A 143477-nucleotide genomic window follows, 5' to 3' on the forward strand; every position below is an offset into this window, starting at 1 on the left:
GCCATTCCACTTCGAAAAAGGTGTTCCCACAAGTAGAACTGAAGGGGCTCTGACGGCCAGTTTCAAAGTCCGCTAAGCGTTAAGTTACAGTTCTTGAATCGAGGGAAACCATTTCACCATGGGCCCCTTCCGAGCTTCCCAGGTTTTTTCTATTTGACTCCTTTCCACCCATAAGTGCGGACCACTTTTCCCTCCTCACCTTTGCTTCCTGACTTCTTCCAAGACTCAGAACAATCAAGATCCACTTCCTAGAAGCCTTTCCAGTCCCACTTCTCCCCCAACACTCAGTACCTTCCCTCTGCAATTCCATCCTAATTATCTTGCATATGCATAGGCTGTTTATCTCATTATCCCAAGGAAGTCTCCTCCTTTGGATGGTGAATTCCTTGAGGGCAGAGGCTTTTGACCTTCTTTGTATCCCCTAAGCGAAGAACTGTGCCCGGTGACCATGAGACGCATAATAAAGACTCACTGATTTAAGTTGTCACCATTAACCCTAATTCTTATGGTTGGAATGTTAAAAGTAAAACAGGTAAAGGAGAAAAGAAAAATATTATATAACTAGAAGTTATTAGAACCTTTCTTTTCAGAAAAATTTTCATCCCACTACATCATTTCGCCCTACCTGCTGCAGACATGCCCCAGAGGGAGCTGGGTGGCCCGGTAGCTAGAGGGCTAGACCTGGAGTCAGGACAAGGAATTAAAATCCGATTTGGAACACTTACTATCTGTGTGACCCTGAGCAAAGTACTCGATCTCAGTTTCCTCACCTGTAAAATGGAAAAAGAAAAAGAAAAATGGGACCTATTTCCCAAGGTCATTATCAAGATCAAAGGAGAGAATATTTCTAAAGCATTCACCACATATCCCTTTAAGTGCTTAATAAGTGACAAATAATCATGGTACCACACTAAGCAGCGTCTGGCACATAGTAAGGACCATACATGTTAGCTATTATTATTACTATTATTGTCCCTTCAATTATATTCAGGAACATTCAAACTCTGTTAAAGTAGGCGTTTCCAATCCTCCTTAATCCCAATGCCTTCTAAGATTTTAGAAATGCATACATATTCACATGTGTGTATACACATACATACAGTGTTTGTATGTTATTTCCTCCACTGTAAGCCCCTCAAGAACAAAGACTTTTTTTCTTCTTCTTCTTTTTATGGTGGAGGGCCTTTCTTTATATTTCCTGTGCTTAGCAGAGTGTCTGGCATATAGTGGGTGCTTGTTCAATTGACTTGAATGAGGATTATAGACAATATCCAGGAATTCAGGGCATGTGATAGACTGGACATTTAAAAGGGAGAAGTTCTTATGTTATTTGTTATCATTCAACTAAGATTAATTTTCAGGATCTGGAGAATCATTCGTGGTCTAGGCTGAAAGATATCTGTCCCACTTAAGGAACATCAAACAGGCCAGTTTATTCAATACTGCTATTACAAAAACAAGGTGCTAATCAGTTCATGAGACAACATGGGAGTGATTCTGTTCTCCCCCATCCAAGCTCCCCTCTTTTTTCCATTTAACCCTTACTCTGCCCGTCTTTTCAGAGAAGACATTGTTCAAAATGTGAAGTCAATACTCAAATACGGACAACATAAATGTGATCAGGTACCCTGCCGATTACCATTTTGGCTCAGTTTTTAGAAACCTGTATTTCTTCATGAGGGAAATTTCCAAAATTCCCTCACTGCTGGGCTCAGGAATCCTGGACAGAAAAATTAAAGTGGGGGTGGAGGTGGGGCAGGAAAAAGAGGGTAGCAGACAGGAAAGGACCCCATGAAGATTTCATAAAGCTCCTCTATTGGGATTTCAGAAATTGCTTCCTTACTCGCCTTTGGACTTGTGAAGGGGATGTTGTCAGCAATCATTTTAGGTCTAGATGGCACTAAAGAGACAGGTGGAGCCCTAGCAATCCCACATCAGTGCCCAAAGGAACAATGTTGAATTGAGGAAAAGAAGTGGACAGATTCAGTTTTCATAACAAAGAAGCCCCCACCTCCCCCCCCCCAGCTCCCCATCCATAAGATTTAATCAGAAAAATGCTTCGGAAAGAGCCGCATTCCTTATTCATTGTAGACACATAAAAATCCTGAAACCCCCTGCCCCCAACCCAAGAAGGGGCCACTAGTGCTTTCCAGTTTCCAAAACCTTCCCTTCCCTCACCTTTACCCTTTTCCTTTCTTCTTCAGGGAGGGCCCACTGCTGTGGTGACTTAATGAATGTGGAGACAGTGTAAAGGAGTGGAGATGGGAGGAGAGGAGGAAAAGGAGAGAAGAGAATGAGAGAGAGAAGGTGGGAAGCTTCCCAGGTGCTAGCGTTATAAGTGTGAGTATACCTGTGAGATTACTTTTTCTTGCCACAAGATAGAGTTTGATTAGCACAGGAACAGCGCTATCTCAGTTGGAGAGCATCTCAGAGGTCGTCTAGTTCAACCCACATCTGAGCAAATAACATACCAGACCTGGGGTCATTCTTTGCCTCCAAACTTGGAGGATTCTCTCTCCTCCTCCCTCCCCTTCTCCAGCCACTTATTTCACTTTGAGTAACTCTCATTGTTAGTTTCCCCCCAGATTCAACCCGAATATGCCTTCTGACCACTTCTGTCCCTTCTTTGCTCCCAGTTCTAGTTTTCTATTTTGATCTTATTTAGACACTATTTCTTTGAAAACAGGAGTTAAGAAGGAATTAATATGTTGGAGGGTTTTTGTTTTTGTTTTTTGAACATCCAGGTCACAAAGTTGATTTATTTTTAGCTTTAATGAAATTTCTTAAGTCTTTTTTTTTTTTTCATTTTGTTTTGTCAGATCTCCTAAATCTTCCACTAGCTCAAATAAAATTTTAAACTTAGGTTTACAATTGGATATTTCATCCTACTACTATACTTTTGGGGGTTAAACTCAGCCTTTTATTTGAGCATATTCAAACCTGTTTGGATCTTGATTCTGATTTATCCCTGCTTGCTTCATGTTATCCACAAATTTGGTAAGGATGCCATCTCTATATTTGAGCCCTCATAGAATATAAACTTCTTAAGAGCAAAGATCGGTTTGAGTTCATTTTCTTATTGCCGGGAATCCAGTAGGATGAATTAATGCTAGTTGAATGAATGAATATGAATGAATAAGTGAATGAATGCAAGTCATTGACAAAAATGCAGAATAAGAACTCCACCAGGGTACCCCCTCCAGGATGACAATAACTTCCACAATCTGAGGAGGCCCTTTTGTTTGGCACACATTTGTCTACAAGTACGCCTAGACTTTCTTGGAAGCTCGGGTAAATGCCTCCATAAAAATCCAGATCTGCTTTGTCTGTGGCTTTTTTCCAATCCGGTTAATCTAGTCCAATGCAGGGATGAGGTAGTGGCCCTTGTCACTTGCACAAACATTGAAGTGCTTTTTTTTATATTCCAAGAATTATTGGAAGCACAAAGAGGAATGAGGACTCCTGTGCTGAGACTCCAGGAGAGGAAATGGATGTTTCCCCCGTCTTCCCCCCCCCCCCATCAGTATAATACAAAAGGAAATGCTGGGGGTTATCTGAGAGCTGAACTGGACCTGCAGCTTCACATGCACCTGGGTTCACTTTAACATAATTTATTCCATCCCAAATGATTAAAATATTAGTAAGCTGCTTGTTCCATTAGGCATCATCACTTTTTTAATTGAATGTTTTTATTGATACTTGTTTTTTATATCACTGTCACTTTCCAATAAATCCTAGTTCCTATATAGAATTCTGTCTTGTGAAAAAGATCAATTGTGAACAAAGTATGCTTAACTAGAGAACTATCAATGGAGAAGAAGAGAAATGCAAAAGGGACAAAAGGCATCAATAAAATGTTTTCAAAAAACAGTTAAGGGAGATAAATCCACAAATTGGTTGTATCTGGTAAGCTATGCAGAATTCTACTGATAGACAGTCCATAGCTTCTCTTTCAAGAGAAAGAAAATTATGTCTCAACATCAGCCTCCCAGAATCAAGACCAGTCATTCATTATATTAATATGAATTCTGATATTGTGGGAGTTTTCCTTTACATATACATTTTGTTCTCAATTCTAATTTTTTTCACTTTACTTCAGTTCACATCTTTCCCTGTTTCTTTGAGTTCCTCATATTCATTGTTTCTTTTGTGCCATAATATGATTTCTTTCCTTTTTTATTAGGAACCTGATAAATATAAAACATGATTCTTTCCTTAAATAAGGAATAGTTTGTCGATGATACCATACACCTGCATTGTTTATGGCTTGTTTTATTTAATGTACATGTAATGTTTAATATGTTAAGTCCAATTCTCTCCTGCTTTCCCTGTGCCCTTTTGAACTACTTTCTATCTTTTTTAATTAAGTAGATTTCTATTGGTACCTTTTGTTTTTACATCACCTAGATTTCTCCCCATCCTTCCTCCCTTCTCTTCTAGAAAGCCATACATATAACAAAGAATGCTTCTAAAAAGAGGAAAAAAAAAACACAATATGCCTAATATGACATACTATACCATAATATGACAATATGACATATGATCCACACTTGTGGATCTTTTATGTATTTTTTAAATGTTTTACTCAAGCTCCATTTTTCTTCTTTTTTTTCTTGATACAATTATTCCCATTCCTTCCACAACTCCCTGCCTAATAAATAAAACCCCCAAGCCTATAAGAAGAAATCAGAATCAAGCAAAACAAATTCACATACTGACACTGTCTGTAGAAATATATGTCTCATTCTGTACCCCTAATCTGCCACATCTCTCCCATGATTTGAGAACTATATTTTTCATCAGCTTTTTGAAGTCATGATTGGTCATTGCATTGATGAGAGCTGTCTTTTCACGATCATCACATAAATTGTTCTCCAAATTCAATTCATTGGAGTCTTCCCAGCTCGGCTCAAATCTGTCCATTTCTTGGTGTGATAATATTCCATTAAATCCACTAGTCATAATTTGGACAGCCATTCCCTATTTGATGGCTACCTATTTTGTTCCTGACTTTTTTGCTTTAGAAAGTGCTGATGTGAATATTTTGGCATATTGTGGGATATATGCTCAGCAGTGGTAATGCTAGATCTAGAGATATGAACAATCTAGCAGCTTTTTGAATTTCCAAATTGTTTTTCCAAATGGTTAAATCAGTTCACCACCAATGAATCCACTAATGGTGGATTACAAGAACAATCACTTTTTGATAGGTTACTTAACTCTTTTCAGGACTAGTGTTGGGGATGGGAGAATAAAATAGGAGTGTACAGAACATTTATATCATATGTTGAAACAAAATCAATAAAAAAATTTAATAGTTCATTTCAAATTCTTGCCAGGCATCAATAAACCTCCACCTCACGGGTTTATGGTTTCCAGAATCCATTTAACAATTAGGATATTTGCCCAAAGTAGCAATGAATGTCTAAATCAAGATTCACACTCAGGCCTTTCTGATTCAACTTTACAAGTCTGATGAAATTGATATTATTCTCAATTCAAGCATTGTTCTGCTTCAGAAAGAAATGTCTAAACTGAGAATCCCTTCCTGCTCCCAGACATTTCGCTTTAACACAAGACATTTTGAAATGATATTTATAGGATTCCTGAAGTAGGATAATTTTCAATATGATCAAACATAGGTACACAACTCAGGGTATGATTAAAGTTAACATTTTGCTTCATCAATTCAGAACAAGGGTCACTTAATCTTGGAGAATCATAAATTTTGTGGTTTCAAGAAAAGGATTCTTCAAGATTATAATTATTATTCTGAACTAGTGAAGCAAAATGTTAATTTTTTAGACTGCCTTCATGTCTAAATGCTCCTTAAAACTCTTGTTGATTGACATCTGATGAATTCACACTGTCCTCCGCCTTTGCTTAAAGGCTTTTGATGAGGAAGGTATAGTATCTGAAAATAATATTTTCCCTAACCTTGACCTGAAATGTGTTTCTCTGCAATTTCGATCCCTTCAAGTGATCTAGGACAAATAGAACAAGGTGAATCTCCATGACAGAAGTTTGGGGAATCTTCACAAAACAATTGTGGGACCCCTAATCTCTAGTCACCTGGAACACTTAACCTCTTCCTTTTTTCCCCCTCAATCTAACTCTTAGAATGACAAACATTAGGCCAGTGTTTGGAGGAATATACAAGTGAGTATGGAGTGAGGGCCGGGAAAAGAGAGCTATCATGTTTCAGATTAAGAATATCTCTGATCTTTAAATAAAATACTTTCAGGTGGTTTGGCTTTATTCGCATATTATTACCCTCACTTAGATAGGTTATCTAAACTAATTCAACTTGACCACTCTTAATTGCTAGACTCCACCTTAACCTTGAACAAAGTGGGGGAAAAACAGTCCCCCAGGAGATGATTTCACTTGCATTTGCCCCTTTTGTAACTTGTTGGCCTATAGAAAAAACACGTATTTTTTTGAATTGACACCTTTACCTAATCTAGTTAGAATTTCCTATTTTGGAGACTGGAGTGATCAAGGAACAAAATGTGCCTTAGGGTGAGAATGATGACTTTTTTTTTTTTTTTTTAAATATCCAAGTCCAAATGGTTTATAGCTCAACATATGTATAAAGCATTTGCTTTTGAGCAATGGAGAGCCAGTTTTCCCTTCCAACCTCTAGTTTCCATCACCAAGATCAATTCAGGAACGTTATGGAAATAGCAATCTAAGGAAATGTGCCTGTAGCGCCATTGGAAAATAGAATGAGATCATCTGGACTTTAGAGGAGAGAGGATAAAAAACATAGCTCCCTCCTTCCCTGTAAACACCTCACAAGGAGACCAAAAAAAAGGAAATGGCCAAAAGCAAGCAGGGGATTAATACTCATCGACACCCCTCCCCCAATCCCATTTTCTAAATTGGGCAGACTATGAGGCTAAAGGTTATTTGAAATCAATGTCCATTTACTACTTTCCCACCTGTTCCACCTCAGAACAAAGTTAGCTCCCCGAGGCAGAAACTGCTGCTTCTCCGGCAACCAGGATGTGCTTAAGTGTGCACACTTGCTGCATTAAAGCTGTAGAAGAAGCCACCAGGGACAGAACAAAGCCTGAGCAGCCCCAGAAGTTCTCGAAGTCTGTGTGAATGGAAGCAGTGTGTGTCACAACAGTGTGGAGGTTCATCTGAAAGAATAAAAGGTCCGGAATCCCATTATAGAAAAAAAGTGGAAGGGGGAGGGGCAGATGGAGCGCAGGGGATACAGACCGAACCAAGACCCCAGGTACTGGGGTGGGCAAACGCTTCTGAGCAAGGCGGAAAGCCGTTGGGGAGAATCAGGTATAGACCGCACACGCCAGAGAAGCTCCCCGCTCACTTTCCCGTCAGCGGCCAGATTTTTGCCTTTCCACTTCCTGAGCCAGCGACCTCTCCCCTTAGGCCGCCTCGCTCGGGGCTCGCCCCATAGCCGAGGTCCGTGGCGAAGCAAGGCCCCTGCCCACGTGCAAGTGCTCAATCGCTTACTGCATTGCTGCTGAGGCCTGTTACCTGCAGTCCCCAGCGCCGCTGGCCCATTGCAACGGCGTCCCGGTCCGGCCTCCGCTCCTTCCTCCCCCAGGCCGTTCTACCGCCCTGCCCCTCCCCCCTGCCCCCCTCAATTAAAGTCCAGCCGCTTCCTATTGCCCGAGATTCAAACACCTGGGGAGCCCGGGCAACATTCCCTCTCCCGCCCCCACCGAGGCCGCCTTAATCCCCGCACTATTTCTCGCTGTCTCCCCGCCTCGGGACCTTTGGCCAGGCCGTTCCGGGTGGCCTAGGAGCCCCAGGGGTCCCTGCCTCGGAGGAAAAGCTGCAGGAGCTTGGGACCGAGCCTCTCCAGCCCCCACCCCCCCCAAACGAGGACGGGTGTTTATGCAAACTTTACAGACCCGCACTAATAGCATGTGAGTCTGCTTCGGGATAGCGCGGAGTGGGGGAAGTGGGAAGGGCTGGACCTCCAAAGCGTTCCACACTGAACGACTGTGCCCATTTTACAACTGAGGACACTGAGGCACGCCAGCTCAGGGTCACGTGGCCAAGAGGCGCTTAATTTTCTGGATTCCGGGGCCCACGTCCCAGGATGGGCACAATTTCTTGGCTCTCTGAACCCTCCATGGGGGATCTGCGTCTATGGAAAAGACCAAGAGCTGGAGGACCAGGACCGCACAGCGGCTGGGGAAAGGGCGGGAAGGTCAATGCTGCGGCTGCCCCTCCCCCTTCCCACGCCAGGAATCTGAGGGAAGCCTTAGAGCGAGGCCAGGGACCCTCGGCCTCCAGCAGAGAGGGGGAGGGGAAAGCTGTCAGAGGGCCCTTCACGAAAAGCGCGGGCAGACAGACTTGATTCCAGGGCGCATGCGCAGCTCATAGGGATCACTGCGGCAGAGCCTAAGCGCTCCTGCGGTTTCCCCCCGCCCGAGTCACGTGAGGCGGGTGCCCGCTCCGGCCGGGAGGGGCGCGAAGTCGGAGGGAAGGAAATAGGGGAGCAGGGCCGGAAGAAGGGGCGGGCGGAGCGGTAGACGGACGGACGTGGGGGCGGAGCGTAGCTCGGCACCGCCCCTCCGCTCCCGCCCTCCCGGCGCGGCTCCTCTGCGCGCTGCTCCTCTCGCCGCCCGCCCGGACCCCGGACCCTCCTCGGCGGCGCCGGCCTGCGGCCCGGGTGAGTGGGGGCCGGCGGGGCGGCGTGTTGCGATCGAAGCGCCTCCGCCGGCGCGGGCCGAGGCCGGGGCGGGGGCGGCGGACAGGGACTCGGAGCCGAGTTGGGCCCGGGCCTGGGGGCGGCTCTGCCCGGTGCGGCCCTGCCCGGGGGCGTGGCGCTGCCGTGCGCCTGCGCGGGCCTGGGTCCCGAACTGCGCGTGCGCTCTTGCCCAGCCCGCGCTGCTCCCGGGGAGCGGGCGTCGGAGGGGGCGGGGCGCCGCCCCACGTGCTCCTCGGGCCCCCCTGGGCTGGGACCCCAGCGCTCCCGCCCTCCGCGTCCCTGGGTGCCCCCTCCCCCCAGCCTTGTAGCCCCCAGTCTAGGCCGAAAGCGTCAGTGAAGCGCCCACTGTGTCAGGCCCCATCCGTTAGACTGGAAGCTCTCTAAGGGCAGGGGCCGCGCTTCCAGAATGGACCCTTGGCAGGCGTTGATTCGAAGCTGGACGTTCCTTCTCTTGGGGGGTCTTTGAAAGAGGGAGCCCCTTTCCGTCACCGAGCGCCTTCCAGTTTGCCAAGTGCAGCCCCACCGCCCCCGAGCTCGGCGCCATCCTGTGTCACGATGGGGAAGCCGAGGCACAGGGAGGCGGAGAGGGGCCCGGTGCTCAGGACGCTCGCTGCGGCGTGTTTTACAGAGCCCCAGGCTTCACGTAGAACGGCGCTGCTCAGGCCCGGGCCGCGGTCTTAGAAGCGCCTGGGCTCGGAGGTGATTGGAATAGAAGGGCCATGGGGGTCATTTAAGTCTCCTCCTGAGCCGTGGGCAGCAGTGGCTGCGGACAGTGAGGGGCGCTTCAAGGCAAGACTCTCCCGCTGTAGGCCTCTCTCCTGCCCACAGCCGAAGAAACTGAGGCACGGAGCTTGAGCACTTGCCTAGGATCCAGGGTCCAACAGCGAGTGAGGGATTTGGCTCAGGCAGGACTTGAACTTTTTTTTCTTTTTACTTTAATATTCTTTTTACAAAAGTTAAGTTCTAACCTCTCTCTCTTCCTCCAGCTCCTTTCCCAGTCATTGAAAAGGCAAGCGATATGATACCAGTTACACATAAAGTCATGCAAAACATTCCTTATGAACTGTGTGGCAAAACAAGCAATAAAAGGCAAGAAACACAAAGCGGGAAGTCGCCTCAGCGCCCTCGAATCGGCGGCTTCTCTGGGAGCCCTTTCTCCTGCGTCATTGCGAGGCTCAAGTAGCTCAGTCTTTTCCCTGTTAAGTAACACTGGTCCCTACACGTTAGTGTGCAGGCTCAGTATGTGGGAAAATTTATGCCTCCGAAAGGCTTAGGGGCCCAACGATCGTTCCAGACAAATCCGGTGGGTTTTATTTTACCTCGGGATGGGGATTTTTCTTGCTGTGTTTGGCAGTTTTGTTTTCTCTAATATCAGCGTGGAGAATTCATAGTCCCCTCACCCTGCTCTGTGCTTGAGTGGAGCCAGTTAGGTTTGAGCCTGTTCTCAGGAGCCCCCACAGCTGCCCGTGGCCCGCTCTTCCCTGCAGCGCAGAGTAGCCCAGGTTCCCACAGAGAGCTCCTGCCGTTCTCACAGGCCCTGCACAAGCAGCTCTGGGCGCCTGCCCTCTCCTTCATTACTCTGGGGAGCAGCAGGAACGACGAGAAGGGAGTTTGAAAACCCACATCTTTAAGTGAATAGATTTAGACATGGTGAGTGGCAAAAACCTGGAAACGATGCTTTGCCAATCAGAGAACATTTATTAAGTGCCAGCTGTGTGCCATGCAGAGTACTGGGCCTCTGGGTTCAGTTGTGGTTTCACACACTTCTAGTTGCGTTGCCCCAGGCTTGTCACTTTACTCTGTTTGCCTCGGTTTCCTTATCTGTAAAATGACCTGGAGAAGAAATGGCACTCCAGTGTCTTTGCTAAGAAAACCCTAAATGGGGTCATGAAGAGTTGGGCCCACCTGAAAGTGACTAAACGTGCCAGGCCCTGCGCTAAGCACTGGAGAGGAACGAAGGCGAAGTTCCTGCCAAGTCCAAAGAGAATCGGTTTCCATCTTCTGCAGTGAGATGGACGTTTCACACAGACTTTGAAAGACATTCATGTAGAGAGGCTTTTATTCAGAACTCTAAATCAGTCTTTAAAAAAGTGTTTAGTAGGATGCCTTTTTCTCTCTCACGAAAACATTTGTGGATAGCAGGTGACTGTCCAGGTCAGTCTTGAAGGGGATGCCTTCAGGGCCATTTTGGGACAAGACGTTGACCAAGGGGGATTGGCACTCGGACTCTTGGTTATGGCAGGGATGGCAGTGACTTCCGGGAGGAGGTGCAGGAAGATTGGCCCCTGTCCCTCCCTGGAATCACAAGTATTTCAGTATTTCTAGATCCTTTTCCTGCGTGGGGAGGGTTCATTGGTGCAGCTGTAATCCTTCAGTGGCAGATGTTTCCTCAAGGCTTCTCAAGTGGTTCAGATGGCAGTGGAAGTAATAGAGATGATAGGATTCAGGAAGAGGGAGTAGAAGCAGAAGCACATTAGCCCTGAGGCTGCTTACCTGGGGATCGGTGGGGAGATCCTGAAATCCCCTCACCCGCACTCAGAGGGCTTGGCCCCTTCATACAACAGACCTGTGGTTCCAGGGCTCTCCTCCTCAGGTTAGAACTATGAAAGTCAAATGTTCTTCCCACGTCGAGGGTGACAAACTCCAGAAGATGAAATATCGCATTGTATTTGAAGAAATTTCCACTTAGAAATGTGGGTCATATTTGATTCACATTGCCTGATAATTCATGTCCTCACTGGAGAGATGGATAGGTGAGAAAAGTAATTCTGACACTAGCATGGCGTTGTATCCAATACCAAAGACCATATAAATGTACTTACATGGGTCTTGTCCAGGCAGTGTTCCCCCCAAGGTGCCTGCTCAGTCCGTCCCTGCCCAGTCTCCCCAAGAATTTACCACTAGAGATCCATCAGAGAGGGTGAGGGGCCCCCTTCCAATTTAGAGGTTGAGGACGCCAGTGCAACCTGCCAGTTGTCCAACAAAACCTTACAGGAATATCAGTTGTGGAGGTCTATGAGGTGGTCTTTAAATCAGCAAATGGTAGAATCATTTTTTAAAAATAATGAACAAGCTGATTTTATTATTTGTTTTTTGTTGAGGCAGTTGGGGGTAAGTGACTGAGATCAGGCTTGAACTCAGGTTCTCCTGACTTCAGGGTTGGTGCTCTATCCACTGCACCACCTCGCTGCCCCCAGAGTCATTTCTTCTTGTGCCCTAAATCTGCCCTGGGCATTAGCCTTACCAAGCTTAAGAAGTGTTACAGTGTAGACCATTTAAAAGGACAAGAAAGGAGGAAAAAGGCAGTGTCCTGTCCAGGCCAGAGACTCTGTGCTCATTGATATAGGAAGGTTCTGCACTAGTTATGAGTCCCCATCCTACTGCCTAGACTTTTAATTTTCCTCTGTGACCTTTTTCCCTTTACATATTCAGTAGTATTGGAGTTAATCTGTGTCATATTTTTCTCTTCCCTCGCTTGCTTGAAAATTGGGGAAAAATACTATTTTTTAAATTACCTGTACATCATGGTAGGTTATTTAACTAATGATAGGAAATCAGTGAGGGCCAAATAGAATTGTTTTAGATAAATTCAGTGGGTTGTATTTCACCTCAGGGTGGGGATTTTTCTTAGAGTATTTGGGAATTTTGTTTTCTTAAAACTATTTGTTGAATTAAAAGATAGGATTTGGATTTTGATCTCTCTATAGCACTGTGCTTTAGTGAAATTTATTTAAATAATATTTGCTTTTCATTTAGCATATGATTGACTATCTTACAAGCAAGGTACTGTGATGTACCCCTCCCTGAAATATCTGTATCAGGGGGATGACAGGCTTAGCCTCAAAGAAAAAGCTTAAGTGGAACTTTGCACCTCAGAACAGAGATGTTGGCAGGATGGGATGTGAGTACTGAACTCTCTGTTCTGAAGTTGTTTCACCCTCCCACTTGTAAAACCATTGCTCTGTTTGGGGGGAGCAGTATTGTCTCTAGACAATTGGGGGAAGGGGTTGTAACTCTGCCTTGTAGCCCTGAAACAGAGCTGCTAACTTTGGGGTGAAGGCAAATGGGTAGAGATAACTAGAAAATCAGGAAAAAAAGAAATAAAAAGAAAATCAGAAAAAAACTACATTTTGCTAAGAGATACTATAGACAATGAAATAATATAAACTTTTTTATAGCAAGTTTCTGAGAAAGGCCTTATTTCTCAAATATATAGGGAACTGACTCAAACTTACAAGAATAAAAGCCATTCTCCAATTGTTAAATGGTCAGAGGATATGAATAGATAGTTTTCAGAAGAAATCAAAGTTATCTATAGTCATATGAAAAAATGCTCTAAATCTCTACTGATTAGAGAAATGCAAATATCTCTTAGATTGGCTAACCTGACAGAAAGTGAAAATGAGAAATACTGGAGGAGATTTGGAAATATGCACTGTTAGAATTGTGAACTGACCCAACAATTCTGGAGAACAATTTTCGAACTATACTCAAAGAACTGTAGCTGTACGGATTCTTTGACCCATCAGTAATGGTATCAGCTCTATATCCCAAAGAGGTCAAAGAAAAAGGAAAAATCAAAGAAAAAATTCGTACAAAAATATTTATTGTATTCTTTTTGGGATAGCAAAGAATTGGACATTGAGGAGATGCTCATTATCCGGGGAATGGCTGAACAAGTTGTGTGCCATGTGATTGTGCTGTAAGAAGTAATGTAGGGAATCGTTTACATAAAACATGGGAAGACCTATATGAATTGATGCAAAGTGAAGGGAGCAGAACCAGGAGATAATTGTCCATAGGGTGATCATTGGTGAAAGACTCGATTATTCTGATCAATGATTCCAAAGGACTCATTTTGAAAAATGCTGTCTATCTTCAGAGAGAGAATTGATGAACTCATAAATTCTCACTTTATTTTTCTTGCCTCCTTTTGGTAATAAGGCTAAGATGAAAATATGTTTTCCATGATTTTCACATATTTAATTGATAATCATGTTGTTTGCTTTCTTAGTAGAAGAGGAAGGAAAGCATTTGGAATTCAAAATGAAGTGAAAAGTAAATAAATAATAAAATTTAAAATTCAGTAATCTGTTTTTAGTTTGGGTAATGCCCTTATGTTGATTACAGTGGCAGCAGATCCCTGTCCATTAATGTACCAGCATTTTATAGTTCCCATTGTGGTTTCCTTGGTAACCCTAGGAGGGAGATAGAGGAATTGTCCAATCTTACAAATAAGGAAACTGAGGCTCGATGTGTTTTCCCCTAGCTCCAGATCCAGCGCTCTTTTTTTCTTCACTCTACTACATCTGCCAGTGACCCCTTGCTGTCTCTCCTCTGACACTGTGAACATTGCTCTGAAGAGTTATCAGGTTGTGTTCTCACGAGGGCTTGCAGAGAAGCGCACATGTTTAATTAAACAGACACTTATTCAGTATCAGCAGCATCATGAGATGAGTTCTGGATCTGGGATGGGAGCACCAGGTTCAGGTCCTGACTTTGGCCTTTACTGCTACCCTGTGACCTGAGACATGCTGCTTAACTTCTGTGGGCCTCCGTTTTCTCATTTGTCAGATGATGGGCTTGGTTTGGATGACCTGAAGCCTTCTTGTTCTAGACCTGTTAGGATGTCATATAGAGGGCATCGTATTGGATGCTGGCACACCTACTTGGAAAGGCTTTCCTTTCCTTCCCTTCATTTCCAACTGTTGGCCAGTTGTCTTGAGAAAATTGACTTTTTTTCATTCTTCCTTGTCTCCTCTTTGCATTTGTGATCCACAGAAACCCTAATCGTGATTGGAGTCACGCTTGTAAACCACTTACATCAAAGAAATGTTCAAAATATGCTACTTTTATTCAGTTCATTATTTTTTCTTTCTTTTACTTGATTGAGACAGTTTTATATTTTTTCATAACAAAAAGCCATTTTCATTTCTGTTATGGTTTTTGTGACCAAACAACTATGTAGTTGTTCAAATGGAAAAATGTGTTAAGTTGTTTTACTAGATGGAGATGTGGGAGAACAAGATGGGAACTGTGCACAGGAACTTTGAAGCCTGCTTAGTTGGACAGAGTTTCAAGGAACAGGAGACATTTATTAGGTCCAAGCTGTCACTGACACAGTGTCATTGGTGTACGACTGCAACCTGTTCCATGTTTTATGAGCCACAGCGTATGTGGGGGAGGCTCCAGAAATATCTTGTAGGAGCACAGCTGCGATGATGATCTGGGGTTTTCTGTCTGTTTTGAGTAGACATGACTGATGGGCCTGGAGGAAGGAGCTCTTGGCTGTGTGGCCTCCTTGAGAACCTGCTGGGCTCCTGTGCCAGGAGACAGCGCTGCGGACACATCCTGCAGCGTTGCCCTGGCTCCGGGCTCTCCCCTTCCTTGCAGAGGCTTCTCTGGTCTTGGCAAGTTCTTGAATTGGGCACTGAGTAGTGATGGTCTACTTGGCCAGTGCTTCTCTATGTCACTAACTAATGAGGGGGAAAGTGGTCTCAGAAAAAGGCCTTGGTGAGGAAATCACCTGACTTGTTTTACTTCTCCACGAATGTGCTCCGGTGCCAACCGAAGAGGAGCTCCTCACAGTAGGGACTCTTGTGAATGGTGTCATAGAGTCCAAAGGGACTCGGGAGGCTCTCTGTCAAACCCCTTCGTGGTACAGAGGAGGAAGTGAGGAGCTCAGGGAGGGAAGGGCGTTGGCTGCTGAAGGTCTAAGTGTCAGAACTGAATGGTGACCCCAGGCTCTTCACCTGGGCCCCACCAACCAATAGGGGCTCCTGCATTGATGGCTTTGTTCTAGGATGTTTTCTCTCAGTGATGATCAGATGGTCACACAACCCACTCAGAGTACTTGGAACACACTGCTTCTGGAATCGTTAGGTTCCTCCAACTTTTAGTTGGTGAATCCCTTTACTTGTTAGTGTGTTCTCTCTCCTCAGGTGATCCTGTACTAACCAATTGATATATATGGTGGAGGGTTTATTCATTTGGTTTTGGGTTGGGGTATCAACAATGGGCAGCAGATACCACAGTGTCTCACACATAGTTGTTGAATTGAAGGTTGACCATGATTTCAAATTGAAACTCAAGGAAAGAAGGAAGATAATATTAAGTCTTGTCTATGTGCCAGGCCATTATCTCGTTTGATCCTAGAATCTCAGGCAAGATTTGCCCTCGAATCTTCCTCACTCCACTTCCACACCTCTCCTTGGTGCCACAGGCTGCCTCTAGCTCCAGCCTTGGGGTCTTGAGTATCACTATAAAGAATGATCAGGGGGTGAGGTATGGTGGAATTTGGACTTTTTTTTTTTTTTTTCTCCATATCCTGTGGGTGGTCCTTTTCCCTTGTCGTTTTAGCCTGTCACACATTTGTTCCCTTCAGAAAAGCCAAGTCAAAAATTAATTGATTCAGCAGAGCGCTTGGAGAAGGATCAGGATGAGAGATTCTCTGCTTTTCAAAGTTTGCCCTCAATTTCAGCCAGTCAGAGCCAGAAGCTTTCCCTACTATACCTGTGGCACACTCTTTACCACTTCATCCTGGGACCCAGTCTCCACCTGTCCCCACCTTATCTCTGCCTGTCCTTCGAGGCTCTGCTCCCCCTAATTCATATGGAATCTGCTTCTTTTTTGCCTTTTCTGGTTGTCTCCCCCCACCGAGACTCTCCTCACCTTCAGCTTCTCTTTCTTTTTCTGCTCTTCCATTGGCATCTGGCGCCTTCATCCTCTTGGTTCATGTTGTACTTGAGGATTTCCACACCTCCCCTTTGCAGATTGGAAGTTCCTTGAAGGCCAATACCTATTCTTCACATGGTCTCCTGCAGCATCCTGTCAGGGTTATCTTTTGCATTGCTTGCTAAAGTGAATTTACATGATTGCATATAATATTTCTTAAAATTTGGTATTTCTATATATTTTGCTTCAGGGATTCTTAGAAATTTGAGGTCTATAAACTTTGTTGTTGTGTTTTGTTGTGCAATCCTTTTAAACATATTTCCTTAAATTTGTCATGTTTTGCAAGAAAAATCAGACCAAAAGAGGAAAAAATCATGAGAAAATAGAAGCAAACAAACAAAAAAGGTAAAAATACTATGCTTTGATCCATATTCAGTGTCCATAGTTCTCTCTTTGAAAGTGGATGGCATTTTCTATCTCAAGTCTATTAGAATTGTCTTAGCATATTGCCAAGAAGGCAAGTCTATCATGGTTGATTATTACATAATCTTGTTGCTGTGCACAATGATTTCCTGGTTCACTTCACTCAGCATCAGTTCATGTAAGTCTCTCTGGGCCTTTCTGAAATCAGCCTGCTCATGATTTCTTATGGAACAATAATGTTCCATAACATTCATATACCATAACTTAGCCATTCCCCAATGGATGAGAATCCACTCATTTTCCACTTCCTTGACACCACAAAAAGAGCTGCTACAAATGTTTTTGCACATATGGGTCTTTTTCCCTCCAAGGTCTAGGAACTTTGAAAACAAATTTTAATAACCACATTTCGACGTAGATGGTTTTTCTTGTAAATCCTTAGTGTTATATTTTATGTGTTTAAAATCTGATTCTGAGAAAACTTCATCTGATTGCCCAAGGGACCAGGTCCCTCACTTGGATTTCAAGTTGAATAAATGAATGGGCCCCCTTTCCATATAGATGAAAAGTGATTCTGGGGGAAATTTTGCTAAAAAGGTGAAATAGTAAAGATCAGTTCAAAACTTCCCAGTTTTCCCAGTTATTTTCAAGCAACAGCTTCTGTGCTTCAGAACTATCATGGAAAACCTTGAGATAAAAGAAAAAACTTCAGAGCAAAGGGGGAGGCAGCCACTGAGAAAATTGGGGGGGAGGGCAGATGTATTTTGATCATACCCAGTCCTCCCTCCAACCTTCTCCTTGTCTCCCAAATTAAATTAATACCTATTATTTATTTTCTAAAAGTTTTAGATTTCTGCCACTCTGAAGTTTTGATCTGAGGGAAAAATGTTTTAGCTTTAGAAGTATAAGTCTTAAGAACCTAGAGATCTCTTAAGAGCCACCAAGGGCCCAGCTGCCGGCAGAGCTGGGATCCTTGACCCTTGGCTTCAGAGTTTCTGTGAGATTCACTCTAGCTGGAGTCTTGGATTTAGAGCTGAAAGTTACTGCAGAGGGCATTCATTCAGTTCTCAGGAACTTAAATGTCTGCTTTCTACTCCTGTAGTTTTCTTGGAAGGGGAAAAGATAATAGATGGGGAAGCTGAGAGCCAAGGAGCACAAGTGGGCTTCACAAGCCCCTAAACCCTAGCACTTGTTCTGTTGGGCCACCCTGTTACTCACACTGATTTCTTAAAGTGGTTTACAATCAGTCACAGAATTTGAGAATTGTAAGGGGCCTTAATAGCCATATTATCAAACTTATGCTCTTTAACCATTAGATATTAATTTGGGGGATTCTGAACTTGTTTTTCTTTTTTCTTTTTGAAATAATCTGATAATTTTATTTCAACATCATTGGTTTTCCCCAGACTCCCAGAAAGGTCCATGATACAACAAGGTTAAGACCATGTTCTAAGGGAATGGTCATTTGGCATCCTCTAGGGAGGGGGAACCCACTCCTTAGGCAGTTAAAAAGTTGAGCTAGGATTGTTAGGTGTTCCAGAAATCAGTATGCACTGTTATTGGATCTCAGGCCAACTCACAAGAGTCTCTTGAAGACTGAAAAGTCGGTACTCTGATATTTAGGCAGGTCTGTGATCTTCTCATCCCATACTGGCTTATCTTCTGAGGGCATCCTTGTCGGATGTTGTTCGATCTTGTCTGACTTTTTGTGATCCCTTTTGGGTCTTGGCCAAGAGTGATTTGCCATTTCCTTCTTCAGCCCATATCACAGATAAGGAACTGAGATAAACCGGATTGGGTGACTTGCCCACGGTCATATAGCTAGTGAGTCTCTAAGGCCAGGTTTTAGGAATCTTTCTGCACCGTCCATCTCCCCACCTGGCAGTGGGTCCCTGTAACGAGTTCATACGGAATCTACCCAGTGGGCTGGAGTCTGAGTGTTATCTATCATTTTTTCTCTGATCAGCTCATCTGAACTTTTGGTCTTACATGTATTTCAACATTTGTTGTACTTTGGTAAACTCACTTCAAACCATTTTATCATAACAAATGCTATGATAATAATATGATATAGTATCAGAGCCTAACTACTGTAGAGAACAATCATTTTGTGGGAAGATGCATTTGGCATTGTATCTAGATGCATGGAAAGTATTGTTTCTCCTTCCCCAACTTGAAGAGAGGAAGGAAAAAATTTTCTGAGCTGTTTGATGTGATTTTGGTGGCCTAGGGTGAGTGAGGTTGAAAAGCTTTGAGGACAAGAGTTTCCTGCTTAAGATAGACTTCTTGGTAACTGGTAACCTTATCTCCCTTATTCAGAAGATCCTGAGAATTGGCCCTCGGTTTCATTCTTTATTGACACCATTTTTGCTTCCAATAAGGCTTCCTTCCATTCCTTTGCTCTACTGCAGGCAGCGCAAAACCAGTTTGGTACATGGTGCTCTTGATTTTTTCTAAGGAATTTATTTCAGTCTAATTCTTGACCCAGACTCATTCTATATTATCTCCCTTTATGAATTGAATGAATATGGGAAGAAGAGAAAAGATATGAGTTCTGCCTGGATGTGTTCCCCGTGAGTATTGCCTTTCCTGCAAGGCATTCTTGATGAGGTGGCCAGCAGGCAGTTGATGTTGTCACATCAATGGGCAGAAGACACAGGGATTCCCAAAGTCCTAGTACAGTCTTAAGGTCTAATAAACTTTTATAGCTTAAAGCTGCTTTAACACTTGGAGGTCATCCTCAGTAGATCTAGGAAACAATCATAGAGATAATTGAGCCCACATAAAGAAGCCCAAGAAGAAAAGCTTGGAAGTCTTCAGTGGATAGGGATAGGTTGTGGATAATGATTAAGCAAAAGAAACTACAAAGGGTCACTCAGGGTGGTGGAGAACAGAAAGCTGTGTCACCTGGCTAGCTGGAGCTGAGGGGCTGGCCACAGAAGGATGACGGACATCTCTCAGTCCCCGGCTCCATGGAGGAGAGTGGGGCACTCAGCATTTCATCTCTTTCCTCTCTGCCTTTGCTTTGCCCTCTGGCATCCTTTGTAGCCTTCAAGGTTTTAAGTTCAGGTGCCACCTATTCTGGGAAATCTTTCCTGGACCATCTGATTAGGAATGTTCTCTTTCAAATTCCCTTCCAGCTCTAATGTAATCAACTTTTAATTTATTTTTCTGTATATGTGTTATAATTATTCCTCCAGTAGAATGGAAGCTTCTTGAGGATGGGAACTTTCTCTTTATGTAACCATGCCAAGCGTATGGTACTTAATAGAAGCTTGTTGAATTGTGAATAGACTGTAGTCAGGAAGATTAATTGAGATATTCTTAAGATAGACTAGGTAAGGACATATGACCTTCTGGAATAGGAGGGATTCAGAAGGACTGTGGAAAGGAGGGGAGGGAGATGAGACATTATGAAAAATACCAGGTACATAAAAAAGGATGAAGTTTAGAGCCAGGATAGCTCAATAAAAATGTACAAATTCGAGGAGACCTGGTTTGGGGAAGGAAGATGATGGGTTGTGTTTTGAGATACCTTGAAGACATTCAGGTAGAAATGCCCAGCAGGGAAATAGAAGTAAGATACTGGATACCACCTTTAGGTGGGAGACAGAGCAGAAGATTTGGGACTCAGCCACTTAGAAATGATCATTGAAACAATGGGAATAGATGAGCTTGCCAGAGAAAAGAATAGCGAGAAAGAGGGCCAAGGAGGAAGGAGACAAAGACAGGAAAGAGGAAAGAAGTACTGGTCTCTGATGGAGTCTCAGGTCAGTTAACCTCATCTGTAAAATGGGATAATAATAGCTCCTCCCTCCCAGGATTGTTGTGAGGCTCTTATGAGGCAATATTTCTGAAGCAATTAACCCAGGGCCTGGCACAGAGCAAATGCCATAAAAATGTTGGCCGTCATTATGGTCGTTCACACTACCTAGCTGTGGGAGCCTGGGTAGAAGGCTTAGCTTCTTTGAGCCTCAGGTTTCCTCATCTAGAAAATGGGATTATAATGACAACTACCTTAAAGAATTGTTGGGAGGCTCCAATGATAGTTATCTTAAAGTGTTCTGTGATTAATATGATTATCATCCAGGCCTCTTCACAGTTCCACCAGCTTGTGTTTTCCAGCTTTCTTACTTTGTTGCCCTCAGTGTACTTTATACCCTGACCAAATAAATGGGTTTACTTTAAGTTCCCCAAACTTAACATGGCACCCTCCTGCCCATGCCTTTGTTCATACAGGTTTTCTCTTTGATTTTGGCATGTTGAATTTCTTACCCAACCTTAATCATTGAATGGGTGTTGCCTCAGACAAACAGACCTGGGACAGACCTTAGCTTGAAAAGGCCAAGGTCTCCCACTGCATCCAGGGCCATCTCTAGTCATCCTGATCTATGGGTTGCCACTGGACTTAGATGGCTCTGAAAGGGGGAGACTGGTGACTTTGCATCGCCTTGTTAATGTAGTTCAGTTGTTGCACACTTGGCTTTTGAATGAATGGAAGATTCTGGTTGGGTTTGTCATGAATTTCTAGTTTTGATTTGGAAATAAAAAGTCGTCACCTTCAATGACCTGAAGTTTGTTCTGCTTTTTACACTTGTTTTGGATAGTTCCATCACTAACTTTGTTGGAAACTTGACAGTCGCTATCAAATTCATGTGATAGTATAGTTGGTACTTCCTGTACCATTTGACCCTTGCATGGATACTCTTGCATTGCTGACATTCTGTGAGCAAAATATTAGCAGGATCAGCTAATCTTCATTTATAGTGTCCATGTTAAAAGTATTTGTCCTTTGGATTTTTGAAACTAAATATCATGTAATTTAATTAGGCATGAAGAGACTCTATATGTACTTGCATACGTGTCCTATTTAGGTCTTTTCTCTCCCCTATCTGCTCTCTCAACAAGTTCCATATTTGAGTAGGAATAAAAAAAAAATTCTCCAATTTTCCTCCATACTTTTGCTCATAGTTTCTATTACAGGGAAGAAAAATTAAAGGGGTATAAATGGTATTTAGTTGTTTTATCTGTAAGTAAATGAAAATCTCTTTTAATATTCACAGTTCCTCAATTGATCATCTGTTCTGAAAGGATCCGTACCTGCTGATAGTTCACATATATTCCCCAAACTTTGGCCCAGGTGAGAAACTTCTTGAACATCCAGTTTTCCTTGACAGAGCTGTAGATTACCTCATGAATACCCCATCTTCCCCATTTTCAGGGTGAGGGGAGGAGTAGGAAAACATATAAGCCAGTATAGTTTGTGTTATTCATAACATAGAAACTTGATAGTTTTCTCCAATTTGGTTATATTGCTGAGGTTCAGGCATTTGGCACAGATTGAATTTAAAAATCATAACCTTTCAATGGATCCATGATTTAATTATTTATAGGAATATGCCTTTCCAAATAGTATATACAGGAGCCATCCATAATTGTGCATCTTGTAAAATCTTTCACTTCAGATGGAAAACTTGACAATAAAAACTATTGGGATTAGTTTTATTCAGATGTAATCTGAACAATGTGATATCATTTTTAAAAGGCCGCTAAAGAACATATAGGCAATGCCATTCTTATGATTAATTACATCTCGTGGATCATGAGAGGGAGACCCTTGCTTGCCAAGAGTCTGCTGTTGTTGTGAAAGATGTCCTTAGCTGGCAATCTAGTAGGTTAGTGAGTACGTGTTGGGTGGGCACATTCAGCGAGACCCAAAACTGAATCCAGGGAAGAGAGCAGGGAATTGTGCCCAGCTTTTAAATGAACTGCTTTCTGACATACGAATACATGTTCTTCCTACTGTGTTACGTGGTTGCAAATCATGCAGCACATTAAGAATCTTCATTATAGTTGAACAGAGAAACAACAGAAATGTATGGTGAGTATAAGTTGGCTTTACTATATCACCACTGATGACTTTCAAACAAGAAGTGGTGTAAAAGATACTTTCCAAAAAATTTGTAATTGGGAAAGGAGGTGGCCCAGTCATTATCCACCTGGGAGCAAAGGATAGCAAATGGGCAGCCCGAGGGCATTTCTAAGTCTTTAGTGGTGGTGGTTCAGTCATTCAGCCCTGTTTGGCTCTTGGTGACCTATGGATCACAGCACTCCAGGTCCTTCTAGCCGCCAGTGTAATGTTCTTCTTTAAAATACAGTGTTCTCTGGGAACAGGTTTCTTGGGGGGCTTCTGGGAACAGTCTTAGTTTCAGTTCAGTTCAGTAACCCAAATTCAGCCAGGAGTTAAAGTCCCAATACTTTATTTTCTCCTTCAAAGTCTTGAATCTTTTCCTGGGCCCCGGTTAGCTTTCTTAGAGGCCTGTCTCCTTGATTCTGAGAGCTTCCTCTGAATGCCTCCAGATCCAAGGGTTTGTCCTTCAGCCTCCAGCTAGCACAAAGGTGAAGGTTGGAATGGATCTTGACTCCTCCTCCCAGAAAGTGGGCTTATGAGCTTCTGACTTGTGAATCTCCCAGAAGTCCAAGAGTAGGCTTGTCCTTTAGTGGGCTTGTGAACTCCTCCTTATATATGCTCTCTAAAGGTGTGAATATGTGAACTAATGTGTGAACTAAGTACATAAGCATTAGCACCTTGTTTCAAGTTCTGGCCCATAACACTCCAGTATCTTTCAGAAGTCTGTCCAAGCTCCTGGCTGTTACTGCCATGATGTTATCTATCCAGTTCATCCTCTGTCATCTCCTTTAGCCTTAATCTTTCCCAACATCGGGATCTTTTTCAGTGAGTACCATCCCATCTTCTCATTATATGATCAAAGTGTTTAAGCTTCAGCTTCCGTATTTGACCCAGAGAACTTAAAAGATTTCATAATCTTTTGCATTGTGTATATTATCAGTAGAAGGCTTATAGGAGGAAATGAACAGACATTCAGGCTGATACTCTCCCATTGTGGTCCTATTACAGACATCCTCACGAGGAAAGCATAGATGCATTGAAGAGTTTGTAAATTTAAAGTTTAATCTTCAAATTGTGGCTTTTCCATAAAGCAGAGCAGCCAGTCAATTAAACTTGAATTGGCCATTTTAAAACACAGGCTTCATAGGGCTCAAGCACCATTTTGGTGTACATTGTGTCCTAAAAATTTTGGTGCCAATTTAATCTTAAAATTTTGTGCAAATTTAAGATCTTAGAATTTCACCAAGCCTTTTTGGCTCTCTTGTATTTCAAGTTGCATTGTCTTTTAGGTCTTTAAACATTGACCTATTTAGGAAGAGCTGTCATCTACATAGCTTTGTTTAAGGTTTCCAGAGTGTTTACATTGATGATCCCCTTCGGGCCTCACAGCAACCTTTAAACTTCTTGACAAAATAGATTCATGAAGAGGGAATTTTCATCTACCTAATCAGTTTCCATTTCCTCTAATAAAATATTGACCTTACATGTTTACATACACATTTAACGTGGAAAAGAAGTTTATATATTCAGCACAAAAGAAGAGTGTGTAAATTCATGAACTCTGGAGTTATGCTGTTAGAAAGCCTTCCCTAAATTATAGAGTTGGTAAGGCAACAAAGTCACCGGCAGAGAAACAGACAAATGGGACCAGATGCCACATCTCACACCTCCAAGTCCTTTGTGGTTTTGGTTCTTAGCTTTGCAAAAATTTGTAATATTCTTGCAATAATTTCATCCTAAGGAATGATATGTGAAAGTATTGACTAAGAAATTTTAAGATGGTAGAAATTGGAAGACGCTTCATTGTAGTGAAGTAGAAAGGCCTTAATTCAGATTATTAATAGTCCCCCGATTGATTTATGGATGTTTTTTTCCAGTTGGGGCCATTTATTCTGTCATGTGACTTGTTTTCATCAAAGACTTCCCTTAGGACTCAGACTTCTAGGATACCTTTGCAGCAGCCAGTAAGTTAGGCCTTGAGCAGTGGGCTGATTGGGGACCCATTGCATCCCATTTCTTGGCACTTCTCATAGAACTGCTTTTATGACTCTTGTGGTCATTCAAGTTGCCTGGGCCTAGGAGAAGGGGAGCTCCCATGCTTCTCCTCTTGACTCTGAATTCTAGGATCTTTCACCCCAAAGAGTAGCATCTTGTATATATACTTTGGTGGTGGTTGTGAAATCTAGATAAATGGTGTGGCATTGGAGAGAGTGCTGGGCCTAGGAAGAGCTGACTTCTGCTATGACCTGTGACACTTAGCAGCCAAATCTCTAGTTTCCTCACTGTAAGTGGCGATAATAATAATTCTTGCCCCCTAGAGTTATGGTGAGGACCCAATGGGATAATAACTATATGAATTGATTGTCACAGTGCCTGGCACAGGGTAGGTGCTGTAGACATTTTAGCTATCATTACTATCGTTGCCATTATTATCATGATGGCTTTAGAGTGGGCAGGGATGTTAAGGATCACCAGGTCTACCTTTTTATTGTCCAGATGAGTAAACTGAGGCCCAGAGAAGGGAAGGCCTCTGCTTAATAAGCAGGCAACTTTTTAGGAGAGAAGCTCTTGGGGCTGCCCCCCGTTCATCTGCTTGACACAAGCTATTGAGCCAGATTGGTGGGATGTGATCCAGAGGAGGCTTATTAAGCCCCTTGTGCTCCAGATGAGGCAACGGAGATAGAAAGGCAAGCTGCTTTATTAGCAAGGAGCTAACAGTCTCCTCTTCTTTTTCACCTTCTTCTGCTTCCTCAGAGGTTCAGCTCAGGTGAATGAATTCCCTCATTCCTGATGGGACTTTATTTTGCATGTAGTTCTCTATGTACATGTTGTTTCATCCCAGTAGAAGATAAACACCTTGAGGGGAGGGGCAGTTCTGGTTTGAGTTTTGTATTTGTATTTTGTATGAGCTTGGCACCTCATGGTCATTTAATGAATATGTGTATTAATTTGAATTCTACTGGGAAGATACAAAGTAGGCAGACAAATTGGCCGAGTATTTGATCAGAACCTGCTATTTCAGAAACTATATGAGGTTCTGCAGGTGTTGACATCAACAGCGAAGGAAGTCTGTCCCTTCCTGGAGATAAGTGAACTTTCCCCTGTGGGACCATCAGCAAAGCTTCCCCCAGGAGGTAGTCCACTCACTGAGCCTTGGAGGAAGCCAGGAACTCCACCAAGTGGGAGGCCCTTCTAGGCACTGAATGGAGCAGCGCAAAGACATGGGTGTGAGGAAGAATGGGGTGCAGAGAAACACAAGGAGCACGGTTTGGGTGGAGAGTTTGTGAATATGTTGTGCATATTTTGGGCCAGGTAATAAAAAAGCACTTAGAAGTGAGTTTGGGGTGAACATATGATAAATGTAAATGGTGAACATATGAAATAAGGAAATGCAGCATAAGATGCACTTGAATTTATTAGATGACTGTATTGTCACCTAAGAAAGTAGGTTTTCCTTAAAGCAGCCTCATTCCAAATGCCTAGAAAGCCTCACTTGCTTGAATGGACTTTTTACCCATATTCTGTATTCATAAAGAATCTCTAAAATAAGAATTAACAAGCATTTACATTTTGTTACTGTCTTCCTGGCATATTTGCTTTTGGAATGGAAAATAAGACATCTAAGTTGTCCTTCTGTCTCTTATTTCTAAACTAAGGTCGTGTTTATACTCAGACTTTAATAGCGTTTTAGAATATCTAGTTTCTTTTTATGGTAGTGCCTAAAATTGTACTTCACATAAATACAACTTACATCCAAATGTCTTTTGAGGCATTGCTTTCTACAAATGTATTGAAATAGATTCCTTACTCAATTGAGTTTTTTTTCTTTTCAGTTACTCGAGTGGATCCCAGGATGCTGCTACAAAATCTACCTCCTCTCTTCATTTCTCTCAGTCCTGTGCAGTATTATTGCAGATCTGAGCACCATATCTACAGACGACTGTCCTGAAATCCTCAGAAGAAGAGTTTGGTGCATCCTTAACGTGGAATAATTTAGTAGTTGTTCTAAAATATGCAACAAAATAGTAGTGAATCTGGGTGTCTCAGGTTCTGAATGCTACAGTTAACCTCACATAGAATTATTTCTCTTTTGAGTAATTCACCTGATCTTCCATCAGAAAGACTGCATCTACCTTAATCTGGTCTTAGAGACATTAATGGAATACAGTCATGTCCACTCAGGACGAGAGGCAGATCAATACGGAATATGCCGTCTCCTTGTTGGAACAGTTAAAACTGTTCTACGAGCAGCAACTGCTCACTGACATAGTGTTGATTGTTGAGGATACTGAATTCTCTTGTCATAAGATGGTTCTTGCAACATGTAGCTCTTATTTCAGGTAGGTATTTCATCTCTTCAACTCTGTATAAATTGGATTTCTTTGATTTAATATTAGTCCCTCAGAATCCATTTTGAACCCTTTTTTGATGATTATGTGCAGACCTCTAAATCAGCAGCCTAAAAACTCTAGTTGCTCCTTCCCCCCAGGTGCACTAGCAGAAACTTACTCCTCCAGGGAGTTGCCTGGGACATGAAGGACAGGGTGTCTCAAAAGTGCTCCTTGAACCCAGGCTTTGCTGATCCTGAGGCCATCTCACTGTCCACTTTGCTACTTTGTTTCTCCAGAGATGCTCTTATGCTGGTCGGATCATTTCTTTCTTAAAAGAAGTTTGGAAAAGATTAAAGGAAAGGAAAATGGTGGATGATAAGCTAGGGACAGTGGGTTTGGATATTCTAAGTATACATTATTCTGACCAGCTGCATTTATAAGTCTTGCACCTCCCTGTTGTGTGGGTATGACTGAGTTTTCAAGAACTTTGCTGAGAAGCTGGGTTTATCCACACTCAGCCTGGCTGGGAAGCTTTTGAGAAAAGCACTGGGTATCGTGGAGAAGATCTGGATTTGTTGAGGCTTTATCAGAAGGCTGGGAACCAAGTAATGCAGACTTTGGGGCCAGAACAGTTTGCAAAAAACTGCCACTGAGGCATGGGGAGCCAGGTAGTCTAGGATGATAGGAGCAAACTCACCCTGGCACAATGCTGAATCCTTGAAATATTTCCTGTTTTGACAGATGTTTTCAACTAATAGAGAATAAGAGAAATCATCCCTTTATTTTCTTTTAATTTTTTAAAGCCATCTATTTGAAAAGATTTCTTTCATAAATTTAAAATTTGGAAAAAGCTTATCTTTTAAGTAGTTATTTCTAGAATCATTATTGATGTTTAGAGGCACAATGTTTTTTACTTGGGAGGAGAAAAGTTGAGTTTTTTCCAACTTTCCTACTGTGTTTGATCATATTCTACTTTAGGAGAACTTTTAGCTTTACCAGATTCTTTGCTGAAGGCAAAATTTTAATGCTATTGTTGCTCTTCATATCATTGTCTTCAGAGATAAATTTTAAATTGGCTAGCTTACTTGAAAACTGATAAAGCCACACCCATTTATAAAACCCTTTGAGGCTGGAATGATTGGTTGCTGGACCTGGAATTGAGATTGGACTCCAAGTTCCAGCTTTTCCTGAGTACAAACTAAGAACAGCTTTGGTTGATGGGGGCTGGGCTGCCCAAGGCCTTCAGGGCTTTGGTACCCACTCCTGATGGGCTCAGGTCTGAGATGGTGCTGATTGTTTCCATAGCAACAGGGCACCATTAACTGTTTCCATAGCAACAGGGCACTGTTAGTTCAACTTCTCCAGGTCTTTCTCACATAAAGGATTATCGAGGCAGATTTTTTTACTTACTGGGCTGGTGCAGTTAATTTTTTCAACCCTAAATTAGGGCCATTTGAATATTGGTTCTGTCATCGGTTTTATTACTTATTCCTCCAAGCTTTGTGTCATCTGCAAATTTGATAACCGTGTCTTCCATGTCTTTATTCAGATTATTGATAAAATATTAAGTAGAACAGATATTTGAGAGTCTATTATTGCCTTTATCTTATTTGAAATTTATCTCAATACTTTGGGTTTGGTTATATAGTCAGATAGAACTCTGCTTAACTTTACTATTGGCTAGTCCACATTTTCTCATTTAGGCTCCAAGGATATTATGAAAGATTTCTAATTTCTTTGCTCAAATTGAGATGCTTTCAGAATTGGTGTTTCCCAATCTGTGAGCCTCATAAACCTGTGGTAATGATAATATCTCACATTTATAAGTATTCACTCTATGAAAGACTGTCTTAAGTGCTCTACAAATTATTTCATTTGCTCTTTAATAACCCTGAGAAGTTATTATTATTATTATCCCTATTATAAACTGAAGTATGCTTCCCATAACAATGCCATCCTCCTCTCCTCTTCTCCAAGATGTGAGGGATCATGTGGTCTCATGGGAAGAAGAGTGCTGGTCCAGGGCTCAAGAATTCTTGTTGGGATTTTCAACTCTTGCCCTAGTTTTTTGACTCTTCTGAAGGCACTTAATTGTTTACTCTAAAAGAGTAGAGATCTTTCCTTCCTCCCTCCTTCCTTCCCTCCCTCTCTCCCTTCCTCCCTTTTTTCCTTTTTTTCTTCTTTCTTCCCTCCTTCCTTCCTTCCTTTCTTTCTTCCTTCTTCTCTCCCTCTCTCTCTTCCTTCCTCCCTTCCTTCCTTCCTTCCTTACTCCTTCCCTCCCTCCCTTCCTTCCTCTCTTTCTCCTCCTCCTCTTCCTCCCTCCTTTTCTGCCTTCCTTTTTCTCTCTTTCCTCTTTCCTTCTTTCTTTCCTTCCCTCTCAGACTTAGGCTTGGGTGTTTAGTCTTAGTTTTTTATTCCTTCAAGTATGAAGAGTCCAGGATCTTATCTGCATAAAGATCCTTTCATTAACCCATGTTCCATATTACCCTTCCATGAGTTAGTAGAGAATCCTAGAGGTTAAGTGGCTTGGAAGGAGATGTGGCTGTTTTTCTGATTCTGAGAAGCCCCATTCTCTCATTTCATCCCTTCAGCTTCCATGGACATAGCCCCAAGAGCCCTAGGGACATCAGTATGCCCTGCCATCTCAGCCCCTGTAGCCATCATCAAGGGAAGCCTTAATAGAGAGTTGGGTCCTGAAAGGTCTGTGGGTACCATAGCTCTCTCCTAAGCAATTACCCATTTGGAAAAGAAATTTTCTTGGTGCTGTCATATGGCTCAGCCTTAGAGACAGATAAGGTTCTGTCAGTGGGAATGACAAAGAAGAAGATGCCACATTTGCTCCAATTCCCTAAAGAACTTTGTCATCTGGCCTGCAGCTGAAACCTTCTCTTTGTATGTGTGTGTTCTTTCTTCCCATTAGAACACAAGCTCTGTAATAACCTTTTTTCTCATAATATCCCTAATCCTTTGCACATAGCAAGCATCCATCCATCCGTCAAGGTTCGAGCTCAAGGCTTCTCTTTGCAGGGAGCCTTTTCTGGTCACTCCAGTCAAGAATCACATCCTTCGTACCTCCTGGTACCAATCACACATATAGTTACTTATGTAGTCATACAGTGGATAAAAACAAAATGGGAGAAAGAGCATCTTCCATCACAAGCATATTATGTGTGCATCTTAGTAAGCACGACCTTGCTAAGGCAAAGGGAGGCACTAGATAGCATAGATAGGTACCTCATCTTGAGGTTGTTCTTTATCAATTCAACTTGGTGCTTTCCCAAGGTCTCTTCTTTGAGTCATATTTGATTGTGTAATTCCACTGAGGGCTGGGAGGATTTGTGTTCTTGTTTCTTGTCTGCTATGTGCTTGATCTCGGAAATCTTGGGAAGAAGTTCCGTGGCCCCTACAGAAAGCCTGAAAGGAATCTGTTTCCCCTTGGCTGTTTGCACTATGTGGCCTTGGGTTGTTCAATGAATGTGTGAACCTCATCTCTGTAAGCGGATGTTAAGCATGTTGGGGGGAGAGCGACTGCATGGCATTTAACCACATCTTCCAGTGTTGGCTTTGCACGTGATAGGTGCTGGACACGTAAGAATAGAGGAAAGGGCTGGGCTGGACGTCTTGGCAGAAAGCTGAACTTTGGATGTCCTTAGAATTTCTAGTGATTTGAATTGAAAGTTGTTTGCCTTTGATCCAATTTAATTCTAATAGATGGTATTTATAAGTTTGTCTAGTGAATTTTTCTTGCCTAGTGAATTTTAAGCTCTGGATAACAGTTGTCTTTATTAAGTTTTACTCTTTTGTACTCTTATATTTATACTAAATGAAAACTTGTGGGTTTCCCCCTAGGGCCATGTTCATGAGCGGACTCAGCGAAAGTAAACAGACACACGTGAACCTGAGGAATGTTGACTCGGCTACTTTACAGCTCATCATAGCTTATGCGTACACGGGGAATTTGGCAATAAATGATAGCACTGTGGAGCAGCTCTATGAAACGGCTTGCTTCCTACAGGTGGGTGTTCACCGCATCCAGGAACTTTCTTCTCTGAAGGTCAACTTGAGTTGGGATAACTTGGTATTGAGTTGAGGAAGCATTCTTGGCTTTTTAGTGATTGCCTATACTACTCTGTCTTAATGTATTATAATGTTTGTTTTGCAACATAAAGAGGTGATTCTCATTCCTTCTCTTCTCCTTCTGGATAAACTAAGGAATGAGCTAGTAATTTCTTTTCCATCATTTTCAACTGTAAGATCTTTTTTAAGCTATTAAAAATGGTACATTAGTCTTACTATGGGACTTACTACAGTTCCTATAAGAAACTAACCTGGGCATATATTTTTTTAAATGTATTGGAAATTATAAGTCACATGACATTTCCATTTATCTAAGATGTGTGATTTCCCGTGAAGCTTTTTTGTTGTTTACTGACTTCCTGTACTTCCTGTGCTTCTGTTTAGAGCTTTGGAAACTTACTGTTCTCATTTCTTTCAGTGTAACTTTATTGACTATCTTTTGTTTTTACACCACCCACATTTCCAATGTGTCCCTTGCTCTGATCCTAAGAGCAATCCCTTACAACAAAGGAGAGAAAAACAGCTAGCAGAACTAAACTGCCCTTCAGGGCGGTTTGGACTTTGTGGTCAGTAGCTGCAAAGATGGGCAGAAAAACGGGGGGCCTTTCTTTTTCCTTTGACAAGGTGTTGGAGTAGCGGATGAACTATACGTTTTTGCCAATTGCACTGGAGAGTACATGGCCAAGATATCCTTGAGCCAGAGTAAAACTTGTCTATTGACTTTATCTGTGAAAATATTTATATTTATTATTTATTTATTATTTATATCATGTGTTTTCTCTCATTTTACCCACTGAAAATTTTAGAAGATCAAGGAAAAGATTTTCTCTGAAATCCATTATCCTTAGCAGGGCAGACAGGAGGTTAGATTTTAAGAATGGGTGATTTGACACTGCTCAGGGTTAAATAGGGAAGAGGCAGTGTTCACTTCTGACGGATGTGGGGATGGGGAAGGAGGGGGTGGGTGGTGGATGACCCCCATAGGCTATGAGGTGTGCCAGAGTACTTCTGGCTACTGGAAGATGAGTTGATGTTGGGCCCCAGCAATTGGTCTCAGCTTTCTTTGGAATCTAAGGTTTTTGAACCCAAACCTGAAGCTTTGCATCTCTCTCTGCCAAAAAAAAAAAAGAGAGAGAGAAAGTACGAGCTGTAAATTTTGCCTTTCAGTTACTGGTAAGTTGTTTCTAGGCCTAGAGATCCCCTTCCACCCCCCTTAAAACACTTTTCAAAAATTGTTAAAGAAGGGTGAAGAACATTGTAGGACATCTAGACTCAATGAATTTTACTACTCAAAAAATTGTGTATTGGTTCTTTACTAACTTATTTGGGCACAGTTCGGAGGTGAGTCTCTTGGGAAGGTGCTCTGGGGAGGAGGCCTGAGATCCACCTTCCCCACTTGGGGAGATCACCCTAGAACTTTGTGGCCTTGATTCTCCCTGAAAGGAGCCACGCTGTACTAATATGCATAGAGTCTGTTCCGTTCTCATTGGCCTTCTTTAAATTGTAGGTAGAAGATGTGTTACAGCGGTGTCGAGAATACTTAATTAAAAAAATAAACGCTGAGAACTGTGTCCGCTTCCTGAGTTTTGCGGATCTCTTCAGCTGTGAGGAGTTGAAGCAGAGCGCCAAGCGGATGGTGGAGCACAAGTTCACGGCCGTGTATCGCCAGGATGCCTTCATGCAGCTGTCTCACGACCTGCTCATAGACATCCTAAGCAGTGACAACTTGAACGTGGAAAAGGAGGAGACGGTCCGAGAAGCCGCCATGCTGTGGCTCGAGTACAACCCGGAGTCCCGCTCGCAGTATCTGTCCTCGGTGCTCAGCCAGATCCGAATTGACGCCCTTTCCGAAGTGACGCAGAGGGCCTGGTTTCAGGGGCTGCCGCCCAACGACAAGTCTGTTGTGGTCCAGGGCCTCTACAAATCCATGCCCAAGTTCTTCAAGCCAAGGCTCGGGATGACCAAAGAGGAAATGATGATTTTCATTGAGGCCTCCTCGGAAAATCCCGGGAGTCTGTACTCTTCTGTCTGTTACAGCCCCCAGGCAGAAAAAGTCTATAAGATCTGCAGCCCGCCCGCTGACCTGCACAAGGTTGGGACCCTCGTCACGCCCGACAACGACATCTACATCGCCGGGGGACAGGTTCCTCTAAAAAATACAAAAACCAATTACAGCAAAACGAGCAAGCTTCAGGCTGCCTTCCGAACTGTGAACTGCTTTTACTGGTTTGATGCCCAGCAGAACACTTGGTTCCCAAAGACCCCGATGCTCTTTGTCCGCATCAAGCCCTCTCTGGTTTGCTGTGAAGGCTACATCTATGCCATCGGGGGAGACAGCGTGGGTGGGGAGCTCAACCGAAGGACCGTGGAGCGGTACGACACCGAGAAGGACGAGTGGACCCTGGTGAGCCCCCTGCCCTGCGCCTGGCAGTGGAGTGCCGCCGTCGTGGTCCATGACTGCATTTACGTGATGACGCTGAACCTCATGTATTGCTACTTTCCCAGGTCAGACTCGTGGGTGGAAATGGCCATGAGGCAGACGAGCAGATCCTTTGCGTCGGCCGCGGCTTTTGGCGATCAGATCTTCTACATCGGAGGCCTCCATATTGCCAGCAGCTCCGGCCTGAGGCTACCGACCAGCACTGTCGACGGCTCTTCTGTCACCGTGGAAGTGTATGACGTGAACAAGAACGAGTGGAGGATGGCGGCCAACATCCCTGCCAAGCGGTACTCGGACCCTTGTGTGAGAGCTGTAGTGATCTCGAATTCTTTGTGCGTTTTTATGCGAGAAACCCACTTAAACGAGAGAGCAAAATACGCCACCTACCAATACGATGTGGAGCTCGACCGCTGGTCTCTGCGGCAGCACATATCCGAGCGTGTGTTATGGGACTTGGGCAGAGATTTCCGATGCACTGTGGGAAAGCTGTATCCATCTTGCCTCGAAGAATCTCCGTGGAAACCGCCCGCGTGTCTTTTTTCGCCCGATGGAGCCGATGAGTTTGAGCTAGACCGGGACGTGGTTGCCTTGCCCCCTGTATAGCGGGGTGGTGGGGCTCAGGACACGTGTGCCCCCCTCCCCCCAATCCGCGCTCTGTAGTTACTTTAGAGAGAAAAAAGCTTTAGGAAAGAAGGGCTAGCCATGGAGACATTAATCCTTTCTTTCATAAATTGTATTTTTATGCCCTATTCAATATTTGCAGCAGTATAATGCCTATGTCAGTGAGTCTTACAGAGAGATAGACTACCATAATCGGAAGTAGCTTATCCAATAATTGAGAAACTTTTCTGTATATCACAAGAGCCTAAGCATCTGGAGTATCTCACTGTTAGCCCGATGAGCTCATCTGGGACAAGTTTGCTTCATTAAGGTAGTTGGATGTTCCTCATGTGTCGCGTCCCGAGTCCTTCTGAGAGACACTTCCCACATGTGTCGATGATTCCTGGGCTTCTCTGTTCTGAGAGAACGTCACCTTGTGCCCCTGACTGCAGGACCAGTCGGCTGGACCACAAGGCCTGGGTCTTGCGCTCCCTCCGGCCTGACTCTTTGGAGGGCAGGGCTTCTGAGCAGCTGCTAGTTGGCCAACCAGGGGTGAACTTGGGTCTCTGGGCTCGCAGTCAAAATGGCGGCCCCTCCAGTGTGGGTTGTAATCAGTTAGTGCCTCCACCTCCCAGTTACAGGAACGTCGGCTCGTGCTTCTGTGACTTCCTGCTGCTGCTGCTGCTGCTGCTGCTGCTGCTGCTGCTGAGTTATTTTTCCAATGTCAAACCGAAGTTTTAGTGTGGGTTAAACCAGATCTTTTATTTTGGGTTAATTGAATAACGAGCATTACTGTAGAGTGATTGTGTATGGATATCCCTTAGCTATCAGGTTGTGTTTTTTTTTTTCCTTTGGGGGTGGGAGGGTGGGGTCAGGGCCAATTGGGGGGAGGGGGGCCAAAGCATTCAGGAATCCTCTGCACGAGGTGGCCAGCAGGGCAGAGATCAAGGGCTGCTCTGGAACTAATCCCAGGAACCACTAGAAGAAATGGGGCTCCCCCCACTCTCCCAGGAGCACAGGTGCTTCATGACAAACGTTACCAGCATGTTGAGCTGCATCATGTTTGGCACTGTATTTTGACTGGCGTTAATTTATTAAAGAAATTGTACCTTGAAAATGTTGGCTCCTCCTTTGTGTGTGAACGTGTGTGTGTGTGTGTGTGTGTGTGTGTGTGCGTGCGCGCCTGTGTGTGCAGGACGGCTTCACTAGGTCAGTTCCATTGAGTTGTAGAACTGGGATCCATCTTTGAGAACTAGAACAACTTACTCCTCTGCAGAAGATGGAACTGAGCAGAGCAGAACCCAGCTACAACACTGGAAGGCTGATTGGTCACCCACGGGAACTTGGCTTTGGGCGCTGACTGCCTGCAGTGTCCACCACAGTGAGGGTGGTGACGTTTGTGAAAGGTCCCCTCTGCGTTAGGTCCGCTAGAGTGGCAGATGGCTTTCATGCTGTTCCTTTCAGATGACATTTTTCTTGAGTGCACAAAGTTAATGGGCCACATCTATTACTTTTCAGAGATAGTTCTGTGGTTATGGGAGACCTGTGTCCCTCCTTTTTTCCTCCTCTTTCCCTTCCTAGCAATTCCTGGAGTTCATCAGGCTTTAGGGTGGTTGGTTGGGTGTTGGTCAGAATGTGGTTGTCTACATTGAGCAAGGCAAGCTATTGTAGAGGAAAGAACCGAGGATTTAGAGCCAGTGGGCCTTCAGTTTGAAGCCCACGTTGATGTCCTAGCTGGGTGACCTCTCTCTGGCGCTTCGTTCGACTTTGGGCTGCATGATGCTAAATGGCTTTCCAGTTTCAAAACTCGGTGACATCTTACCTACGTTAAAGAGTGTGTAATTACATCTTGCATAGTTTCACATCTTACACTGAAAAAGATGGAGTTTATACTGCTGCTCTCTAGAAGTGGTCATTACTCAACTCGGCCTCTTTGGGACGGCAGTCATAGTACACACAGTCAGGCTTTTTCTGAGACCCTCAGGAGCCTCTCTCTGGGACAGTATAAGGAAGCTCTTTGAATGTCCGAGGGGCGCTCTTGTGGCTCCACTCCCATCCTCGAGTTGAGTGAACTGTACTTTTGTCTCTCATTAAGGAGGTCACAGGAACTCAGTTCTGCTAAGTCAGGCACAAATGATCACACTAGGAGGAAGCCAGGTGAAGCTTGGCCAACGAGCACCTTGGGCATATGAAAAGACTGACAATGGCTTGTGAAGGTGAGTGGATTCTACCGAACAGTTAATCAGAACCTTACAGATCTAGTCAGAAGGGTTTTAAACTGAGCCGGAGGAGAGGGAGCAAACCTGTATGGCCGGACCCACGTCCGTGCCCCTGGTGCACTGCCAGGGGAAAATGATCTTGGAGGAGAACAGGTGGATAAGATGGGGACGGAGGGAAGTTTGAGCCACGGATGCTGAGACACGAGGGGAGAGGGGAGAAGTGCTGGCTCAAGGCTGAGCCACAGAGGGCCTGCATCCCTGGGCAGGTGGAGCGAAGACGTGACCCTTGCTGGCGAGGGCCTTTAAATGACCCCTTTTCTAGTTGATTTTAAAGGCAATAAGGAGAGTTTTGAGTAGGGAGTGACAGTGTTTCGAAAGCTACCTCCTTCCCCCTCCCTCCCGTCCGTGAGTTTCAGAAGGAACAAAGTCCTAGAAAAGAACCAGCAATAAAGCTCACTCTACGAAGGTCCAATCCAGGACTGAACTGAGTGAACTCGTAGAGAGAAGGGGCCAGCCTGACATTATCCCAGTGTCACCAAGACCCAGCGGCATAAGAACCATGGCTGCAATACGGCTCTGCAGGAATATGCTTTACTAAAAAGAAGATTAGACGGGAAAAGAGCGTTTTCATGTGAAGAAATCCAGGAGTCTGGGTATAGGGGAGCTCAGAAGGGACCATTTTCTTTTCTTTCTTTTCTTTTTTCTTTTTAATTTTAATTTTATTTTAATTTTTTTTATTTTAATAGTTTTTATTTACCAGATAAATGCATGGGTAATTTTACAACATTGACAATTGCCAAACCTTTCGTTCTAATTATTCCCCTCCCTCCCCCCTCCCTCCAGATGGCAGGTTGACCAACACATGTTAAATATGTTAAAGTATAAATTAAATACAATATATGTAGACATGTCCATACAGTTATTTTGCTGTACAAAAAGAGTCAGACTTTGAAACAGTGTAGAATTAGCCTGGGAAGGAAATGCAATATTCAGGCGGACAAAAACAGAGGGAGTGGGAATTCTATGTACTGGTTCATAGTCATCTCCCAGAGTTCTTTCGCTGGGTGGAGCTGGCTCAGTTCATTCCTGCTCTATTGGAACTGATTTGGTTCATCTCATTGTTGGAGAGGGCCACGTCCGTCAGAATTGATCATCATATAGTATTGTTGTTGAAGTGTACAGTGATCTTCTGGTCCTGCTCGGTTCACTCAGCATCAGTTCCTGTCAGTCTCTCCAAGCTTCTCTCTATTCCTCCTGTTGGTCATTTCTTACAGAACAGTAATATTCTATAATATTCATATACCACAATTTACCCAACCATTCTCCAGTTGATGGGCATTGATTTATTTTCCAGTTTCTGGCCACTACAAAGAGGGCTGCCACAAGCATTCTTGCACAAACAGGTCCAGAAGGGACCATTTTTGTGGAGATTGGTCCCCCATTGGACTGCCAGTTCCTAGAGAGCAGGAATCGTTCCCCCCCTTTTTTTGTGTCCCCGGCACTTTGCACAAAGCAAATGATGGATATTTGGCTGGACTGACGTTTTAATGGGGGGAGACAGCATGCCAACTATCTGCTGAATGTGTGTGTGCCCATTACATATGGGAGATGGTCCGGGGAGAAGGCCCGGGAAGGAAGAGGGACACCTGGGGAGGCTGGGTCTTGGAGAGGACGGAGGGAGAGGGAGTCTTCTGGGTGTGGGCTCAGGTAAGAGCTGGGAGGCCAGTGCCACTGCAGCATAGAGTGTGTGAAGAAAAGGAAAATACGAGCCTGAAAAAGGGGAAGGGCCTCCAAAAGCCAAACGGAGAATCGCCTGTTTGGTTGTGGAAATACAAGAGGAGCCCCGGAATGAAGGGCTGGGGTGCAGCCCCTTGACATAGACCTGCTTTTGTGATGTCTCTTTGGTAGCAGAAGGAAAGGGAGGTGGGAGTGGCAGGAGGCCAGGAGCAGCAGTCCCAGCAGGAGGTGAGTGAGGGGGGAATGGAGAGGGAATGGGAGGAGAAAGACGACTGGTTAGGGGGTCCTGAGGAGGGGAGCAGTAGGCCAGTACCGTAGGCCAGGTGGGTACTGGGGAAAGGATGAGTTCAACTGTGGTCACAATGGGTGGGAGACATCTCCTGGATATCCGGTTCAAGATACAAGGCAGTTGCGAGGTCAGACGGGGGACGGCAGTTAGAGCCGCGTAAATCTGAGAATAGACAATCATGGAAGCGGAGGAGGGGGCCCCGAACTCAGGGAGGGTAGAGCAAAAAGAATTTGGAGCCTTGGAGAGCACTGCTGTGGTCTGCAGGAAGATCCAGACCATTGAGGGGACCACGAGAGACCAGCGTCCCCCAAGCTCAAAGAGCGGGAGGAGAGGGGGATCCCAGCCTCAAGGGCCGCAGAGAAGTCAGGGAGGATGGGATGGAGAAAGGGCCTTTCGTGGTGGGAGGGGAGAAGATGCTCTGTACCAAGCCTCTGAGATATTATTCCCAGTCTTTGAGAAAGGGGGGAGCCTTGAAGGTTGTACCCACTCTCAGGGGGCAGGGGAAGAAGAGGCGGCTGAGAATGGGATGCAGGGAGGAAGGGAGCAAGAGTTGGAAGAACCTAATTAAGGGGACAGAGATGGTCAGGAGCCCCTCCCTTTTTTTTTTTTTTTTTTGCTGATTCACAATTTTTTTATTAAGCATTTTTTTTATTAATTTTTATAATTATAACATTTTCTTTGGCAGTACATATGCATAGGTAATTTTTTTTTTTTTTTACAACATTATCCCTTGTACTCCCTTCTGTTCCGAGTTTTTCCCCTCCTTCCCTCCACCCCCTCCCCTGGATGGCAGGCATTCCCATACATATTAAATATCTTATGGTATACCCCATGTACAATATATATGTGCAGAACCAAATTTTTTTGTTGTTGTTGCAAAGGAAGGACTGTATTCACAAGGTAAAAATAATCTGGGAAGAAAAACAAAACAAAAACAAACAAACAAAAAATGCTCACAGTTTACATTCACTTCCCAATGTTCCTTCTCTGGGTGTAGTTGTTTCTGTCCATCTTTGATCAGCTGGAAGTGAGTTGGATCTTCTTTATGTTGAAGATTTCCGCTTCCATCAGAATACATCCTCATACAGCATTGTTGTTGAAGTGTACAGTGATCTTCTGGTTCTGCTCATTTCACTCAGCATCAGTTGATTTAAGTCTCTCCAACCCTCTCTGTATTCCTCCTGCTGGTCATTTCTTACAGAGCAATAATATTCCATAACCTTCATATACCATAATTTACCCAACCATTCTCCAACTGATGGACATCCATTCATCCTCCAGTTTCTAGCTACAACAAAAAGAGCTGCCACAAACATTTTGGCACATACAGGTCCCTTTCCCTTCTTCAGTATTTCCTTAGGATATAATCCCAATAACAGCAATGCTGGGTCAAAGGGTATGCACAGTTTGATGACTTTTTGGGCATAATTCCAGATTGCTCTTCAGAATGGTTGGATTCTTTCGCAACTCCACCAGCAATGTATCAGTGTCCCAGTTTTCCCACATCCCCTCCAACATTCATCATTATTTGTTCCTGTCATCTTAGCCAATCTGACAGGTGTGTAGTGGTATCTCAGAGTTGTCTTAATTTGCATTTCTCTGATCAGTAGTGATTTGGAACACTCTTTCATGTGAGTGGATATAGTTTCAATTTCATCATCTGAGAATTGTCTGTTCATATCCTTTGACCATTTATCAATTGGAGAATGGCTTGATTTCTTATAGAATCAATTCTCTATATATTTTGGAAATGAGACCTTTGTCAGAACCTTTGCTTTTAAAAATATTTTCCCAATTTGTTACTTCCCTTCTAATCTTGTTTGCATTAGTATTGTTTGTACAGAAACTTTTTAGTTTGATGTAATCAAAATCTTCTATTTTGTGATCACTAATGGTCTCTAGTTCTCCTCTGGTCATAAATTCCTTCCTCCTCCACAGGTCTGAGAGGTAGACTATCCTCTGTTCCTCTAATCTATTTATGATTTCATTCTTTATGCCTAAATCTTGGACCCATTTTGATCTTATCTTAGTATGTGGTGTTAAATGTGGGTCCATGCCTAGTTTCTGCCATGCTAATTTCCAGTTTTCCCAGCAGTTTTTGTCAAATAATGAATTCTTATCCCAAAATTTGGGATCTTTGGGTTTGTCAAACACTAGATTGCTATTTTTATTCACTATCTCGCCCTGTGAACCTAACCTATGCCACTGATCCACTAGTCTATTTCTTAGCCAATACCAAATGGTTTTGGTGACTGTTGCTTTATAATATAGTTCTAGATCAGGTACCGATAGACCACCTTCACTTAATTTTTTTTCATTACTTCCCTTGAACCTCCCCCATTTTCAAAAGCTAACATCAGGTAAGAGTGAAGAAAGGCCTTTGGCTTTGGTCACTAAAGTCCTTGTGAGCTTGGAAGGAGGGGTCTGTGCAATGGGGGGGAAGGAAACCTTACTGCAGGAGGATGGTCAAGACCCCGCGGGTGCCCGTTTGGCAGAACTGCCAGGGCGTGTCTTCCACAGAACTGAGGTTCTGCCCGGTTGCGTTCTCCACAGCTTTCCCAAAAAGGTGGGTGCTTCTGCCGGGGGGGTTCCCCAAGCTGGGAATGTCCTTCCTGAGCAACCACTGGGTCCCTTGGGGTACGAGGGCTTCCACTGGTTGGGCTCAGCCGTCCCTTTACTCACCTCGGCGGCCAAAGGGCGTCCCTTGGTTGTAGCATCTCTCTGGGTGTTGTTTCTGTCCCAGCTTGGCAGGTTCCCCCAAGGGGCTCAGAACGATGCTCAGGTTCACCTCGGGGCCCACCGCCCTCGCAGGACCGCCTAAAATGCTGCCTTTCCCCCAGTCTCCCCGTTTCCAACACCTCCCACAAGGGCCCTTCTCTCATGGCGGTAAAGTGCAGAGCGGGCCTTTTGTTTCTCCGCCTGCCTGGGACCCGGTTCTGTTCTCTGCACGGCCTCTTTTCCCCTAACAAACACCTGGAGAGAGCAAAGACACAGCCCCACAGGGTCTCCTCCTCCCATCCTCCTTGCCCTGAGCTCTGCTCCCCGGGGGTCTCTGTGCAAACCAGCGGTGTGACGGGCTGCCCGGGACGGTCACTCCCCTTGGGTCTGCCTCTGTTTCCTTGTCTGTAAGATGGGTTCCAATGCCACATGTCTCACAGGCCCCGACAGTGGTTCCCGGACTCATTATCTGCCTGCGGCTGTTCTCATTTTGACGGGAGCAGCTCAATCCAGTCCCACAGGTATCTCCCCTGAGCCCACTGGGCCCCCTCCCCACTTCTCCCAGCCCTTTCAGGGTTTGGCCTGCCAGCCAAGGGCGAGCAGGACCTCTGGGGGGTGGGGGAGAGGGTCCCCTTTCCCCGGGTAATTAGTTGTGAGTTCCTCGGAGGACCATTCCCGGGTCCACGGTGTCCCTCCATTTTTTCTGTCCCTCCTCCCCCTGAATAAATCCTCCCTTGGCCCAAGAGAGCGGGCATTGGGACTCCTTCAGGTGGGCGAAGGCCGCCTGGGGTGGCTGCGGGTACTTGGGCCCCCTTGCGAGCATTTCTGAGGCTGACCAAGCCCCCGACACCTTTTATTTCATTTTGCCCCAGGACAACCTGGGAGGTGGTCGCAATTACTAAGGCCGGCGGGGGAGGGGGCATCCCTGACTCGGGTGGGCCGTGCCCCGCGGCGAGACCCTAGGTCAGGCCCTCCGCCAAACCCTCTCCTCTGGGCCGGCCGGCCTTTGGGGGCCAAGAGCAGGGGGCACGGGGGCACTGGGGGGCTGCGATGCGGGACCTCCCTCCTCCTCTGTAACTCCTGCGGGACCTGGAGGAAGGAGGACCCCGGGTTCAGTGGGACCTGAGGCCCCAGCTCAGTGCCCCGGCCTCAGTTTCCCCCCGGGGTCATGGCAGCCCCCGCCTCCCCAGGGCCTGGGGGAGCCGGACAAAGGCTAGCCCGCATTAAGTGTTGGAGGATGGTGGTGGGGCCCTCATGGCCCCCGGGTTGCCACGGCAATGGGGAGATCCGTGCCTACAAAGTAAATGGGGGGGAGGGCGGGGCTGAGCTGCGGGAGGAGGGGCTCATCCCTTCTTCCCAATGCGGGGCTCCCAGAGCTCCATGGTTTCTACTTTCCCTCCGGCCATGGGAATTGTTCATCAAAACTGGGGGCTGGGGCGGGGGAGTGGGAGAACAGGCAAAAGAGGCTTTTTAGGGGGAGTCTTACGGATTTAGCGGCCTCCCGCCCCCTCCTCCTTTTGTCCCGGACCCCCGGGGCAGCCCCCAGGGCCCCGCATTCCTTGGGGAAAGTTTTCAGATGCATAAAATCACCACATTCACTAAGAAACCGCTTATACTGGGAGGGAGCAGTGGGGGCTGTAAGGGGACATGTGGGGGGTGCGAGCACCCCAAATCCCGGGCGCAGGGCCTGGAGCAGCGGGGGAGGGGGCCGGCAGAGAACTTTTTTCACGGATGAAGCCCCTTTTCTTCTCAGCAAAGCGCTCGGGAGCTCCGCAGAAACTCCACAAAGAGGAAGAGGAGGTCTCCGCCTCCAACTGGGGGAGGAGGGGCGAGAACTGGGGGTTTCAGTGCAAAAACTGGGGGCTGGGGGGGCGGCCGGCGGCCCCCACGCCCGGGGCCTTTGTGCTGGGGCTGGGCCTCCAGAAGGGAATCCCCTCCCCCGCCCAGGCCTTCTGGGTGCCTGCGGGCTGCTCAGGGGGGGGGCGTCAGGGCTGGGAATCAAATGGGGTTTTCAAAAGAGGCTCCGCAGGGGGAGGGCCCTGTTCCTGCCTCCGGGAAGCCTTCCCCACCGCGAGCCCCTCTTCCTCCATCTCCCTTCCCCCACCCAGGCTTTTCCTTCCCAGCCACACACAGGCCGCCTTCCTCACCCACCGCCCGGCGCCCCCAGAAAGGGCCTCAGCCCACCCATCCACACTGCCCCCATCAGGAAGGGAACCATGACCCCGGGGGGACAGCCCAGAGACGGGGAGGGAGCTGAGGGCAGGTCCCAGAGGCCGCCACAACTAGGAGGGGGCACTGGGGGGGGGTCACCGGACCCCAGACAAATGCTGACATTTTAATGTGCAATGCACCCCACTAACAAAGGCAGCTGGGGGGGGAGGCAGAACCGCAACTCGCTTGGCCTGGCAGGCAGGTCCAGGTGGGGGTGGGGAGCTCGGAGAACGTCCTCTCCCCAAGTGCACCCCCAATGAGGGGAGGCTGGGGGAGGGGTGCCCTCCCAGGAGCTCGGGTAGGGGGTGCAGAGGCTGCTCCCCACCCGCGGCGATGGAAACCCAAGGGGCCGGCTGCCTGGTTGGGACTCCCCGCGTCCCGGGGGCTTGTGGGGGAAGCCGAGGCCCCAGAGAGTCAGCCGCAGGCAGGGCAGGGACAGGACGATTTTATTCTCACGTTTTTCCTTGTTGAAAGAACAGAAGCTCGGCGAGCGCTTTACAGTTGGGCATAATTGGACAATACGATTTACAGCCCCGGGCCTTTCACAATGGCGGCTCCTGCCCGGGACCTCCGGGCGCCCGTGGGCGCAGTCGCCGGCGTTCAAGTCGCCCGGGAGCACCGGACTCCGGGTTTCCTCCGTGAAACGCTTCCAGAGTTCAGTCACAAACAGCCAGACTGAGAGTCCGAGTCCCGAGTCCGACGGTCCCGGTCCGGCTGAAATACATCCAAACTTGGCAAGAAGACAAAGGGCCCTTCCCACTGGAAACCGATCCCGCTCTGCGCCCAAAAAACCAGCCCTGGGAGCGGCTCGGGGTACATGGGGGTCAGGGGACCCGAGGGGAACGGGCTGCCCGCTCACGCCACTTCCAGTGGCCCTTCTTTAACCAGTAAAGCAAAAAGCAAACTTGGAAGTGGCTGCAAGATACAAGTGCACCAAAATCTTAGCAAACACCCGTTCCTGGGCCTTGGTGGTGCCTTGTTCTGGTCCGTCCGAGGCGGAACCTGCCCCCTCTAAGTCCCCGGACAGGCCCCGGTCTCTGTCCCTCCTTACTGTCCCGGACGGACGTTCGCACAAGGCGGGGGGCTGGGAAAAGAAGCTCACTCGGGCCAGGAGATTCTGAGCAAGAGGAGGGCCGGCCCCCCAGCATGCTGCGCGGTTCCCTCCGGGGCTGGCTGGGTGCCGGGACTAGACTTTGCATGACATTTGGGGGCTCCGGCCCATGGTCACCAGCGCTGCTCTACTGGGGAAAAGCAGAGTGTGGGGGGCCACGGGGTCGGGACACCCCAAAGCGGGCCCTCGGCGTCCGGAACCAAGCGAGGGGGCGCCATGTGCCCCTACTGACGTCCCCGTTTCTACCTTAGCCCCCAACTCTACAGCGATCAAGGAGCTGACTTCCCGGCTCCCGGCGGCCCCAGGCTCCAAGTCGTGCCCGCGGCTCGTCCTACTGGAAACCAGGCCCAAGAGGCCGGACCCAGGCTGCTTGGGGACAGCAGCATCTTCATCAGAAGCTTTAAACTCAGAGCCTTAATGGATGATCCCTCGGGGCACCGAACGCTTCTCCAGACCGACGGGAAGGGCCTCAGCGCGGCTTCCCTTCCTCCCTGGCCCTGGCTCCCGCGTCCTCACAGCAATGGTTCCAAACCGATTCCCCCAGAAGTCACCTCCCTGGGCTAGTTGGTCTGAGGGGCCTGAGAACTCGCCAACGGGGGGACTAGTGGGGAGTGCAGTCACACTGATTTTTTTGGAGGGGGAATCACTGTGGAGTCTACAAAACGAGCCTCAGCCTCGGGGTGTGGCGAGCATCTTCCTTGTGAAGGGGGCACTCATCTGGAGGGTCTCTGCCAACATGGGGAGCTCCTCCAGAGCCTCCCACTGGCATCTCCTCCCTGGGCAGCCAGGCCCGGCGGCGGGCCACCGAGCCAAGGGCTCATGGCATGAGCTCTTCAACCAGGGATCGGTGGGACTCCTGTGCAGGGCCCCGGGCCCCAGGCACCAGGGGGCCCGCTCCCTGCACCCCTCAGAGCCACTGAAAAATGCACTTCCGGGTCTTCCTAGACTGGGGGTGAAACGGGATATGGGCAAGACCTTCCCTGGGAAGCTAGATCCCGAGCTGTGGCTCAAGGCTCAGGGAGACACAGAGCAGCCATCTTGAAAAATAGCATGGGGCGGCCGGTGGCTTCCAAAGCGTGGACACCGGTGCGGCCTGCCTTCTCGCCTTCTGGGGCTGCCCGAGGAAACGCGGGGGGGGGGGGGGGGGGGCAGCCAGGGGAGTTTGCAAGATTAGAGAATTACTTTTAAAAACCTCACTTTTTATTCCATCATCATCTTTGAGTTGCAAGACACTAGTTGTGACTGAGCTGGGGAAAGGAAAGCCCAGGGTGGGCTGGGAAACAGCAAATTTCTACCCTTATCACCTAATGATGAATCTACACCTCTGCTCAAATTCATTTAGAATAGAAAAAAATAGGGAAAAATCCCCCAACAGCAAAGGGCTCAAAGCTTCCGAAGCCAAGGGCCCAGTTTGAGAGGAATCATTATAGAGTATTATATTTAATGAACAAATTATATTATGCATCTGTCTCTCCAAAAGGTGAAACATACTATAATTTACATAAACAACTTCTATAGACAAAGAAACGCACACGATCGGGAATCCAACCATCACGTGGTCCAGCTCGGAGTCTGCGCGAGTTAGAAAGGCTCAGATTGAAATCAAAGTAGTCAACTCAGACAAACGTTCTAGAGGGCAGCCCCATGATGGTCCTCCTTTCACGCGCGACGGTCATCCACCCGCCCACGTACAGTATTTTAAAAATACCCCGAGAGCCACCGTTGGCCACGTTCGGCCACTGAACAGTCCGGCGTGGCGGTTCTCCCACAGGCGCATCCAGGCTCCCGAAGGCAGCGAGAAGGTCCGCTCTCCCAGCAGGCTCTGCCCGTCTCTCTCAGTGTTTCCCCTCGGAGGGGTCTGTGAGACCCCCCTGCGTGGTGGACTGGGTCAAAGTGGACAGCCACAGGGACATGGCTGTTTTTGCACTGGACAGAGCTCCTCCAACAGACTGGCCTGGATACATGGAAGGGAAAAATGGGGGGGGTCTTAATTTTGTGAGGAGAGACTGAATTTCAAAACTTCAGATGGATGGGGGTGAGCGGGAGAAAGGGAGGACCCGGCGTGTCCCGGACTCCTCACATGAGGGCCTGGAGCCTTTGGGGCGGCGAGTCCCTTCGGCAGTCTGCTGAAACCTAGGGACCCCCCTCAGAGACACGTCTTTAAATAATCAAAGGAAATGCTAAATGGAACTTAAGGTTTCTTTTAGAGGCTAGTTTTTTATATTTTATATACACACACACATATATATATGAAATATAATAATTATAGAATAAAGAGGCCATTTTTTGCCCATCCAGGTTCTCAGATCCCATCTGTTAAATGGCTAAGAGCAATAATAATGATAAAAACCCCCACGTTAATGTCTGATTTCAAACCCCCTCCACCTCCCAGGCATATTAGGGCCAAATCACTGTTTTGTTCGTTTTTGCTTTTAAAAAGCCTTGTTTCCAAGTGGGAGGCTGTCTGTGCCCAGCGCGGCGGGGATCCCATTCCGTCCAGGCCACGGGCCCCACAGCAGGCACCCGACGCTTAATGCCTGTCCCCGCGCTGGGGGCACGAAGCGGCTCTCACACAGATTGGATCTGGCCAATTCTGAGCAGAAAGCGGCTCCCTAATGAGGCATCGGAGCTGGTCAGCACGTGCCAGCCAGGGATGTGCCGGACACAATGACCTCCCGGGGGGAGCCGGAGAGGGGACCTGGCGCGAGGGAAGAGAGCGGGGCGGGCCCTCGGGAGAAGGGCGCTCTCTGGTTCTGGGCCGGGCAGCCCTGGGGAGAGGCCGATGGAAGCGGGAATGGTGCTGCTTGGAACCACCGTGGTCAGGGGTCAGCATGGCGCTGCTGGAGCTGCCTCACTGCCCAGAGGGGCCCGGGCTCAGGGGGCAGAGGGACAGGGCTCGGTGAAAGGAAGGTGCCCGACCGGTGCCACGTTCTTCTGCATAAAAGCTGCCCGCCTTTCTCCCAGGGACTGCCCGAGCTCCCCCGACAGCCCCTTTCCCCGGGGGTGCAGCCGCAGCCTGGGCCCCTGAGACACCTTACCCACGGCTTTCCCGGTCTGCACGACGTTCCGGCTCGTTGTGACCACGGCATTTCCAATCTTTTTGCCCCGTTCGCTGTTCTGGACAGAGCTGGGAAGAGGAGGGCAACCAGTCAAGCACTCCCAGAAAGCCCCCCCCCCGCCACCCTGTCTGATGTTGTCCCTGTGGGCACAGGGAGGAGGGCGGCACGTGCACGGGCAGACCCTCCTCCTAAGGGCCCAGTGGGCAGAAAACTGTCACTGTCCCCATTTTACAGATACGGACAATGAGCCTCAGGGAGGCAGTGGCAGGCCCACAGCTAGGTAGTGAGCCTGGAGGCAGGAGACCCTTCACCCTCCCCCCAGTTACTTCTCCAGACCCCCCCCCCATGCCAGGGGAGGAGGCAGTGGAGCGGCTCTGACAACTGCCCCCCTCCCCTGTCCCCACCGGTCGAAGCCGAAGCATTCACACGACGCCCCCGGACTCCGGGGATACTCACTGGGAGAACCTCAGCTTCACGTCCGACACCGAATACTGGCCCTGGAAAGGGTGGCTGCAAGGCAAAGGGGCACAACTGCACTCTCCCAGCCAGCTGCAAGGGGCCGCGGGCCCGCCGAGGGTCTGGGCTTCTGGTCAGCAAGGCAGGGAGCGTGGGCCCGGCCACACCGGTCCCAGAAAGGGGCCAAAGGGAGCGAGAAAAGAGGGAAGGATTTACCCAGGCGAGTTCAGAGAGGCGGGGGATGGACAAAGGGTTCAAGCAAAGCTTGGCTACCGTGAGCAGCCCAAGCTGACTGGGATGGAAAAAGCATTTCTTTGGCACCTACTGCGTTCCAGGCGCTGTGCTAAGCTCTTTTGACAAATATTATCTTGTTTGATTCTCCCAGCAACCTTGGGAAGTCCCCATTTTACAGCTAACACATGAGGGAAATACAGGTGCCCGGGTCCCGGAGCTCTGAAGTCTCTGGGGCTGGGTTTGAACTCCGGTTTTCCCTACTCCAGACCCAGAGGTCTGCGCCCTGCACTACCTGCTGTTTTACCAGGGAAGAGGGCGAGGTAAGGCCAGATGGCACAAGGCCCCGAGTGCCAGGCCCAGGAGGGCAGATGGCAAGTTTTTCAATAGGTGAGATCCTCAGGAGTGGCCGTGAAGGGGAGGGAAGGAGGCTGAAGGCTCTCCACCGGCCGGAAGGTCATTCAGGAGAGATCACCCAGCAAGAGAGGCGGCGTTTGTGTGGGAAGCCCTGGGCAGAGCCCGGCCCGGGGGTCACCCGCCTCGAAGCCCTGAAGAGACGGGAGGAGCTCGGGCACAGAGGGCGAGCCCCCTGCAGAGAGGGAGGCCTCCGGGCAAGATGCAGAAGCCGCAGAGAAAACCGCCCCCTGTCCAGATTTGGACATCACCCGTGTCCACCCCCTGCCCCCAAACAGAAGAGTCAGCCCCAGAATTAACCAAAATGAGGAGAGCAAGGGGGATGTCTCGGGGAAGCCGCAAAGCCGTCGGGCCGATCCCAGATTTTCCCCAGGAAAAGGATCCGTGCCTTTCCCGCCTCGCCTTCAATCAGCAAAGACTTAGCAAGGGCACTAGGCCAGGGCCCGGGGCACAAAGCCAACCGGCCGCCGCCTGCAGGGACAAGCAGTGAGAGGGCACGGTGCCGGCAGCGTGGGGCGGGCCCTGCAGACACGGGGGGCGGCCGGGCGGAGGCTTCGAGGGGAGCCTGAGCAGGAACCACAGGGCAAGGACGGGGGCGCGGAGGTGGGGGTCAGGGAAGGTGAGGGGCAGCAGAGGGGGAGCCCACGCCAGCCCATGAGATCAGGGACCGGGAGGGGGCAGACGGGAAGCCCTCGGGACCGGACCCCGCCGCCGGCCGCCTCGCTCCTTACTTTGGGTTTATTTCTGCCAGAGCCGGGTGTCGGTTGCTGTTCCAGACCCTGTAGTTGTGCGTGTTCTTCCAGGCTGCGACAAACGTGGTCCCGTAGTCCGACAGCAACTTTTCGTTGTCTGGCAAGGAAACACGGGGGTCAGGCCGCGGGGCTTCCAGCCGGGGACGTCACCCAAGACCCGCCCCGTCCTCCTCCCCAAACCGGCAGAACGGACCGGCGCCGAGCTCTCTGATGGATCCGGGCGGACTCCGCCGTGACCCGAGGCTGACCCAGGCCCTCACACACCGGAGCCAGGGTGGCCGCCCGATGCCGCTGTCACGGGGGCAGCGCTCCCGGCGGCCCCGACGCCCGCCTTCTGGTTGTCCCCCGGATGGATGTCCTCCCTTAACCTCCCTCTGCTGCAACCGCCCAGATGGGGAGACGAGCAGTTGTCAAGAAAAAGCAGCGGTTCCCGGGAGCCAGCCCTCCCCCAGGGCCCGAAGGCTGGCAGAGCTCCGGCTCTTAGGTGCCTCCGTTTCCTCAACTGGAAAGATGAAACAAGCCCCTGTCCTACGGGGGGGGGGGGCTGGGCCAGCCCCCGGGCTCCGAGCAGCAAAGCTGGGGATCCCCCTCGCATTCACACAGGCCAAGGAGGAGCCCCGTGGCCCGGCCGGGGCTGGGGGGCTCTGACAGGCTCCGAGGGGCGCGGGGGCGGCCTGTGTCTCGTGCGCGGAGACGTCTCACCGTCCAGAGAGGAATGACTCCACCCTGGCTTGTTCCCACCTGCTTTTTGAACTTGGTTAATTTTCATCGTTTTCTTTATCCGTCATTCTGCATGTTAACGTAGCGCCATTCCACACTTAGTTCAGGGACAGCAGTTTAGCAGCAGTGCTCACACGTGGCTTCACTTCTACATTCAGAGCTGGGGCGGCGCCCCGATTTCCAGGGCTGAGCTCAGTCTCGGGGGCGTCCTCTCAGCCCCTCCCCCCAGGCCCCAGGGCCGGACGCTCACCTAACTGCAGCGAGGCAGCCAGCAGGGCGTGGACGTAGACCGCGAACTGCGCCCGGATCCACTCGTCGCCTCCCTCCCAGCCGGTCCCGTCCAGGAACACGTCGTCCCTGTTTTCGGTCACGTGCTTCACCAGGTCGTCGGCGAAGCGCAGGTCGGCGGTGGTTGGGCTCAGGATCTTCCTCAGTTCCGGGTCGTGGATGTGGACGGCCGCCTCCTCTACCTGTGAGTGAGCACGTGAGTGTCCCCCCCCCCCCCGGGGAGGTCGTGCCCTGCGGAGCCAACTCGGGGATCTAAACGGGGGTTCTTATTCAGGTCCAAGGAGAGGTTTCGGGGAGTCCATGGACGGCGGGAAGGCGGCCCCCGTATTTCCACGTCCCTCTAACAGAAACGGAGGCTCTCAATACCGGACCCTGAGAAGGGTCCGCTGAGGGGTCTCTGACTCCAAAGGGGCACAGCTCCGAAAGAGAAGCTTCCCCGGCAGCTCCAAGTCCCCTCAGCACCCCGAGGCCCCCAGCAAAGGGGAACACCAGTCAGAGGCGCGCCCCCCGGGGCCGCCACCCCCCTCCCAAGCCCAGATCGCACCCGGTCCCAAGCAGCGGATCCACGAGCCCGGCGGCGCCCGCGCACAAGCGGCCGGAGTCGTGTCTGGCTTCTACCTCTCGAGTACAAGAGGCCGGTGTTCTAGAGCAGGAATGGGGCCCGGAGCCGAAAGCCGGCCTCGGGACTCCGATCGCCCCCCGGCCAGCACTCTGGGGGGAGAAGGGGACCCCAGGCAAAGCCCCTCCCCTGCCCACACAAGCCCGTTTCTCCGCTCAAGGCCTACCTCAACGATGGCGTCGCTGAGGTGCTTCTGCTGCCGAAAAAGGATGTTGGTCGCCCCGGCCACAAATCCTCGCACGGTCACGTCGGAGAGCAGGTGATGCTGCTGCAGGGCCATGTACGGCAAGCACAGGTAGCCCTGGAAGGGAAGAGCACGGCTCCAGGGAGGGGCCGCCCACCTCCTCCAGGGGTCCCGGCTACGGCGGGCGCTCTGGGCGGGGCTGGAAGGGGAGGCCCCCACGGCGGCTCCCCTCGAGGAGAGGGGCCGCGGAGGAGACGCCGAGAAACGGGCTGGGGCTCTCGGAGTCCGCGGCTCCGCCGGCGATCTCTGGCCACTCTGGGTGACCGGCCCCACGGGAGAAGGCGGCCCCTCTGGGCGTCACGATCCAACGGGGGCCAGCGAGCCAGCGACTGTTTATAAGCAAGACGCGCAGAACTGCGAGCCAGGCGGCCGGGGGGGGGGGGGGGGGGGCGGGCGGCGGGGGCTACGCTGCAGGCTTCCAAAGCCACGGGTGCCAGAGGGTGAACCCCAACATGAGAGCTCCCTCCATCTAAGGCCCTTAGAACAGTCTGGAAGCTGAGGGACCGGGCCAGGGTCACACATGTAAAGCTAGAAGGATCTCCTCAATCTACAGCTGAGCAAAGAGAAACCCGGAAAAAGTCACACGGCCAAGCGGGAAGCACAGCGTGGGTCCAGGCTACCTGCCAGTCACTGATGCGCTATTAGGCACCTACTGTATGCAGGCGCTGTGCTAAGCGTTGAGGCTCAGAAAGAGGCCGGGGCAGCCCCGGCCCTGGGGAGCTCTCAATGCCCGCACCCCCCCCACTCTCACATCCGGAGTATAACAGGACGGGGGCAGCAGGGGGGAGAGAGGGGGAGAGTTGAGGGGAAGCCCGCAGGTGGGAAGGAGTCCCGGGAGCTTCCGGGTCCGGGGCAGCCGGTGAGAAGAGCCAGAGCCGAGGCGGCTCGTCCCCGCAGAGTTACCGGATCAAAGAGCGGGGGGGGGGGGGGCGGTGGGGGGCACGAGGTGTCAGAAAACTGGCAGGGGCGGCAGGTCACCACGGGACGTAAAACGGCATTTTGTATTTGATCCTGAAGATAAGGGGCGGGGGGGAGTTTCCCGGGCAGGAAGGCGACATCTTTTGGAATAATGGGACACAGGGAAACAGTATTTCAGGGCCTGCTTGTGCACATCTCCTTATGTGGAACATCTTTAAGCTGGAAAGAGAAGCTTCCACATCTGTTTCTGGTTAACTCGAGTCTCTTATCGTCTCCTTCCGCGGCGAGCGTTCTCGGGCTCAGTAAACAGGAAGAGCCCGTCCTCCTCAGCTCCCCTTTCATCCCTTCCTCCGCTCCCATGTTCCTCGAGGAATAATGACCTGGCCGACGTTTGTTCTGGGCCAGATGAGGTTTCCCCCCTAACGGACACACCTGGAGCTGCTAACCGAGAACCGCAGCCAGAGTCCCCCATCCTTGCCCACCGCACCGCCCGGCCCCCCATCACCCGGCCCCAGCAAATGGAAAGAGTAGAAACACTGATGACCCTGCGCTGGGGAGTCTGGGGCCCAGAAAGCCAATGGCAAAGATAGACCCGCAGGGAGTCGCTCTTTGTGGGCGCAGACCAAGCTGAGGAAGCCGCCCACTTCTGGCCGAGACCCAGGACTCGAGCGGAGGAGGGTCTGGACGCCACTTCTCGCACTCACATCCCGGGCCTCCAGCCCCCGCACTCAGGCCGCAAACCCGAGGAGCCCCGGGCGCCTGAAGCCCGGCCGGATGGCCTGGCACCCTCGGGGGGCCGATGACTGAGAGGGATCTGTGTTCAGTCGGTGGTAATCCAAAGGCCAGTCACCCCCAGTCTTTCCTGAGCTGACTTTGTTAGAAAAGAGCAGGGCTTAGGTTCGTGCTCCATCCGCTTCAAAATACGTAAGTGCAGGCGCTTAACAAAACGCTTTTGAAAATAGCTTTTAGTTTTGCAACCAAAAGAAATGCAGATAAATCTGGCTGATCTTAAAAACACACGGATTTGCAGCCAACTTATGTGTGAGCCACGCTAGGCAACAAGGCGTGCGGAGCAGGAGCGGCCACAACCTCCTCGGGGCCCTTCCCGTGCCCAAGGCCTCACGTGGCTCCCGCTCTTCCGGCGCCACGGGGCGGGCCCAGCTCGTGGACTCCTCCGGAGCCCGAGGAGCGATGGCGACGCCCGACAAAGATACGCATGGAGCAGCCCCCACCTTAAGGAGACGCCCCCGCTGAGGATTCTAGAGGCGAAGGGAAGGAGGCTGTAGGTTCCAAGCACCCAGAGCGGGGCCAAAGGTGAAGGGAGAGGGTCCCGGCGTGACTGGGCAGGAGAGGGAGACAAGGGAGTTTGCGTTTGTGTGGAGCTGCTGAAGTCTATTTTGGGTGTGTGAGGGACAGTGAGGGAGAGGCAGCCGTGGGAGAGGCAGGGAGAGCAACCCGGTGGCTACTGAAGTGGTCCAGGCAAGAGGGGGAGGCTCAGAGGGAGAAATGGCCAGATCTGGCAACCCACCGGCCACGCGGGCAAGGGCGAGCAAGCCCAGGGGCAGCCCTGAGGCCGGGAAAGATGCCCTCGACAGGGGGCAGACACCAGTGAGGTGGGGGGCCCAGAGGCGGAGATCAGAGCCCCGCCGCCATGGCCGATGGCTCACAAAGTCCTTCAGCTGGTTCTCATAAAGGCCCTGGGAGAGGAGCGCCAGCATCCGATGCCCGTTTTGCAGACGAAGACTCCGGAAAGTGACTTACAAAGCCCCTGAGGTGGAATTCAAAGCCGCGTTCGGTCTCTTTCTAGGAATCTCCCCGGCTCTTCTTCTGCCTCAGTGAGACCCTCAGCACTTCCCAGAAGCAGTTCTGAATCGCTGCTTGGCCCTCATGAGAAGAGAGAACTATGGGTCGGAAAGCATTAGCTGTCAGAACTAACTGGGCTGAGCATCGTGGCGATTTATAACTGACAGTTTTAAAACCCATCATAAAGGTTCTCTGATTTACGGCACAAACGCCCGGGTGAGCGACGGCCCTCGCGCCATCCATCTTCAGGACGCCGTGGGGGAAGAGCCTCCCTCTCCCGGCCCCTCACCACGCCCGTTGCGGCCGGGCTCCCATCACGACAGGCTGTCCCGCGCTGTCTCCCTGGTTCCGGCAGAGCTCCCGGGTCTGCCGCCTCCTGCGGGTCCTGGGCCCTGCCCCGAGGACCCTTGCCCACACAATGAGCCGGTCAGAAGTAGAGAAGGATGCAGTGAAATAAAGGCTTGCTACCTCAACAGCAAACGGCAGCTCCCGCCGGTGCCCCACCTCCTCTCTCAGAGGATAAAGACAAGCTGAAGGAGCATCATAAGGACTTTGGTTTAAAACACGGGCGGTTCTGCACCTTTCCCTTAGGTGAATTACGGTGGGGAGAAAGGCAACCCAAGTCCGGTCTGGGGGCAGTGCCAGGTGCCAAGCCAAGGCCACACCCAAGAATCTGAGCAGACTGGACGACCTGGCAGCTTTCATGGCCGAGGCTCTTCACAAAGTTTATTCACGGGATGAATAAGAGCCCCCATTTATGGGGAGCTTTAATGTTTATAGCCTTTCATTTGATCTTATTAACTCAAAAGCCAGAAAGCAGTCAGGAAGCTGATGAGATAATCTAAGCTCTGAAGAAAAGAAATCCTCCTGTACCTTACAGCAAGGTTTACCAATTCCTCTTGGGAAGTTGGGTCATTAAAACCCCAGGAGGGGCAGCGGGCACATCATTAATTTCCCCAAAGCTTCCCAAACAACACCACGGAGCGTTCGAGCAGCTGCCCGCAACTTCCCCGGTCCTGCCGGACCTCCCATCGCCCGTCCTCGGCTTCGGTTCCAGCACACGAGCTTTTGGAACGGCAGGCCGGAAAGAGGAAGCCACATGGCCATGGGAGCTAAACTCTCCACAAACCGACATGTGCCTGGAGACTTTCAGCCGGTCCCAAAGAACACCTCGGGTCGGGTTAGATCTGCGGCAGGGATGCCTCGGCCACACGACCAGAAGCTCCCCTTTTCCTCATTTTAGCGTATACAAAGATGACTTCCTATGGCCCCACTCCAACACCACAATCCCGCCGGTTTTGAGCCCTTTCCATCTAGCTGGCCCCAGACCCTGCTGCCCATCCATCTCCATCCAGTCAGTCCCACTCTTCTGCCTCTCGCTCGGGGCTCACCAGTCACCCTGCATGGCCATTCTGTCACTGATCTTGGAAATGGCCCATCAATGACTGTCCTTTGGACCAAGTCGCCATCCCTCGGGCTCCCAGCCTCCTCGTTGCCTTCAGGAGACCGGGAGCTATTATTGCATTCCAGGCCCGCTGGGAAGTTGAGGATCCGGACACTTGCCAGTCTCACCAGGACAGTCCTGGCACGGAGCTCTGGCCCTACAGCCAGAGAGAGACACGAGCAAAAGCTCAGTAAAGTCTGCGGCTTTGCCTTAAGACACAGGCCTGAATTCTACTTGGGATTTTACACAACCCCGCCTGGACAGCTTTGCTTAGGGCTTTTTATCCTATCTCAGTTTTATTATCTGAAGAAAAATGGATGGTCCGTTCCCTATCCTAAAACGTGCAGGAGTCAAGTTCTTTGGGAGATGGGTGGGCGGGCGGAATAACAGACTCCTTGATCTCGCCCAGGGGTCAGAACAAGCGGCTGTGGTGGGGCCACCAAGGCTGCCGCCTCCCCCACAAAGCCCCGTGGTGAGAACAACTGGGAAAGGCTCTGCGGCCTCCCCACAGAACTCCTCCCCGCCCTGATATTCTGCCTGGCCCTATTCCCCGGGGTGTCTCCATTGGCCCCTCCGCCTTTCCCAGCCCTCAACCACAAACTCTTCTCCCCACCCCTGCTGCCTCCTCTTTCCCACACATCCCCCAACCTCTCCCACCTGTGCCATCTGGATCTGGAGCTTTCATTAAGAAGGCCCTTCCCAATGCTCTCCCCACACCAGCTTCCCCTGAAAACCCTCCTCTCCACACTGAGCTCCCCTTCTCCCGGGGGTTGTCACTGCTCCCAGGCTCTCAGCACCCCTTTTTCTTCCTCAGCAACAGAATCCTGGAGGCTGGCCCCCGTCCAGAGACCACCAGGCCCTCTCCTTTCCCTGGAGCTCAGCCTCCTTCTGCAACCTCCCTCCTCTCGGGGTCCTCCCACATCAGTGCAGGTCTCCTAGAGTAGAACCACTCGGACCCAAGCCAGGGACTGACCATGACCGAGCACACACCAGGGCCTGGGCACTGCTCGCGGAGTGATTCCCAAGGCTTGTTTGTTAGTAAGAGATCTGAGCTAAACCGGGCCTTGTGGGGCACAGTTGGAAGGCCGCTGGTCCTGCAGCGGGGCTCAGCGAGGAAGCTGGCAGCAGGGTCTAGGACGGCTTGGGTCCCTAGTGGGGCAGAGGTGGCAGGGCCAGACGCGGCAGTGCTAGATTCTTCCTGGGAGGCGACAACACTTTTGGGGTGCTTTGCTAAAGGCCCACTGGCTCTGTCTTCTCAAGGGCTGCCCGAGTCCCCGCTTCCGCCACGTGTAGAACTTCCCGAGCCCCATCTCATTTTGTCAGCCAAGAATCCAGGTCTTTTATTCCATCGAGTGCAAAATGAAACTGCAGCTGATTTCCACTTGCATGTTTCATTTTGGACACCCATACACTAACTGTCAATGCCGACAACAAGACTACAGGACGATCAGTTCTGATGGACGCGGCTCTCCTCAATGACGAGATGATTCAGGCCGGTTCCAACGGTCTTGTGATGGAGAGAGCCATCTGCACCCAGAGAGAGACTGTGGGCACTGAGCGTGGGCCCCGACCTAGCATCCTCCCTCTCTGTCGCTATCTGCTTGCGTCGTGTTTTCTTTCTCAGTTTTTCTTTTTCTTCCTTCTTGATCTGATTTTTCTTGTGCAACAAGAATATACTGTATAAATATGTGTACATATATTGGATCTAACATGTATCGGACTACCTGCCGTCTAGGGGAAGGGAAGAAGGGGAAAGTTGGAACAGAAGGCTTTGCAAGGGTCAATGTTAGAAAATTACCCATGCATATGTTCTGTCAATAAAAAGCTGTAATAAAAATGAAAAAAAATTGTCAATGCCGGCATTTTTGATTGTGCGAGGCTCTTACAAGGGATACTTCTGCAAAACGAGCCTTTGGTAGGATTTTTATTTTTTAAAAAGTAGACTTCTCAGCCTGGCATACAGTAAGTGCTCCATAAATGCTCGTTAACTGAAAATGAAAAGCCAGCAGACCCTATAATATTTCTAAACAGAGGGAATTAAAATAGCAAAGATGTAATCAATATTGATTCTAAAATATCTGGAAGGAAATGGCTGGAGAGTCGTGGAGTAAGGACCAAAGCAAAACAACCTGAATGGAAAATGGAGTCTGTCGCTAGAGCGCATCCCAAACTGAAGGAAGCACGGAAAAAGCCAATGGGTTTGAGGCGGTCTTTCGAAGGGCTCTGGGGAGCCACCGTCTGCCAAGACTCCAAGTCCCTCCTTGTTAGGATTACCAGGTGAGAACTCAGGTTGTCTGGACAGTGACAAGGTGAGAACTCAGGATGACTCGACAGTTCTCTGGCTCAGACCTTTGGTTCGGTCCAATTCTAGGAGGAGCAAGCTCATTGGTTGAAGTAATGTTTCCCAGAAGCCCTTGTGTTATCCCACGCCCATTCTCTGGGAGGATAAAAGAAGGGCAGCATTGGGTCTGAGAGAATCACTCTGGGATAGAGTTGTGATGCCAGGCAGGCTGAAAGGAGACCAGTCTGATTTGATAAAGGACAAGAGCTGGAGGAGATTCAGAGCTCCCAAGAAACCTGCGCACAGAGAAAAAGATTTTACAGATCTCCTCCCAGAGAAGGATTATAATTGAGAAGATGACCGGACTCACAATTTAAGAACTTTACAAATTGGCGCCCAACGTGGGGCAGACACGGTCCTGATTCCAGTGGAAAAGCCTCCGATCCAGATCTCAGTCTCTCTGACCCAGAACCGTGAGTAACGAGGGAACTTTGTTAAAGATTAAGTGAGCGTGCTAATAGATAAATAAGGAACTTAACTTGTTAAGGGCTAAACCAGCAATCTCTTATAGTGAAATGGGGCAGATGTTAGCTATATTCAATCCCTGAACCTCAGCCGACTCAGCCCCAGCCCCAGCGGCAGCCTCAGCTCCAGCCCCGTTCAGGAGTGGTACTATAGAGAATATAATTAAGATAATTGAGGAGCAGAGTTTATTTGTAACCTGGGTACAGATTGCTAAACTCTTGGCTGCATTAAGACGCACATCCCCTTGGTTCTTAGAGGAAGAAAAGATAGATGTAGATAAATGGAAGCTAGTGGGATTTGAAATGAAAGAATTTCATGCAAAAAATGGGCCTCGTTCAATTTTTGCAGAAGTATTTTATATCTACAACATAGTTCAATTAGCCTTAAACTATCAAGCAAGTTGTAGGAGAAGGAAAAGTTCTAAAAATGAACTGAGGAGGAAGTGTGAGGAAAAAAGGAAAGATCAAGATCTTGCCCTAGAGCAAGAAGATTTAAATGAGGAATTAGGGTGTGATGACTCTGATTCTCTTGAAGAAGCTTCAACCCTGCCTAGAGAGCAGATTATTGACAGGCCCACATCAACCCCACCTTCAGAGATGGAGGAAGAAAGAGGAGGGGAAGAGGCAGAAACACAAACAGAATTGTCTGTGAAGCAGCCTAAGCCTATGACAAGATTAGAAAAAGCATTGGTTAAAGCTAAGAGAGAAGGACAGGATATAAGTGATTTTATACATGCATATCCTGTGATTGAAAATACTGACTCTGTAGGTAAAAAAAGGAGAAGATATGCACCTTTAGATTTGAATAAAATTAAAGATTTGAAAAAAGGTTGTACCCTTTATGGGGCTACATCAGCTTATGTCAAAATGTTACTAGATGGTTTGTCTTATGAAGTCCTAACCCCGAATGATTGGAAATCCATAGCAAGGACATGCCTGGAACCTGGAGAAAATTTGCTATGGCTTGCGGAGTTTCATGAATTATGTAAAATTCAAGTCAGATGCAATTTGGAAATAGGAGTTAACACACAATTCACTTTTGAGCACTTGGCTGGTGAAGGTCGGTATGGAGAGAATTCAGAACAGATTAATTATACCAGGACAATATATGAACAAATTGCTAAGGCTGCAATAAAAGCTTGGGGTGTCCTCCCTGGACAGAAAGATCGGGGAGAGGCTTTCACTAAAATACAGCAAGGTCCCAATGAACCTTTTGCAGATTTTGTGGGACGTTTGCAAACTGCTGTCAAAAGAACTATTGGAGAAAATGCAGCTACAGAAATAATGACCAGACATCTGGCTAAGGAAAATGCCAACGAGATTTGCAAAAGAATTATATGGGGATTAGACAAAGATGCTCCTTTAGAGGAGATCATAAGACGCTGTGCTACAGTGGGAACAAATGCTTTTTACACCCGGACAATGATGAATGTGGAAAGACAGGGTCCCTCCTGGCAAGGGCCTTCTAGAGAAACTCGGCGATGTTTTCAATGTGGAAAAATTGGACATCTAAGAGCTCAGTGTAGGTATGGAGATACAGTGAGAAGACAGGGTGAGAGAAGACCTAAAACCCCATGTCCAAAATGCAACAGAGGACTCCATTGGGCATCAGAGTGTAGAATAATTCAGGGAAATGGGATGAGGGGCCCAGGTCCAGGGCCCCAGGCAAAAAAGACTTGGTGCATGATGGCAGCTGATGTTACACCCAAAGAGCCTTTAGAAGGCCAGGACTCTGATGTGATCAACCAGCAGAAAAGCAATCACATGGCAGAACGGGATTACCTGATAAGCCAGCTGAAAGGCAATCAGATTGCAAAAATAGATTACACTTGGGGAGAATACAGGCCTTTTAAACCAACAGGGCTGTGCCCAGTGCAAACAACTCCAATGTAATTGCCAGATGATGAGAAGAGATTTAGAAAGTGGTAAATAGAAGGAAATTAGATAGGTTAACTGCCTGGGAGAGAGGGTTTGCTTGTATTTCTTCAGATGGAGAAGGAATCAGATGGGTGCTAATGAGTCATAGTCGTCTTATCCATCAGAGAGAGACAGAAAAAGAGAAAGACCTCAAAACAAAGTAGAAAATCTAAGAAACATCTGACACCGAAAGAGCATGGCTAATAAGAAGACTGTTAAAGAACTTTAAAACCAGCAGGAATCATTGGACTTCCTCACACAAGATGAGACTAATGGACAATGGACTTATGGACATTTATCAATTCTCAATTTATGATTATTTGATCATGTTATTTGTTACATACTTCTAGCATGTACTATGTTACTATGTGCTTATGTAATCTATGTAATTATATGTAATACCTCCCATATTGATGGATTTATGTTTCAAGGTCATGACTATCCTATGTTCTAAATCAAAAGAAAGGGGGAGATGTTAGGATTACTAGGTGAGAACTCAGGTTGTCTGGACAGTGACAAGGTGAAAACTCAGGATGACTTGACAGTTCTCTGGCTCAGACCTTTGGTTCGGGCCAATTCTAGGAGGAGCAAGCTCATTGGTTGAAGTAATGTTTCCCAGAAGCCCTTGCATTATCCCACGCCCATTCTCTGGGAGGATAAAAGAAGGGCAGCAGTGGGTCTGAGAGAATGGACTCTGGGATAAAGTCTTGACGCCAGGCAGGCTGAAAGGAAACCAGTCTGATCTGAGGAAGGACAAGAGTTGGAGGAGATTCAGAGCTCCCAAGAAACCTGCGCCCAGAGGAAAAGATTTTATAGATCTCCTCCCAGAGAAGGATTATAATTGAGCAGACGACCAGACCCTCACAATTCAAGAACATTACATCTCCTCAAGTTCTCCGCCAGGCCACGCCTAGGGACTGCCTGAGCAGGGAGATGGGAGAGCAACTCTTGCGGATAGATCAACGCTGGGGCAAGATGGCAGCTCCTGCTTCTGGGAAGCTGCTCTTCCCAGCCCAGTGGGACCGCCAGGGTCCCCAACTTGACCAGCAATGCCTGTCCCAGACCATCACTCAGCAGAGAGCTCCGGCCTGAGTCCTGGGAAAGAGGCAACAAAGGCTGACCTCTGTCTGCAGTTCCCAATGGAAGGACATAAAATGCCCCCACCGCTTGTTTCCAGGACCACCCGTTGGGTGGTTACTGATCCTGGCCGGGGGGCACTTCCTGGCCTGGCAGGAATGAACCGGAGAAAAGAGAATCCGGGGGCTGAGGAAGGGGGAGAACCGAGGGGCCACGCAGAGTCCGGCTTCATGCCCCCTTTCTGAAGAACTACAGGCAGCTGTGCTCGGAGCAGAGTCATCATAGCTCAGAAAAAGGAGATGGAAATCTCCCCCAAAGCTGCTCCTCTCCTTGGGGGGCCCGAGCAGTGAGCACTTTCAAGGTGGGGGAATCAGAGTCAGGTCACCAAGCGTCCAGCAAGTGCCTCTGGGGGCCTCTACAGGCTTTCCCAGGCCTCTGAGGCCGTGGAGGAGCTCCATGGTGGGCTGCCTGCCCCTCGCGTGCCCTGTACCCACAGCTCCATGGTCTGGGCAATGCTGCCATGGGCAGCGCTCCCCACAGTCCTTACAAAAGGCCACTGCAAGTGGATCTCAGTGGCACTCAGGGGTGAGTGCCAGTAACTTCTCTACACCAAGGGAGCACCAGGAAGGCCCCGTGTGGCGAAAGTTTGCTAAGCACTTCACCAAGATCTCCCACAACCCTGGGCAGCAGGTGTTAATGTCCCCATTCTACAGATGATGACACAGACTCTGAGAAGAATTGCGTCTCCTTGCCCAGGGCCACACAGTTTATAAGAGTCTCCCTGACTCCCTGGTTTGTGCTCTGCCCACAGTGCCCTTCCCTGCCATCATCCAGGAGAGACCTGAGCAAGGACCTGCTGCTCCCTGCCACAGGGCCCTGCAGCGGGGAGCCAGAGCCTGGAGGTGCTCCCTGCCTTGGGGGGCCAGAGCCTGGGGTGCTCCTGCCTTGGGACCCAGAGCCTGGGGTGCTCCTGCCTTGGGAGCCAGAGCCTGGGGTGCTCCTGCCTTGGGGGCCAGAGCCTGGAGGTGCTCCCTGCCTTGGGGGGACAGAACCTAGGTGTGCTCCTGCCTCAGAGGCCAGAGCCTGGATGTGGAAGGCCACCGCTTGTGATTCTCCCCAGAGTTCCGCAGACACACAGGGACGGCCCGAAACGAGAAGAGCCGTGGCCATCCTTGCCTGTCGGAAGCTGCTCTCGGGCCATCACATGCTCGTGTGGGGCTTTTCCACTTACCTTGGTGAAGATAGCCAAGGGCATTCCGTACTGGTCCTCTTCCAAGCCCGAGACGAGTCCCGGCACGAGCACCACCTGGCCCAGGTTGGCTTGGGGCTGCACAGTAATTGGAGCGCTTTCAGGGGGCGTGGAGTCCCTCGGAAGGAAGTTTATCTGTTCAGGCTCCACCTGTTCCCTTTTTTTCACGCTCGTGTCCTCCAAGATGCCAGAGTTCGGGGTCTCCCGTGGCTTTTCCGATGCCTCGGAGATCACGGGCCCAGGAAGTCTCCCGTTGGAGGCTTGCGCGCTGCCCACATCTTTGGCTGCCGGGGACACGATCCCATCTGCCTTTGGGGCATCCCCTCCGTGGTTCCCGGACACTTTTTTCTGGCACGTCACTGAGTCTGCACTCGGACCGTCAGCAGCAGACCCAGAAACATAGTCGTCCGCCGGAGGGGGAGTGGGGTGGAGCCCCGCATCCTCAGACAGGCTCTTGCGGGGCCTGTACTGGGAGCAGTCCGGGAGGCCATGTTCGATCATCCCTGCAGTGTGCGAGAGGCAAAAAATGGGCTGTGGAAAAGGCGAGATGAGATGGGCTTGTTTAAGGCCCAATAAACTACAACTGGCAACATTTCAACCTTTTAAAAATTTTAGAACAAATTCAGTCTGAACATAGAGGCAATGTCACAAGGGAAAGGCCATATCGAAGTGACGGCAAAAATGCAAACACGTTTTTCCCTAATGCGTTTTTTTATACAAATATTACACCGTAGCCTCAGTTATAGAAGTTAAGTTTTAAAAAAGTAGACAAAACTACTCTCTTACCTGGAAAAAGGGACAACACAGTCATTAGGGCACCTACCAATCTATTCACTGGAGAAATATAAAACAGAACCTGAAACGGATTCACAATTGCTTAAATTAGAAACCAAGATTCAATTAGAAAACAAACTTAAAACAAAACTGGCTAATGAGAAATCAGCTAGGAAGAAACAGAAACCAAAACAGAGCAGCCAGGCTGTGGGCCTGACCCAGTTTCCTCTCTAATTAAGCAGCGTCTCTGGGAGAGCCAGCCCTTGGGACAGGCTGGCTTTCCAACTCCGACTCCCTCGAGGGAAGACATTTTCCAGCCGAGTCTCCTGCCGAGAGCGTGGGGACACTTGCTGGTTCTTGCTGATTTGGGGGCAGCAGCCTGGGGGCCGGCCCAGAGGCCACAGCCCAGCCTCCGTGTCCCAGAGCAGACATTTGTGTTTACAAAGGGACCCAAAGCCACCAAGTTATGTTCCACTTTGTCTACAGAACCACATCACAAGTGAGTCGTCCCATTTGTTAGGGCCGTGACCAGCGCCTACTGTGTCACTAGGCCACCCCCAAAGGCCTTTATTCTCTTTTGTTCTCTTTTGTAAATGGGTCTCAGATGGTCAGAAAGATGCAGAGCATTACCCTTGATCTAACTACCACACACACAGCCCCTCCTCGCCTCCACCACACCGGTCTCTTGGGTCAAGGCTCTTAAGTCTTAGATGACTTTCTCACTACTTTTCGATGTCGGAGGCTCCGTTGGATCTGTCGGCATCTCTACCAGCCAAGTAACTCTGCTCAGCTCCAGAGTCGGAAGCCCCTCCTTGCTGAGATGGGACGCCCCACCTTATAGACCGGTGGGCTTTGGAACTTGCCCCCAAAGGAGCCCTGATTTTGCAAGGAAGCCCCAAAGGTTGGACGTAGCGACAGGGGCCGGTGTGTGGCCCCTGAGGCTGCCAGAGGGCCTGAGCTCTGTTCTGTCAAGCAGAGGCTGGCAGTGGCCCCATGAGTCTAGCACCAGTACGCTCAGTTCTGGGGAGCGGGCGCCCCCAAAGTGTCTAAGGAGGGGGGAATCGGGTCAATGCCTGGCTGAGGGGGAGGTCCAGTCTCCAAGGGAAAGAAAGCCTTGAAGGCAGGGGAGAGGAGACATGGCTCCTTCAAGGAAAAAACGAGCCTGGCTCCAGCCTACGCTAATGGGGAGGTGGCACTCGGGTCTGGCGGTGAGCAAGACCGACCCAGGAAAGCAAGTCAACCAAAAGAGATGGGGCATTTAATTAAAAAACCTCCTGTGGTAATGGCATAAAATACAACTGCATGGAACTGGCTGCTGCCCCGCAAGAGCCCGCTCCCCTCAAAGATCAAAAAGCCCTCATTTTCTGCATTAAGTCTACAAACAAAGGGCACACACCCACTTCCACAGGCCCCTTCCATCGCCAGGTGTTAGGTTCACTCCAGCTAAGCTATTTAATAGGCAAAGAATAAACTTTAAATACTCTCCCATGCCCTGCCCTTCAAATCCCACCTTTTTCTCCAGAAGAATCAGCTTAAATAGGATTAAGACCTGCCCAGAAAAAAGAAAAAAAGAAACCATAAGATGATTACAAATGAACCTAACCTCAATATTCCCACTCCTAGGGGTTATTTTTCAATTGCTATGGAACATCCCATTTTACACAACTTCTGTTGCTAAGCAAATAGAGTCCTAAGGAAATTATGCTGAAAAAAAAAAAGATTAAATCTAACCTAGACGCTAACCTAACTCTGCAAAGGTTATTTGTGCCTCCAAAAATGTGCTGCATTATTCAGTGCTCCTGCTTTTTATCAAAGTGACGTGTCCCAGCCCTGGCTAGGAAGCCAGCAGCTGCTGGCTTGTGGACAGAGCTACAGAACGTCCATGAGAACAGGCTGGTCAAGATGTAGAGGCTGGCTGGAAAGTGCCTCAAAACACTATGGACGTTTAAAAAGTTCCCACCAACTCTGGTATTCAGGCTCCCTTCTTGGAGGGCCGCCTCCAACTCCACAGATGCTTGTTTTAGCCAAGGCCACAAAAATGGTGCCCCGACTCGTGATGGAGGTCCAGCCAGTTGGACACAGCTTGAGAGATATAAATGGCAGGGATACTCTGTATGCTCCTTAGAACATCTCCTAGCATCCTATTTTTTCCTTTTCTTTTGCACTTATAAATAAAACAGAATGAAATTTGCCTTGTAAAAGGAGTTCTGTGATTAGCAAAACTGAAAAAAACAACAAAGATCGCTGGAGATAGGAATACAAAAAAAAATCATGAAAGAAACAACTTGTGCTAAACTAGAGATAGGACAAAGTTCCCTTTTATCTGGACAGAGGGGCTAGAATTCTCAATCCACATCTGAAGAAAGTAACATTTTTAAAGGAAAGGCTACACTGCTCCCGATGAACACGGGCAAGGACGTTGCCTCCTACTCTTGTACTTCCTGGGCCTGGCAGAGCATCCTACCTTGTGTCGAAACTGAAGGACCAGATCTCTTGGGGACAGACCTGCAGTGGAAAGAAGCCAATCTGTGAGTGTCCCGGTCCCCAAGGGCTGGGCAGAGGGGGAGGAAGCAAGAGGCACCAACACCCATGATTGAATAAACGAGGCTTTGGTGCAAGGCTGAGCGCGAGACAAATATCCAGAGACAGTCGGGAATTGGGGCCTCTAGAATCATTTGGCAAATGAGCTTATTTGTGGGACAAAGAATCACAACTAGGAAAGCGATTCTCAGTTCCCGCTGCTGCGGCCCTTTCTGAACCACTCTGGTCTTTGAGGACTTTCCAGGGATAACTTCTCATGATCATTTAATAGCAGAGTTTGGGGAGAGTCTGCGTTCATCCAACACGCGTCCTAGTGAACGAGGGACGGCTTCGGTGACTGCACGCTGCCGAGAGCACCATGTAGGGGTAGCCTCTACTACTGAGACTGCCTTTTACCATTATCAAGGAAGAGCTCAATGACTCTTTCTAGAGGATAAGGAGTTCTTGGCAGCCAGGACTGCAGGAAGACAGTCCTTGATCTTCCTGAAGATCTTCACATTGGCTGAAGAGAAGAATTCAGGCACATGGAACCAATCAGACAGATACTACGCTCTATGCGATTCTATTTACTCCAAACATGCACAGATGACACACAAACCACAGCTAACCATGAGCCAGAAATGACCGGGAAGGGCGAATGAGGAAGTTTCCCTCAGAGAGTAAAACTCCAGGTAACAAAAGTTACATGCTATAGGAGACAATGTCAGATGCACAGTGCAGCAGGACGACCATCTCGAGGGAGCTCTCTACTCCATAGCAGAGAAAGGCTATCAGGAAAGTTAGCTACAAGGAAGCTCAAGCCATGGAGAAAGAAGGAACCTTGGGAGCAGCACATCTGAGCCAGAGAGGACTCTGGCCAACAAGAAGCAGGAGGGTCTCTTCTGGCTCGCAGAGAGGGACTTACCAAGGTATACTTGGGACCCTTCGATGGAAGCTCCTCCCAAGGAACTATTCATATGCTCATAGAGTTCCTAGGAAATGCAGATTTTAAGAGAAATTATGATACTTCAGACATTATAAACTGGAAATATTGTAGAATTCAGGAGAGAAAAGGAGAAAATGGTTATTTAATACCAGAGGAGCTGAATGTACTAGACACCCCCTTGGAGAAAGCAGGGGCTCTCTGCTTTATGGCTTCCTTTCCCCCATTTCCTTTCACTAAGAACATAAGATTTGTTTTTATTTCTTAAACCAGAACCAAGAAACAGCTCAGAACGACCGAGCAAGCCAGACAACCCAGCCCCCATTGGGCCCATCGTTAGCTTAATTCATATTCTGCTCCCTTCTCCTCTGCAGGACGGAGGCTGGGTGCCTGCCGGCACAATCACCGCGATGCAGTAGAAGTCAATGACAAAGCTGACAATGGGAGTTCAATGCCACAGCCGGGCTCTGCTCTCAGAAAATTGATGGCTGGTTTTCCAGGAAGTAGATGCATATTGCTGTGCTTTGGACTATGGGGGATGGGAGCCAGAGGCTCGAGAAACTGCCCAGTATCTTCACTTAGAAAAGGACAGATTCTCATAAGAGAGAAAGGATTGTGAGGGGGACAGTCACATTTTAGGGATCCACTGTAAGCAGGTGTTTCTTCAAGATGAATTTGCTTTTAGTTTACTGAATTGTTACTAATTAGAAGCTAACAGAGCTTGGCTTTCATGAGCAGAGGGGTCCAGACATCACTCATGTCACTTGTCTTCTGGTCCAGGGTTCTGGTTAACAAATTACTCCTTTCCCAAACCCACCTCCCCTGAATTTCCTGTTTGTAGCAGAACACGTTGACAGAGTACAGAGATACACGTTACAAAATTACCTTCAGGATTGAAATTTGGGAAAAATCCTTCTCTTCAAAATAGGCATGGGTGATGAGCTGCAGTTTTGCTTGGAGTAAACCATAGAGAGGCTTGCAAGAGAAACCAAACACTGTTAGGGAGGGACTGGCAAAAGTGAAGGGAACATGAAGAGGAGGTAAAACAGGAGACTTCAAGTGAGCTACATTTCCCCCCACAGTCACAAGCTGAGAGATCTCATGGGATCATCCATTGTCCCAGGGCCTTCTTTCTGCCTTGACCAATTGGTCAAGGATGATGTTCAAAGTCCTCAAGGTACAAGCTGCCTTGTGGAGCTGAGCTCCCATGGCGCCGGACTCTGTCGTCAGGCAGAAAACCTTCCCTGGACGTGGCCAAACTCTCTCTGGGTATCCCTTAATGCGATTTCCCATTCAATTCAAGGAAACTAAGGCCCTTAAGACTGTGTGTTCCACATCCTAAATGCACATGTATTTAAAAACAGCATTTCTTAAGCACCTACTATGTGCCAGGAGCTGAGTCAAAGAAAGTAAAGGTAGTTCCTGTCCTCCGGAAGCTCACAGTCCAAGAGGGACAACATGGAAACAAAGGGGGGGAATCCACAGAGGAGAGGCACCGGAATTAAGGGGACTGAGGTTTTAGTTGGGGCAGAGAAGAGGAGGGAGAGAATTCCAGGCACCAGGGAAAGGCAGCCAGTGGAGAGTCAGGAGATGGAGCGTCAGCCAGGAACGTCCTCCTTCCTCTATTTAAACCCTCTGGTTTGGGCCTGTTCCTCTCTCTGGATCCTCCTCAGCCCTTCACTGCAGCACTCTGAGAATCTGTGATGTCATTAGAGTGGATGCTCTAGCCAAAGCCCCGCAGGCCCAGGGAGGACAACAAGCCAGTGATCCATCTACCCGGGGCTGGGAGGGAGAGAGGCTGGCCTGGCTCTCACTGCCCATTGCAGCCAGTCCCTGGGCTGGCACTCTGAAGCCTTAGCCTGCTGGGAATCGTCTGCACTTGCTCTCTGCTCTGTCATCAAGAACCTAGGCTCAACTCCAACCCCATGAAGAAGTAATAAAGAAAGATTTCATAGGGAAGATAATTTTCTTTTCTTTTTTTTTTTTTTTTAATTTATTAAGGTTTTTCATTTTCAAAACACATGCATGGATAATTTTCAACATTCACCCTCGCATAACCTTGTGTTCCAAATTTTTTCCCTCCCTTTCCCCCATGCCCTCCCCTAGATGGCAAGTAAGTCAATGTAGGCTAAACAAGCGCAATTCTGAAGAAGATCTTTTCAAAGAAACTTGGGAAACCTGCATAAATGGAAGGTCATTTCACTCAGGTGAGCAGAAAGAGAGCCATTTATCCCAAAGAAAGACTTAAGGACTCTGATCAATGCACTGACCCACCGTGACTTAGGAAGAGCCATAATGAAACAGGCAACCAGGGGAAATGGACTCAGGGTACATAAAGACTTTTTTTTTTTTTTTAAAGCAATGTGGGAACATGTTTCACTTGACTATGCGTATTTATTACAAAGTTTTCCTTTCTTTTCCTTTTTTTTTTTTTTTTTTTAAATAAAGAAAGTTACTTCACGGAAGACCAGTTTTTATATGCACAGATCAAAACTGCATGCAGTACTAAGTGTGTCTCTCTGTACAAGAGGGGAATGATTGTTTTTTGGCCTTAAATGTCATCTTCGTTCAGTTTCATTTTTTGTTTTTTAAAATAATGCCTTTATTTTTTCACTTATTCTGTTTTTTTTTTCTTTTGACCTGTTTCTTGTTTCCCAACTGTGAGTAATATGGAAATATGTTTTACATGATAGCATATGTATAAACTCTATTAAACTGTCTACCATATTCAGAAGAGGCAAGGGAGAAAAACCTGGAACTCAAAATCTTATCAAATTAAATACTAAACATTTTCTTCAGTTGTAACTGGGGAAAAAAATAAAATACTATTTAATAATATATTTAAAAGATACCTTTGTAGTGCTGACTTATAGTAAGTTATGGTCCCTAATGAACATTTTTCCCAGAACACCCCACGCCTCGCCTTCCTAATTTATTTGTGGCTCCCTTCTTGTAACAAGACATAACAAATGCCATCCCGTGACAATTAGTCCTTGAATGAGTATTACTTAATATTTTTGTCAGTGAGGGAATTCAGAGAGGTTGATAAATATAGCAGAAGAATTCCAAGAAAAGGGGGAAAGAAGAGGGGAATCTGGCTGGAATCTAACAAAAACAAGAAGCTGGTGACTGATGGGGGGAGTCACGGAGAGGGCAAACACAATTCTTAGTTTCCAAGGTACAGTGACAAGTAGGGAGGAAGGGAGAAAATGTCATCAGCGTGGGGAGGTAAGTTGGATATCCCATTTATCTGAAGAAGACCTGGGTGTTCTGGTGAACTTTGGGCTCAGTATGGACTAATAATAGGGTGCCCTGAAACTAGCAACACCTTGGGCTGGGAAAGGAGGAGGAAATCAGTGGATTGTGATGTGGTCCGGCCTCTCCCTCCCCTGCCCTTGCCTTGGCACTTTTATGAAAGACACTAATAAATGGGAGAACTCCCAGAGGGAGGGAGGGTAGCCACGGGTCACCTGAGGACAGGCCAAAAGGCCTCGGCAAGAGAAAACCCAGAGGGGCCGGAGACTGTCTTTCGTGTGTGAAGGGCTGTCACAGATAAGAAAACTTATGATGTTTGGCCTCAGGAAGCAAAACAGGGAGGCGAGGGTGAAAGTGGAGAAGAAACGCAGATTCTAATCAGAGCCGACCCAAAGGGCCGACCGCCTCAGGTAATGCCGGGTAATTCCACTGCATAACTCCAAACAAAGGCCGAGGGACCCAGTGACAGTAAGGCCCAGACTCCTGCTGAGGACGAGTCCCCCGAGCTCCACGGAGAGCCCCTGACTACGTGACGTCTCACGTTTTCTCGCCTCCAAGGTCCTCAGCCACGCTCAAACCTACTGAAGACTTCCTCCCGTTCCTCTCTGGACGCTAAGGCGTTTTGGGACCTGATGGGCTTGGCGGAATGGCTAATCCTGATAATACTGTGGGCCCCTCCTGGTCATGATCAGTTACAGTCACTCCAAATAAGACCAGTCCTACTAGTGATCCTGGGAGAATCACCGCACTTTGCTCCTAAAGGGACACCCACCAACCCACACTGTTTGCCTCTAGTCCCTACGTCACTTTTCTAGCCACTGTTTTAAAAAACTCAGCTCTGATGCTGAATCTCCCAAGCTTCTGAGAATGTAAATAACTCAAACGAACCGGTTCCCTGTCCCTTACCTACGGAAGGAGGACACTGTCGGAACAACTAGTCTTTATTAGGCACGGACTTCGGGGTAGGAGCTGGGCTGAGTGCAGGACGCAGCCTGCACCCTCCTGAGGGGAAGCAGCAGAGAAAACGATAAAAAGGATACGAAGTAGGGAGCTGGTGGGGTCTGGGGGGGGGCCGGCCCGAGAAGGCTCCATTGGAGGCGCCACGTCCACTCAGTCCCACCTCCCTCTGGATTCTATCCTCCTCCTCTCTCGGCCACATTCCCTTCTCTTCCCTCCCTCATCGCCTCAGGCCTGAGGCCCCGCCAGCCTCCGGTCCTGTGGCTCTAATGTGATCTCCCTAAAGTGCAGGTCTGACCCCGCCCCCCCCACCTCCCTCTGAGAAACTCCCTGTTCCCTAGGACTTCAAACAGAAGCCAATCCCTGGCCCTCCTGCGCCACTCACCCCTGGCTGCCCTGCCCGGAGGCTGTGCCATCTCCTCACCTGGCACGAGTGCCACCTTCTGCAAGAGGCATTTCCTAGCCCTCCTTAATCTCTTAATCTTGGTGCCTCCCCTCTGGGTTTATCTCCCCTTTATCCCATTTCTATCTGTGGGTCCCAGCTGTTTACAAGTTGTCTCTTCCATTAGACTGTGAGCCCCTTGAGGGCAGGGGCTGTTATGTTATGGGCTCTGTATCCCCGGAGCTTAGCACAGAGCCTGGCACACAGCAGGTACTTAATAAATGCTTGGTGCTTTGACTTGCCCTGAGATGGAAAGTTGTGGATGGGAAATAGGAAGTGTCTGTTTTGCTGGCCTGGAGAAGGCCCAGTCAGGAAAGCAGGAAGCCAGGTGGCATTTCCTTCTTGGGGCCACGGGGAGCCATCGAAAGCTCCTGAGCAGCAGAGTGACTCCATCTGTGAATCAGCCCGATCCTGGGTTCAGAGCTGGATTGGAGATGTGAGGTGGGAAGCCCCATCAGGGAGTGGGCAGGGAGGCTGACAAGAAGGAAACAAGGCTGCATCAGGAGGCAGCAGTCGCCTGGCTCTGCCCCCGACCACCTGCAGAAGTCTGCGTGCATCATTTCCCTCCTCTCGGCCTCCATGATGCATTCCAGGAGAAGGGGGCTGACATAAACCAGCTGAAAACAGATGGGACAAAATTCCAAAGAACGATCCTGGCCCCAAGAAGGAAGGTGAATAAAGGGGAAGACGGGCCTCTTCTGCTAGGGTACACTGTTTAAGTGTCAGGTTTTTTCCCAATGTGTTGGGCGGTTTCCTAATTTTTTTCCTTTCTCTTTTTGCTTCCTTTAAAATTTTTTCTTAGAGGGATATCTCTGAGAGGGAGAAAGGGGAGAGACAAAGGAGGACATTCAGATGGTGCAAAAACTAAAGATATCAATAAAGATCTGCTTGAAAAAACTAAGAGGGCTGAATTCGAAGGCCCATATCTCTGATCCCTAAAGTCTTTATGCAACAGGGAGTCAGAAGTGATTTTCCCCTTACACAATCACACTTCCTAGCCAAATTAGATTACCTTCTAGTTTCTGGTTATCCCAATCTCCATTAGAGATTCTGTCATCTCATCCAAAATGGAAGCGCAGATTCTCTTAGAGCCTTTCTTATGGATGGGGAGCTGTGTGTGAGTATGGGTGGGTGTGGGTACAGGCATGGGTACACAGCTTACATTTACCTACTGGCCTGGACCCAGACGCTCACTAAGGGACAACAGCCCACTTCCCCACTTCTCTTAGTGGTCTGACTCAGGCCCCTTTGGTATACTTAGTGGGGGCCGACAGTCTGGGCTTTCAGGAAAGAGTAATAAGAGATGTCGTTTCAAGGAGATGAGGGGCACTGCAAGCCCAGGAGGCCTCGGCCCTTGTAAAGCCCGTCAGGCTGGGGTGAAGATACGAGAGAAGATCAGTGTCACGATCTACTGGGCTCAGTGTGAGGTGAACCCATGGCTTCGGCCTCCTGGATTAAAGGCTCGTACTGAGCAGTAACTTGGGAAAACTGGAAAGCAATCTTACAGAAAGTAGGCTTGGATCAGCTTCTCAGATCATGTTCTACAATAAGCTCCAAATGGATAACAGACATAGACACAAAAGAGCACATCGCAAGAAAATCAGAGCAACAAGTAGACACCCTTTACAACTGTGGACAAGGGAAACATTCGTGACCAAAAAGGAAATAGAGAGGCTGCAGGAGAAAAAAAATGGACAGCTAGGATTGAAGTTTGGTACAAACAAAATCAGTGCTGTGAGAACTGAAAGGAAAACAGTTAATTGGGAAAATAATATTTGCACAAAATTCCCAGATAAATGTCTGATATGAAAATTATGTATCAGGGAGTTCATAAAAAAAAAATAAAACCAATAGCAATTTTGTAAGACATAAATGATCAAAAGATGTAAAGGGAGTTTTCAAGGAGACAGGAATGCCATTAGCCTTCATATGAAATACTCCAAATGAAAATGAAATAAAGTGAAAAATTAACAAAATGAAAATGAAAACAATTTTAAGGCTTCAGTAAACATCAATCAGATTGGCAAGAATGACAGAAAGGAACAATGTTAACTCTTGGGAGGGTTGTGAGAAACATTAATGTGATAGAGATGAAGCTAGGGATGGATTCAACCATTGCTGGAAAGCAAATGGAACCAACTATAGTGACCCAAGTCACCAGACTGTCCACGCCTTTTGATCCAGTAACATCTCTGCTAAGCACATACTCCGAAGAGATCAAATAAAAGGAAAAAGGAACCACATGGACAAAAATATTGGTAGCAGCAGCACTCTTTTTTGCTGTAGCAAAGTCTCAGAAACAAAGTGGGTTTCCATCAAATGGGCAATGGCTGAAGAAATTATGGTATATGCATATAACGCAAAACTACTCTGCCATGGAAAATGATGAAAGAGGCAGATGCAGAGAAACCTAGATGGCCTGATGGAACGCGAGATGAGCAAGACCAGGGCTGGGCAGTCAGTGCCCACAGCCCTGTTAAGGAAAGCACTGGAAAAGACTTCAGGACTTTAATGGATGCAATGATCTGCTCGGAGGACCAATGGTGGCGAATCATGCTTCTTAGCTTGGGCAGAAAAGGGATGGATGCAGAGAAGGCCGATGCTTGGCTCCACTCTGCTTGACTCTATTTGGGACGAGGGGAGCTTTGGGCAGGGTTATAGAGGGATTGGGGGATTATATTGGGGTAAAAAGGAAAGGAAGAACATCAATGAATCACTAAAAAAAATCCCAAAACACTCAGACGAGGAAGGAGACGTTCAGAAGGGGACACTGGTGGGCAGGGTGGTGCTGGAATGACACTGTTAAACCAGAGCCAGACTTAAGAAACCAGCTAGATCTAATGATAATTCTTGGTTTCACTTGCTGTCCTCCGTTCTGGTTTTCTGTACATGGGGAAACATTCAAGTGTGTTAATCGCTGTCAGGTTCATGAGATTAAAAAAGGAAAATAAAATGAACTAGGCATTGGACTCTGACAAACAAAAAATACAATGGGAAAGACCAAGAACTTCCTCCTCATCTTCCCACAGAGGACAAAAACCTCATCAGTCAGAGTGGTCATGGTGCGAATGACCCTCGCTAGTCGATAAGGAAATGTCTCTGAAGGTCAAGAGTGGGTCCTCCAGCTCCCTCCCAGCCCTAGAGCCTGTGACAGGACAGGATGAGGTGTCTGTAGGTAGATGCGTGGGCACCTGGAGGCAGCATCTCCAGGCCGAGCTGCCACCTGTACCACTATACTGACCGATGAAGGGCCTACCACTGCAGTGACGAGACACTTCTGTTACCCAACTGACCATGGCTCACACTGTGTGCCATGACTTCGGAGTCCAGGTCCCAGATATGGTGAACTTGGGCACGGGGAGTGCCCCGGAGAGCCTGGGCTGCCCCAGAGCCTAGTGAAACAATGGTTCACTCCGGACTCCAGAGGTCATCCAAAAGATAAAAGGCCCCTGGTCTGAGCAGGGAAACTGTGCGGCTTGCCCAGACCTTTGCCTGGGACCTAGGGAAGAAGACCACCTTAGGCTGGTCTTCTTCCCTAGTCCCAGACAAAGGTCTGGAAGATCCACCTTAGGCTGAATCCCAGGCCAGGCTGCCTCTCCCCATGCCCAGAACCATTGGAAGGTGTCTTGCCTAGTTGATACTGACAAGCCTCTGTGAGAACTGTTTAATAAAACTGGCCCAATTCTGCTTTTGGATCAGGTTCAAGCTGAGGAAGAGATAAAATGATCTGTCTGGCCTTGCCAGCACCGATTTCCTTTCCCCCAAGGTCTCCAGCTGTGTCTCTGGACACAGCCATTTCTTTCAGGGGGGCTTAGCTGACCCCCATTCCCTTCTGAAAGGACTCTGAATGCTCTTTCTCACACACAGGCCTTCCCCTCCATAGACTGCAGACTCCTTGAGGGCATGACTGGTGTCCTCCTCCTCCTCCTCCTCCGTTTTCCAGGAGAACAAGGAACATCCTTGACTTTGTATGCTCCACAGTATATGCAGAACCCTGTACCCAGAAGCCTTGAAAAGCCCTGCAGAATTAAGTGGCTCTGTCCTTAGGGCTTAAGGGCCTTAGGACAGCCCTCGGAATACTTAGAAATAAATGTCTGTTAAAGTAAAAACCAAGGATACAATTAAACAAACCGAAACCCCTATTTCAGCTAAATTTACCCATAAGACTTTAACTCCTCCTCCTACACTCTTTACTAAATCTGTTAATTGCGGGGAAAACCAGTGACAATTTTCGCCCTCTGGTTAAAGGGTGTTAGAAGTATTAATTCTAAGTGTGAAACTGCTAGATGACAGACGGGGGAAGCGAAAGAACCAGACTCTGGCAAATATGGTGACTGACCCAAGTTTTAACTGCTCTGCTCTCAAGGATTCCCTTTCTCGTGAGTTTCTAGGATTTTACAAGTTCTCTTACCAGCTGGCTTAGAACGCAGACGCTTTTCTGGACAGTTTCTCTGGTTACATCCGCCTGCCTGACTTTGAGTGCCTATTAAAAAAACAAAACCAGAAGACTCTTACTAGAAATAAATTCAAAGGTGAATGAACATATTAAAATACAGTAAAATACAAAGTACGGTAAGACAGGCGAAGACTTTCTATCCCGGCACAAACCAGTGACCACCTGTCTGTCCGTCCCTCCCCAGGGTGGCTACATGAGAGAACTTCTTCCTTCAAGGGGATGACGGTCAGTGTCTCGCCTTAAAAGAGCAGCACATGTAGCCAGAGTGATGGACCGAGTGTCCAAAGCCCCAGGCTCAACTCTTTGCTCTAACACTGGGTATCTACGGAACCACGGGCAAGTCGCTAAGCTTTCTGGCCTCAATTTTCTCATCGATGAATGGGTATGGTGACACTTGCTATCCTCATATCATAAAGGTTCTGAAGTCAGCATTTTGTAAAAAACAAAGACAGAAATGTGAATTGTTATTATTTGAACAATCCTGTGATATTTGTATCCTTCTTTGACAGGGATTCTGACTGAGGCTCAAAGGTTGTATAAAGGAAGAGACAGAGAGGTGACCAAAAACATGGCCTTTCAGATGGAGTACAGCACCCATTTCTATGACGAACTGGCCTCTGCTCTAAGAACTGAAATCCAATGAAAATCAAAATGATTAGGAAGCGTCTACTCTGTGCCAGACACTGTGTGGCGTATTCATCTCCAAGACCAAGGGAGCCACCATGTCCCTTTCCACATTTCTTTCACCTAGGAGAAAAGGCGCGGCCTCCTGGGAATCCCTCGTAAGCTTCTGTTATCCTGCTATTAACCACCCAGTGGTGGGTCTCGCTCCTGGCTTTGATTTGGGTCTCTGTTTCCTGGGGCAGAGCACAGCTCAAGAGCTTGACGAATGCTTGTTGACTTGACTTGATTTCCAAGCTCTTGAGAACGCTGACAGCGTAAGGACTTTAGTTCGAAGACAAAATTTTGAAAGAGATAAATGTAAATTCTTAACACGGGTTCAAAGACTGTACAATTATGGAATAGGGGCGGTGTGACTAGTATCAACAGGAAATAAGAGCTTCACAAAACTTACATGAAAACTAGGCTTATCACGAGAGAAGTGGACATGTATGTGGAACCCAAAGCCAGAGCAAAGAGTTAATGGTCAATACAGAAATCTGCATATTTATGACAGCAAGATTAAGGGCGGAGGTGACCAGGGAGGCAAAGGCCTGATAAAGGTGGGGGAAGGACAAACCCCAGCCAAAGGGGAGGAGCCAGGTGAGGGCAAAAGCCACATTCTTCTCCCTTGGAAACTGCTAGGGCACAAAGATGGATGGTCTCCTTATCTACAAGGCCCAGCTGCGGCGGTCCAGGGCAGACCGTCTGGCACCTGTCTTGACTCCCAAGGACACACAGAGAGTCCAGTTTGGAATGCAAACCACAAATTATAGTAGTTGGAGGGGGAACTTTATCCTTGACACATTTAGGGCTTATTACATGCTCTGGGGCCGGTGTTTTCAAAAATGTGGTGACTCAAAAAGAAGTTCAGGGGATCCCTTAATAGCCTTTAATGTCCCTCCTGGTTGGACTAGACAACAGTTTGTAAAAAGAAAAAAAATAATAAAAAAAAATAGAATAATAGAAATTAAAGAATAAAAAAAAATATTTAGGTGCTTCAATGGCCAGCTAGCTCAGACTGGAAGGAAAAAATGACTCGTGTACATTTGCCAGGCTAGATGGTGATGAAAATGTAAGAAGGATAAACAGCAGAGATGCCCTCAGAGTCACAGAATCCAAGGAAGGAGACGGCAATAAAGATGTACAACGTATGGGGAACAAATAGGGTGACCCAGACAAAGATTTGGAATATGGGACTCCTGACTAGAATATGGCCCTGGATAGATATTCTTTATTTGAAAAGATGAGGATCAGTAAGTAAAAAGGCAGGGTAAGGGACAGCACTGTGTATTAAGGTGATCAAGTCATGTGAGGAAAGGTAAGGGACAGAAAGGGGAAGCACGGCAGGGCACATTTGGATGGACATTAACAGGACATTAATGTGGCCAGAAAGAGGAATGGATGGGGAGAGTGGGAAGCAGTCTGAACACCTAGACTGGAGCAGCAAGGGGAAACTTTATTCAGAGCACTACTGCTGCCCCAAAGCAGAGCCACCAAGGAAGCCCATGGGGAAACTGCTAGTCGGGACCCAACACTCACCCACAAGGAGGAAACGGTGGCCACAGTGGAAAGGACAGAAATTTTAGGGGGAAGTGACCTTCTTTCCCCCTCTTCAACACCCCCTTCCCCCATCTTAGCATCTGTGAAGGAAAGGAAAGCAGTGGAGTCACACCAGCAACACAGACTTTTGGGAGAGCAGATTTCAAAAGAAGCAGAGAAAGGACCCATAGCATCTCATGGACCAGTATTTTATGGGCCAAATCATCTTAGGAGGGAGGGGAAGTTCTTAAGAAAGAAACCTCTCCGATGAGAAGAAAAAGGGAGAACCGTTCAAGGAACCCAACCAAGCGGATTCACGACCGGCCAAGATTTCTTAAGGATATGGTATAGAAGATGAAGTAAAGGGCAAGAGGGTGAGTACCAAAGTGGGACCCAGGCTAAGAAGAGTATCAAGAAGCGAGGACCCGAGCTCATGTGCAGAGATCCTCCAGACGGCGCAATGGGCTTCTGAAGATCTTCTGAGGCGAGGGACAGAGAAGACAGGTGTCGGAGAAGCACTGACAGAGAGAAGACAGGCTTCTGACTCTCTCTTTTCGGAAGAATCCGTTTTGGACAGGAGAGATGAAAGCAGAAATAGTCATGGGACTGAGCCTGAAGATTTCCCGCCCCCCAACATTTCCATAAAAGTCATGTGGCCAAAAACCCAAACCCAAACCAAACCAAACCAAAAAACCCCACAGGTCTTCCCTAACTCCAGAAAAAGGAAGTTAAAAAACATTTATGCTTCAGTATATATTTAGACACACTCATTTTGTATGGCATTTTTCATCACGAGTCCTTCGGAGAGTAGTCATGGATCATCGTACTGCGAGAACAGCAAAGTCATTCACAGCCCATCAGCCCACAACGTGACTGTTACTTTGCATACAGTGTGTTTCACTTTGCATGAGCTCATGGAGGAGTTTCCAGGTTTTTCTGAGAGCATCCTGCTCATCATTTCTCATAGCATAATGATGAGCATCTCCTCAATTTCCAATTCTCAGCCACCAGAAAAGAGCTGCTCTAAATATTTTTGCACATATAGGATTTTTCCTTTTTAAAAATCTCTTTCGGGACACATGCCCAGGAATGGTATTATTAGTTCAAAGGGTAAGCGTGATTTTATAACCTCTTGGGCATAATTCCAAATTGTTTTACAGAATGGCTGAATCCATTCACCATTCCACCAATGATGCTTTAATGTCTCATTTCCCCCACATTCCCTCCACGATTTGTTGTTCTCCTTTTCTGACCCAAAAGTCATTCTAATAGGTATGAGGTAGCACCTCCAAATCGTTTTAGTTGTATATGAAATGACTGAGAAAGTCTGGAGAAGGAAGTGGCGTGCCTTCTGCAAGAAGAGGTCATACCAGGCTCACCACATTTCTGAGAGAGAGGAGAGAAGGAGGGAGAGAGACAGAGAGAGACAGAGGGGAGGGAGGGAAAGGGGGAAGAGAGACAGAAGGGGAGAAGGGAAGGAGGGAAAGACAGGAGGGGGGAGAGAGACACAGAGATAGAGAGAGGGAGACAGAGGCAGAGACGGAGAGACAGACACAAACACAGAGACACGAGACAAAGAGATTGCCTTGATTTTAGCTAAACATTCTACAAAGCCCCCCACACTACTCTTGCAGAAAAGGTGCAGACGTAGCCATGAGCACAGCCGAGCAGAACAGGCCCGTCCCACTGAGGAGTCCTTAATGGTTCCATGTCCCTTGGAAGGATGTCTACAGTGGAATGCCCCGGGAATCTGTGCTGGGTTCTGTGATGTCTAACATTTTTATCAAAGACCTGGCTGAAGGCAGAAATGAGTTGCTTATTAAATTAGCAAATGGCACAAAACTGGGCAGGACAGCTCACATTAGATAACAGACTCAGAATTAAGATGGATTTTGACAGACTGGAACATTGGGCTCAATATAATAACATGAAATTAACTAGGGACAAATGGTAGCTCTTACATTTGGGTCACCAAAAAAAATCCAATTCACAAGTGGGAGATAGGGAGAGGTGGCTGAACAGCAGCTTCTCTGAAAGGCCCTGGGGGTTTTAGTGGACTGCAGACTCAATATGAAACAACAGTGAAAAAAAGTTAATTCGATCTTGGGCTCCATCAGGAGAGGCACAAAGTCCAGAACCGGGGAGGTGACGGTCTTCCTGTGCTCTGCCCAAGTGACTGTGTCTAAAATGGCAAAACTGGCAAAAGACAACAATGTGAAAATGGAGGGGAACTCTGAAAGACCCCAGGCTAAACAGCGGGCAGGGAAAGAGGGTCTCGTGCTCCCACAAGCTCGAGCTCGGGTGAAGCACAGAACGGACGGGCTTGGTCAGAAGAAGAAAAGCTGGGGGGTGGGGGGGCTGTCTGGCGGTCGGCCATCGGCCTGTTTCCCCTCCAAAGTCGGACTCGAATGGGAAACGAGGCAGGCTGGAGCAGGTTCTAGAGGGGCTTCAGTGCCAAACCAAGGAACCTGGGTTTTCCTCCACAGACAATGTAGGCTTGGGAACAAGAGGTCGGAGCGCTCCCTCCAGAAGACAGATGATGACTGCACAGGGGGAAAACTGGGAAAAAGGTGAGGGGGCTCAAGCAGGGCTAGCACTTTTGTAAATGGAGAAGTGGGGAAGGATGTAAGGGACCCTGCAAAGGCGGAATCAGGAGGAAACTTGGAAACTTTGTGTGAGGACTGGAAAGAGGGAAACGGAGGACAGCGGTGCATTTAATTCAGGAGCTACATGAGCAAGGGAACCAACAGTCAAAGCTCAGCTTAGGAAATGAAAGAGAAGACAGTGACATTTTAAAATGGCGCTCACTCCACCTTTCCAATTATAAACCAAATCCCAGAAATGGGAAAATCCAAGGAAACAATAAAGAATACAACAGGAAGTTCCATTTTGGATGGAAATGAAGTATCATGTAGGATATAAATTATAATGGGAAGCTATCTGGGGTGCACCAGGGAGCCTCGTGCACTTTTATGCTACTAAAGCCTGAGGTGCACTGAGACTTGGGGGATTCCTTGTCTAACACACAAAATGTGTATCATTCTGAACTCAAGTTAACACCACGCCACCGAAACTTGCAAAAATATTCCTCTAAAGGCCTATAAAGGGGCAATCTTATTCTACAGATTTCTTCTTTCTGTCAGGATACATACCTTGGCTTCAATCTGTCTGTAGCAAGAGACACCGTACACTGTCATTCCGTTTCCATTTCGGGGGGGCAGGTGGAAAAACACGGTATCTACAAGATAGTCAGAGAAATTCACTTAGGACTTAGGATGAAAACCGCTATCCGCCTCCAGAGAAAGAAGTGATGGGATCTGGATGCAGATGGAAGAATACTTTTTAAACTTTCTTTATTATTCTTGGGGCTAATATGGAAATATGTTTTGCATGAATGCACATGGATAATCTTTATCAAAGTGCCTGCCTTCTCCAGAAGGGGGAAGGGGACACAGGGAGAGAGTAAACATGGAACTTACATTTTTTAAAAAAGGACAAGAATTTGTATTTACATGTAATTGAGAAAAAAGAAATAAAAGTTGAATGCAGATAAACTTTTCAATTATATGAAATGATAATGGTGTTCTATGTCTTCATCCATTCCTCTGGTTCCAAATACTTGTTTGGGCTCTTATTAAAAGTGCATTTTGAGCATCATTATGGTAATTTCTCTCTATACCATGAATATACCATACCCTGAAGACTGGGCTAAATGACTACAGGTTAAAGATTCGGGGTAATTTGGAAATAATTTTCCACATTTAATAATATGATTTTGAAGGAAACCAAGAGATTGAAATTCATTCTTTTGAAACTGGAATCCGCTGTGAAAACTGCTCATTAGGTTGGGAAAGGGCTCAGGGCTGCGGCGGCGTGATTATCGGCAGCTTCACGTTCACGGCCTTTTTCATTTCCCAGTACAATGACAGCACTTGGCAGGAGCCACTCAACAAGGCTGTGATTACAGCCCTCCCCACCGTGACCTCCAGCTTCAAAGAAAGGAAAAATAGCTTTTCCTCACAAAAAGGTTGGGGGCCCCCGACAGGAGAAGGTGGGAGGCAGGAGGCAGCGGGGGAGGGGAGTAAAGCAAACCAGCATGTGAGTTCACTTATGGCCTTGGGCAGGGGGGTGGGGAAGGAAGCGGTGGGGGAGTTTAAGTCAGAAATTGGCTTCCTCACTACTTCTCCACTCCCCACCCCCCCACACCGGCTCTGGGAAGGGACTAGAAGTAGATGGCAAAAGTGACTGTCAGGAAAGGCAGTCAGAGGGCCACACGTGGAAAGGCCAGTGAGCTCCACAATTTGGAAATCTGTTCCTAAAAAGAGGATGAGTCTCAATTTTGGCAGCAATGCTACCTCAGACCAATTAAGAGAAAACAGATTTCTGGTCCAAGAAAATCCAAGAAAAAACAAAAACAAAGCCCAACTTCCCAGATGTCTCTCAGTATGGGACCCCTGCCTGGGAGCCATTCTTGGTCCTAGTGCAGGGCTCCGAAAGGTTCTGCTTTCCCCAGGGTCGGTGAGAACCGCAGGCCCTCCAGACCTCAGCAGATGCCCTTCACTCATCTCTGTGGCCAAAAGAGCCAAGCCCTCAGGGCCACAGGCGCTCTGTGGGTGTCTCTCGGTGTGTCTCTGGTCCTGACAGGCCTGATCTCTGAGAAGCCAGAGGACCTTGAAGGGCCCAATACAGCCTCCCAGATTCTATTACGGACCCTCTGGTCCACACCACACAAGTGGAAAATACAAGGGGAGACACCCCCACGGCGGAGTGCCGGGCTTCCAGCGAGGGGGGGCCTGGCTCTGCCCTACTTTGCCTCCTTGTACCATGGCACCAGCCCTGGCCCCGTGTCAGGAGGGCCGGGGAGAACTGGGCAGTCTGTTCTCTGGATCGCCAGCCCCGACACGGTTCCCTGCACACGGCAGCTACTTTATAAATAATTGTTGAATTGAATCAAAGTAATTTAGGGGGCTGGGATAAGGACTAGCAGAGAGGGGGAAGGCAGGTAGGGACGGTTTGAAATACCTATAACAGGATTCAATAGTAATTACCAGAGAACTGGAATAAAAGGTAACTATCTTTCTTAGGCAGGGAGAGAAATTTTGCCCAGCATGCGCCCGGGATGCAGCCATCCCGTCAAAGGAAGGGAAGCAGGCAGGGGACATAATGACTCGGGAAAGGGCTCAGCCACCCTGGGGTTGCCTCCCCGCCCCCCCATTCACAACAGCCACAGGGCCCGGGACGGAGGAGTGCTTCCAGCGCCGGCTTTGTTCCTCGGAGGCCTCAGAAGCACAAATCAAGGCTTTGCTACTCCCTGCCTGGCTGGCTGAACACTGGGCACAATCTGGGCTCAGATCCCTGGAGGAGTGCACAGGTTCCTCCAGCAACTCTAGAATGATGAGGAAAACCTCGGGTTGTGGGCTCCTCCGCAAAACCTCCGGGGGCCGCAGACACCGCCCCAAGTGCCCCCCGGGGCCTGGCCGCCCTCACCTTCCTGGTAGTTGTGAGCTCCATCGGGCAGGGCGAGGAAAGGCAAATACTTCCACTCTTCGGGTAGGGAGTGACTGTCGTGGCCTTCTCCTGGGATCAGGGGAGGATATGAGAATTCAACCTAAAAGAGAAAAGAATGTGCTGGTCAGAAAACTGGGGAGCAGGAGGACACCCCGGCAGGCTGACTGTTGTTCGGTCATGTCTGACTCTACAACTTCATTTGGGGTTTCTTGGCAGAGAATGGAATGGTCATTTCTTTCTCCAGCTCATTTTACAGATGAGCAAACTGAGGCAGGCAGGGTCACCCAGCTGGTAAGTGTCTGAGGCTGGATTTGAGGTCAGGAGATGAGTCTTCTGGAGCCCCGCCCAGTGCTCTGGCCACTAGGCCTCCCACTACTGACAGAGCACAGGGAGGCAGAGAGATAGAGCACTTATGAAACCCTTACCACGTGCTGGGTGGAGGCAGGGAGGTGGCACAGTGGTCAGTGTCGGTTGACACTTTTCTAGTTTACCTGCCTCAGTTTCCTCGTCTGTAAAATGAGCCGGAGAAGGAAACGGCCAGCCACTCAATGTCTCTGCCAAGCAAACCCAAACGGGGCCGTGAAGGGTCGGGCACGACTGACCGACCCAACGGTGGCAGCAACCACAAAACATGCTGGGCACTGTGATGTGGGCCAGGCAGAAAGAGAGAGAGATAAAGGTCAGGGAGAAAGTGGAGAACTAGGAAGCAGGAAGAGCTCAAGGCAGCAGAAATCATGGAGAAGATGAAAGGAGACTGGCAGAGCACCCTCAGCACCCAGAGCAGGGCCCCACTGCCCCACCCCCAGCCCTGCTTTTGTGGGCTTTATGAGAAAACTTCTTGTTCAGATCCTTTTGGGGGCACGTCTCAGACGCTGCTTGAGGCTCACTGATCAAACCCGTGCGGCTGAACGCTTTGCTAGGTCCCTACTTCATGCTAAAAGAGATGATAAAATGAATCACAAGTTCTTGTCCCAGAAGCTCATGACATTAATGGGGAAATAAGACTGTTTAGCCCAATGCACCGGCCCATTGGGCCAACGTGGCAGCTCAAGCTTCCTCTTGCTCCCCCAACCCCAATTTAATGAGGAGGGAGCCAGGAAGACACTAAGCAGACGTCCGGGGAGGGGGCAGTCCTGGGACCGTCCAGAGGCGGTGGTGAGAGGGCCACCCCAGAGCCGATACTTGTCCAGAACTATTTTCCCCTCATGGCTGGGAGGGCAGCGGGTGGATTGCTCAAGGAGTGCTTAGGGAGGCCAGAATATGGAAGCAGGTGGGGGGAGGGGATGCCAGCCTGGCACAGGCATTCTGTACAGAAATGGGGAGAGCAGGAAAACCAGGCTGGGAGCCGGGAGTCCTGCTGGCCCTCGTGTTGGGGGAGATCCCAGAGTGTGGAGGGGGAGGCTAGGTGTGGAATGGGCAGAGCTGGGGGGTCCCACAATCTGCCACAGCTTGCCTGCATTTAGGGGCTCCTGTAGCCAAGAGTAACAGAAAACAGGGCACCTCCTGGGTCAGAGAGCAGAGGGGATGGGCGGCCCCACAACAATCCTGCTGAGTGACCCACAATATTTTCTTTCTCTAATGAGTCTGGAAGCCACTGCTCGGGGTCACCGGCCCAGCATGGGTCAGAGAGGGGCCTCCACAGCTCTCCAGCCACCATGATAGAGAACTGCTAAGGTTATTGTGAAGAAGGAACAAGAAAACATCAGCAGAGAGAAGGAAAACATTGCCCAGGGCCTCCCTCAAAAACAGGAAGGACAGACAACAGGAGGAGGACCCAGCTTAAAGTGACACAAAACTTTCCCTAAAAGTCTGGCAGGCTGGGGCCCGAAGTTAAAATCAACGCCCCAGAGCACAACGTTGGCCGTGGGGGATGGAGAGCCCCCAGTAATGAACACGTGGGGGATGGAGAGCCCCAGCCTTGCCCACACGGCACCCGGAGTCCTGGGGCAGCCCAGCCTGGTCGGCCTTGGCCCACCTCTCACCTTCATGCGGGGTTGGCTCCAGAGGGGCGGCCAGGGGCTCCTTCCCTCCCCCTGGGCCTGTGCCCTCGGCCTGCCTGGGCCAATCCCTAAGTTACCTGGCAGCTCCATGCCAGGTTCCCCGTTACAGAAGCCTGGCTCCTGTTCTACCAGGCCATAATGCCCCGCCCCAGGAAATGGCTTTGCATATAGTTTGTATTTAATGTTCCAGACACATGTTGCTTTGTCCCCGTGGAATACAAAGTTCCTCAAGGGTGGGGACTGCGTTCTCTCTCCGGGGCCTGGCACAAAGCCGACCAGATGGCAGCCACCTTAACAAGTGCCGCTCTGAACACTGCACCTCCTGTTCTTCGGAGAAGTGCATCAGGTCACGGTGATTGAGCCCAGCTATGGGCCGGTGCCGGACTGAGCACCAGAGATACAAAGAAAGGCAAAAGGCAGTGGTCCCTGTGCTCCAGGAGCTTCCAATCCCAGGGGGAGACCATGGGTAACTACCTCCACAGTCTAAATGGGAGAGGGTCTTAGAGGGAAGGGGAACCTGGGGGACAGAGAGTTCCAGGCATGTGACCTAACCCCACCCCCAACCACATTAAAATGTGAGGAGAAAGGTTTAGCAAAATGAAAAAAAGCATGACAAACTACGGCTAACAGCAACACTACAAAGTTAAGTCACTGTGCGGCCCACAGGTATTTCATGTGCTTCCCAGGGGCCGGACCCCGGCAGTGGGAGATGGGATCTGGAGGCTGAGATGGGGAGGAAGTGTTCCAGCCCCAGGGCACAGGGAGGAAGGGACCAGAGCCCAGAGTCTAGGCCCAGCCAAGAGGCCGGGGCCACTGCATGAAGAATCCTGGGGAGGGGACGGAGGGAAAGAGGAAGGAGACCAGAAAGTGGGGGTGGGGGCACCTTCAACCCCCCCACATCCATATTCTCTCTACATCTGCTTATCGCCTCTCCCCACAGACATACAGTCTAGCTAAATTCGTGGTATGGAGGCAAAGCAGCAGCCAGAGGCAAATTGGATCATTAATCACATATATTAACAAGGACAGTGGGAAAAAGAAAATCAATGAGGTGAGTTGCCAGTTAAGGATGTTGGGAAATGAACAAATTAAAGAACCAAAAACAAATGAGAAATTGGCAGAATTAAAGGAGAAATTAATAAGAAGGGAACTAAACTAATCAAAGAGCTGGGTAATTCTTTTTAAAAAGGATCAATAAAATTAATAAGGCCTTAGCAAATTTAATCAAAAAAGGGAAGAAAATCAAATGACCAAAATCCAAAATAAGGCAGGGCACATTACAACAAACAAAAACTTTTTTTCTTAAGCTGATCAAAACTATTTCCCTGAAACCAAGAACACTGTCTGTCATGGAGAAACTCAGAGGTTATCCGGCTAAGGGAACTGGGCTGTTCATGCTCACCATTTACTTTTTTAACATATATTTATAGAATATCTCTCTCTCTCTATAGATATAAATATAGATACACACACACACACACATTGAAAGAAGAAAGGATAAAGAAATAATCCTGACCAACAAAGAATTTAAAAAACAAAACAAGTAGCTGTGAAGAGGAGGCTTTATTTAACCTCAGTAAATCACAGTAAGACACCCAGGTATTCTGATCCCTAAATCTCTCTCTTTTCATTATACAATCCGGATAAATAGCTTCAGTAGAATATTTTGGGAAAAGACAACTCCCAGAAATCACTAGCATGTCAGTGTATACTCAGAAGAAAAAACTTAGGAAAATGGAAATATATGAACAATAGTGACAAATTCTTAGATTATAACTCATGAGGACACTCCCAGCACGGCATACCACTGAAGACAACTATCAAAGAATTCAAACATAAATAAAGGAAACAGATGGAAAACCATCGAATGTTCTTGACTAAGGAAAGCCACAGGATAAAGGAAGTGACATGTCAAGTTACAGATTTAAAGCAATACCAACCAAACCACCCACTGGAGGCTCCATGGCCGTCCCGTCCTCTGGGGGCCTGACTTCACAATCCTGGCATCCTCCTCACTCTCGGTCACTCCATGGAGCTGACCCCTTGCCCATCTTAAGAGTGTCTACCTCCACAAACAACCTCTGGCATCCACTGGTCCCTGCGCTCATCAGGGCCTCGGCAACTCTCCTCTGGAACACTGCCAGACTCTAGGTCTCCCTGGCTGAAGTTTCCCCACAATCCAAATCTCCTTCTCTATCCTACTCTACCTACTCCTACAACTCCCAAGTGGGGCCCACTCTTGGTAAACTCCAGGGGTTCCCTTTTGCCTCTAGGGTCAAAGAGAAAATCCTCTCACTAGCTTGAGCAAAATGAACCCACAAAAATCAATAGTGTTTTCACATAATAAAATTCAGGATATAGGAAAAGAAAGGCGAGTCTCATTCAAAACAACTTCAAAATACAAAGAAAATTAGGAGTCAATCTGCTAAAGGATCCTAAATAACGGAAGAGATTTTTGTAAATATCCCTTTAAAAATAAAAATTTAAATAGATGGAGGAATAGTCATTGTTCTAGGCATTCCAATGCAGACAAATTAAAAGATTTCCAAAGCTAACTTACACATTTAATTCTACCAAAAGAATGGAACTTAACTACCATAAAGAAATATTGTTCAGAATCAAGTAAAATAATGAATTCATCTGGAAGAACAAGAAATATAGAATATCAAAGGAAATACAGAAAAAAATGTGAGGATGAAGGAGAATATTAAGGTGAGATACTAAACTTTATTAAAAAACATCAGTCATCAAAACCATTTGATACAGTGATAACCATTTGATTAAAAAATATAGAAAACTAGACTACTGGAACAGTCTAGATAAGGGAGAATCAGACATCATGGAACTCAATAACCTAGTGTTTGATAAGGCTGAAAACATAAATAACCTAGGAAAGAACTCATTATTTGAGAAGAGCTGCTGGGAAAACTCGAAAGCAGGATGGCATAAATGAAGAACTAAGAGAAAGAGATAAAAACAAAAGTAATTGCCCAAGGGATAGGTGTATATGAACAAGTGATTTTCAAAGATAAATTGCAATGTATTAACACCACAACAAAGAATGCTCTAAATGAATATCAAAAAAAACTTTAAAGTTTCACTGCAGACTAAGCAAAGTGGGAAAAATGGCAAAAGAGAGGAAGTCACCGTAGGAGGGCTTGTAGAGAAATGGGCGCACTAATGTACTGTTAGTAAAGTTGTGAAATGGGACAGCCATTCTGGAAAGCAGCCTGAAATCATGCAAATATTATAATATAATAAATATAATATAACATAACATAACATAATAAAAATTATATGGACTGAAATGTCCATACCCTTTGATCCAGAGATTCTACTGTTTTACCCCAAGGTAGCTAGCCACTGACAAACAGGAAAAAAGCTCCACAGACCCCAAAACATTTGCAGCACGCAAACAACGGGAAATAAAGCAGATGCCCCTCAACTGATGGAACAAACTGGGGTACAAGAATGCAATGGAATAGGATTGTGCTGTAAGAGGCAACAGAGAAGCGTGAGAAGACTTTCATGATCTGCTACAGGCTAAATAATGGCAATATGCACCATGATGATAACTATAAGTGGAAAGAACAAACAATGGAAACTAAAGAGTTCCAAAAGAGAGAGCAATAAACTCCTCCCTACTTTTGGACAGTTACCTGTCACATCTGTTCGATGTGATGATCCATTTTTACAATTCTTTCCCACTTTTTTCTTCTTAAATTATTACAGATGAATGTTCTGTCCAGGCTACTGTGGGCAACATTTGGGTCTCTGGGAACTTATGTAAAAATACCTGCTCTAAAGGAAACACCAGATTATATCTTTAAATAATGCTAGTATTCAGCACAGGCATGCAGTCGATGACTTTGGGGAACTTTTAGGAAGAAACAAAAAGACTTCAGTTGAAAAGCTTTGGTAGCATTACTTTAATGGATGAGTTCTCAAGGAAATTTTGATCTTGATACAGGGATTTGTCATCCCTGTAGCATCCCATATGTTAGTTTATGAAAAATAGGGCGCTTCTAATGTTTCATTCCATCTTGCTAGGCATTAAATGACAGCCAGCACTTACTAGAGTACTTAGTGCTTACCATGTGCTTTGCAAATATGATGATATTTTATCTTCACAACAGCCCTGAAAAGGTAGGTGCTATTATTCTATCCAGGTTACAGATGAGGAAACTGAGGCAGGGAGCAAGGGAGTGTGGGAAGCAGGATCTGAACTCTCTGCCTTTAGTCCAGGGCACTGTTCAGTTAAGTGCCACTTTTTTGCAGGCTGCTGTGATGGGGTACACTATTTCCTTGCATAATCTGCATTCCCTAAGTCTGTGCCTCGTAAATCCTTCTGCAAGTCCCAAGCTGTTCTTATTCAGCTGTGCTATAGAAGAAGAATTAAAGGTGTTCTTTTCCAGAGGGGAAAAGTAGGAGCAATGGGTGGAAGTGGCAGAGACCAATTTAAGTTTGATGACTTAAGGAGAGGTGTGCCAGATGGAAAAGGGGAAGCCCTGGGAGGCTGAGATTTTCTCTCCTTGGAGGTCAAGGAAAGGCATGGGTTGGACCAGCCGGCCATGGAGGTTCCTTCACAAACATATGAGTTTTTCAGAAATCCAAGACCACAGAACTTAGGGGGAGGAAGTTCTCAATAAAAAATCTTGCACCCTTTGGCCCAGCAATATGTCTCCTAGGCCTATTCTCCCAAAAAGATTAAAGAAAGCTAAAAAAGGACCATAATACAAACATATTCATAGCAACTTTTCTTGTAGTGGCCACAAACTGGAAACGAAGGGGTTCTCCATCCCAAGGCATGTGAATGTTATGGACTATTATTGAACCATGAGAAATGATGAAAGGGAGAGTTTCAGAAAAAACTGGAAGACTTTCACAAATTGATGCAAAGTAAAGAGAATAAAATCAGGGAAACCATTTCCACTTAACACCACCTCTGTAAAGACTTTGATAAACTTAAGAATTCAGATTAACTCAGCCATCGCTTATGATTTCAGAGAACTGATGATGAAGTGTACTGCCCAACTCTTGCTAGAGAGATCTTGGACTCAAGATGCAGCATGAGACATGCGTTATCAGACATGGACAATACAAGAATCTGGTTTGCTTGACTTCTGCTTATTTTTACAAGGGTTTTATTTTTCCTGGTAGGGGGAGGTCAGAAGGAGAGAAAAACATGCTTGCTTATTTAAAAAAAAAATTTAATTTCTGAAAACTATAGTATCACAGCAAAAAAAGGAGGATAAGATTCATCTCTTACCATGAACTACAATAAATTCCAATTAGACTGATGACTTCAATATTTTTAAAAGATCACAGAAAATTGGAAATTATCAAGTGACAAAGTTGTTTCAGTTATAGGAAGGAGAAAAGTTCTCAGCTATCTAACAAACAAGAAATTATAGGACATAAAATAGATGGAGTTGATTACATGAAAATAAAGATTTTTGTTGTTGTTGTTGTATAAGAAAAATCAATTTAAACAGAATTAAAGGAAAAAAGACTGGTGGGGGAGAAACTCTATAAAACTGTACTGCCTATGTACAAATAAGAAAGCCAGACTAATTGTTGCTTCCCGTGATTCCAAGATGACAGTGGAAGTTCTCTGGCCATTGCTTTAGGTCTAATTTGGGAATAAAAGTAGATCTCAGATGGGGCCAATCCCACCAAATGAACAGATGTATGAAAAGCTCTTCCCACTTCAATGTGATAGATTATGAAAGCTCATTTTAGTTCTTTTTTTTTTTTTTTTTTTTTGGTTTTTGCTGAAGCCATTGAGGTTAAGTGACTTGTCCAGTGTTAAGTGTCTGAGGCCAGATTTGAACTCAGGTCCTCCTGACTTCAGGGCTGGTTCTCTAGCCACTGCGCTATCTAGCTACTCCGAAAGCTCATTTTAAAAAGAGAAACTTGGTGAAATGATTTGCTCAAACCCAGGTAAACTCTATGAACAGTGATCTTCAAGGCCAATAAAATGGCTGCCAGGCCAAATTGGGATTTGTGATACAGGCTACCGGGGTATTACTTCCCTTTTCCAGATGTTTACTCTCTCCCCTTTAATAACTTGTTTTGAAATTTTTCTGGAAATTGAAGTTGAGATCAGTGGTATATAGCCCTGCAATAACTCTTATGTATTTTCTGAAAATCAAGAAAGATGCCTTTCTCCTGTTCTGTGACATTTCTTCATTTTCCTTGACCTTTGGAAAAGCGTCCCAGAGGATTAGCAGTCAGCTTGGCCGGTGCTTTCAGGCCCCAGAATGCAGTGTTCTGGGACTGGTGACTTGAACTTATCAAGGACAGATCAATGCTCTCTAATTAGGTCCTTATTTAACTTGAATTTAAGCTACCAATTAGCCATTTTTATTCTGTCCTTGACAATCCAAATGTCATCTCCTTGGCAGAGAAAACAAGCAAAATAAAAGTTTTCTCTGGCAATAAAGTTCATCATCATCCCAACAACTCTCACCCTATTATCCTTCTCTGAGCCTGAGCCTCTTTTTTTCTTCTTTTTTCATTCTGTTAAAGATATATGCTTTTAAAAGAAGAAAAAAACAAGAATAATTTTAATTTTTAAAGGGCCTTTAAGGGCAAGACTTATTGCTGCCCCTTTCCTCTTTCTACTGGAACTTACCTATCACATGTCTCATTAGCCCATTAGTTTTTTTTCCAAGATAATGAATCTGAACAAATAAGCTACATTTATGGGAAGAGCTCTCCTCCATTCCCAGGAAATACAGACCCATTTTAAAGGGTACCTTCAGAATATAACATTAATTTCTGCTTTTTTGTTGCCAAAATGATGGGCATGTCAGCCCAGCTGAGAGAGAGAAGCAATGTCCAGAATAGTATGAGTGAGAGAAGTTTTATGAGGCTCAGTTCTTAGACCAGACAGTGTAGGTGGCCATCTACTTTGACCATAGGGGAGGTAGAACTTATGTAAAAATACCTGCTCTAAAGGAAACACCAGATTATATCTTTAAATAATGCTAGTATTCAGCACAGGCATGCAGTCGATGACTTGGGGAACTTTTAGGAAGAAACAAAAAGACTTCAGTTGAAAAGCAATAGCTGAAAAATGACAAAAGAAAATTCTTCTCAGAAATATGACCTCAGATTTGAGGTATGTTTAGATGTAAAAAGGATTTCAGAGCAACAAGCTCCAACTGGACTAATATTTTAAATAGCAGTGGAGGTGAGGGCAGGGTCTACTCAAAATTGTGAAGCATTCGTGAATCGCCTGGAATCTCTTCTCTAGTCCTTCTCTCCTTTTAGGATCTTCCATGCCTAGTCTCCTCGTTTTCTCCTACCTTCTTCCTAGAAAAGACGGCTATAAGATATAACAAACACAAAGTCCAGTAGAGTGTAGGGTGGTGGATTCCATCAGAAGGTACTTGAGCTTAAATCCAGGAAATCAATCACCTACTGCCAATATGACTGTGGGCAACTAAGGGAACTCCAAATCTGTAAAATAGAGATACGTAGATATCATTTTCATGATAGATCACCCACACAACAGAGTGGGATGGATACTTATAAAAGTATGTGAGTGTGACTACTGCAGAAAAAAAGAAAACCAAAAAGAAGCAGGACAGACTGAAAACTATAGGCTACACTTAAATATGGAAAAAGAAAAGTAAATTGTACATGATGGAAATCTACAATCCTTTTTTTTATGTTGTATATATTTGGTCTATTTTATTTGGTGTTTAAGTTTAGAAGACAAGAAACTTTTTAAAATGCTATATAAAACTAAGTGATTATGAACTTATTAAAAGGCTTGAAGTTTCTCTCTTCTTTCTTAGAATCTGAGAGCAAAGTCTTGAGACAGAAAGCAAGAAGATCTAGTCTGGAGTTTCTTTCCATTTTTGTGCCATTCACCATCCCCTGACCTCTTTGGGAGTTTGGGGAACCCTTGGCTGCCTTCTCAGAATTACCTTTTTAAATGCATAAAATACAGTATATAAGAACTATCATTCTATGAGAATCAATTACATTGAAATATAGTTATCAACATTAAAAAAAAAATCTAAGTTCAGAAGCTCCAGTTTAAAAATCCATGCTCTAAGGGGAGAATTAAAGTTTTTAGAAAAGTTGGCCCCTATTTTAGGGTCTTTTCTGGCATCCTATAATAAGCATTATGTTCCTATAATGACAGGCAGCAATATCAGTCTTCTTCCATCAATACATTTAGGTGGCAAATCCAGCCCACCTTTTCAACCTTATGCACCTTTTGCTTATATCCTTCCACAGCCTCTTCCACAGAGATTCTAGCACACAGTCGGGACCGTCTTCTAATCCCGGGCTACCTAACCTCCTGAAAGACAGTTTCCAAAATATTTTTAAGAACAAGTTCTCAGGGCCCAAGTCGAGAACTCCCTGGCGGCCCTTGTCAACAATAACTTATTTTCTCTGTCCCCACATTTCTGAACATCCTGTAGGTACCACTGTGGCACCTGGGCTCTCAGGTGTGTCCCTTGCTCGGACCACATGACCCATTTCTTTTTCCAAGCCTGCTTTTTAAAATTATCTCACTTCTTTTTGGATGCAAATCACCTCTGGTAGAAGGCCACAGAATACTCTTGTCCTCTGAGTCAGTCATGACTCTGACTCTTGGAGAGGATAGTTTCCATGACGCTGTTACACAGCACAACCAGAAGAATATTGCCTTAGCGCCACAAACTTAAAACACTAAAGCTAGACTAAGCTTAGAGATCACAGGATCATGGGTTAGTCACCAACCATGCTTTTCCAGTAGAGAATGCTAGAGCCAGGGAGCTCTAGCATGTGAAGGAAATCAACAAAAGTTTACAAAATCTCTGTCCTATTAATCATCAAACTCAAGGATTTACAAGCTCATATACCTGCCAGACCTGGCTTTGGGTCCACATAGCAAGTAGCCTTGCTTTGATCCACTGTCCTAAAAGTTCCCAATAAGAACCCATCAATTATCTGTCAATCCCTTACCCCCACAGATCTATAAATGCCTCTCCAAGCACTGATGGATTCTCCCCATTGGAAGGAGGGATGAACAATCTAGACTCCTCCACGAAGTGGGAAAAACAACATTCAGTCAATAAACATTTAGTAAGTGTCTACTGTGTGCCAGTCTCTGTACTAAGGATAGGGGAGAGCTCCCTTTGAAAATCTCAGTGTTGTCCCAGAGTGATTCCTATGGCAATGGGTCCCAGAATGGGTTGGTAATAAAGAAAGTGATGAACCTGGTTAGGGCTAGATCCACCAGGGTTGGTCTGTTGACAGTGGGTGCCAGAATGGCTTGATAATAAAGGAAACTGAGAAGCCTGGGTGGGTGTGGCCCATCAAGAATGATCTGGTGAAGCAGAGAAGTTAAAGATTTCCAAAAAGCTTCTGAGAGTTTCCTGGTCTGCTCTGGTTGTTTTTCCTGACCGATTTCTGGAAGGGTTTGTTGAGCCTGACTCCAATGCCAGTCACATCTTCCAACATTATTGACACAAAAGCAAAGGGGTCACTGGACACACTATGACATACATCTCCACTTTGACCCCAAGGAAAAGGATCAAACCCCACCTCATTTCAAAGAATCGGCGTATCTGAAGAGGTGCAAAAGTTAAGGAAATGATACATTTAAAATAGGACTGATGGAGGAAAAGAAAGGGCCGCATCAAACATATAACCAGATTCAAAACCCAGAATGAATATATGTCAATGTTTTGTGAATTAGTAAGTTATTTAAAATATAAGTGGTGGACATTACAGCAAGACTGTTAGTACTAGCAAAGAGATATTTACACTCTCTGGTTGTCTGATTAATACACAATCATCTCTTCTGTTTACAAAACACCAAAATAATTCAAAGCTAAAAAAAAAATACAAACCATATCCGGATAAAATTAGGAACCAAGTGATCTAATTCTCACCTGGTGATCCCTGTAAAAGCATATGGCTCCTTTCTTATGGACTAGGAAAATGTGCTTCTAAGATAAAAAAAATTCTATGATGGTCCTGTGCCTATGTGAGGTGTCATGTGAATTTATTCAAGTTATATGAAAAAAATCATTTACATGGAAAAGTTTCAGTTACATTTTGTATATAAAAGACAGGGAGGTGGGGCAGCTAGTTGGTACAGTGGATAGAGTACCAGCCCCAAAGTCAGGAGGAGCTGAGTTCTAATCTAACCTCAGACACTTAATGCTTTCCAGCTGTGTGACCCTGCCAAACAAAGAAACAAACCAGGGAGAGGAGGAGGAAGGAAGAAAACAAGGAAAGACTTACCAAGTACCTACTACGTGCCAAGCACTGTAAGTGATTTACAATTATTGTCTCATTGGATCCTCACAACCACCCCGGAAGCAAGTGCTACTATTATTTCTAGTTTGCAAATAAGGAAACTGAGGTAGACAGCGATATAATGGTTTGTTCAGTCACACAGCCGCATCTGAACTCAAGTTTTCCTAGCCCTCGCCCAATCTGCTACTCATTGCATCCTACTAGGGGCCTCAGGCAGCTACAAGGCAGGCAAAGGTACACTGTAAAAATTTTGGAAATAACGTCAATCAAAGGATAACCTCTGTTTCTTTTCTGCCCCCCCCCTCCCCCCGAAATGTTCCCCAGCCACCCTAGTCCACGTCAGCCCAGGAAGTCGGTCCGGTAGCAGCCCTGAGATAGAGCCAGACCCACACACATCCCATCACACAGTTTTACATCCCACACACAGAGAGGCAAATCCCAGCTGAGGCATGAGCCCCTACTTCCTGCATGCCACAGGAAAGTCTCCACAGGCAATCTTTCCAGTACCTTTTATCTCTGTTGAGGGCAGTCCCTCAGTGGGAGGCACACATGCACAACATACACAGACACAATACATGCAACACAAGCACACACGTGCACAACACATGTTCCCCCCACTACACACGCATGATGCAATACCACATGTGCAAACCACTTAGGAGAGAAACCATGCACGTACAACACACACCACTGCTTACACCAGCTAACACACCCAAATCATGGCAGCTGCCCTGAGTAAGTGCACTCAAGTAAGCCAGGGGGTAGAAGCCAATCACCACCTGAAAGCAATCCCAAAATAAAAACTCCCAAGAACATTACAGCCAAAGTGCAGAGTTCCCAGGTCAAACAGAAAATAGTTTAAGCCCCCAGGAAAAACAACAACAACCACCTTCAAATCTCACAGAGCCACAGTCCAGATCATGCAAGATTTAGTAGCTACCATGTGAAAGGAGTGGAGGGCTTGGAATATATTTCAGAAGGCAAAAGAACTGGGATTATAATCAAAAATAGCAAAACTGAGTCTGATCCCACAAGGGAATAAAATGGCAATTTAAAAAAATAGAGGATTTTCAAATACTCCCAATGAATAGACCACAGCTAAGGAGAAAAAAATCTGACTTTCAAATACAATGTGCAAGAGAAGCATAAAAAGGTAAAAATGAGAAATCATAAGGGACTCAAGATTAAACTGTTCATCTTTCTATATGGGAAGATGATACGCGTGACATCAAAAACTTCATCATTTGAGAAGTTAGGAGTTTACACCGAAAGAAGTGGGTTATGTTGGGATGATATTTTAAAAAACAAATAAGGGAGAAAGAGGGATGCCCTGGGAGAAAGTTAGATTGGGGAAAATTAGCTCACAAAAAGAGGCAGTAAGGAAGCCCTGTTACAGAGGAAAGGAAAATGCTGAGTGTGTATGTATGGTGGAAACATCACATCTAAATTGTTCAAAAAAGAAACATGTATACTATATGTATTCAATTGGTAACAGAACTCTATCTTAGCCAGCAGGGAAGCAGGAAGAGAATGGGATTAGAGAAGAGGGCAATAAAGAAGGCAATTTTTTTTCTTTCTTTTTTTTTTTAAAGGCAGTGGCCAGAAGCAAAACAGAAGAAAATAGAATGGAGGAAAATGTGGTTAGTAGTCATAACTGTTAATGTCAATGGGATAAACTCACCTAACAAAACAGAAGCAGATAGCAGAATGGATTAGAAAAGACAATCCAACAATATATTGTTTATAAGAAACCCATGAAACAGAGAGACATACAGAGTTAAAATAAGGGACAGGAACAGAATCTATTATGCTTCAGCTGAAGTAAAAGCGACAGGTGTAGCAATCGTGATCTCAGCCAAAGCAAACACAAAAATAGCCCTAATTAAAAAGGATAAGCAGGATAATCGCTCCTTCTTAAAGGAATCATAGACATGAAGAATATCAATATTAAACACAACCGTACCAAATGATATACATCCAAATTCTTAAAGTTAAAGTTTAATTATAGGAGGAAATAGTAAAACTACACAAGTGGAGATCTCAACTTCCCCTTCTCAGAATTAGATACCATAAAATAAATAAAGCAGTCAAGGTGATGAACAGAATCTCAGAAATGTTAGTTATGATAGACTTCTGGGGAAAAGGATGGGAATAGAAAGAAGCATAGCTTTTTCTAAGTTTTGCATGGCACCAAAACTGACCATTTATAAAAATCTTATAACCAAATGCTAAAAAATAGAAATATCAAATGCAATACAAACCATAATGCAATAAAAATTTCACTAAATAAAGGGCCATAGAAACATTTATTAAAAATTAATTGGAAATTAAATAATCTAATCCAAAAATGAATGGATCAAAAAACAGATTATAGAAATGTCATCAATAATTTCATTAACAAGAATGACAATAATAAATGAGACAACATTCCAAAATTTGCAGGCTGCAGCCAAAGCAGCATTTAGGAAAAAATTCAATCTCTAAAGGTGCACATCAATAAAAGAAAGGAAGAGAGATCAATGAATTGAGCATGCAATTAAAAATAAAACTAGAAAAAGGACAAATTTAAAACCCCCAATTTAACTCCAAAATGGAAATCCTAAAAATCAAAGGAGAAATTAATAAAACTGAAGGTTAAAAAACTTAATAAAAAGATAAACCATTATTTTTTTTAAAAAAGAACAAATTACTAGTATCAAAAATGAAAATGCTGAATGTACCACCAATGAAGATGAAATTAAAACAATTAGTAAGAGTTATTTTGCCCAATTATATGGTAGCAAAACTGACAATCTAAGTGAAATGGAGGAATAACTACAAAAATATAAACTGCCCAGATTAACTGTAGAGAAAATAGAATATTTAAATAATCCTATTTTAGAAAAAGAAATTGAAGAAGCCATAAATGATGTCCCTAAGGAAAAGTTCCCAGGGTGAGATGGATTTACAAGTGAATTCTACCAAACAGTTTAAGGAATGATTACTCCTAATACTATATAAAATGCTGGAAGAAATAAAGAAGAAATTCTACCAAATTCCTTACAAAACATAAATATAATTTTAATTCCTAAATCAAGGAGAACAAAAACTGAGAAAGAAAACTGTAGACTAATTTCCTTAGTGAATATTTCTGCATTTTAAAAAAATAAAATAGAAGCAAAGCAATTACAGCATTATATAACAAAGGCTGTACACTATGACTAGGTAGGATTTATACCAAGAATGCAGCTGGCTCAATATTAGGAAAACCATCAGTATAATTGACTGTTATCAATAACAAAAACAACCAAAAATTATATGATTACATCAATAAATGCAAAAAAAACCTTTAACAAAATACAACACTCATTTCTACTAAAAGCACTAGAAACCATTAGGATAAACAGAACCTTTCTTAAAATGTTACATAAAATCAAGAGCATGCATTATCTATAATGGGGATGTACTCTGAAGCCTTCCCAGTAAGATCAGGGGTGAAGCAAGGATGTTTTTGTTATCACCATGATTATTCAATATTGTACTAGAAATACTGGCTAAAGCAATAAAATAAGAAAAAGAAATTGGAGGGAAAAAAACAGGCAAGGGGGAAACGAAACTATCACTCTTTGCAGATGACATGAGCTACACTTGAGAACCTTTACCCCTGGACCTGCACAGTTCATATGACTCACAGGACAGGGAAGCCTACAGAAGAGGCTCGCTCCTGGCTTCTTTCTTTGGATCTGGCTCCTTCTCTTGGTTCTGGGGTTTTCCACAAGTTCAGCTTTCCTCTCCCTTTGGCGCTCTGCCATTCTTTGGGCCCACATGGCATCACTTTCTCTCTTTAGCCTGAATATAACTTTTTGTCACTTGGTCCCTTGTGTAAATCATGACTTTCTGACTCAGTTATGCTACTTCTGCCACCTGATACTTCTTTTTCAGTGAAATGATACAACTTTTGAAAAATGAGACGGCCTGTCATTTATCAAAAGGCACATGAAAAATGTCCCAAATCACTACTTTTCAGAGAAATGCAAGTTAAACAACTCTGAATAGCACCTCTCAAATTGGCTAACATGACAAAAAGGAAAACAGCAAATGCTGGTGGACCCGTAGGAAAATTGGGAAACTAACATACTGTTGGTGGAGCTGTAAACTGATCTAACCATTCTGGAGAGCAATTTAGAGCTATGCCCAAAGGGGCTACATACTATGCATTCCCTTTTTTTGAGCAATACCACTACTAGGTTTGTACCCCAAAGAGATCAAAGAAAAGGGAAAAAGACCCAGTTGAACAAAAATATTTGCAGCAGCTCTTGTGGTGACAGAAAAACCGGACCGTCTACAGTTGGGGAATGGCTGAACAAGTTGTGGTATATGATTGTGACGGAATACTTCTGTGCTACAAGAAATGCAAAGAGGTGGTTTAAGAATAACTTGAGAAAACTTATAAGAACTGATGCAAAGTAAAGGGAGCAGAACCAGAAAAACATTATACTCAGTAACAGCACCTTTGTAAGGATGATCAAATGTAAAAGACTTAGCTATTCTCACCAAGATAATGATCTAAGAATTCCAAAAAACACATAAAAAATGCTATTCATTGCCTGGAGAGAAAACTGATTCATTCTGAAGGCAGAACTGATGCATACTTTAAAAAACCCTTTCTTTTTCTTGTTTTAATTTTTGGCCTGTGTTTTTTTTTTACAACATGTCTAATATGAAAATATGTTCTGTAAAACATGTATAATTGATATAAATTGATATATAAAGTTGCCTTCTCAAGGAAGTGGGAAAGAGGTTAGAACTCAAATTAAAAAAAAAAAATCTATACATGGAACTGGTAAATATTTAACAAAATAAATCAAAATATTCCTCCCAAAAGAGAATAATAATCAATCAAGAGGGACTGGGTAAACTGTGGATGGTTTGGCCATTCCAGAACTCAGGAATTAAATAGGAAAAACTTGTTCCTACCTGTTGACCCAGACAGTCCATGACTGGCCTAGAACTCTGGAGCTTCCCGGAAAGTGAGACTAGCTGGTCCAATAGTGAGAACCAACTTCAGGAAGCACGTCTGGCCCTGGAAGCGGGGCAGAATGACACCAAAGGAAAGAAGGGGGCTACAGCAGCATCACTGTGGTTCGGAGCACTACACTCGGTGCTCCCACTGTCCCGGCTGACTCAGACCTGGGTTCGAGTCCTACCTAAGGTACTCTGACTAGCTCATCTATTACATGAGAGCTGGATTCTGTGGGCTTTCAAGTTAGGTCAGACCAACGCAAGTGTTTCTTCTAAACACCAGTGATACAAAGAAGCCACCAGAGTCCCAGCCAGGCCAGCCGGGAGACACTGTAAACAAGGAGGCACAGACTAGGTACAAGTGGGAGCCAATCTCAGAGGAGGAACAAGAGAAGCTGCCCCCGGCTGGGAGCCTAGGGATGAGGAAGAGGAAGGTCAGAGTCATTGGATCACAGAGAATGGGGAAGAGTAAGATGTGAGAAAACTGGGAGGCAGCAAGAGGCCAGAGCAAGAACAGAGCCCAGATTTCCCACCTGGTCCTGGAGACCACCAGAGCCCCCTGGAGGGTCACCTAATCAGAGCCTGTTTTTAAGAAGCTCCATTTGACAACATCTGAGTTGAGGCAGGCTCAAGGGAGGAGAGGCTGGGGCAGGAGGTGACAACAGTGTCTGGGGGAAGAGGGCTTAGGGAAGAGACGCTGAAAAGGAAGAAACTGCGAGACCTGGTGACTGATTGGAGGGAGGGGGGAGAGTGAGGGGTCAAAGATGAGCACTTTGGGTGCAAGCCTGGGCAGAGGGAAGGATGCAAGATGGGGCAGGTTGGATGGAAAGGTAACGAGTTCATTTGGGATACAGCAAGTTTGAGAGGTCTATGAGACTCCCAAGCCCCTTCTAACTCCCTAGGGCTGAAGTGTCCACGGTCTTATTATGTCTTTGCTAGTGGTACTTGTTGAAGGATTCGGTTTTTGCATCAAGACAAAACCAAAAAAAATGGAGGGAATATGATTCTAAGATCCTGGGCCTCTGTGTGTGGGTGTGGATGTTCATGCCAACCAATATAAATGCCTAAATCAAGATGATTATATTCCCAAGGCAGGATGGTATAGAGGAAAGACTGCTGGGCCTGCAGTCAGGAAGACCTTGCCCCTGACACAAGCTCTTGCTGTTTGTCCTTCGTTCTGGAAGACGGCCACGACATCATGGAGGTGATGCCGGGACATGCAAGTGAGGTGGGTCTGAGTGAGGGAGGGTGTGCAAGGTCACTGCCTCAGTTTCCCCTCCAGAGCCCTCTGGGTTCCCTGATCAGATACAGACCAGGACCACTGGATGAAATGGGAGACCTTGGTCTTCCATGGCTCCATTCAACTAGGTGCCCCCCCCCCCCATATACTTATCTACACCACCCACACTCACATACAAAGCCAAAGTTAATGGAACTTCTAGCTCCCAGCAGATTTAGGAGATGCAGCAGGTATTCTTGGTTGTTTAATTCTAATTTTGCTAAAAGGTCTTTGTGTATTGACGGGATTACTTATTTGAGTGGATGGTTATCAAGTTTACAATCAAAAACAGGGATTATAAAGGACCCGGATGGAAAAGCTGGCCTCTGAGGCTAATCCCCAAGCCTTCTATAAACTCCCCCTCCCTGCCTTGGAGGCCCCCAGGGAGGACAGGGTGAGGAGCAGGGAGGCCCTCTGATGCCCAGTCTGGGGCCTCTCTCAGGAGGCCAGTTTGCTCCCTTCCCCGACCACTGCCCTCTGCCCTCTTGGTTCTCCTGCGTCCACACCCAAGTCCCTAATTCTTACTCAAACACTACATATTAAATGTCACTTCCTCCTTAACAACTCACATGCTTTTCACCTAAGGAAGAGGGACAGGATGCCAACTATTTGTAGCCCTTCTACTTGACACCCAAAGGCAGCTTGGCAGGGAGCAAGCTGGACTCGAGGCCAGGAGGAACCTCGGTTCAAAATCGTTACTGTTACTGACGAACCCTCAGTTTCCTTATCATGAACCTCAAGCAAGGTCGCCTTGATAAAGATTTCTGCAAACTTTAAAGGGCTGAGTGTGAAATGTTACTATTACTTACAAGGGTCCTTAATCTTGTCTCTAATGGGACTGGAATAAGGCACCTCCATGTTCTGGTCTAGTATCATGATGATTATCTGTAACAAAACTCGTTCTAAATGTGCTTCCGTATCTAGCATCCAAGCTTCCCTAGAACAAGGAGCTTCCTTTCTGTGTTTGCACCCCCGGCACAACGGAGGAACAGGGGGCAGTTACTAACACTTGGGGAGCGATCAGTCGGACAGCCGGTGGCCCTGGCTAGCCCTCTTCTCAGTGGATGGCACATCCTGGCTTCAGCCTTCTAGCTCTTTGGATTAAAGAATCCAGTTTCTGATTATTCCTCTACGGGTTTCCAATTCAAAACACTAATGAGATAAAAAATCGCTAAACAAGTTAAAACATGTTTTCATATCTGAAAGTGATTTACAAGGCAAATGTACTTCAACGCCTCAATTATCTGTGATTTTCTTGGCCCAAGGCCTTCCCCCATCAACAGATTGCCAACCTTCTACATCTTGGTAGATGGTCTATAATTTCATCCTGGCCTCAACCTGGGAGGAGCTTCTCTAAATTTAGGAGGGCCAGACCCCAGTGGGGTCTCCTCAAGGCCCTGCCAACTGCGGAGGGAGCAGAGTGCTGGAGGAGCCACCGGCCGTGGTCCCAGGAGGGACGGGAAGCAGGAATTGTGCCAGTCTGCCTCACCCTGGGGAGATTCCCGCCCTGAATGTCAATAAAGATAAAACACAAGCCACAAACAGGAGGCCCAAGGGGCAGCGTCCAAAAGGGCCCCTGGGCCGGCTCCAGGAAGTGGGGGGACAAGCCCCAGACCAAGGCGGGCAGCAGCACCGGGGAGGAACCGGGGAGGGCTCGGCAGCCCCGGGCCTAGGCCCAGAACGGGCTCGAGCGCTGCCAGGGCGGCAGGTGCACCGGAGCCCCACTCCCGGGCACCTGCAGAGATGGGGGCCTGGCCTGAGCAGGACTCGCAGCAGGGCCCAGATCCCCGGGAAGGCCCAGACCAGGCTTAGGGCCACGAGGGCCGTGGGGATGACTGACAGCTGCCCCGACCCTCGAGGCCAGCTCGTGGGGGCGCCCCAAAGCAGCCCGGGGCTCATTCCTCCCAGCCACAAAGGGAAGCCGCGGGAGCCCACCCGGGGCCCCGACTCGAAGCGTCTGGAGGGCCAGGGCCTGCTCGTTTCTAAGCCTACCCTGGAGACTGGGTATACACGCAGATGCCTGACAAATGTGGGTGGGAATCAACCCAAAGAAAGGACGCAGCAGGAAGAGTTGAAGACAGGTATTGGGGAGCAGGGTGGAGGCCAGAACGAGAACCTGGGGGGCAGGCAGGGAGACAGACGAGAAGAGGGGACGGGGGAGACACGCGGGGGGTGGGAGACACGTGGGGGCCGGCCCACGTGGGTGGGTGGGGGGCTAGAGCCCCTCCCCACCCCCCTCCCCCGCTCACCTGGCAGCCCTTCTTGTGGTGGAAGCCCACCACCACGATGTGCAGCACGGGCCCCCGCGGGCCGCCGCGCCCCCCGGCCTTCTCCATGGGCCGCCCGCCCCGGGGCTCACGGACCACAGGGGACGCCGAGGCAGCCCCCGCTAGGCCCACCCGCCGCAGCCGCTTCGCCGCTTCCGCCTCCGCGTCACCTGATCCCGCCCCGCCCCGCCCCGCCCGGCCCGGCCCCCGCCGCCGGGGAGGGCCAGGGGCGGGGCCTGCGCTGCCGGGAGGAGCAGAGCGGGGAAGGCTGAGGGGGCGGGGCCTGTGTTGCCCTGGAGACCTGGCCCCAAAGGAGACGACCCAGGAGGGGGCGGGGCCTCCTCGGCTCCTCCTGTCCCTTTCTCTCCAGAGCCCGGGATCTGGGTTCAGATTCCACTTGGTCCTCGGGGCACGTGGGTGACGTGGGCTATGACTGGAGGCCCGTGGTCACTGAAAGGCACCGGCCATAATGACCCCAGCAGCACTTAGGGAACACTTAAGTCTGCGCCGGTGGTCGTTCAGTCACTTTCGGGCGAGCCCAAGTCTTCGGGTCCCATTGGGCCTTTACTTGGCCGAGACACTGGAGGGGTTTACCGTTTCCCTCCCATTTTACAGATGAGGAAACTGAGGCAGAGCCCCTCGGTCACAGCCAGCGAGTACCTGAGGCTGCGCCAAATAGCCGCTCCCCACTTGTGGATGGGCACACCCCTGGCAGGGAGGGCTCCACACACTGACCCCCAGGTGGCCTGGATTCAGGAAGTCCCGCCTGGAAATCCATCTTGAGACACTGCCACTCAATCTCTGCCTCAGTCTCCTCATCTGTAAAATGGGGTTAACACCTATTTTCCAGGGTGCTTGTGGGGGTCAAGTTTGTGTTTGTATTAGCAGAGCCCGGGGCACAAAGTGGGCATTTTAAAAGCTTATCCCCTCCCCTTCAACTAGAGCATCAATGGTACAGTTCGCCAAGACTCCCTTTCCAGGCCATCCGTAAATATGAACTTGTGAGAAGTATCTGCCCAGGAGATAGCAAAGGAACGTTGCTGTTGATAATCGCTTCATAAAGTAAACAAAGAAACAAAAAGGAAATTAATTTCAGTGGAAGGACTGTTCACAGGATGAGGGAGGCAACATCTCCAAGCTAAAAGCAACAGGAGGCAAGCCCGGAAACTTGCTCATTTCATCACTGGAGCAAAGATACAAGCTCTGCAGCCCCAGCAGCCCCCCGACGAATGGCAGAGGATCTCCCCGAGATCAGTAGGCCCTGGGAATGCAAGCAGCAGCTCTCATAGAAACCGGAAGGCTAAATTGTAACAGACAAGAAGTTACAGTCAAAACAACTCCCCCCTGACGGTCCAGTTGGGAGGGATGTCCAGCACTGGGAATGGCCGCTTGCCTCCATTACCCATTTCTCCTTCCAAGGCCTAAGTAAGTGCTCAAACATATTTAACAGGACACAAAATGTTCCAAGAATTTGCTACTTGACCGACATAGAACAAACTACTTTTTCCTCCATTATTTATTTCCATTAGTTTCTTCCATTATGATTAGAAAGGAAACCACATTTCCTTATTCTTTGTTCTCTTATTACTTCAAAGAAAAGCCCTATTGCTTAGAGGTGGACAAATGAATGGCTTTGAGTCGGGAAGGTCTTCCTTTGCCCAGTGAAACAGAAACCTCTTTCCTATAGAAACTGTTTAATTTTGGCCTTTATTTTCCCAACACTGTAGGCCTGGTACAAAGAAAACACTTAAAAAAACATTTATTGAAGTGACACATATTAATGATATCACCGTGAGCAGCTCATTTAGATCCATGTCCCCATACTTTTAGAACTATAAAGTATAGAACAATTGGCATTAGCAAGAATTCCATATATTGATGAAATGACACAACTGGATAAAAATAAAATAATGCCCCACACTTTACAACACAATTTCTCTAAATCCAGGGCTCAATATTTCACTTGGAACGTGTCATATTCCAGCTTCTGCAGATGCCCCTAATCCTCGACAAGCTTACTGGGATCCTGGCAGGTTCTTGTAAATGATTTCCATGCCCCGTATGGTTTCTCCCTTCTCATCAGAGCATGGCATGTCTAGACAAGTCACATTCGGAGTGCTTTTCTGCCTTGTTGAAGTCCTAGAGATTGATTTTTGTTTTGTTAGTTAGAAAGAAAACTTTCTTTGAGAGTTTCTGGGATATAGTCTGTACTCCCCTCCCCCCCATGGTAGAAATGCTCTCCTGCCCCATCTCCATCTAGCAGCATCTCGGCTTCCTTTAAGTCCCAGCTAGAATCCCAGCTTCCTTTCAGTGAATTATTTCTTATTTATTCTGTATCTAGCTGGCTTTAGATTGTGAGTTTCTTGAAACCACAGTCTTTTACCCATTTTTTTTGGTATCCCCATGGTTTAACAGAGCACCTGGATATTAATAGATGCTTTAATGTTTATTGACTGAATCCCTTTAGGGACTAGGAAACTGAGGGGGACATCATGTTAAGTGATATGCCTTGGGGTTCACCCAGCTAGAAAGAGTCTGAAGGTGGATCTGGACTCAGTTCTTCCTGACTCCTGCTCTCCCAGGTCTCAGCTTCCTCATGGTTGAAATGAGAGTCTTGGGCTAGGCAGGTGCTAATGCCCTTTCCATTGGTCCCATGATCCTCCCTCCTGTCCTCTATCTATTCTAGTCCCCCTGAGCCCACCTGACAGACTCCCGGGCCAGAACCTGGACAAACTGGAAGCTTTGGTCTACCAGGGCTCTTTCATGTGTAGATTATTTACACTAGCTCTTTTCAACGTTGTAATAAAGGCTGGGAAGTAAAGGGGTGCCAACCTACTGGGGCGTGGCTGAACAGCTCATGGGGTAAGAGAGGGATACAATATTACGATGCCCAATTTCAGAGGACCGGAGACCTCAGGGACATGATGCAGACAGAACAGACAACAACCTCATCAGGAAAGCCGCCTCCTTCCCAGCCCCCATCCTCCTCTCCCTGTGGAGGGCACCCCCTCATCTTCCTGATGACTCAGACCCCCACTTCAGTGTCCCTGGGGCTCACCAGCTGGTGTTCTCCCGAACTCCTCACTCTTTGTCTCTGGTCTCTCTCCCACTGAAGCTTTTGCATTCTAATTTTGCAGCATCTTTCACAAATGGCCCCTTTCCTTACTCTTTCAGCCATTGCCCCTCATCACCTCGTGCCTTGACTATTGAACTGGCCTGTAGGAGGGGGAATCTGCCAGCCTCAACTCTTCCCCTTCTCCAGGCCATTCTTTACTCAGCTATCAAAGGTATCCTCCTAAAGTAAAATTGTCACCGTCATCCCCAGGCTCAATAAACTTCTATGGCTCCCTATCACCTCCAGGGGCAAATATGAACTACTCTGTTTGGCTTCCAAAACCTTTGATGACCTAACTTTGCTTCCTCTAAACACACATATTTTCCAGTCTTCTCCCACCTTACACCCTAGACTCTCCACATACCCTATTATCCAGTTCCACTTGCCAAGCTGTTCCTCCAACAAGACACCTACTTCTCCATTCTAGGCTTTCTCTCTGGCTGTCTCCTAGCCTTCCCTTCCTCCTCCTCTCTGCCTTCTGATTTCCCTTTCTTCCTCCAGGTCCCAGGGAAAATCTTCCCTTCTCCAGGAAGTCTTTCCTGATCTTCCTTAGTGATTCAGGAGTAACAGCCTTTCTTTGTTTATCCCCATGTATATAGTGTTTGTACTGAATTCTTTGCTTGTTTTCTGCTCCACTTCTGCTCCTCAAGGGCAGGCACACAGTAGAAGCTCAAGAAATGTTTATTGATAACCCAGAAAGACTTCCAGCTCTGCTCAGTGACTGTGAAACCTTGATGCCAGAGAGCCTGAGGATGAAGCCCAATCTCAACCTCTCTGGCAGGAGGAAATGGATTCAAGATGAAGGATGGGGATTGTTTTTTGGGAAGGGCCAACGTGGATATTTGTTTGGTTGATCTGTACATATTTATTGAGAGGTTTTTGTGTTTTGTTTTTTTTTTGGTCAAGGGTGGGGAAAGAGGAAGTGAAAGTGGACTGATAATAAATGTGGCAAAAATCCAAAACTAGGATCCTCTCCTGCCACAATAAGAGACTAGAATAAGAGTTTATACCTGATTAAGTAGCAGGATTTAGGGGGTCAATGTACCTAAAAAGGAGAATTACAATTGATTTTGGGGAAGGGGATTTTAATATTAAACTGGTACTACTCTCAATTTAATAGCAATCAATAAAAGAACAAACATTTAGGAAATACTCATTGCCTTCCCTTTGAGATTCTTTCCAATCTCTCCTGTCTGTCTCTTTTTGATACATACTTGTTTGCTTGTTCTCTCTCCCACTAGACTGGGAGCTACTTTTGCCTTTATGTCACCAGAAGTGCTTGGCACATAGTAGGTCCTTAATTAATGTTTGTTGAGTGTCTGACACATGGATGAGCATTTATGAAAGGTATACTGTATACTAAGCTATGGGCTGGATGAGAAAATTTCAAAGAACAGAAACAAAAGAACAAGACACTCAACATATTGAGACTACTACGTTTAACTGGACATTCTAGCTCTTTGGCTCTCCCCATGATGATTCTCTCTCCTTTTTTTTTTTTTTTTTTTTTGCTACAAACTCCCAAAAAGTCATGTTTCTCTCCTCAGATTTCTCCTAGTCCTTTCCCTGGGACCATTCTGGACATCCCCTCTTGTTTCACAATTATGTCTGCATACACTTTTCCTGCTCTCCCCAACTAGATCGGAAGCATGTTGAAAGTGGGGACTTGGTCTTGTTTTAACTTTGTATTATCAAGGCTTAGTACAACAGAGATTCTCAACCTGTTTTTATGTCATCCAGGGAAGCCTCTGGACCCTTCTCAGAAGGATTCTGTTAAGTAATTGCAAGAAATGTCACAATTCAGTCTAAAATGAGGGGAAATAAAGCTGTAGTGCTATCCCCATGTAGTTATATAGACCAACTCCTTGAAATGTATACATTTAAGACCCCCAAGAGTAGTCCATTGCATATATGGGATAAGGTCTTCCAGTAGCAAGACCAAGTCATTTTTTAATTGCCCTTTCTCTGATCTTAAACGTCCTGGGGATATACCTGGGTGTGTGTGGAGATGTAGGAAAACTATATGGACTTTTAAGCCACTTTTAAGGAGAATTGGGTGGCTGGGACCTGAGAGTGTGTTCCTGAAGGAGGGTTTGGAAAAGCCAGGCTTGTCCCCATGAGGGAAGAAGAGGGCAGAATTCCAGTTATAAAGTAGCCATGTTTATGAGAGTCTTTGTTTCTTTCTATGTTGTGCTAGTTGGGGTAGGGGAAAAGGGCCTGCAATAGATAATGAATTTCCATGATTCTCTACCCACCCCCACACTCCCTGGTCACCCTTGACTTGGAGGAAGAGTGTTGCTAGGATACATTGAGCAGGTTTTTAGAAGCTGCAGCCAATGAGAAGCCAGGAATGATCTGCAGATACCTTACGCCAGAGATTGTTCAAGTGGCTTATTATACAGACCAGCAGAGAAGAGATGCATTGTTAACTCTTTGGTTTCTGAGAAAGACTGGGTTTGCTGGATTTCAAGAAAAACAAGTAAAAACTTTTGGAACCCTCTGTGCTCCCTGGGCTATACTAGACTTGGGGATGCAATTATGTATGTGTATATATAAACCTATAGGTAGATAGACAGATATACATATATATATACACACATATGTGTGTGTGTGTGTATATATATACATATACACACACCTATATATATATATATATATACACACACTTATATATGTATATACACTCCCCTCTATATGTATATACACATATGCTTACATCTCTGTGTATATGTGCATCAGTAGTTCTCTCATGTGGCCCCCCCACACCCACACCGAGGCTTTGGATAAAGATGGAAAGAGAAAAATTACAAGGGAGTCAAATACAAGGGAAATAGAGAAGGACCCCATTAGTAGGCGTGGTTTTGGGCTATAGTAGCAATGGTGCTTGGGTTGAGTTTTGAAGGAAAAGAAGGGATGTATGGGGCACAAATGAGAAGGAAGTGTGTTCTGGGGATGGGGAATATCCAGTACAGATTCAGGGTGATGGGGGAAGGTTGTGTGTGAGGAACAGGGAGAAGTGAGTCTGTATGACAGAGTTCAAGAAGGGGAGCAATGGTAAGTGAGATGGGGAAGATGGGTGGGTACCAAGCTGTCTAGGTCCTTTATAGCTAATAGGAGAAATTTGTATTTGATCCTAGAAACCATAGGGAGCCATTCAATATCATTGAATAGGAGGGTGACAAAGTCAGATCCAAGTTTAAGAAAATCCCTTTGGCAGCTACTGGGTTGAGGATGGACTGGATGGAAAAAGACTGGAGGCAGAACACCAGTTAAGAAGGCATTGCCATTACCTAAGTGGGAGGTGACTGGGACAGAAACTAAGGTGGAGGCTGTGGGAAGAGAGAGCAGGGGTCAGATGGGAGACATGGGGGAGAGATGAGTGGCCACATTGGGGGACGGACTGGATGTGTGGGGTAGGGAGTGGAATACTCAGGTGATGAAATTGGGAAGAATGGGGGTGTTTTCAACAGAAATGAGGCAATTTGGGGTTAGTGAGAAAGACAATATGTGAGGTCTGTTTTGGAGCTCACAGAATCAAAGAGTTTTCAAGTCAGTCAGGTTCTCAGCAGCAACACTGGCCATGTAATCAATGCTCTTTTTTTTTAAATTAATTTTATAATTATAAAATTTTTTTTGACAGTACATCTGCATGAGTAATTTTTTTATAACATTATCCCTTGTATTCATTTTTCCAAATTTTCCCCTCCCTCCCTCTACTCCCTCTCCTAGATGACAGGCAATCCCATACATGTTAAATGTGTTACAGTATAATCTAGGTGCAATATATGTGTGTAAATTTTCTTGTTGCACTTTAAGAATTGGATTCTGAAGGTATAAGTAACCTGGGTTGAAAGACAGTAGTGCTAACAATCCACATTCACTTCCCAGTGTTCCTTCTCTGGATGTAGCTGTTTCTGTCCATCATTGATCAACTGGAGGTGAGTTGGATCTTCTTTATGTTGAAGATATCCATTTCCATGAGAATACATCCTCATACAGCATTGTTGTTGAAGTGTACAGTGATCTTCTGGTTCTGCTCATTTCACTCAGCATCAGTTGATGTAAGTCTCTCCAGGCCTCTCTGTATTCCTCCTGCTGGTCATTTCTTACAGAACAATAATATTCCATAACCTTCATATACCATAATTTGCCCAACCATTCTCCAACTGATGGACATCCATTCATCTTCCAGTTTCTAGCTACTACAAAAAGAGCTGCCACAAACATTTTGGCACAAACAGGCCCTTTTCTCAACTTTAGTATTTCTTTGGGATATAATCCCAATAACAGCAATGCTGGGTCAAAGGGTATGCACAGTTTGATAACTTTTTGGGCATAGTTCCAAATTGCTCTCCAGAATGGCTGGATTCTTTCACAACTCCACCAACAATGCCTCAGTGTCCCAGTTCTCCCACATTCCCTTCAACATTCATCATTATTTGTTCCTGACATCTTAGCCAATCTGACAGGTGTGTAGTGGTATCTCAGAGTTGTCTTAATTTGCATTTCTCTGATCAGTAGTGATTTGGAACACTCTTTCATATGAGTGGAAATAGTTTCAATTTCATCATCTGAGAATTGACCATTTATCAATTGGAGAATGGTTTGATTTATTATAAATTAGGGTCAGTTCGCTATATATTTTGGAAATGAGACCTTTATCAGAACCTTTAAATGTAAAAATATTTTCCCAATTTGTTACTTCCCTTCTAATCTTGTTTGCATTAGTTTTGTTTGTACAAAAGCTTTTTAATTTGATGTAATCAAAATCTTCTATTTTGTGATCAAAAATGATCTCTAGTTCTTCTCTGGTCATAAATTCCTTCCTCCTCCACAGGTCTGAGAGGTAGACTATTCTCTGTTCCTCTAATCTATTTATTATCTCATTCTTTATGCCTAAATCATGGACCCATTTTGATCTTATCTTGGTATATGGTGTTAAGTGTGGGTCCATATCTAATTTCTGCCATACTAATTTCCAGTTTTCCCAACAGTTTTTTTCAAATAATGAATTCTTATCCCAAATAATGATATCTTTAGGTTTGTCAAACACTAGATTTCTTTAGTTGTATCCTATTTTGTCCTGTGTACCTAATCTGTTCCACTGATCAACTGGTCTATTTCTTAGCCAGCACCAAATGGTTTTGGTGACTGCTGCTTTATAATATAGCTTTAGATCAGGAACAGCTAGACCACCTTCAACTGACTTTTTTTTTTCATTAATTCCCTTGGAATTCTAGACCTTTTGTTCTTCCATATGAATTTTGTTGTTATTTTTTCTAGGTCATTAAAATCGTTTCTTGGGAGTCTGATTGGTATAGCACTAAATAAATAGATTAGTTTGGGGAGTATTGTCATCTTTATTATATTCGCTCAGCCTATCCATGAGCACTGAATGTCTTTCCAATTATTTAAATCTGATTTTATTTTTGTGGCAAGTGTTTTGCAATTTTGCTCATATAATTCCTGACTTTTCTTTGGTAGATGGATTCCCAAATATTTTATACTCTCAACATTTATTTTGAATGGAATTTCTCTTTGTATCTCTTGCTGTTGCATTTTGTTGGTGATGTATAAAAATGCTGAGGATTTATATGGATTTATTTTGTATCCAGCAACTTTGCTAAAGTTGTGAATTATTTCTAATAATTTTTTATTAGAATCTCTGGGGTTTTCTAAGTATACCATCATATCAGCTGCAAAGAGTGACAGTTTGATTTCCTCATTACCTACTCTTATTCTTTTAATCTCTTTCTCGGCTCTTATTGACGAGGCTAGCATTTCTTTTTTTTTTTTTTTTAATTTTATTTTATTTTATTTTATTTTATTTTTTGACCTTTTTTTTATTATATATATATATATATTTTATAATATTATCCCTTGTATTCATTTTTCCAAATTACCCCCCCTCCCTCTATTCCCTCCCCCCGACGACAGGCAATACCATACATTTTACATGTGTTACAATATAGTCTAAGTACAATACATGTGTGTGAATATCATTTTCTTGTTGCACAATAAACATTAGAATCCGAAGGTACATGCAACCTGGGCAGACAGATATTACTGCTAACAATTTACATTCCCCTCCCAGTGTTTCTTCTCTGGGTGTAGCTACCTCTGTCCATCATTGATCAACTGGAAGTGAGTTGGATCTTCTTTATGTTGAAGATTTCCACTTCCATCAGAATACATCCTCATACAGTATTGTTGTTGAAGTATACAGTGATCTTCTGGTTCTGCTCATTTCACTCAGCATCAGTTGATGTAAGTCTCTCCAACCCTCTCTGTATTCCTCCTGCTGGTCATTTCTTACCGAGCAATAATATTCCATAACCTTCATATACCACAATTTACCCAACCATTCTCCAACTGATGGACATCCATTCATCTTCCAGTTTCTAGCTACAACAAAAAGAGCTGCCACAAACATTTTGGCACATATATGTTTCTTTCCGCTCTTTAGTATTTCTTTGGGATATAATCCCAGTAGTAGCGCTGCTGGGTCAAAGGGTATGCACAGTTTGATAACTTTTTGGGCATAATTCCAGATTGCTCTCCAGAATGGCTGGATTCTTTCACAACTCTACCAGCAATGTATTAGTGTCCCAATTTCCCCACATCCCCTCCAACATTTGTCATTATTTGTTCCTGTCATCTTAGCCAATCTGACAGGTGTCTAGTGGTATCTCAGAGTGGTCTTAATTTGCATTTCTCTGATCAGTAGTGATTTGGAACACTCTTTCATGTGAGTGGATATAGTTTCAATTTCTTCCTCTGAGAATTGTCTGTTCATATCCCTTGACCATTTATCAATTGGAGAATGGTTCGGTTTCTTATAAATTATGGTCAGTTCTCTATATATTTTGGAAATGAGACCTTTGTCAGAACCTTTGTTTTTAAAAATATTTTCCCAATTTGTTACTTCCCTTCTAATCTTGTTTGCATTAGTATTATTTGTACAGAAACTTTTTAGTTTGATGTAATCAAAATCTTCTATTTTGTGATCAATAATGATCTCTAGTTCTCCTCTGGTCATAAATTCCTTCCTCCTCCACAAGTCTGAGAGGTAGATTATCCTCTGTTCCTCTAATCTATTTATTATCTCCCTCTTTATGCCTAAATCATGGACCCATTTTGATCTTATCTTGGTATATGGTGTTAAGTGTGGATCCATATCTAATTTCTGCCATACTAATTTCCAGTTTTCCCAACAGTTTTTTCCGAATAATGGATTTTTATCCCTAATGTTGGAATCTTTGGGTTTGTCAAAGATTAGATTGCTATAGATGTACCCTTTTTTGTCCTTTGTATCTAATCTGTTCCACTGATCTACCGGTCTATTTCGTAGCCAATACCAAATGGTTTTGGTGACTGCTGCTATATAATATAGCTTTAGATCAGGTACACTTAGACCACCTTCCTCTGAGTTTTTTTTCATTAGTTCCCTTGCAATTCTTGACCTTTTATTCTTCCATATGAATTTTGTTGTTATTTTTTCTAGGTCATTAAAATAGTTTCTTGGGAGTCTGATTGGTATAGCACTAAATAAATAGATTAGTTTGGGGAGTATTGTCATCTTTATTATATTCGCTCGGCCTATCCAAGAGCACTGAATGTCTTTCCAATTATTTAAATCTGATTTTATTTTTGTGGCAAGTGTTTTGTAATTTTTCTCATATAATTCCTGACTTTTCTTTGGTAGATGGATTCCCAAATATTTTATACTCTCAACATTTGTTTGGAATGGAATTTCTCTTTGTATCTCTTGCTGTTGCATTTTGTTAGTGATATATAAAAATGCCGAGGATTTATGTGGATTTATTTTGTATCCTGCCACTTTGCTGAAATTTTGAATTATTTCTAGTAGCTTTTTAGCAGAGTCTTTGGGGTTCTCTAAGTATACCATCATGTCATCTGCAAAAAGTGATAGTTTAATTTCCTCATTTCCTACTCTAATTCCTTGAATCTCTTTCTCGGCTCTTATTGCCGAGGCTGAGGCTAGCATTTCTAATACAATGTTGAATAGTAATGGTGATAGTGGGCAACCTTGTTTCACTCCTGATCTTACTGGGAAAGGTGCCAGTTTGTCTCCATTACATTTTATGCTTACTGACAGTCTTAAATATATGCTCCTGACTATTTTAAGGAATAGTCCATTTATTCCTATACTCTCAAGCATTTTTAGTAGGAATGGATGTTGGATTTTATCAAATGCTTTTTCTGCATCTATTGAGATGATCATATGGTTTTTATTAATTTGATTATTAATATGGTCAATTATACTAATTGTTTTCCTAATATTAAACCAGCCCTTTATTCCTGGTATAAATCCTACTTGATCATAGTGTATTATCCTGGAGGATGATTTTCTGAAGTCTTTTTGCTAATATCTTATTTAAGATTTTAGCATCAATATTCATTAAGGAGATTGGTCTATAGTTTTCTTTCTCAGTTTTCAATCTACCTGGTTTAGGTATCAGTACCATATCTGTGTCATAAAAAAAGAAGTTTGGTAGGACTCCTTCATCCCCTATTTTTTCAAATAGTTTATATAACATTGGGGCTAATTGTCCTTTAAATGTTTGGTAGAATTCACATGTAAATCCATCTGGTCCTGGGGATTTTTTCCTGGGGAGTTGGTAATCAACATTCTTAGCAAAGGCAATTGTAATCCTCAAGATGAATTATGAGAAGGGCAGAGAAAAGCTGGGGTATGACCCACTTCTTACTCATTGATGCTGACCAGGATTGAAAAAGGTCTATTGGCTGCCCACGCCCACTGCTCACCCATGTTGGATTCCCAGGGCACCCCCATCATGTGAACAACTGTTGACGCATTCCTCCCTCAGCTTAGATTTATAAAGCTGAATTTTTTTTTATACCCAGTTTGATTTTGCATTGATCCTACTGAACGCCATCTTCCTGATGTTGAGTTGTTTCTGAGACATTGCAATTTGAGATGCTCAAAGAGGCCATAGGTGAGTGGCCTGAAGCTTAGGAGACACAGGGCTGAAGATAAAGATCTCGGAATCAGATCTGCAGAGATAAAATAGTTAAGTCTGGAAGCAGATGAGGTCAGAGGGAGAGAAGGAAGAGAGAGTCAGATAAAAGGGGAGATAAAGAGAGGAAGGAAGAGACAGATAAGGGGACAGAAAGGCACACACACATATACACACAGAGACAGAGACAGGTGAGGAAGAGAAGAAACCTATGGAACACTCACATTAGAAAGTCTTAATGGAGTTGATGATGTAGCCAAAAAGCCTGAGAAGGGCCAGCCCCACAGGACAGAACAGAGTCCCCAAAAGCCAGAAGGAAGAGGACAATGGCCAGAAGTGCCTGATGTGGCAGAGAGGGCAAGGAGAATGGGAACTGAGGAAATTATTGGATTTGTCCATTTAAAGGTAAAGCTTTAGGGTAGAAGAGTTTCACCCAAGGGATGAGGCTATAAACTAGATTACAAAAGCTTAAAGATTCAGTGAGAAGACTGTCTGTAGAGACAATCAGAGCAGACAGTTTTTTCCCAGGGTTTCCTGGGAGATGGAGGGGAGATAGAGGAGGTTAACTTGAGGGGCTGGCTGAGTCCAGCGAAGGTTCTTTTTTTTTTTTTTAATTAAAGCTTTTTATTTTCAAAACATATGCATGGTTCATTTTTCTTTTTTTTATTATTTTTTATTATATATATTTTTATAATATTATCCCTTGTATTCATTTTTCCAAATTATCCCCTCCCTCCCTCCACTCCCTCCCCTAGATGACAGGCAATCCCATACATTTTACATGTGTTACAATATAACCTAGATACAATATATGTGTGTAAATACCATTTTCTTGTTGCACATTAAGTATTAGCTTCCGAAGGTATAAGTAACCTGGGTAGATAGACAGTAGTGCTAACAATTTACATTCACTTCCCAGTGTTCCTTCTCTGGGTGTAGTTATTTCTGTCCATCATTGATCAACTGGAAGTGAGTTGGATCTTCTTTATGTTGAAGATTTCCACTTCCTTCAGAATACATCCTTATACAGTATCATTGTTGAAGTGTATTGTGATCTTCTGGTTCTGCTCATTTCACTCAGCATCAGTTGATGTAAGTCTCTCCAAGCCTCTCTGTATTCCTCCTCTTGGTCATTTCTTACAGAGCAATAATATTCCATAACCTTCATATACCACAATTTACCCAACCATTCTCCAATTGATGGACATCCATTCATCTTCCAGTTTCTAGCTACAACAAAAAGAGCTGCCACAAACATTTTGGCACAAACAGGCCCTTTTCTCAACTTTAGTATTTCTTTGGGATATAATCCCAATAACAGCAATGCTGGGTCAAAGGGTATGCACAGTTTGATAACTTTTTGGGCATAGTTCCAAATTGCTCTTCAGAATGGTTGGATTCTTTCACAACTCCACCAACAATGTATCAGTGTCCCAGTTTTCCCACATCCCCTCCAACATTCATCATTATTTGTTCCTGTCATCTTAGCCAATCTGACAGGTGTGTAGTGGTATCTCAGAGTTGTCTTAATTTGCATTTCTCTGATCAGTAGTGATTTGGAACACTTTCATATGAGTGGAAATAGTTTCAATTTCATCATCTGAGAATTGTCTGTTCATATCCTTTGACCATTTATCAATTGGAGAATGGTTTGGTTTCTTATAAATTAGAGTCAGTTCTCTATATATTTTGGAAATGAAACCTTTATCAGAACCTTTACTTTTAAAAATATTTTCCCAATTTGTTACTTCCCTTCTAATCTTGTTTGCATTAGTATTGTTTGTACAGAAACTTTTTAGTTTGATGTAATCAAAATCTTCTATTTTGTGATCAATAATGATCTCTAGTTCTCCTCTGGTCATAAATTTCTTCCTCCTCCACAGGTCTGAGAGGTAGACTATCCTCTATTCCTCTAATCTATTTATTGTCTCATTCTTTATGCCTAAATCATGGACCCGTTTTGATCTTATCTTGGTATATGGTGTTAAGTGTGGATCCATATCTAATTTCTGCCATATTAATTTCCAGTTTTCCCAACAGTTTTTTTCCAAATAATGAATTTTTATCCCTAATGTTGGTATCTTTGGGTTTGTCAAAGATTAGATTGTTATAGATGTACCCTTTTTTGTCCTTTGTATCTAATCTGTTCATGGTTCATTTTTCAACAATGACCCTTGCAAAACCTTGTGTCCCAATTTTCCCCTCCTTTTCTCCATCCCCTGCCCTAGATGGCAAATAAGCTAACATATGTTAAACATATTAAAATATATATATTAAATACAATATATGTATATTTATTTACAATATACATTCATGTATGCATCCATATGTATATATTATATATATGCATACGTATATTACAATATACAATTATCTTGCTGCACAAGAAAAATCAGATCAAAAAAGAAAAAATGAAAAAGAAAACAAAATGTAAAAAACGACAACAAAAAGAATAAACATGCTATGTTGTGACCAGTGAAGGTTCTTCAAGATGGGGGACAGTTGGGCAAGTTTGAAGGCAGAATGGAAGGCGCCAACATAAAAGTTGGGGATGGAGAAAGGGAATAATAGAGAAATAAGGGATGAGCCAGGGGTCAGTGTGTTGGAACCAAGGAGAGGGCATGAGATGAAGGGCTCATACAAAGGCATGGGATGGAGTGAGGCTGCCTGACTATCAGGTATTGGGGAAAAAAGCAGAATTGGGGATTATGGCAATGGGTGTGAGATGGAAAGAGAGGCTGAAGAGGGATTCTAGTAAGTGGCTTTAATTTTCTTAGTGAAGAAAGAGGTCAAATACTTAGCTGCTAGAACAAAATGAGAATGAGGAGTGTCCTGATCAATGTTTATCAGCCTATTTCTGGGGGAAAAAAAAGATGCATCGTATACTTTTAATTTTAATTTGCATTATTAACATTTTCTCTATGACCCACTTTAGTCTTGATAATTAACAAAACAGTCCATTGGGCCCTGATTGATCCCTCATTCCCAAAGGGATTTACATCCCCAAATTGTAAACTCTCTTCCTGAAGAGTTAACAGTGGACTTTAGAGAGCTGGTACAAGCTGCCTCCAGCATGTCCTTTTTGTGGGAGTTGAGGAAATAGGTGAAGGTTTGGAATAGCTCCTCTGGGGAGGAAGAGAGAGAATCAACTAAATACATTAAATCAACTTGTCCTTTCTTTGAATTCTGAGAATCAGAGACCTGCAAGGGAAGTTATTGTTAACAAGTAACATGGTGTGAGACAAGATTTTTTTAGATTATCTGGAGAAGTAAACGGGGACCTCCCTGTCAAGGGGAGCCCCTGAGATACACACTGAGTAAGGGCCAAATAGCTTTTCTAAAAGTGGAAATGATCTGGCTTAGTTTCAGGGAGCCTGGAGGGTGACCCCAGCTTCTTCCATTCTGGGACCTGCCCATCCTTGAAGTCACATGTCTAGAAAGAACAGAAGAGCTGACCCCTGGAAGTCTAGAGTTTGGGTCCAGTCTTGTTTCTTTCACTCTTGGTGTGACTCTGGACAAGTCAGTGCAGTGAGGAGGAGGAGAGGGGCTGAGTTTCCAGCAGAAATGTCCAGAAAGGTGAAAGAGAAGCACCTGGTCAGTAAAATGCAGTCTGGAGCCTTGTATATTGAGAGTCCCGATTCATCAGAAATAATGAGATGGACTTGGCAATTCTGCCATGGAACTATGGTCTATGTTAGAAAGAACTAATTCAGCCACCTTTCAGTAGGCTCCTACTAAATCCCTGGCCCTCTGTGGAAGATGTCATTAAGAAGTTTAGAATCTTCATTCCAGTTCTAATGACCTTGTAATAAAGAGAGCCATCTGTCTACACCCAGAGAGGACTGTGGGAACTGAGTGGGGATCACAACATGGCATTTTCACTCTTTTTGTTGTTCTCTTGCATTTTGTTTTCTTTCTCATTTTTTCCTTTTTGATTGATTTTTCTTGTACAGCAAGATAATTGTACAAATATGTATACATATATTGGGTTTAACATATAATTTTACCATGTTTTAACTAGTGCTTTTTGAGTAACTGATCTATAGAGTGAGCATTTATGAAGGGTTTCCTATAGATTAAGCTCCGGACTTGGTGAGGGAATAAGCAAAAGAACAAAATCTTAAATATGTTGCTATCTAGGGCAGGGAGTAGGGGAAAGGAGGGGGAAAATTAGAACATAAGGTTTTGCAAGGGTTAATGTTGAAAAATTTTCCATGCATATGTTTTGTAAATAAAAAGCTTTAATTAAAAAGAAAGAAAAAGTTTAAAATCTTGTCAATATTGCTAAAGTTTTGGAATCAGAGAAAGTGAGAAAGTAGAGAGAGTATAGACCTACAGTCCCTAACCAGGACAGACTTCTTTGTTTTGATCTATCAGGGGTCTTACATGTACAGAGACATTTCCAGCAGCTCATTTCATAATAATAACAAACCCTGGGAAGTAAAGGGCTGCTGACCTTCTGGGACATGGTGTACAAGAGGGACACACTATTGTGGTACCCAATGACAAAGTGGCCAGTGGCAGAGGACAGGAGATCTCAGGGATAAGAGACATAATCTTATCATTTGCCTTGATATTTGTCAACAAAGACTCATCTATATGTAAAATCATAAATTGGTGAGGGTGAACAAAAGGAAGATACTTATCAATTCTTGGTCTACAGTGGGATCCCATCATCCTCTATGGATCCTTTGTAGTCCATATGATTGTTTAGAAAACTCAAAATGATTTAGCTCTTCACACTTATTCTTTGAACAATATTGCTGTTTCTGCACCCAATGTTGATTCTGCTCACTTCATTCTTATTTCATGCCAGTCTCTTCATGCTTTTCTGAAATCAAGCTGTTTCTCATTTCTTACAGCCCAGTGGTGTTCCAGCCCCCTCATAGACCACACCATAGACCACCGCTGGTTCAATCATCCCTTTACTTTGCTATCACAAAGCCATCTAGTAAAATCATTTTAAAAGGCTCTTCTTAAAGTAAAGTTGTCACTGACTATGTTACCCCTGTACTCAATAAATTTCAGGGGCTCCCTCTCATCTCGAGGGTCAAACCCCAAATCCTCTTTCTTTCAAAGTCCTTAAGGACCTAGCTTTGCCTTCCCTCCACCCCTACACTTTTTCTTGTCCCATCTTACACTCCACTCCTACTATTTAGGGACGCTGACCTTGCTTCCCTCAGACAAGACACCCCCCTCTCCATTCTGGGCTTCTTCTCTTGTCCCCCAGGACTCCTGGGATACTCTCCCTCCTTCTCTCTGCCTTCTTCCAAGTCCCAGGGAACATCCCCTCTTTTCCAGGAAGCCTCCCTAGTGATTCAGAAGGAATATCTTCCTTTTGTTCATCCTCACCAAGTTATCACATGCATGTAGTGTTTACATATTTAAGATTTTGTTCTTTTGCTTATTTCATCATCCAATCCAGAGCTTAATACACAACTTTTTTTGTACACAATTATTTTCACGTTCTCTCTTCCATTAGACTGAGCTTCTCAAGAGGAGGGACCCTTTCTGCCTTCCTTTGTTTGTATCCCCAGCCCTTAGCACTTGGTGTTTAGCACTTAGTAGGAGCTCAGAATATGTTTAATGAATTCTTCTCCATGGCCCGGGAAGCCATGATGCTGGAGGCTCTGAGGATGAAGCAGTGTCCCCCCCTCTCTGGCAGGAGAAAATGAACTCAAGAGGCAGGATGGGACGTGTTTTTGGAAGTGGCCAACTGTACTGCTAAACTATACATATTTATTGTGATGATTTTTCCTTTCTTTTTCCCTGAATTGGGGAAAAGGAGAAATGGAGTTGGATTGATACTCATTTTGGCAAATATAAGTAAATGGAGAAAGAAATGCAACCCTTTCTCAAATTACAATTCTCTCCCAGCCACAATGAAAGAGTAGAATGATCGCTCTAGTTGTGATTAGGTGCATGACTTAGGACTCAATACCCTAGAAAAGTATTGAAAATGATATTGGGGGAAGAGATTTTAATAATAACCAGGCATTAATCTCAATGTAATTGCTATCAATCAATCAACAGGCATTTGTTAAGTACTCAATGACTTCCCTTTGAGATTCTTTCCCATCTCTCCTGTCTCTATCTTGTTTCTACCTAGTCATTTGCTTGTTCTCTCTTCCATCAGACTGGGAGCTCCTTGAAAGAAGGAACTTTCCTATTGCTTTTCTTTATGTCACCGGGAGTGCCTGGAACATAGTAGCTTTTTGAGTAACTGATTCATGGGGTGAGCATTTATAAAGGTTTCCTATAGATTAAGCTCCCGACTGGGTGAGGGAAAAAGCAAAAGAACAAAATCTTGACTATGTTGAGATCTTCAGTCCCTTTAACTATTGACACTGGATGCCTTCTGGGAATCTTCTGCCCTCCCCGAGATGGTTCCCTTTCCTCTTTTTGGTGTGAACCCCAGATTTCTCCTCAGATTTCTCATAGCACTTTGCCTGGGACTTTTCTTTACATTGAACATATCCCCTCTTGTGTCACAGTAATCTGTCTACCTCCTTCTATGCTCCCCCCCATTCTATTTGAAGTACTTTGAGGTCAGGACTATGTCCTGTTTCCACTTTGTACCCTCAAGGCTTAGTGCCACAGAGATTCTCAACCTGTTTTTATGTCATCCAGGGAAGCCTCTGGACCCTTCGCAGAAGAATTCTTTTAGGTAATTGCAAGAAATATCACAATTGAGTCTGAAATAAGGGAAAATAAAGATGTAGTTATATAGACCAACTCCTTGAAATGTGTACATTTAAGACCCCCAAGACTAGTCCATTGCATATATGGGATAAGGTCTTCCAGTAGCAAGGCCAGGTCATTTTTTTATTGCCCTTTCTCTGATCTTAAACGTCCTGGGGATATACCTGGGTGTGTGTGGAGATGTAGGGAAACTATATGGACTTTTAAGCCACTTTTAAGGAGAATTGGGTAGATGGGACCTGAGAGTGTGTTCCTGAAGGAGGGTTTGGAAAAGCCAGGCTTGTCCCCATGAGGGAAGAAGAGGGCAGAATTCCAGTTATAAAGTAGCCATGTTTATGAGAGTCTTTGTTTCTTTCTATGTTGTGCTAGTTGGGGTAGGGGAAAAGGGCCTGCAATAGATAATGAATTTCCATGATTCTCTACCCACCCCCACACTCCCTGGTCACCCTTGACTTGGAGGAAGAGTGTTGCTAGGATACATTGAGCAGGTTTTTAGAAGCTGCAGCCAATGAGAAGCCAGGAATGATCTGCAGATACCTTACGCCAGAGATTGTTCAAGTGGCTTATTATACAGACCAGCAGAGAAGAGATGCATTGTTAACTCTTTGGTTTCTGAGAAAGACTGGGTTTGCTGGATTTCAAGAAAAACAAGTAAAAACTTTTGGAACCTTCTGTGCTCCCTTCTCTGGCCTGGGCACTGGGGAGTCTGTCTATCTTATATAGACAAATATATTACATAAGTGTGTGTGTGTGTGTGTGTGTATTATACATATATTTACACAATACACACTTATATAAATAAAAAAACTAAATGAAAAGTGAATAATCATATTCTGAACTCCATCTCTAATTTCCCTGATACAGAGGACCCCCAGGAGGGAACCTTTCTCTATGGATGCTGCATTTGGGCATCTTCTCTGCTATTTATCATCCCAGGGAAAGCCTGAGAACTCAGAGGTAAAGGGAAAGAGCATGTTTGGACACAAACTGCCTTTGAGACTGGCTCCCCACTCACTCCCATACTGTGGATAAAGGAATAAGGAGAAAAAATGCAAGGGTGGCAAATGCAGGGAAGTTAGGGAAGATGTCATTAGCAAGCATGAGCTCAGGAAAGGAAGCTTCAGGTAGCAATGGTGCTTGGGTTGAGTCTTAAGGGAAAAGAAGGGTTGTGTGGGGCAGAGATGAGGAGGAAGTGCACTCTTGTTATGGGGAATGTGCAGTACAGATTCAGAGAGACTGGAGGGGAGCAGTTGTTTGTGAGGAACAGAGAGAAGGTGAATTTGTATTGCAGAGTTCAAGATGGGAGGTGATGTCCAATGAGGAAGATGGGTTGGGATCAGGTTGTAAAGGGTCCTCAAAGCCAACTAGTAAAGTTTGTACTGATCCTAGAGGCCACAGGGAGCCATCATTGAGTAGGAGAGTGACAAGGTCATATTGAGCTCAAGAAAATCCCTTTGTGAGCTGCTGTGGTTGAGGATGAGAAGTTGGGAAAAGGCTGGAGACAGAGAGACCAATAAGGAGCCATTGCCATTACCTTAGTGAGAGGTGATTAGGGCAGAAACTAAGGTGAAGACTGTGGGAGGAGACAGCAGGGGTCAGATGGGAGAGATTTGGTGGAGAGATCAATGGCCATTTGGGGACCTGACTGGACATGTGGGGTGAGAGAGTGTGAGGAAGTGAAAGGAATATCTTGGGGGTGAATTTGGGAGACTGGAAAAATGATGGTGCTTTCAACAGAAATGGGGCAATTTGGGAGATGGGTGAGGTTAGTGGGAAAGGTAATTAATACATGGCTTCTGTTTTGGAGGTCACAAAATTAAAGAATTTTCAAGTTAGTAAGGATATCAAGTTAGTAGCATAATTCATATCTCAAAAGAATCCTCAATAGCACAAGTGAGAAGTGGTCCTCCAAGCTCAGCTGGAAGCTAAAGTGCCTTCTCCCTTCCCCTCCTTTCTAAACAGCCCTTTCCCCTTGGCATCTTCTGGACGGCTCTCATTGGTGGGAAGTTAGGCAGTTTTTATTGACATTGAGCCTTGTTGAGCTTCTTTTCAACTCCCACGCCATTCTACCGTGTTTCTTGCTACTGGAGGCAGACAGAACAGATCTAATCCCTTTTCCCTGTGACGTCTGTACCTGCGCTTGAAGACGTCTCTCATGTCCTCCCTGATGCTTTCTTACTCCGGGCTAAACATAACAAGCTTCTTCAGTTAATCCATATGTGACATGAATAGATGACCCTCTAACTTCCTATCTGCTCTTCTCTGTGCCCTCTCCATGCTATCAATTTCTTTAGGATGATTAAAGGTGAACCTAATGCTCAGGATGAGTCACGAGAAAGAGAGAAATCTATCCCCCACATCCCTAGTCAGGGAAGAGATGCCTGTAGCTCAAAATATTAAAGTCTTTTGGCTGCCAGACCACAGTGCCCACCCACATTGTGTTCCCAGTGCACTGAAACCCGAGAACTTTTCATGGAAACTGTTGATTCTTGCCTCCCTCAACTTATACTTGCAAAGGTGATTCTTTGGTACCCAAACAGAAGATTTAACATCCATCCCTATTGAATGTCATCTAACCGATTTCAGTTGTCCCAGAGACATTGAGATTTGAAATTTCTAAAGAGGTCATTGGTGAAGTGGACTTGAAACTTAGGAGAGGCACGAGGGATAGAGATAAAGATCTGGAAGTCATTTGCAGAGAGAGGTAGTTAAGCCTAGGGAGCAGGTGAGGTAAGAGAGGAGAAAGAGACAATCAAAGAAAAAGCTAAAGAGAGGAAGGAAGAGATAAGGGGAGAGAGATGCACACATATACAGAGGCACACAGAGAGATAGAGAGAGACAGAGAGAGACAGAGAGACAGAAGAGAGAGAGAAAGAGAAAGATGAATAAGTGGATGGATGAATAGAGAGAGAAAGAAAGAGAGAGGAGAAAAAGAAAAAGAGAGAAACAGAGGGAAAGAGAGTGACAGAGAGAGATGGATAGGTGGATGGACAGATGAATAGAGAGAGAAAGAAAGAGGAGAGAGAGAAACAGAGGGAAAGAGAGAGACACAGAGAGAGATGGATAGGTGGATAGACAGATGAATAGAGAGAGAAAGAAAGAAAGAAAGAAAGAGAGAGTGAGTGAAAAGAGAGAAAGAAAGAGTGGAGAGAAAGAGAGACAGAGAGAGAAAGAGAGAGAGACAGACAGAGAAAGAGAGAGAGACAGAGAGACAGAGACAGAGAGAGAGGAAGAAGAGAAGCCTTAGGGACTAGGAAAACATGATACAGTTAGTGATGTAGATGAGAAGCCTGAAAAGGGGGCAGCCAGCAGGACCAGGAGAATAGGAAAGGCCAGGAGTCCCTAGGATGAGAGGATGGTTAGAAGTGTTGAAGGCTTCAAAGAGGCAAGAAGAAAGGGAACTGAGACAACATTATTGGATTTGTCTTTAAAAGTAATTGGGGAGAGCATTCTTGAAAATGGTGGGTAGATTAGAAAATTCTCCAGATTTCCTCCAGAAATGAAAGAAAATAATGCTTTAGGATGAGAAAGTGGGGGGCCCTAAAAACAAACAAGAAAAGTGACCTCCTGGGCCAACGGAAGAACAATCCCAGGATAAAAGTTTGGTCCCTATGAAGTATAAACATCTGGGTTAGTTCCAAATGAATAGCATATGGCAAGCCCTGGGGCTAGCAGAGTTGGGAGATAGCCTTTGCCCCAGCCACAGGATCTTTCATCTCCAGAACAGTGGGGGAGTGCAGAAGGAGTGGGGCAGGAATACTGCTGGCTGCGAGCACTTGTGTGGAGTTCTTGGTTTGGGGTTCCAGGTCAGAGGGGATTATTGAAGGAGGGCCTAGGCCAGCAGCACCAATTCCCATACTCTAGGAGTATTTAGGAGACTTTTATATTCTTCTAAATGTATGTGTTGTTTTCTCTTTACTACTTTATTGTAAAATGAACAGCAAAGAAGAAAGAATCCAACCACAGAAACTTACTATTGGAATAGGGAAAAGAAGGGTACTGAAATACAAATAGCTTATTTTACCCCAAATAGTAAACTCAAATGGTCACTTCTCCAAAAAAAATGTTTAGAACACAAAAACACATTAAAAAATAAAAATAGAGAAGAAAATCAAGTAAAAAAGACAGAGGAAAAGCCAAAGAAAAAATAAGAGCAATTTAAGAAAAACAAGACTATGAAAAGAAAGTCAGCCTACTGGAAAAGGAGATCTAGAATCTTAAGAAAGAAAACAATCCTTTGAAAACTAGAATTGAGCAAAGTGAAGCCAGTGAAGTTATAAGAGACCAAAAAAATAATAGAACAAAATAAAAAAAATGAAAAAATATAAAAAATTGTGAAACATCTCATAAGAAAAACAACTGATCTGGAGAAGAGGTCAAGAAAAGAAAATAAGAATAATTGAACTACCTGAAAGCCACAATCAAAAAATAATTTTGATATAACAATACAAAAATAATTAAGAAAAATTGTGTTGAAGTTTTAGGACAAAAGGAGAAAGTAGAAATTAAAAACCCTACTGATCACCACTTGAAACAGATCTTAGGATAAAAAAAGGACAAGAACATCATAGCCAAATTTTGAAACCTCCAGGTTAAGGAGAAAATATCATGAGCAACAAGAAAAAGACAACTCAAATATGGCAGAACCACACTTAGAATTGCACAAGACCTAGTGGTGACTACCCTAAAAGAATTCCAGTCTTAGAACAATATATATCAAAAAGCAAAAAAACTGGGGTTGTGGCTAAAAACATCATATCCTGCAAAGTTAAGTATAATTTTGAACAAAAAAATGGATGTTCTGACTGACTTTCAGGATTTTGTCACAAAATAACCATAACTTGATAGAAAATTTAACATATGAGATCCAGGAGAAACACAAGGTAAACATCAAAGACCAACTACAAGGAACTCAACAAAGACAAGTTGGTACTTTTTATACATGAAACTGTATACTGGATGTATTAGTATTAATATTAGATTGCTATTAGTAATTGGGCAGTTCAAAAGAAAAAATTGGGGTGGAGCTGAGTTTGATATGATTCTAAAAAGCAAAATGATGTCATCTTATACAAATGAGGCAAGAGAGGAAGAACTGATTCAGAGGAATTAGATGGGAGAAGAGGGATGGTAGTTCTGGAACCTACTCATACCAGATATGGGTAAAAGAGGGAGCAACACATACATTTAGAAGTCTTCTACATTTGTAAAGAAATAAGAGAGTGAGGGAATGGGATAAGGGGAAGTACGCAAAGGGATGTAGATGAAAGGAAATAGGATAAAGAAGGAACAACATATATAACCAAAATGGTATAAAACTTTTATGAGTTCAGAAAGAAACAAGAGGGGAAGGGAATAGGGTGAAGGGAGAAGATAAGGGAGGTAACAAATGGAAATAAGAATAATATAATCTTACACATGTGTATGAGTGTATATGTATATATAATGCATGTTTATAAGTATCTATCTATATATATATGTATACTTACCCATATACATATCCTTCTGTCTATTTATTTAAATCTATATCCATGCTTTATTGGAGGGAGCTAGGAAGGGGAAAAAAAGAAAGTAAAAAGTGCACACAGAGAACAAAAGAGAATCTACAAGGAAGCAAGGAATAGATGGACAATATATAGTATTTATTATATAAGTTTTCTTGGCATGAAAATGTATTGTTTTGTATTGAATCCTCTCCTATATTCTGCTATAACATGGCAATGTTTTTCCTTTTCTTACTTAGTTTTTAAGTTCAAAATAAACTTTAAAACTTAAAAAAAGGCAATCGATAGCTTTAGGATGGATCAGTTTCACCTGAGGGATGAGGCTATCTATCAACTGGATTACAAAAGCTTAAGGTCTAAGAAGATTAGACAGAGACAATCAGAACAGTCTTTTTTTCCCCACTGGGTTTCACAGGGAAATAAATGGAGGAGAGAAAGAAGTATCTTAGCTTGAGGGATTTTTAGAGTCTCTGGTAGGTTTTTTATGAAGCTAGGGAACAGTTGAGCATCTTTGGAGGCAGAATGGAAGGCACTAATAATATATAGGGAAGGGATGAAGAGAAAGACATTATAGAGAAATAAAAGGTGAGTCAGGAGCAATCTTGGGGAACAAAGGAGATCATAGAATCAAGGGCACCTGGAAAGGGGTTAGCTTTGGCAAGGAGCAAGGCTACCTGATTATCAAATATTGGGGCAAAAAGCAGAGAGTAGAGGATGATTCCAATGGAGTTTGAGATGAAGAGAAAGGCTGAGGAGGGAACTCAATGATCAGCTTTAATTTTCTTATTGAAGGAAAAGGTCAAGAATGGGATGAGGGAGAGCTTTGTCTGTAGAGGTCTGCTGTTAAATGTTTAACAATCAGTTCTTTGAAAAAATTATCTATATATATTTTTTCCAGCATACTTTTAAGTTTCATGTCCATTTTTAACATGACTTTTTAAAGTTTATATAATCAACAAAATAATAAATTGGGCTCTACTTTGAAGCATTTCTTGCTCATTTCTGAGGTATGAGTGCTCCCTTTGAAAATTTAGCAGTTGGCTCTTCTAGTGAGCCGGTGCAAGCTGCCTCCAGCACGGCTTTTGTTTGAGTGATGAGGAGACCCCTGAAGGTCTGGAAGAGCTTCTGGAGTGAGGGAAAAAGGGAATCAACTAAATATATTAAATAAGTTTGTTCTTTATTTAAATTTTATGAACCGGGTGATACAAAAAAAGTTATTGTCAACATTCTGGATGGCTTCAGACAAGACTTTTCTTAGTTATCTGGGAAGGAACATAAACTCTGGCTCCCTGTTATACACTCAGTAGGTACCAAATAGCTTTTCTAAAAGTGGGAGTGACCTGGCTTAGTCTCAGGGAGCCTGGAGGGTAACCCAGCTTCTTCCATTCTGGGATCTGTCCATCCTTGAAGTCACATGGTCTAGGAGGAGCAGAACAGAGAGATGCCCCCTCCCTACCTCCATCCCTGCTCCCACCCTTCCTCTTACTATGGAGGGCATCCCCTCATCCTCCTGATGACTCAGTGTCCCTAGGATTCACCAGCTGGTGCCATCCTGGACTCCTCTCTGTCTGTCTGTCTGTCTCTTTCTATGTGTCTCTGTCTCTGTCTCTGTCCCCTCTCTTTTCTATCTCCCACCAAGGCTTGTCCCTTTACTCTGTAACCTTTTCGCAATGACTCCTTTCTCTACTCTGTCACCCTAATCCCCAGACACTGGCCCTCATCACTTCTTGCCTTGGCTACTTCCAATACTTGTTAAGAGTGGGGGTGCCTGACTCAACTGTCCTTCCCACACCAATCTACCCGCCAACCCTCCATTCAACTATCAAAGGGATTCTTTAAAAATTTTTATTTTTTGTTATATTTTAAGTTCCAAAACATTTTATTTCCTATCTCCCCGCTTTAGTATCTCTGTCTCTGTCTCTCTCTCTGTTTCTTTGTCTGTCTGTCTCTCTCTCTCTCTCTCTTTGTCTCTCTCTCTCTGTCTCTCTTTCTGTCTCTGTCTCTCTATCTCTCTCACACACATACACACACAGAGAGAAATATGTAAATATTTATATGTAAATCCATAAACCCAAACGATCCATCCTTGTACTTAGCAGTTCTTTCTCTGGAGGTGGATCCCTTCCTTCCTTCATGTAGCTGATTTGAGCGTCTAATACAAGAATCACGGAGTCTTTCAGTTATTCTTTGAACAACATTGCTATCACTGTCTCTAATATTTGTTCTGCTCATTTGACTCTTCCTTTTTTCATACATGTCTCTCTGTTTTCCTAAAACCACAGTGCTCATTTCTTCCATCCCAGTAGTCTTCCAGCCCCATCATATACTTGTTCAGCCATTCCCCCAACGAATGGCCATCCCTCCCCTTCCTCTTCTTTGCTACCACAAGTAGTGCTGCTTTTTAAAGTAAAATTCTCACTGAGTATTGACTGGGTGCTCAATGAATTTCAGTGGCTCCCTGCCATCCCCAGGATCAAATTTGAAATCTTCTGTTGCCCTTCAAAGCCCTTCATGACTTAATCTTGCCTCCCCCCCATACCCAAACTTTCCAGTCTTATTCCACCTTCCACCCTACTCATTCCATGTACCCCAGCATCTAGGGACACGGCCTTGACGTTCTTCAGACAAGACCCCACGTCTCCATCCTAGACTTCCTCTCTGGCTGTCCCCCAGGACTCCTTCTCTCGGCCTCCCGGCCTTCCTGCCTTCCTCCAAGTCCCAGGAAAATCTCCCCCTTGTCCAGGAAGCCTTCCCCATCTGCCTTGATGATCCAGGAGGACTATCCCTCCTCTATTTATCCTCGCCAAGTTATCCCATGTATACAGTATTTGTGCAGACTGTGGGCTCCTCATGGGCAGGGACTGTTTTTGCCTTTCTCAGTATCCCCAGAACTTGGCCTTTACTGCTTAGCACATATTAAGAACTCAAAATATATTTGTTGAGCAGCTGCCTGAAAATCTTGAGGAACTTCTGACTCTGCTCCATGGCCCGGAGATCAGGATGAGAAGACCTGAGGAGGAAGCAGACTCCCCACCTCTGTGGTGGGGGAAATGGACCCAGGAGGCAGAAGGAGACTTGTTTTTGGAAAGGGCCAAATGAGGATGTGTTTTGCTGAACTATGTCTTCTATGGGGTCGTTTTTTATTTTTTTATTCAATAAGTGGATGGAAAAAAGAGGCAAAAATAAATAAATGAAAAAATAAATACAAAAGAAGGAGAACTGGAGTTCTCTCCCAGCCACAATGGAGGATTAGAGTAATACCTTTATTCCTTTTTATGTCGCAGGATTTAGGAGTCAATATCCCTGAAAACAACTATTCCATTTTATTTTCTGAAAGGGGGTTTTAATAATGAACTTGTGCTAATCTCAATATAATTGCAATCAATCAATCAACAAGTATTTTTTAAGTACATCCCTGGGAGATGTTCTCTACTCTGTCCTGTCTCCATCTCTCCCTCACAGAGCTGTTTGCTTCTTATCTCTCCCATTATTCTGGGAGCTCCTTGAGAGAAGGAGCTGTCCTCTTCCTTTCTTTCTGTCAACCCCCAGTGCCTGGCACATAGTAGGCCCTTAATGCTTATTGATTGGCTAACTCATAGTGAGCTTTTATAAAGGATTTATTATATTCTAAGCTCTGGGGCTGGATGAAGGAATTACAAAGACAGAAAACAAATAAAAAAGATCCTAAATATGTAGAGACCTTTAATAAATTTAATTATTGCCTCTGGCTGCTTGGTGTGTATCCTCTGCCCTCCCCACCATGATTTTCTTTCTTCTTTTTGCTATAAAACTCAAAAAAAGTCATATGTCCCTTCACACATTTTTCCATAGTTCTTTGCCTTGACCTTTACTTTATAGTGAACATCTCCCTTCTTTGTACCACAATTATTTGCAGAAAGTATTTATACAAATAATTGTGGTACAAAGAAGGGAGATGTTCACTTTCTGCATAAATACTTTCTGCATCTTTTCCCCATTTGATTGAAAGCACTTTGATGGCAGGGATTGTGTCTTGTTTCTTGTTGTGTGGTGGGGATTCTTGACCTATTTTTGTGTTGGGGTCCCTGGGCCCCTTCTCAGAACAAAGCTTTTGAAAACTGAAGGAAACATTACATTTCCATTTGAGGCTAGGGAAAACAAAGATGTGATGTTTTATTTTTGTATTTGAACTAGAAATTGAATATTTTTATATTTGAAGTCTATCCATGGGACACAGGGGAAGATCTCTGGTCTTCTTCCTAGCATCTGTGGGGCAAGGTCTTCCAAAATCAAGACCAGGTCATTTCCCCCTCCCCGTCCCATTCTCTGCTCTCACTACTCTCTTTGTAAATCATAAATCAGGTGAGTACCTAGGACTGGGTGGAGAAGGATAAAATGTCTGTGCAATTTTGAGCCAAGTGGCAGGTTGGGGAGTATAGAACAGGGCTTAGAAACCCTCTGTGAGGAGAGAAGATGGCAGTACTATAGGACCAAGGAGAAATGTCTCTGGGAGCCATTATTTGATTCTGTTTTGTGATGGCTGGGGTGGGGGAGAATAAGGGTCTGGAACAGACAATGGAGCTCCATGATTCCCTACCCCACCCCCACACTCTGTTCCCCCCTGACTTGGAGGAAGAGTGTTGCTAGGGAACGTTGGTGCAGGTTTTTAGAAAGTGCAGCCAATCAGGAGCCAGGAATGATCTGCAGACACCTTCGCCAGAGATTGTTCAAGTGACTCATTATACAGACCAGAGAGAAGGGCTGTTTTTTGTTAACTCTGTGGGTTCTGAGACAGATTGGGTTTTCACTGACTTCTCAAGCAAAACAATAAAAAAATTAGGGAAACTTCTATATGTGTGTGTAGATATATATGCACATATCCATAAATACACACGTGTATATATGTGAGTGTGTGTGTGTGTATGTGTGTTAAATCTATATGTGTAAATGTAACTTTGTATATATCTCCCTATATAAACAAATATGTATGTAAAAAACCAAAATGAAAAGTGAATAGCACGTTTTTAAGTCTACCTGTGATTCTACTGAGAAAGGGAATACCCAGGTGAAGAAGCTTCCTCTGTGGATACTGCATTTGGGCACTTCTCTGTGATTCATCATCCCAGGGAGATGCTCAGAGCACAGATGTGAAGGGACTGTGCCCGGGGGGCGGGGGGGCTGGAGAACTGGCTTTGAACCTGGCTCCCCATTCATTCCTAGGCTGTGGATAAAAATGTAAAGAGAAAAAACACAAGAAAGTAAAAATGGAGGTAGGCAAGACATCCATTAGCAGGTGTGGGCTTGGGAAAGGAAGCTTCAGGTAGCAATGGTGCTTGGGTTGACTCTTAAAGGAAAAGAAGGGGGGTAAGGGGCAGAGATGAGGAGGAAGTGCACTCTAGGGATGGGGAACGTCCAGTACATTGTCAGGGAGACAGGAGGGGAGCAGTCATTTGGGAGGGAAGAGAGAAGGTGAGTTTGTATTGAAAGATGGAGAGCAATGTCCAATGAGGTGGGGAAGATGGATTGGGAGCAGGTTGTGTAAAGTCTTCAAAGCCAACTAGGGAAGTTTGTGCTTCATCCTAGAGGCCATAGGGAGCCACTGGACATCAGTGAGCCGGAGAGTGACCAGGTCAGATCTGAGCTTCAAGAAAATAAATCCCTTTGGTTGAGAGTGGACTGGCTGGGAATAATAGCAATTAGGAGGCTATTGCCATTACCTCCATGAGAAGTTATTGGAACTAAGGTAAAGGCTACATGAGGAGAGAACAAGGGTCAGATGGGAGAGAGGTGGTGGAGAGATGAATGGCCAGTCGGGAAACTGACTGGACATGTGGGGTGAGAAAGTGTGAGGAAGGGAGGAGAATATCCAAAGTGTGAGATTGGCCGAGCTAACATAATGAAAATGAAAATTCTGTCTAAATTAGTCTACTTGTTCAGTGCCATACCAATCAAACTCCCAAAACATTATTTTAGAGAACTGGAAAAAATCATAACGTAATTCATCTGGAAGAACAAAAGGTCAAGAATATCAAGGGAACTAATGAAGAAAAATGACAAAGGATGGTGGCTTAGCAGTATCGAATCTAAAACTATATTATAAGCTGCAATCATCAAAACCATTTGGTGCTGGCTAAGAAACAGAGTGATGGATCAGTAGAAATTAGCTACACAAGACACAATAATCAAGGTCTATAGCAATCTAATATTTGAAAACCCCCAAAGTATGAAATTGGGAGAATGGTGGTGATTTCAGTAGAAACAGGGTAATTTGGGAGACAAGTGGGGTGAGGGGGAAAGAGGAGTTTTTGATATTGTTATTGTTCAGTCCTGTCTAGGAGCCATCCTGAATATGTCATGTCATGGGCTGCTGGAAGGGTATACCTGCCTCAACTATCTTCTTATTCAAGTTACCTTTTTACTTAGCTGTCAAAGGAATTTTCCTTTTTAATTCATTTCTTCTTCTTCTTCTTGTTCTTCTTCTTGTTCTTCTTCTTGTTCTTCTTCTTGTTCTTCTTCTTGTTCTTCTTGTTCTTCTTCTTCTTCTTGTTCTTGTTCTTCTTGTTCTTCTTGTTCTTCTTCTTCTTGTTCTTGTTCTTCTTCTTGTTCTTCTTCTTCTTCTTCTTCTTCTTCTTCTTCTTCTTCTTCTTCTTCTTCTTCTTCTTTTTACATTAGCATTAAACTTTCTTTCTTTCCCTCTTCAAACTGTACTACAGAAGGCTACCATTTGACATAGTTCCTTTTAAATTCATTTCTTCCTTTTTTTTTTTTTTTTAACATTTTAAGTATTAAATTTTCTTTCCTTCCCTCTTCAAGCTTTATTAGAGAAAGCTACCATTTGACATAGTTCCATTTTAATTAATTTCTTCTTCTTCTTCTTCTTCTTCTTCTTCTTCTTCTTCTTCTTCTTCTTCTTCTTCTTCTTCTTCTTCTTCTTCTTCTCCTCCTTCTTCTTCTTCTCTTCTCTTCTTCTTCTTCTTCTTCTTCTTCTTCTTCTTCTTCTTCTTCTTCTTCTTCTTCTTCTTCTTCTTCTTCTTCTTCTTCTTCTTCTTCTTCTTCTTCTTCTTCTTCTTCTTCTTCTTCTTCTTCTTCTTCTTCTTCTTCTTCTTCTTCTTCTTCTTCTTCTTCTACATTTTGAGAATTAAACTTTCTTTCCTTCCCTCTTCAAGCTTTATTAGAAAAGGATACCATTAGACCTAGTTGCATTTTAATTCATTTTCTTCTTCTTTTTTAAAAACATTTTGAGAATTAAACTTTCTTTCCTTCCCTCTTCAAACTGCACTAGAGAAGGAGACCATTTGACATAGTTCTCTTTAAATTAATTTCTTCTATTTTTTATATTTTAAGTATTAAACTTTCCTTTCCTCTTCAAGCTTTATTAGAGAAGGCTACCATTTGACATAGTTCTATTTTAATTCTTCTTCTTCTTCTTCTTCTTCTTTTTAACATTTTGAGAATTAAAATTTCTTTCCTTCTCTCTTCAAATTGCACTAGAGGAGACCATTTGACACAGTTCCTTTTAAATTCATTTCTTCTATTTTTTTACATTTTAAGTATTAAACTTTCTTTCCTTCCCTCTTCAAGCTTTATTAGAAAAGGATACCATTAGACATAGTTGCATTTTAATTCATTTTCTTCTTCTTTTTTTATTTAAACATTTTGAGAATTAATTTTTTTCCCTCTTCAAGCTCAAGAAGATCATTTGACAGAATTCTCTTTAAATTCATTTCTTCATTTTTTATATTTTAAGTATTAAACTTTCTTTCCTTCCCTCTTCAGGCTTTATTAGAAAAGGCTACCATTTGACATAGTTCCATTTTAATTCTTTTTTTCTTCTTCCTTTTTTTTTTTTTTTTTAACATTTTGAGAATTAAACTTTCTTTCCTTCCCTCTTCAAACTGCACTAGAGAAGGAGACCATTTGACATAGTTCCATTTTAATTCTTATTTTTTCTTCTTCCTTTTTTTTTAAAACATTTTGAGAATTAAACTTTCCTTCCCTCTTCAAACTGCATTAGAGGAGACCAATTGACATAATTCTCTTTAATTCATTTCTTCTATTTTTTATATTTTAAGTATTAAACTTTCTTTCCTTCCCTCTTCAAACTGCACTAGAGAAGGAGACCATTTGACATAGATGTGTATTGATAAATACATTCATACATATATATATGTCCATATGTAAAACCATACAACTCATACTTGTATTTATCATTTCTTTCTCTATAATGAATCTCCTTTTCCTCCATGGAATCTTTGTAGTTGATAGGAATGCTTAGAATACTCAGAACAGCTTTGTCACTCACAAGTTAATTTTCAAACAACATTGCTATCACTGTATCTATTGTTCCTTTGATTCTGTTCACTTCATTCTTCCCTATTTCATGCAAGTCTCTTCATGTTTTTCTTTTTCTTTTTTTCTTTCTTTTTTTTTTTTTGATTTGCATTTCTCACTCAATATAGATTTTTATTTATTTTTATTTTTAAAAATATTTATTAAATTCTTTTTTTTAATTAATTTTTATAATTATAACATTTTCTTTGACAGTACATATGCACAGGTAAATTTTTTTCTTCATGTTTTCCTAAAATCAACCTGTTCCTCATTTCTTACAGCCTAGTAGTATTGCAGTCCCATTATATCCCACAGTTCAGCCGTTCCTCAATGGACTTCCCTCACTTTCCAGTTCTAAGTTGCCACAAGTAGTGCTGCTCCGAGGGAGCTTTTAAAAGTAAAATTGTCTATGACTAGTCAGTCACGCCTATGGTCAATAAACTTCTGTGGCTCCCAGTCACCTCCAGGATCAAATCTAAAATCCTCTGCTGGACTTCCACAGCCTTTAGTGACCTACCCTTGCTTCCCCTAAACATTCCCCCTAAACTTCTTCCTCCTTACACTCTAGCCCTCCCCACAGTGACACAGACCTTGCAGTTCCATTCTAGGTTTTTTCTCTTTTTAGAATTCACTCCCTCCTCTTCTCTGCTTTTTTTTTTTTTTTGGCTTCCCTGCCTTCCTCCAAGTTCCAGGGAAATTCCTCCCTTCTCCAGGGAGCCTTCCCTGATCTCCCTTAATGATTCAGGAGGAATCTTCCCTTTGTTCATCCTCACCAAGTTATCTCATGTATACAGTGTTTGTACACAATCGTTTTCATGCTCTCTCCCCATCTGGACTGTGAGCTCCTCAAGAGGAGGGACTGTTTTCGCCCTTCTCTATATCCACAGGACTTAGCATTTAGTGCTTAGCACATAGTAGGACCTCAAAATACGTTTATTGAATTCTCCTCCATGGGAAACCAAACCTTCAGCAGGTGTTGAAGCACCGAGCCATGGTGTCGGAGGACTGGACCCTGAATCAGGATGCTCACATCTCTGGCAGGAGGAAATGGGCTCAGGAGGCAGATGGGACTTGGCCTTGGGAAGTGGGCAATTGTATTGCTGATATTTATTGTGATGATTTTCCCTTTATTTTGCTTTCAAATTGTCCAATACTTGGAAAGGAGAAGTAGAGGGGGACTGATAATAACGGTGGCAAATCTAAGTACATCAATAAAGAAATGCAAAAAAAGAAAACTGGCAAAATGAGGGATTTGAATAATAGCTTCAGGATTATGCTACAAGTTGCAGGGTCTATACTCTTGAAAACAAGCAATAGAATTGATTTGGGGAAGAGGCTTTTAATAATAAACCTGTGCTAATCCCAATTTAATTGCAATCAATAAATCAACAAGCATTTATTAAGTGCTCAGTGCCTTCCCTGTGAGAGCCTCCTCAATCTCTCCTGTCTGTCTCTTGTTGGTACTTAGTTGTTTGCTGCTTCTCTCTCACATTAGACTGGGAGCTCCTCCTTGAGAGAAGAAACTGGGTTTTTGCCCTTCTTTAAGTCACTCCCAGTGCCTGGCACATAGTATGACCTTAATGTTGGTTACTGACTGACCCAGAGAATGAACACTTATGAAGGTTTATTGGATACTGTGCTCTGGGCTGGATGAGGGAATCACAAAAGCAGAAAACAAAAGAACAGGATCCTAAATATGGTGACTTCTTCCCTAAATTTCTTAAATTTCCTTCTTTCTTAAATTTCTTAATTTTCTTAAATTTAATTACCGACTCCAGCTGTCTGGTGGTACCTCTTCTCTTCCCAGGATGCTTCCCTAGCCTCTTATTACTTTAAATCCCAGAAAAATCATTACCTGGAAAAGAAAAGTAGAGGGGTTCTGGCAAATCTAAGTACATCAATAAATACATGCAAAAAAAGAAAACTGGGGTCCTCTCCCTGGCAAAATGGGAGCTTCTTTATTCCTTCATTTAGGATTATGTGACATATTACATAGCACTTTGCTTGGGACTTTCCTTTACACTGAGCATTCTTCTCTACAAGATTTAGTGTAATAGGGATTCTTAGCTTATTTTTATGTCATGTGTCTTTGGCTATCTACAGACACCTCTGGACCTAGTAATTTGAAGGAATTGAAGGAAATGCTACATTTCAGTTTGGTTTTAGGGATAATAAAAATGTAAATTTTTTTCCTGGTTGATTTTATGGACTGCCCTGTTGATATCTATCCATGGAGCACTGGTTAAGACTAAATCAAATCTATCACACATATGGGGCAAAATCTTTCAGTAGCAAGATTAGGTTGTTCCCTTCCCACTTATTCTATGACTTTGTCCATCTTTGGCGTGTACCTAGGGCATGGACTCTGTGTGTGGAAGGATGAAACATATATAAATTATATAGACTCAAGTGATGAATTGGGACATGAGGACGTACTGCAGAAGGGTTCTGAAAAACCAGGCTTGTATTTGTGAGGAGAGAAAATGGCAGAATTGTGGTAATAAAGGAACAAGTCTATGAGAGTTGTTTTTTTCATTCTGTGCTGTATTAGGTGGGGAAGGGGCGAGGAAGGGCCTGGAACAGACAATGAAACTCCATGCTCCCCCACCCCGCCCCCACATTCTCTGTTCCCCCCTGACTTGGAGGAAGAGTGTTGCTAGGGAACATTGATGCAGGTTTTTAGAAGCTGCAGCCAATGAGAAGCCAGGAATGATCTGCAGATACCTTACGCCAGAGATTGTTCAAGTGGTTTATTATACAGACCAGCAGAGAAGAGATGCATTGTTAACTCTTTGGGTTCTGAGAAAGACTGGGTTTTCATGGTAAACAAGAAAGTTTTTAGGGAATATACAATCTTCCCTGCCTGTTTCAGGTTCTGGGGATACAAATCTATGCATGTATATACACAAATATTGCATGTGAGCACAGATATAGCTATATAAACACATATACATGTGTCTAAATAAAAGAGGTATAAATATTTCTATTCATGTTTAAATGTATATGTATCCATCTATATGTACATACACACAAATGTAAAAAAAAAAACCTTAATATAGAAGGGAAGAGGTACATTCTCCACTTTGATTTCATTGATCTGGATCCCCTAGGTGAATAATCTTTCTCTGTGGATGCTGCATTTGAGCATCTTCTCTGCTATTTATCTGTTTAGATAACAGGGAGTTTAGAGCAGAGAGGTAAAGGGATTGCCCCAGGAGAAGGGACACTGGACACTGAACCATACTACTTGTGAGACCCACTCCTCATCTCCTCCTAGAACTGTGGATAAAGACATAAAGAGAAAAAAACCACAAGGGAGGCAAATGTAAGGGAGTGATGGAAGGACGCCATTAGCAGAGGTGGACGTGGAATGGAAGATCTCATGTAGCAATGGTGGTTGGGTTGAGTCTGGAAGGAAAAGAAGGGGTGTATGGGGCAGAGGTGAGGAGGAAGTGCATTCTGGGGATGGGGAACATTCAGATTTGGGGATAAAGAAGGGGAAAGGTTGTGTATGAGGAACAGAGAAGTGAGTTTGCATGAGAGTTCAGGAAGGGGAACAATGGCTTCCTAATGGGTATCCCTGCCTGCAGTCTTTTCTCAACTTGTCCATCCTCAACCCAGTAGCTCACAAAGGGACTTTGAGCCCAAATGGTTTTGAGAATGGCTCCCCACTCATTCCTAGGCTGTGGTTAAAGGCAGAAAGAGAAAACCTACAAGGGAGTCAAATGTAAAGGAGTGATGGAAGACACCATTAACAGTCATGGACTCTGGAAAGGAAGCTTCAGGTAGCAGTGGTGCTTGGCTTGAGTCTGGAAGGAAAAGAAGGGGTGTAAGGGGCAGAAGTGACCTCAAAGCATCAAAGAATTTCCTGGTGAGGAGGGATCCTTGAGCACAGTTTATGCCTTAAAGAAATCCCCAGCAGAGCAGCAGTAGCAAGTGAGGCTCCAGCCTCTGCTGGAAGCCTGGGTGGAAGCCTCTGTCCCTCCTCTCAGGGCAACCCTTTCCCCTTCGGCACTTTTGTACAGCCCTCATCGACAGGACGGGGGGCAGTTGTTTAAACTGACATTGAGCCATGTGGAGCCTCTTTGCAGATTCTGGCTCATCCTCCTGGTTCTTTCTCCTGGGGCCAAACAACAGATCTAATCCCCTTTCCCTGTTATATCCCTGGCTACACTTGGAGATGGCTCTCGTGTCCTCCCTGAAGCCTCCTTCCTCTAGCCCAAATATCCTAAGCTGCTTCTCTTGATATGTTAGTGACATAAACTGATGGCCCTTCACCCTCCTGGCTGTGCTTCTCTGGACACACCAGCTTTAGTCAACCATGATGCACAGGGCTGGACATAACCCTCACAAGGTGCTCTGGGAAGTGAAAGGGGGCCTGTCTCCCCATCTCCCTATTTACAGAAAGGATGCACCCGTTAATGAAGAGGGTATTTTGGATGCAACACCATGCTGCTCATTAAAATGGGGCTCACAGTGCACTACAACCCCCAGATGTCTTCAGAAAAACTCCCTCATCTTCCACTAGGGAAGGTGACTTTTTGGTGCCCAATTAAAGCTACCTCCTGAATGTCATGTTATTGATTTTGAGATATCTTCGGTTCGTGGCAATTTGAAATATGTAAATAGGCAATTGGCGAGGTGGACCTGAAGCTCAGGAGACTGACATATAGATGTGGCTGGCATTTGCAGATGAGTGATCATTAAATCTAGTAAAGTGATAAGGTCAGAGAGAGAGAGAGGAGGAAGAGACAGAGTTAGAGAGAGAGAAAAAAAACAGAGGACAAGGAAAAAGAGAGTGGAGAGAAATAATGAGAAAGAAATTACAAGGATAAGAAAAATGGAAGAGAGAAAGAGACAAAGGGACAGAGGCAGAGTCAGAGAGAGAGGGGAAAAACACAGAGGAAAAGAGAAAAGAATGGAGAGAAATTATGAAAAAGAAATTAGGAGAATAAGAAAAATGGAAGAGAGAAAGAGACAAAGGGACAGAGGCAGAGTCAGAGAGAGAGGGGAAAAACACAGAGGAAAAGAGAAAAGAATGGAGAGAAATTATGAAAAAGAAATTAGGAGAATAAGAAAAATGGAAGAGAGAAAGAGACAAAGGGACAGAGGCAGAGTCAGAGAGAGAGGGAAAAACACAGAGGAAAAGAGAAAAGAATGGACAGAAATTATGAAAAAGAAATTAGGACAAGAAAAATGGAAGAGAGAGAAAGAGACAAAGAGAGACAGAGACAGAGTCAGAGAGAGAGAAAAAAACAGAGGACAAGGAAAAAGAGAGTGGAGAGAAATAATGAGAAAGAAATTACAAGGATAAGAAAAATGGAAGAGAGAAAGAGACAAAGGGACAGAGACAGAGTCAGAGAGAGAGAGGGGAAAAACGCAGAGGAAAAGAAAAGAATGGAGAGAAATTATGAAAAAGAAATTAGGAGAATAAGAAAAATGGAAGAGAGAAAGAGACAAAGGGACAGAGGCAGAGTCAGAGAGAGAGGGGAAAAATGCAGAGGAAAAGAAAAGAATGGAGAGAAATTATGAAAAAGAAATTACAAGGATAAGAAAAATGGAAGAGAGAAAGAGACAAAGGGACAGAGGCAGAGTCAGAGAGAGAGGGAAAAATGCAGAGGAAAAGAGAAAAGAATGGACAGAAATTATGAAAAAGAAATTAGGAGAATAAGAAAAATGGAAGAGAGAGAAAGAGACAAAGGGACAGAGGCAGAGTCAGAGACAGAGGGGAAAAACACAGAGGAAAAGAGAAAAGAATGGACAGAAATTATGAAAAAGAAATTAGGACAAGAAAAATGGAAGAGAGAGAAAGAGACAAAGAGAGACAGAGACAGAGTCAGAGAGAGAAAAAAAAACAGAGGACAAGGAAAAAGAGAATGGAGAGAAATAATGAGAAAGAAATTACAAGGATAAGAAAAATGGAAGAGAGAAAGAGACAAAGGGACAGAGACAGAGTCAGAGAGAGAGAGGGGAAAAACGCAGAGGAAAAGAAAAGAATGGAGAGAAATTATGAAAAAGAAATTAGGAGAATAAGAAAAATGGAAGAGAGAGAAAGAGACAAAGGGACAGAGGCAGAGTCAGAGAGAGAAAAAAAAACAGAGGATAAGGAAAAAAGAGAGTGGAGAGAAATAATGAGAAAGAAATTACAATGATAAGAAAAATGGAAGAGAGAGAAAGAGACAAAGAGAGACAGGCAGAGGTGCAGAGAGAAAGAGAGAGAAGGGAAAAGACAGAGTCAGAGAGAGAGAGGGAAAAAAACACAGAGGACGAGGAAAAAGAGAAAGGAGAGAAATAATGAGAAAGAAAATAAGAGGATAAGAAAAATGGAAGAGAGAAAGAGAAAAAAGGATAGAGGCAGAGTCAGAGAGAGAGGGGGAAAAACGCAGAGGAAAAGAGAAAAGAATGGAGAGAAATTATGAAAAAGAAATTAGGAAAATAAGAAAAATGGAAGAGAGAGAAAGAGACAAAGAGAGACAGAGACAGAGTCAGAGAGAGAGAAGGGAAAAATGCAGAGGAAAAGAGAAAAGAATGGACAG

The 143477-nt window shown here is 45.3% G+C and overlaps 2 protein-coding genes across 6 annotated transcripts; one reads left to right on the forward strand and one right to left on the reverse strand.

The window, feature by feature from the left end:
* Positions 1 to 7735: 7735 nt before the first annotated feature.
* Positions 7736 to 35268, forward strand: KBTBD2 (kelch repeat and BTB domain containing 2). Of its 5 annotated transcripts, none has more exons than XM_074284341.1 (5): positions 7736 to 7904; positions 21856 to 21932; positions 26537 to 27043; positions 30884 to 31049; positions 32619 to 35268. In XM_074284341.1, the coding sequence occupies exons 3-5, from the start codon at positions 26874 to 26876 to the stop codon at positions 34152 to 34154; spliced, it is 1872 nt and encodes a 623-aa protein (XP_074140442.1). In that variant the 5' UTR covers positions 7736 to 7904; positions 21856 to 21932; positions 26537 to 26873; the 3' UTR covers positions 34155 to 35268. The 5 variants fall into 5 exon arrangements, with proteins under 5 accessions (XP_074140442.1, XP_074140445.1, XP_074140441.1 ...); XM_074284340.1 differs by lacking the exon at positions 7736 to 7904 and adding an exon at positions 8532 to 8656; XM_074284342.1 differs by lacking the exon at positions 7736 to 7904 and adding an exon at positions 8994 to 9998.
* Positions 35269 to 43755: 8487 nt separating this feature from the next.
* AVL9 (AVL9 cell migration associated) lies at positions 43756 to 104479 on the reverse strand. Its single transcript, XM_074284345.1, has 16 exons — positions 104291 to 104479; positions 83469 to 83589; positions 81134 to 81219; positions 75735 to 75806; positions 67555 to 67644; positions 66652 to 66718; positions 65671 to 65711; positions 64717 to 64755; positions 63219 to 63288; positions 62415 to 62935; positions 51142 to 51276; positions 50319 to 50538; positions 49328 to 49445; positions 47952 to 48005; positions 47475 to 47563; positions 43756 to 46390 (listed from the first exon to the last, which is right to left on the reverse strand). Exons 1-16 carry the CDS (start codon positions 104375 to 104377, stop codon positions 46272 to 46274), a joined length of 1929 nt encoding a protein of 642 aa, XP_074140446.1. The 5' UTR covers positions 104378 to 104479; the 3' UTR covers positions 43756 to 46271.
* Between the last annotated feature and the right edge of the window lie 38998 nt (positions 104480 to 143477).

Source organism: Sminthopsis crassicaudata, chromosome 1 (assembly GCF_048593235.1).
Source record: "Sminthopsis crassicaudata isolate SCR6 chromosome 1, ASM4859323v1, whole genome shotgun sequence".
Taxonomy (NCBI): domain Eukaryota; kingdom Metazoa; phylum Chordata; class Mammalia; order Dasyuromorphia; family Dasyuridae; genus Sminthopsis; species Sminthopsis crassicaudata.

Bases quoted from the DNA above. Each gene is read 5' to 3' on its own strand.
- AVL9 (XM_074284345.1), bottom strand. From the start codon at position 104,377: ATGGAGAAGGCCGGGGGGCGCGGCGGCCCGCGGGGGCCCGTGCTGCAC. The intron at 65,712-66,651 runs GTAAGTCCCTCT...TTTCCACTGCAG, and splicing joins AGGGTCCCAAGTATACCTTG to GTCTGTCCCCAAGAGATCTG. The intron at 50,539-51,141 runs GTAGGCCTTGAG...GCTCACTCACAG, and splicing joins TCAGCGACGCCATCGTTGAG to GTAGAGGAGGCGGCCGTCCA.
- KBTBD2 (XM_074284341.1), top strand. From the start codon at position 26,874: ATGTCCACTCAGGACGAGAGGCAGATCAATACGGAATATGCCGTCTCC. The intron at 27,044-30,883 runs GTAGGTATTTCA...GTTTCCCCCTAG, and splicing joins ACATGTAGCTCTTATTTCAG to GGCCATGTTCATGAGCGGAC. The intron at 31,050-32,618 runs GTGGGTGTTCAC...TTTAAATTGTAG, and splicing joins AAACGGCTTGCTTCCTACAG to GTAGAAGATGTGTTACAGCG.